The 105,768-nt window shown below is 40.9% G+C and overlaps 2 protein-coding genes and 1 long non-coding RNA gene across 3 annotated transcripts; 2 read left to right on the top strand and 1 right to left on the bottom strand.

The window, feature by feature from the left end:
* Nucleotides 1-24,892: 24,892 nt before the first annotated feature.
* Nucleotides 24,893-31,835, top strand: LOC141571220 (uncharacterized). Its single transcript, XR_012496029.2, has 3 exons — nucleotides 24,893-25,573; nucleotides 25,771-25,957; nucleotides 27,030-31,835. It is a non-coding gene; the product is annotated as an uncharacterized LOC141571220 (long non-coding RNA).
* Nucleotides 31,836-44,484: 12,649 nt separating this feature from the next.
* On the top strand, nucleotides 44,485-49,882 carry NDUFB4 (NADH:ubiquinone oxidoreductase subunit B4). The gene is made up of 3 exons (XM_074331429.2): nucleotides 44,485-44,717; nucleotides 48,408-48,554; nucleotides 49,761-49,882. The coding sequence occupies exons 1-3, from the start codon at nucleotides 44,538-44,540 to the stop codon at nucleotides 49,821-49,823; spliced, it is 390 nt and encodes a 129-aa protein (XP_074187530.2). The 5' UTR covers nucleotides 44,485-44,537; the 3' UTR covers nucleotides 49,824-49,882.
* A 15,038-nt stretch (nucleotides 49,883-64,920) lies between these two features.
* On the bottom strand, nucleotides 64,921-105,281 carry HGD (homogentisate 1,2-dioxygenase). The gene is made up of 14 exons (XM_019729646.3): nucleotides 104,797-105,281; nucleotides 98,955-99,026; nucleotides 98,039-98,127; nucleotides 93,969-94,074; nucleotides 82,950-83,009; nucleotides 81,199-81,290; nucleotides 80,029-80,063; nucleotides 79,113-79,192; nucleotides 78,469-78,568; nucleotides 76,276-76,400; nucleotides 73,741-73,845; nucleotides 71,279-71,405; nucleotides 68,250-68,431; nucleotides 64,921-65,281 (listed from the first exon to the last, which is right to left on the bottom strand). Exons 1-14 carry the CDS (start codon nucleotides 104,809-104,811, stop codon nucleotides 65,132-65,134), a joined length of 1,338 nt encoding a protein of 445 aa, XP_019585205.1. The 5' UTR covers nucleotides 104,812-105,281; the 3' UTR covers nucleotides 64,921-65,131.
* Between the last annotated feature and the right edge of the window lie 487 nt (nucleotides 105,282-105,768).

Raw genomic sequence — 105,768 nt, 5'->3', positions numbered from 1 at the left:
CTGCCAATAAATCCAAACCAATGTTTATTTAGTGCCTATGATGAACAGAGCTTAGGTTGATGGTATGAGGAAGATGAAGCCTCATCATCAACTCCAGCCCTCTGTAGACACCAATCCACTAGAAGACACAAACAGGTACACAAGTAACTACCATGAGGCCAGTGGGGGATACATGCCCAACAAAGGAACAAAGAAAATGTAACTGGAGAACATGCAATTCATACAAGAAGAATTGTAAGCTTGGAGAACTATAAGGCTGAGTCACAGCAGAAATAAATCAGATTGTACACTGACCAAAAATTAGATGGGAGAAAGTTATGAGCATGGAAAAATGTGATTATTGATCAGGGAGAGTAAGGTACTAAAAGCAAACTCTAAACTTAATGAGATCGAATCAATAATGCTATTTTTTAAAAGAGAAGTCAAATAATTCAGCACTGATTATGCCTAAGGAAGTGAAATGAACAGACAAAAGTTGTAGTATGAAATTGTGTTGAATTCATGTGGGGACAAAGTCCCAGAAAGCAGTTTCCAGGCTTTCGGCCTCACATGGAGGGGTGCTGGCTTGGGTGGTGGATGGCCATCAGCTGTGACTGGTTGGCCATCAGCTGTAACCAGTGTGGGGACAGGGTCCCAGAGATCAGTTTCCAGGCTTTTGGCCTCACGTGGAAAAGTGCTGGCTTCAGTAGTAAATGGCCATCAGCTGTGACTAGTTGGCCATCAACTGTTACCCGTGAGCCAATTAGCCACTGATATAACTGCCCCGGCTGTGCTGGTAGGAGAGTCGAGTGGAGTCGAAAGTCAGTCGAGAGTCGAGTCGAGTCGAGTCGGTCAGTTGGCAGAGAAGAGGACAGCAGGTTGCAGGTCTTGTGACTCCAGCCTCCAGTGAGACTATAGTGCCGTCAACGAGACTATAGTGGTATGAACCCCCTACCTATGGCTCCGTGGGTGTTCCTTTTTGGCCTCACCATATCCTGTGTTCTTATGTGGCAAACGGGACCAGAGACCCCGCAAACCATCTCGCATGACAAATGGTGCAGTTAGCAGGGTCTCCTGCACAACAACCAGTTAGCCATTGGCCATTAATATAACTGCTGTGGCTAAGCCAGCAAGCACGGATTGCAGCTAGCTAGTGAAGTTGGTTAGTTGGTTGGCAGAGTAGCAGATGGGAGATTGAGGCTAGCAAGAGGATTTAGCAAACGTGGATGGTGGATTTATGATTGTGTGGATCCTGCTTCCTGTGTCTCGCCTGGCCGCCAGCGAGAGTATAGTAGTATGACTCCCCTATCTATGGCTCCATTGCTATTCCTTTTTAGCCTCACCATATCCTGCATTCTTGTGTGGGGAACAGGACCAGAGACCCTGCATGATACTTCAGATTCCATAAGCCATTTCTTTACCTACCCCCCACTCCCAATAAAACTAATTCCTTTCTCAGAGAACTGCTGTTGGAAGAAAAGGCAGATCTTCCCTATGTGGAATGTGAAGGTTATCAGGGAAGACCTGTGTCCTTCCTGGGTGTGAGGGAGTCACATGGTAGTTAGCTTCTAAAGAGGAGGTTGGTATTGTGGGGAAAGAGCCAGGAGTGCAGTTTCCAGGCTCTCACCCTCACGTGGAAAGGAGCTCACTCGGGTAGTAAATGGCCATCAGCTGTGATTGGATGGCCATCAGCTGTGGCCAGTTGGCCGTCAGCTGTAACCAGTGAGCCATTGGCCACTAATACAACCGCTGTGGCTATGCTAGCAGCAAATGGGGGCTAGCAAGAAGATGGTGGCTGAGATAGCAATAGCGGATTGCAGTTGTACGGAGGATTGCAGCTAACAAGTGGGGTTGGTTGGCAGAGAAGCGGAAGGCAGGTTGCGGATCATGTGGCTCCTGCTTCCTATGTCTCCAACCCAGCCGCCAGCGAGAATATAATGGTATGACTCCCCTATCTATGACTCCGTGGGTGTTCCATTTTCGCCTCACCATGTCCTGCATTCTTATGTGGGGAGTGGGAGCTGAGACCCTGCCTGACTCCCTGCATGACAGTATCAAAGAGGTATAAAATTAAAACTGCCCCCTTATAGCATCATGTGTCTAGGATAGTGGTTCTCAAAGCATGGAGCCTGAGCCTGCCACAAACCTTCATTTGGGAAACTTTTAGAAATGCAGAGTCTAAGGCTTTATGGTAAACCTTCTGAATCAGAAACTCTGGGGTTGAGCCCAGCTCTCTGTGTTTTAGCAAGCCCCCCCTCCCCCCCCCCGGTGATTCTGATGAACATTTGAGAAGATGCCAAACCTGAATGCTGTGCTTAACTATTGTAACTAGCTGAAGCTGAAAAAGAAATATCAGCTACTAGTGACCCCCTCATCCAGACCCTTCCTTACTGGGCCTAAGAGGAGATTCTCCGGATCAATGAAGAATGGGACTTATTTTAACCAGTCATGTAAGATGTATGTGTCGTCTGGCTCCATTCTACCTAGATCATTAGTTTCCAATGCTTACAAAGCATAACCACCTTGGATCTCTTCCACCTTTCTAAAGTACTTACAAAATACTAACGTTCCTCCCTTAGCAAACTAGTCAGTGAATTTTTTTCCACCGATGAATATTTTCTTGTCAGGCAAATAAATAAACTCTAAATTCTGCTTTCTTACTGTTAAGCTCTGGTGGTCTTTGATTTATACTTTTACAGAGAACAGGCAGTCAGCCAGTGACTCTAGGATGTAAGTTCACATTTTCACCCCTAAGCAAGTAGTTTAGAATCGGAAGACCTATGTTCTAATCCTTGTGCCAACCCAAATTGTTGGAAGGCTTTGGGCAAGATACTTAACATCTCTGAGAGTCAATTTTCTCATTTGGAAAGAGCAATGAGGTAATTATCCCCACCCAATTGACGTAGGCTGTGAAGTTGCTTAGTAAAGTGGAAAGTAGATACTAATGTAAGTGTTATCTTTTTGTGAGCTCTTCTCAGTACTGTGCTCAATACCCTCAATCTTTTTCCCATTGTCATCAGAGCACCCCACCGGGAAAGCCTGCAGCCTGGGCATGGTCCAGACTCCTCTGGAGGCCTAGCCAGCAGGGCAACCATCGTTGTTTGGGAATTACTCTGGGTGAATGGAATAGCAGAAAATATTCCAGTGTGCAGGATCAAGACGGATAAAAAATTAGATGATTATATGAATACATTATAGACTTTTCATCAGAACTTGGAAATGACATTGCAATCTGGTGTGTGGTTTACCATAAAGGTGCTCTGCTCCTTGGAACAAGCAATTAGCTTATAGCAAATCCGAGCCTGCCCAAATAATGATCCAGTGAAAGTGTTCTGCATGCTCAGCATCTCATTACCTGACTCACAAATAGGGTACAGCTATTATCGGGGGCTAGCAGTCCTAGGAAATAAACTGCTGCTTCTGATAAATAGATGGTAATTTATGTAGAATTATTTGCTAAGGGCCAAATTAATCCCCTGTAGTGTGCGCAGCATTTCTGAAGAATTTAAAAAAAAAAATGTTTTTCTGCTTAAATAGTATCCTGACCCAAGGCAATTATTCCTGTAATGTATCTGACATAGAAATGATCCTGAGACTTCCCCAGAGCCTTTAGGAATAAGAGGATTTTTCTGAAGTATGCCAATGTTGAAAAATAAAGTAAACATCTAGGCCTGCTTTAAAAGAGGAAAATAGAAAATTTAATGGAGAAGGGAAGGCAACTTACCATTTATCCAGCACTTACGGTGTGTGAGGCACTGCACTAAATGTCATACATATTAACTTTATCCTCACAATAACTCTGTGAGGTAGAAATTATTGCCCTCATTTTAACGGAATAGGCTACTGTGGCTCAGAGCAGTTAAGTGGCTTCCACAAAGTCACCAGCAGACAGCTTGTGGCAGAGCTGAGATTCAGAGTCAGTAGGCAATGGCTTCTCTAGACAGTTGCAGCAGCCCCCTGCGCTAGATAGCTTCCCTGTGCCCCTCATCTCCGTCTCCAGCTTCCTTTGCACCCATGGAGGCTGCCCCAAATTGCCTTGGTTTCCAGTTGTGTTTGGCCAATGGGGAATACTGGCAGGTGGTGGGAAAGAGGGAGGAGAGGTTTTTATGTTCCCCTCCCCAGCTCTCTCCTGCTCCATTGACCAAAGGTCTTAGCTCCTCTTCACACAGAATGTTACCTCAGGGTTTTGATAACCACTCTTCTGAGAGCCCTACGCTCTGGCCACATCTTTTCAAATCTCCCAGTTTCAGTGTGCTGTACAGTTACAATACATTCTTGATCAGCTTATAAGACATTAAAGGTTAGAAATGACTGCCCCTCCATTTTGTTGTTTTGCTGTTGGTTCTGATTCAAATGAAGTTCTTGATTGGTGGACACATCCTGCATATTCTATAGTGTTCTATCTGAGTAGCTTTTGCTTCAATGCTTACAGTGTCTCTAACTGTGGCTCCAGCTCACTGCGATAGTCTGAAGTGTTTTTAGGAGCAAAAACGCCTCATTTAGCCATATGTTGTTTCCAAATGATGATGTTTGGAGTTTGGTGAAAAATAATAACAGAACTTGACAATTTTATGAAGTTCCATAGCTTTATATTCATTCATACCTTTCTATTTCAGGATATATTAGAAGCTAGGTGCATGTCCAGAACAAATTGCTGAACATGCAGCTACGGTCAAGTTGTATTTTTAAGGACAGGAAATGACTCAACTCCAATCAAGACACGCAATGGCTACTGAAGGTCTTGTCCCTGAACTATTGCATTAAGCTAATGGAACTGGTCTGTTTTGGCAGTGCTAGCTAACTCCTGTTTTCTGAGTAAATTCATTACCCATAGTTTTGGAAGAATGAAGAGGAAATAAAAGCATGCTATTAAGCAGGATAGATACACTTAGTATTTTTATATATGTTAATGGTATAGGCACAAATAAAACCTTTGGAGATCAGCAAATGTAATAGTCCTAACATTTTCAAAGGTGCCACTCTTAAAAATCTAATGACATGCATGGATAGGCAATAATTTTTAAAATTAGTTTCATCATATTTTTGTGCTTGAAATGACAAGGCTTTTTGAAATCATCATCTTACCTGAAGGCAGTTATTCTATTATTAGATAATTATAGCACTTAACACAAGAAAGGAAGATAGAAATGGTAATATTTAAAAATGTCTTTCTATAATCATGAAATGTCCCTTTAATCTCTAGCAATACTTCTTCCCTCACAGTCTATTTTGTCTGATATTAATCTATCTACAACACATTTACTTTGATTTGTGTTTGTGTAGTGTATCTTTTCTCATCCTTTTATTTTTAACCTTTATCTTTTGCTTAATGTGTGACTGATAAATAGCATAAAACACGGTTTTATTCAACCTGCAAATTTTGTCTTTTAATTGGATGGTAGACCATTTACTTTTAAAATAATTGATGATATAGTTGGAGTCTAACATCTTGCTATTTGTCTTCCATTTGTCCTTTTGTACTTTGTTCCTTTATTTCTCATTTCTTCCCTTCTTTTGAATTACAGAAACATTTTTATTTATTTTTCTCCTTTATTTGCTTTTTAGTTATATATTCTTACATAATGTTTTTAGCGGTTACCCTAGAGATTCTAATAGCACCCTTCATGTATAACAGTCTACCTTAAATGAGGACTTTTGATTTTACCACTTCCTAAGTAAGGCAAGAACTTTTACAATAGTTCAACCACATTTACTACAATAGTTTAACTGCATTTTCTGCCCTCCCACAGTTTGTGCTATTGTTATCACGTATTACATACTTCTACATATTAGTAATGTGAAAAGTCTCTCTTATTTCAAGTATTGTAAACATCTCCTAATACTCCTCTTGTGTTAGCCAGGGAAATCTAACAGTTTTAACAATATTTAGATCTCTGAGGCTTAACACATAAAAAATTATTTTTTTAACTCATGCAAAGTTCAATGTAGGTGCTTCTGGTCGGGTAGCTCTTCTGGGCACTTCTTCTCTGACTCGGGGTTCCAGGTTCCTTCCACCTGGTGCTATAAGCATCTTCAACACGAGCTCTCCAAGGTGGTTGTGGAAGGGAGGAAAGTATGGGGTAGGTTCACTTATCCTTGGCCCGGAGGTACCTTCCTTCCTTTAGCTAGAATTCCTTTTAGTCACATTCCTTTAGCCAGAATTAGTCACGAGGCATCACTTAGAGAGTGGGAAATGATGACCCTCATTGAGCAAGTGTTTCCCAATGTCAACTCTCTACTACACAGGGCTCATGAATCTTCAGTGGTCAGCCTGCTATTTCAGCTACACTCCTTACCTCTGGTCTTATCACACGTGCATGCACATGGAATTCACTGTGATCTTTCTAACACAGACATGATTGTATTACTTCCCCATTTAGCATTCATCAGTTACTCCCTACTGCCAACTGAAGGAAGCCCAAAGCCTTTATCAAGGCATCCAAGACCATGTAGGAGCTAGCCCTTCCTGCCCCTGTTCCTACAGGGCCTTGTCTTACGCACCGGTGCCATCAAACAGCTTCCATTCGCCAAAAGCTTCATTATTGTTCCCTGCCTCTCTCTATTGTTGGCACATGCTCTTCCATCTTTCTGAGAAGTTCTTCTTTGCTGTGTCTAGTGGGAAAATTTCTACCTCTCCTTTAAAGTACAATATCAGTATCTTCCACTGTGAGCCATCTGTAGCCCTCCTCCTCAAATAGAGTTGATCACTTAGTTTCCTTTGTGCCACCACTGAGCGTTCAGCAAACTTCCATAGTAGCACCCATTACACTGAGTCAAAATTGTATTTTTACATGTTCGTCTTTCCCTTTTAAATCTATGAGCTCCTTGAGAACTGGGACCACAACTTGCTTTCTTAGTATCTCCAATGCCTAATACAGTGGCTGCCACATGCTAGATGCTTCATAAATGTTCATGTAATAAATAAATGAGTGAATAAATGAGGTACAACTTAAAATATTTCTTATACTTAAAGTATAATCTTCATACAGTACTTAAAAATTTTTGGAGAAGATTATTAACTGTGTTATATTTACTGTAATGAAGAAGAATGGAAGGCACTAGATTAAAGTACAGAAATGCACCAACATGAACTCTTGGTTTGGTGAGGGAGCTTCTTCACCCTCAATCACCAAACTTAATGAAAGCGATACAAGAATGGACTGAAGCTATGAGGAGGCTAAAATGACATAGATTCTTACTGATGCAGAAATAATAGTGAAAGTTTAAACACTGGGAAGAGGAAGAGAAAAGAGAAGACTGATAAGGGTTGAAAGGATTTGGGTTATTGAGTTGAAAACTTGAGGAAATATTATTTTAGTCTGTAATGTGGGACAAGCACGCTTCCCTGAACCCGTTCCTTCTGAACCATGAAAAAACTATTAAACTATATAACACATATTTTGAATTAACTGCATGTCATTACTAATTCTTTGACAATCATTGTCCATCTATCTTAATATAGTATCTCTTAATCAACCAGAATGTTCAGTTAATCAGCTCATCACTCCATCTCTAATCAGTTTACATAAGTGAAAATCACTGTATATTAAAAAATGGCAAACAATAAACAAATACCTTGATGCCTGTGTTATCTCTTCTTAACCATTATCAGGTACTGTCATAATTTGGATGGCTTCCAGCTTGAGTTATGCTGGAACTTTGCCACCCAGTATGAGTGGATGGGGCTCATTGTAGAGCTGGAGTGAGGCAGGAATATTCTTTATTAAATTGAGACAGCAATCAGAAAAACTGTCCTGGCAATCAGGACAAGGGCAGAGCAGGAAAGGAGTCTGAGACAGTCTCAGCCTTCATTTATGACATCAGTTTTGACAAGATATGGAGGCTGCAGTGGCAAGTCTTCCTCTCCACAGATTTGGAGATCAGCACATAAGGTTACCTTCTGAATTGAGCTAGTAGGATTCACAGACGATGGATGTGGTGAGTCATCTGTGAGAGTGAAGCAAGAGACCATCTGAAATGTGTACACCTCGCAAAACTCCAAAACATCTTGGTTGTAACCAGAGGAAGGCAGGTCCAGCATGTGAATGTAATTTAGTAGAAGATAGTCAATTGAATTGCACATTGTCAGGAGGAAGACAGTGTGAAGGTGCGTGGAGGGGGTTGGACAGAGGGAGAAGCGGTCAGCTTGGGCTACAGAAAATGAAAACCCAAGGAATCTTAACTTGGCTGTGCCCGGCCAAGGCGTGTGCAGAGGAGAAACCTTGCCCTTTGTGGTTGCTGAAGTACACTTGGCCGTGGGACAGCAGTGCCTCTTCTGATCTCTCTTCAGCCCCTGTGTGCCCTTTGCTCAGCATTTGTGTTCATCTGTTGTTGGCCACTGGATGTTCTGATTCTAGGACTGGCTGCCCTGGATGGTGGACATAAGCTTTTTAGTGCCTGGGAAGAAATGTCTCCCACTATAAATTTGTAAGTTTGCCATGAGTAACCTCATGGATTTGATTGACTCAAGTGACCCTGTATTCTGAAAACTTCTGAGATCCTCATGAAGGTAAATGCTAGAGTTTGGAAAGTGGTCAGTTCTTCAAGGGCTTCCTACCCAGGAGACCTCTTGGTAGGCAGCTATGGCTTCTGCCAGGTGTGCACCAACTCAATTTCAGTCCCTTTTGGCCCTGTAGCAGACCGTACTGCAGTATCCAGTTAGGTCAAGGATTGTTAACCCGATCACGTCCAATGAACTATTTTTTAAAATTAAAATTTATTGGGCTGACAATGGTCAACAAAACTACATAGGTTTCAAGTGTACAATTTTATAAAACATCATCTATATATTGCATTATGTGTTCACCACCCAGAGTCAGTTCTCCTTCCATCACCATATATTTGACCCCCTTTACCTTCTTCTACCGTCCCTACTCCACCCTTACCCTCTGGTAACCACTAAACTATTGTCTGTATCTATGAGTTTTTGTTTCTATTTGTCTCATTGCTTTGTTGCTTTCAGTTTTCTATCCCATATATCAGTGAAGTCATATGGTTCTTGACTTTTTCTGTCTGACTTATTTCATTTAGCATAATAATGTCAAGATCCATCCATGTTGTTGCAAACGGCAACATTTCATCTTATGGCAGAGTAGTATTCCATTGTGTATATATACCACATCTTCTTTATCCAATCATCTGTTGAAGGACACTTTGGCTGTTTACATGTCTTGGCCACCATGAATACTGCTGCAGTGAACATAGGGGCACATGTATCTTTATGGATAAATGTTTTCAGATTTTTGGGGTAGATACCCAAGAGAGGTATTGCTGGGTCATATGGTAATTCTATTCCTAATTTTTTGAGGCACCTCCATACTGTTTTCCATAGTGGCTGTACCAATTTATTATACATTCCCACCAACAGTATACGAGGTTTTTTTTTTTCTCCACAGCCTCTCCAACACTTGTTATTATTTGTCTTGTTTATGATAGCCATTCTGACAGGTGTGAGGTGATATCTCATTGTGGTTTTAATTTGCATTTCCCTAATTGCTAGTGAAGTTTAGCATTTTTTCATGTATCTGTTGACCGTTTGTCTTCTTAGGAGAAGTTTTTGTTCATGTCCTCTGCCTATTTTTAAACTGGATTGTTTGTCTTTTTGTTGTTGAGTTGTATGAGTTCTTTATATATTTTGGATATTAGCCTCTTATCAGAGGTGTTGTTTGCAAATATCTTCTCCCATTTGGTTTGTTGACTCTTTGTTTTGTTGATGGTTTCTTTTGCTGTGTGGAAGCTTTGTAGTTTGATATAGTCCCATTCATTTATTTTTGCCTTTACTTCCCTTGCCTTTGAGGTCAAATTCATAAAATGCTCTTTGACCCTATGGTCCATAAGTTTAGTACCTATGGTACTAAACTTTACTTCTATGCAGTTTATTGTTTCAGGTCTTGTGTTTAGGTCTTTGATCCCTTTTGAGTTAATTTTGGTAAATGGTGACAAACAACAGTCTAATTTTATTCTTTTGCATGTAGCTTTCCAATTTTCCCAGCACCATTTATTGAAGAGGCTTTCTTTTCTCCATTGTATGTTATTTACTCCTTTGTTGAAATTATCTGCCCATTTTTATGTGGATTTATTTCTGGGTTTTCAATTCTATTTCATTATGACCCATTTTTTTAAGTGAATGTTTTATTAGGTTCCATGTATTCTGAAAAGAAATTCACAAATAATAAGCCACCTACACACGTAGTTTTAAAAACTCAATATAATGTCTTAACTATAAAAATAAATAAAAAAAGACAGGCAGAAGATAAATAATTTGTAACAAAATTAATATATATTGGAGTATATTATTGCTTGGGGATGACTAACTAAAAGATAGAACAGACTAGTCATTTGCTATTGGGATCGTAGTGAATGTTACAGAGACAAATGTAGATGGAGACAGGTGTGCTGGCAAATCAAATACCAAGAGTAATGCAGCTGTCAGTGAAGTATGGCTCTGAAATTCTGACCACTGTTGATAAAATTATGAACCAAACAAAGTACAATCTTCTCTTGTTTTAAAAATGCTTTGAGGGCATTTATGAAAAATTCAGTGTATGTTAAAACTATGCAAAAGGAACATGTATTTCCAAGTAAAATGGGATTGAGTTTCATACCCAGACAATGATAAACAGGTTTTTCCACACATATGCCCAATGTAACTTTTGCAGGGTACAAAGGACTCGTGACATTTCTTGGTTGCGGTGCCTGTGCTGCACATGATTAGATAGATAGCATTCTTGGTTCCCTCTCACTAAATGTCACTAGTGTCCATCCCAATGATTGTGACAATCAAAAAAAATACCCCCTCAAATTTCCAATACATCTCCTAGGAGGTGGTATCCCTTCTGTTGAGAGAAACTAAGTGAACAGGAATCAATATGAGGGTCCAATAAGGCAAATGTGCCCTGTCCTGTGACACAATAAGTCCATGATCTGGCATCACAGAAAACTCTGGCTGGCAGGAAGGAGGGATTAGGCTGGGTGAGAATTGGGTAGAATATCTAAGTCTAGAAGGAGAATCAGAGTTCCAGGGAGAACAATAAATCAGAACTTACGAGGGGGAGCCAGGATAAGACTTCACCTTGGGGACTGGTGCCAACACACATGGAAGGGCCAACATAGATAGAACTGGGGCTCTGGGGCCACATGGGTACCTAGTGGCACATATCCCAGATCTGGCTGAAAGGGAAGAATTTGGGGTCAATGCAGGAACCTGGAAGCAGTGGCTTGGTTGCTAGAACCTGGGTCTGGGAATGTGACTTATTTCCAAACCCTTATGCACAGCCCCAGCCAGAAATGATTCGACGTCAAGCATGGGCTTAAGTGCTCTCAAGTAGTAGAGCTGAGAAGAAAGCAAAGGCAGGATAGACCAACAGCCTCCAGTTCATTGGGGCCATACATATTACTGAAGAGGGATTGTCTATACAGTGACACTTGATTTTCTTATATTAGAGTTTTTGCCCTTATTTTAACACAAACTAATTAATTCAGGCTTCAAACAAAAATACATGTTCAGGAGAACAAGATTTGGGGATTTACAAATCATTCCTTACCCACCCCCACATCATTTATCTGTTGTTTTCTTGTGAGTGGACAAAAAATAACTGTTTGGAACTTAGATTTGGAGTCCATTTCCAAAAGTGGGGTCATGAAGGTGTGGCTATAATTTGAGGTAATGCTTATACTGAATATCACTATTTACCAGGGTAAGTACATAATTTTGCCTGGAGCCTGGACTAAGGCCAGCCTCACAACGCATGCTTTGTGACTCAGGAGCCAGACAACACTCTCACAAACCCAATATTCCCTGAAGACCATCTCAACAGGGTGATGCCTCATCTCTTGTGAATGTTCCCAAAGTTCCAAGACAATTATCTAATCTCTGCTCAGTATTCAAATTACCTAGTGATTTTACTCCATTGGGTTGAGCAGGCTCCTTTGTGCATACAATTCCTGGAAAAAAAGAAAAAAAAAAGATGCTTTTATTTCAATTCCCATCCTTTCAGAGGCACCATTACTTCATTTGTCCCACATTCATTATGGTAGATGGTCATGAGAACAAGCTTTATAGTCCTTGATGGACTGTATTAGCAAAATTGGGTCTTTAAAAAAAGAGAGTACAAAAAGCATTCTATGCATGAAAAAAGAGTTTCCATTTGAGTAGGTCAAAAGAGGGAAGGGACTAAAGAAACGATCTGTTATTACAAAATAAAGAGATAGCTAACGATACTTTTTCCTTTTTCCAGAAGATTTAATTTAACCATTTTTAAGATATTGCTAAATTGCACACTCAAGGTCTCAGCTCATTTTGCTGATCTCTCACTTGCTGACCTCTTCTGTCCTTTCATCTTTCCCCCTCTCCCCTGATGTCTCCTATCTCCCTGTATACACCATCCTCCAAGCCCATCTCTGCCTGGATTTGAGCACATGCCTGGGTAGATCTGAGGGTTGCTTCCCTTTTGGTTGTTACCTTGGTACCACAGACCAAGGATTCAATCTTCTGTTAGTTTAAGATCTGAGAGGCTACCAGACAAGGCACTGGTACCTCTGGACAAGGCACTCGGTGAAAAGGAAGAGCATCTGCATGTTCATGCTAATATATTTCTCTATGCTTTTTTCTATGTCAGTGTGTCCTTAGGATTTTCTTCCTGTTTGTATCTCAATTAAAAAAACTAAATCCAGATCTTCCCTGCTCAGAAACCTTTAATGGTTTCCTGCCACACACAAAATAAAGTCCAACATTGTTAACATAGTATTCAAGATCCTCTATGATTTCCTCCCAACAAATCAAGTCCTCAAGCCAAAAGCAGTGGTTGTAAAAAGCAGTGGCTGAATGTGTAACCTCTGGGCTCAAATCCCAGGTCAGTCACCTACAAGCTGTGTTCTCAGATTAGTTACTTAAACCTCTCTAAGCCACTGTTTCCTTAACTATAAAAATGGGATAAAAGTAATAATCTGAATTGTATGAGAATCAAGAGAATTCATAAATGTTAGTTGCTCAGAAGAGTATCTAATACATGATAAGCATCATCTACTATTATGATTTTGACTATCCTCAATAATTGACATTTTTACATTTTTGGGTTTTTTTATTCAATTTATTGGGGTGACATTGGTTAGTAAAATTATATAGGTTTCAGTATACATTTCTATAATACATCACCATATTTTTTTTCCCTTTTCCCTTTCCCTATTCTACCATACCTCTTCCCCTCTTACCCTCTGATAACCACTAAGCTGTTGTCTGTATCTACGAGTTTTTCTATTTGTTTGTCTCATTCCTTTGTTGCTTTCAGTTTTATATCTCATCTATCAGTGAAGTCATATGGTTCTTGACTTTTTCTGTCTGACTTATTTAACTTAGCATAATAATGTCAAGAGCCATCCATGTTGCCGTAAATGGCAGTATTTCATCTTTTCTTATGGCAGAGTAGTATTCCATTGTGGATATATACCACGTCTTCTTTATCCAATCATCTGCTGAAGGACACTTTGGCTGTTTTCATATGTTGGCCACCATGAATACTGCTGCAATGAACAAAGAGATACATGTATCTTTATGGATAAATGTTTTCAGATTTTTGGGGTAGATACCCAGGAACAATGTTGCTGGGTCATATGGTAATTCTATTCTTAATTTTTTGAGGCACCTCCATACTGTTTTCCATAGCGGCTGTACCAATTTATTATACATTCCCACCAACAGTATACGAGGTTTTCTTTTTCTCCACAGCCTCTCCAACACTTGTTATTATTTGTCTTGTTTATGATATCCATTCTAACAAGTGTGAGGTGATATCTCATTGTGGTTTTAATTTGCATTTCCCTAATTGCTAGTAAAGTTGAACATTTTTTCATGTATCTATTGACCATTTGTATGTCTTTTTCAGAGAAGCTTCTGTTCATGTCCTCTGCCTATTTTTTAATTGGATTGTTTGTCTTTTGTTGTTGAATTGTATGAGTTCCTTATATATTTTGGATATTAGCCTCTTATCAGAGGCGTTGTTTGCAAATATCTTCTCCCATTTGGTTTGTTGACTCTTTGTTTTGTTGATGGTTTCTTTTGCTGTGTGGAAGCTTTGTAGTTTGATTTAGCCCCATTCATTTATTTTTGCTCTTACTTCCCTTGCCTTTGAGGTCAAATTCATAAAATGCTCTTTGAACCCAAGGTCCATAAGTTTAGTACCTATGATTTCTTCCATGCAGTTTATTGTTTCAGGTCTATGTTTAGGTCTTTGATTCCTTTTGAGTTAATTTTGGTACATGGTGACAGATAGCAGTCCAGTTTCATTCTTTTGCACATGGCTTTCCAATTTTCCCAGCACCATTTATGGAAGAGGCTTTCTTTTCTCCATTGTATGTTTTTTGCTCCTTTGTAAAAAATTATTTGCCCATATTTATGTGGGTTTATTTCTGGGTTTTTAATTCTATTCCATTGGTCTTTGTGTCTGTTTTTCTGCCAATAATATCTTTGTGTTTTGATTACTATCACTTTGTAGCACAAATTGAAGTTGGAGAGTATGATACCTCCAGCATTGTTCATTTTTCTTAGGATTACTTTGGCTATTCAGTGTCTTTTGTGATTCTATACAAATCTGATGATTTTTTTTGTTCCATTTCTTTAAAAAATGCTCTTGGGATTTTAATGGGGATTGTATTAAATCTGTATATTGTTTTGGGTTATGGCCATTTTAACTATGTTGATACTTCCAATCCATGAACACAGAATGTCTTTCCATTTCTTTGTGTCTTCTTCAATTTCTTTTAATAGTTTTCAGAGTATAGGTCTTTCATGTCCTTTATTAAATTTATTCCTAGGTATTTTATTCTTTATGTTGCAATTGCAAAAGGAATTGTTTTTTTCATTTCTTTTTCTGAAATTGTATTGTTAGTATACAAGAATGCAGTAGATTTTTGTACACTGATTTTGTATCCTGCTACTTTATTGTATTCATTTGTTTCTAATAGTTTTTGGTGGAGCCTTTAGGATTTTCTATATAAAGAATTATGTCATCTGCAAAAAGTAACAATTTAACTTCTTCATTGCCAATTTGGATGCTGTTTAATGCTTGCTCTTGCCTCATTGCTCTGGATAGGACTTCCAACACTATGTTGAATTACAATGGTGACAGAGGCCGTCCCTGTCTTGTTCCTGACTTTAGAGGAACAAAGCTTTCAGTTTTTCACCATTAAGTATGGTATTAGCTGATGGTTTATTGTTAAGGCCTTTATTATGTTGAGGTACTTTCCTTCTTATTAATAGATCCATCTTATTAAGTGTTTTAATCATAAATCAATGTTGTATCTTGTCAAATGTTTTTTCTGCATCTATTGATATAATCATATGATTTTTATCTTTTATTTTGTTTATGTGGTGTATCACATCAATCGATTTGCGTATATTGAACCATCCTTGTGCCCCTGGGATGAACCCCACTTGACTGTGATGTATAATCTTTTTAATGTGTTGTTATATTCGATTTGCTAGAATTTTATTTAGGATTTTAGCACCTGTATTTATCAGAGATATTGGTCTGTAGTTTTCTTTTTTTGTGTGTTATCCTCACCAGGTTTTGGTATCAGGGTAATGTTGACCTCATAAAATGAGTTAGGAAGTATTGCCTCTTTTTCAGTTTTTTGGAAGAGTTTCAGGTATTAAATTATCTGTCAGGTGTTAAATCATCTTTGAATGTTTGGTAGAATTCACTAGTGAAGCTATCTGGTCCTGGACTTTTGCTTTCAGGGAGATTTCATATGATTATTTCATTTTCCTTACTATTTATTGGTCTATTTAGATTTTCCAGTTCTTTGTGATTATGTCTAGGAAAGCTATATATTTCTAAAAACGTGTCCATTTCTTCTAGGTTATTGAATTTTGTGACAGATAGTCTATCAGAGTATTTTCGTATGATCCTTTGTATTTCTGTGGTATCCGTGGTAACTTCTCTTTCATTTCCAATTTTCTTTATTTGTGTCTTTTTTTTCCTTAGTGAGTCTAGCCAAGAGTTTGTCAGTTTTTCAAAGAACCTTGTAACCTTTTCAAAGAACCAGCTCTTTATTGCATTAATTTTATCTATTATCATTTTGTTCTCTATTTCATTTAGTTCCACTTTAATTTTTATTATTTCCTTCCTTCTGCTGACTTTGGGTTTCATTTGTTCTTCTTTTTCTAATTCTTTAAGATGTAATGTTAGGTTGTTTATCTGGGACTTTTCTTCTTTCTTGTGATAGGTCTGTAATGATATAAATTTTCCTCTTAATACTGCTTTCTCTGCATTCCAACAATTTTGATATGATGTATTTTCATTCTCATTTGTTTCTATGTATCCTTTGATCTCTCATTTTATTTCTCCTTTGTCACAGTTGTTCTTTAATAGTATGTTGTTTAATTCACTTATTTGTGGGTTTTCCCACTTTGTTTTTGCAGTTGATCTCCAATTTTAAAGTTGTGATCAGAGAATATGCTTGGTATGATTTCAATCTTCTTAAATTTGCTAAGGCTAGTTTTGTGTCCCAACATATGGTCTATTCTTGAAATTTTTCCATGTACACTAAAAAAAAAATGTATAAGCTGGTATCTTAGGATGAAATGCTCTGTAAATGTCAATTATGTTCATTTGGTCTAATGTGTCATTTAAGGCTATTTCCGTATTGATTTTCTGTTTGGATGATCTCTCCATAGCTGTCAATGGTGTGTTTATGTCCCCAATTATAAATATGTTTTTGTCAGTGTCTCCCTTTAGTTCTGTTAGTAGTTGCTTTATATATTTTGGTGCTCCCTGATTGGGGCATATACGTTTGTAAGTGTCATGTCTTCTTGTTGTATTGTCCCCTTTATCATTATGAAATGTCCATCTTTGTCTCTTGTTACCTTTTTTATCCTGAAATCTGTTTCATCAGGTGTGAGCATGGTTACATTTGCTTTTCTCTGGATGCCATTTGCTTGGAGTATCATTTTCCACTCTTTCACTTTGAGTCTATATTTGTCCTTGTAGCTGAGAGGTGTCTTTTGGAGGCAGCATGGTTGGGTTTTGTTTTTTAATCCAATCTGCTGCTCTGTGCCTTTTTATTGGTGAGTTCAGTCCATTTACATTTAGGGTGATTATTGATATGTGAGGATTTCCTATAGCTATTTTGTTTTTTGTTTTCTGGTAGCTCAGTGTCCCCATTGTTTCTTTGCCTTTTTGTTTCTGTCTGTTATTTTAATTCGGTGGTATTCAATGATGTTTCCTTCTGTTTCCACTTTTTTTATGTTATGTGTCTCAGTTCTGGGTTTTTTTTTTGAGTTATCATTAAATTTATGTAAAAGAAAGTTTCGTATATACAGTAGTCCTTTTTCTTCAGCCTACTTCTTATCTCTACTCCCCTTTGCAAATTCAGACCTTCGCTCTCTCCCTTTTTATGTTTTTGTTGTCCCAAATTATCCTTATTTATGCTGTGAGTTCATTTCTGAGTTGCAGTAGCAAGTTGTGTTCTTCTTCTCTTTATTTTTTTTAATCTTCTTCACGCTTTATGTTATATTTAAGTGTATAGTGATCTATTCTGTTGTCATTTCCTGCTTCTGTCTGCCTGTTAGTAATCTTGCTCATGGTTTTTTATCCTTTTGACTTTTTGTTTCATGTTGAATAGCCTCTTTCAGTATTTCCTGTAATGGAAGACTTGTGGTAGAAAAATTCCCTCAGCTTCTGCATATCTGGAAAGGTCTTTATTCCTTCTTCATATCTTAAGGATAACTTTGCTGGATATATTATTCTTGGCTGGTAATTTCTTTATTTCAATAGTTTGAATATTTGATTCCACTCCCTCCTGGCTTGTAGTGTTTCTGCTGAAAAGTCTGATGATAATCTAATGGGCTTTCCTGTCAGTTACCATCTTCTTTTCCCTCGGTGCCTTGAGAATTCTTTCTTTGTTATTAATTTTTGATAGTTTCAATGTAATGTGCCTTGGAGAAGGCTTGTTGGGATTGAGGAAATTGGGTGTTCTGTTGGCTTCTTGGATTCAAGCATCCAGTTCTTCACATAGGGTTGGGAAGTTCTTGTCAACTATTTGTTTGAACAGACTCTCTGTGCCCTTCTCCCTCTCTTCTCCTTCTGGTATGCCCATTAGTCTTATGTTGCTCTTTCTGATGGAGTAAGATAGTTCTTGTAGAGTACCTGTAGAGTACTTTCCTTTCTTTTAACTCTCAAGTCTCTCTCTTCTTCTATCTGTCATTTCCAAACTTTTATCTTCGATATCACTAACTCTTTTCTCCATCTGGTCAGTTCTATTTCCTAAGCTGGCTATTTCATTCTTCATCTCTTTTATTGAGTTTCAGCTCCAGAATTTCTATTTGGTTCTTTTTCAAATTTCAATCTTTTTGGTAAAATATTTATTTTGTTATTGAAATCTGCCCAAGTTTTCTCTCATCTTGTTTTTTTTTTCTTTTTTCTTTTTTTTTTTTTCAGAACTGTAATCTTGAATTCTCTGTCATTTAAGTCACATATTCCCATGTCTTAAAGTTCATTTCCTGGAGATGTTTCATTTTCTTTCTGAGCTGCCTTGTTATCTTGGTTACTCATGGCAATTAATGGATTTCTCTTTTTGGGCATCCAGAGGAGTGAATTCTGTGCAGGTTGATATGAAGAGGTCTTTCTTTTGCGTTCCATCAGGTGATGCTGGGGTATTTTATTTTCCCTCATGCTGCAGTGTTTTATTTTCTCTTGCACTGTTCCGGCTTCTCACTCAGTGGGAGGTTTTCTGGGAGGTGGGCTTCCTTTCAGTGATCAGGTTGCCTGGGTCTCAGGGAATCACTCCCCCCATTGGAGGATATGGTGGGCCATGGGGTTCTGAGCCTCTGAAACCCCAATGCTGCCCCAGCAGCCCAATGTAGAGCTTATGTGTCTCATCAGCCCTGGGTGCCCATGAAGGGATCATCCCGGAAAGATGGGGTCAGGGTGGGCTTGGAGAGGTGGCAGGTGCATTTGTGGCTCTGAGCAATGATGACTTCCAGCCCACAGCTGTCTCACTCCTACAGCTCCTTCCCTGTCACCAGAATTAGCTACACTGTGCAGCTGCCACTCTGGAACTGTCTCTACTGTTCTCAGGACTATAGATATTCTGCTCTTTAATCTGACACTACTACAGTTTTCTTTTTTTTTCTTTTTTTTATGGGACCCACTGCTAGCACCAGAAGGATTTGGGGGAGGCGAGCTCTGGGAAGGTTGGGGAGGGCAGCCAGGCTCCGTGTCTTTGTTTTCTGCCTGGCAGTGAGGGCTGTTGGACCACAGTTCTCACCCTTCTGTATTCAGTCTTTGCCCTGAGGTCTCTGCTCTGCTTGCTGGATTAAGCTGTATTGTACAAGTATGCTGTTCCCTCAGCCAGGAATTCTCAGGGCCACGGAGAGTATACCTGCAGTCTCAATCCTCCCCTCTTCCGGGACCGCAGTGAGCTCTGGGCTGTATCCTGTGGCCAGTGTCTCTGCACTTCCCTCCTCCCCTGTTTGCCCCGTTTTGCCCACCTTCAGATGTTTCGATGCACAGATCTCTTAGATGTGTTTGTCTGTTGCGTAGAGTATCCTTTGTTGAATTGTAGCTGTTCAATTTGTTGTAACTTCCAGGGGAGATTTCAATAAGGATCCCTCACACTGCCATGTTTCTGATGTCATACAATCGTTTTTCTATTTTTGTACTTTTTCTCACAGTTACCAATTTCTGGAATGTTCTTTCCTTCTCTCCACCCCTCTAACTTCTTCCTATCCTTTAAAGCCCTAATCAGATTTTTTCATTTTCCTCAAATGTCCCTGGTCTGTTCAATTTACAGTGTTCTCTTCTTCTGTGTACCAGTAGTCCTTGTTACCTATTCCAAAAATTTTGCAAATGTCCTTCATGGCCCTTCTTGTATTGCTACCTTGTGATATTAACTTCAAGTGTGATTTCACATGGGCTCTCTCAGTTAGCCTCTGAGTTCTTTGAAGACATGTTTCAGGTTTGTCTTCGTATAGAGTATATCGCACCTGGTAGATTGCCTTTCCAATAGTAGCTCAATGATTTTCTGTTTATTTGACTCAATTTGATCCACAGGTTGAGTGCAAGTTTGCTAAATATTTTTGGAAGTGGTGAGCTAAAAGGAGTATAGAAGAGTTGGAACATTTGTTATTCACTTGTAGAACATTTATGCAAGGTGCTGTACTTCCACTTTGCATCTGTCAGGTACACCTTCCTCACTCCAGGAGGAGGCACCAGGACTGTCTGATTGGTGGAGATCTACTAGGATGAGATCAAGTGCTGTGTTGCCAGAGGAGCAGGCTTGGCAGCCAGATGGGCTTTTAGAGCAGCAATTTGGCAGGATGCAGGCAGTCAGGGTGAGTCCCTAGGACTGGCTGTCACACAAAGAGGTCTGTTAAAGAACAGTTGCTTCCACAAAGAAGTTTTATAAACTCAGACCATCCTTCCTTGACTGCTCAGATTTGTCCCTGGGTAGAAACCTTTGGCATCTAAAGGGGCCAGGCTCAGGTAAGGTAGGAGAGAGCTAGTGAGGTCAAGACCACCACATTCTAGTCCAGATTCTTTCACAAACTTTTTGGGTGGCCTTGGACACTTATGCCATCACTATACTCTTAGTTCCCTCATCTGTCAACGAAGGTGTTGGATCAATATGTGACCTCTAGGGTCCCTGCTGTCTTTAATATTCTGTCATCCTAAGATTTGTGTCTTAGTGGGGTAAATGAGATCTATAAGGGGGGAGACAGTCTTCTTGTGGTTGAAATTCAGATTCTTCTGGTCAGTGGAGTTCAACTGAGTCAGTCCCTAGGGTGTGGGTTGGTCTCATGTACTGGGAGTGGCCTTGCTTATGACAGTCTTGGAATCCTTCTTCTTCTTCACCAAATCTGAGAAAGTAAGGACTTGAGATATAAGATCATGAAGAAATGGCAGGGTAATAATGGGGCATAGATCATCTCTGTTTATCTAGTCAATTGTCCTTGCCTCTGGATTATAACTGAGTGTTCCCTCTTTGCAGTTGACGAAAGTACTGAAGTCCCAGTTGCTGATGAGGGAAGAGGTCCAGGGAGATGATGCAAGACAGCAGAGGCTTGGTGTGAAGTGTGCACAAGTGGTCAGAGAACCACACAGGCCTTGGGCTCAGCCTTTCTGGTGCATTCCCCAGGTTTACCCACCCCTCCCATTGCCAGAAGGCACTTTCTCCTCCAGTCACCCAGATGTTCCAGGCAGCTTTCCTCAGATACTCCTGGCTTCTCCTGCTCCAGCACCACCTCTCCCTTTCAAATGAAGCTTATAGAGCCCCTCCCACTAATCCCCATCCATACTCCAGCTAAGGCAGCCAATCTTCCTTCTTTACTTACAGCAGGTTCCTGGGACATGAGATCACTGAGTCCAAGTCTCTTTGTGCCTATGAGCCCATCTTGTGTCTGGAAAATCATGCTGAGGGGGAAGATATTGCTGCTGCTGCCATGGGAAACTGTGCTGTGCTCTAGGACTTGGGGAACAGGGTGGCAGGTAGGTAACTGTCTAGGGCAGAACATGTACAAAGATGACAGTTCTTGTAGTATAACTGGTCAAACATGGAAACAAACATCTGTCCCACTTATTTATTTCCCATTTTTACTTTTCTTTTCCTCTTCCTGGCAATGCAACAGCCCCTGCTAGGTGCTTAGCTCTGTGATGTTTGCTGGAGGGGAGTGGGAGGGAAGAGAAGTCACATAGCCTTTACTTCTAAGGAGCTAGCAATCTGGATGGAGAAACAAGGCACACACACATTTGCAAGAGTTCATAAAGGTGGCCAAGAATCAGGGGATTTCACCTGGCATCCATGTTGAGTTTAAGCATCTAAAAATCCCAAGTTTATTTTTCTGGGGAGATGATCCATAATTATCTGATTTCCTCCGCCTCCTGGAAAATGTGGTTCAAACTGGATTTGTTTACCTCCTCACCCTACTCTGTTCCAATCCCCATTTCCATTCCTTATCACCCAGCCAACCCCTACGAAAGGGGTTTCCAAGGGGAATCTGGATTTCAAGTTACATCATCACCAAATAATTGAGCCCCTCTGGAAGAGATCCAGAGATAATGGGCCCTCCAACTGCCCCCAAAAAGGATGAAGAACTGAGTGCAAGTTAGAAGACCTGGTCTGGAGTCCTGGATTTGCACTTGTTAACTGTGTCATAGCATGTTGTTTAATCTCCCTGATCCTCCGTCTCTTAATCGCTTAAATAAGGGGAATAATTTCTGTCCTACCCTTTTCATTGTATAGCTCTGAACATTAAATGAGACAAGTATGTGAAAAAGCTTTATAAATCATAAAGCATCTTACCCATAATAGGTTTCATTAATATTTAAAGCCCAAACACAAAGTCATACAGAATGACAGAACATAGAGTTTATTGGAACTTTCGAGTTGTTTATGCCAAAATATTCTTCTTGCAGTCTATGAAATCGAGACCCAGAGAGGATAAGTGACTGAGGAACAAATAGCTAATCTGGGGCAGAGCCAAGACCAGTGAACAGCCTCCTTAGGGCTCTGCTGTGGGGGGAGCCAGGTGGCCAGTGTCCAGAGCACCTCACTGTCTCTGTGAGCCAGGGGTCCTTGTTTACTGCAGGCAGGGCCTCTTGCTGCCTCCGCCTCCTGGAAAATGTGGTTCAAACTGGATTTGTTTACCTCCTCACCCTACTCTGTTCCAACCCCCATTTCCATTCCTTATCACCCAGCCAACCCCTACGAAAGGGGTTTCCAAGGGGAATCTGGATTTCAAGTTACATCATCACCAAATAATTGAGCCCCTCTGGAAGAGATCCAGAGATAAGCTGGGGACAGCTTACATGGAAAATGAGAGGCCTAGTAGCCAATCTAAATATTGCAGGACAATCCAAATATTGCAGGCAGCATTTTTGTGAGCAAGAGCCTTCTAGAAAACCATTTGCGAAGATGGCTCACATCTTGGCAAGCAAACATCTAGGCACAAGTTCATGAAACAAATGACACAGTGGTGGCTTGACAGACAGGGCACTGGCATGTTGGCGAGACATGGGTCTATTTCTCTCAGCTGCTGCTAAAGGCCTCTAATGCTCTATATATTCTTTTCTTTCCCAATCTGGAAGAGAACCTGGGGAGCTGGCTCCTCCAGGCCGTGCCTCTATCTCTACGCTGGATGTTACCTGCAACATGGAGGGACACAAAGCTCTGTTCTTTCAATAAACGCTTCCTGAGCAGAGTGCCCAGCCGTTCTCTGTGACCCATTCCAGTGTTTAACAGTTGTCACATCTTGAAGAGTGGGCCTCACAATGACCTTCAGGTACCATTTTGGCAGTTTATGTTTATTTCCTCTGACTCCTACTGGTTAGAGGCGGGGAATAGGCACTCACCAACTTTTCCACTTAAAAGTATGCTTTCAAATATTTCACCACAATGGCTCCCCCTTAACCTATACTTACCTAAAAACATACACAAAACATTTTACATACTCGCTTACTTGATTATAATCTTCTCCAACTGTTTTATAATCTCTTCTACTTGATCCCCAGCTCTTCCACCTACCCCCAAAAAACATTTCCTCACACGGCTCCCCTCTCCTCTCCTAAGAACATTTCCATCTTCAGTGCACCAAGATTTGAACAGCTACACAAGCATAAAATGTTTAATTTGAGAAGTGTCTGTGGGAAGGAATGCTTTGTTAATTTTCAAAGTAAAGCGAAGCTTAATTTAGAAAGTCACATAGCAATTCTTTTGGTTCCGGAAGTCCCAGAGATTACGGGTTGCACTGCAGAAGCAACCTGCCTGATGATGGTAGCATTTTGCAACACTGGGTATTTCTGCAGCAGTTTCATTTTTGTGCCCTTTCAGAGATGCAGTGGGTCAATCTACTAGAAGCACTGCTCCCTGAGGACAGGGCCTCCCCATGTCTGGTTCAGTCTCTCTGTGTGGCCAGAGCCAAACGAGGAGAAGCAGGGGTTAAGAGCCTTCACATGCTGGGTTGCATGGCATTGTCTTTCTGCCCCCTACTTCTTATTCTGGTCTTTAACTTGGTTCACACAGGTTCTAGAACTAGGAAATGATAATGGTTTCCAAATATCGAGCTGGGCAGGGGCAGGTATGATCAGATCATACCTCCACCTCCTTCCTTGGCTCCAGGAGGCTTAAGGAAAGTCAAAGTACCAAGACTGAAGAGGGCCGCATCTTACCAGATCTCATGTTAGAACCTCAGGGACACACATGATTAGGATCTGAAAAATAACGAGAACCTGGATAGAGCTGGATAGATCTGGAGGTAGGGACCATGAAATGTGGAAATGAGGTAGCTACGTCCCCACCACCGCCAAAGTCACAGTGTTTGGGGCTGGAACTGAGGCAGGCTCCTGCTGCACAGCACTGCTGGAGCCACCTATATGCTGCACACGCTCAGGGCCCTCATTTGGCCTGTGGGCTCCAGGCAAATTCAAACTCTGTCCCCGCAAAGGGGTCAGATATGCACAAATTGTGAAACGAGATAGAGGTCCTCAGAGGTCAATCTGGAGAGAAAGACACTAAGGAAGATCCTCAAGAGAAACTCACCGTGAGTGAAGCTACTCTGGCAGAGTAGACGAGATCCAGCTGGAGCACCTGAATATTGGAGAACAAGAGGTTCCAGGTAGACTGTAAGGCTTGAGTCCCTTCATTTCTCAAATGAGGTCCCTCAACCCTCAAGCCCAAGAGTTCCAGTATGCTGTGGAAATAAGGGAGTTGGGTCTTACTTAAGAAACAAAAACTGTGTCATTAGAAGTACAACTATTCTGGTGTGGGCATCTTCTCTGAAAGATGTGGAAGACCGTTCTGCTGTCAGGGAGGGCATCAGCCATTGGAGGTCAATGGTTTGGGGGATGTGGGCAGCAGCCTGGCAGCAACCAAGAGGCAAGAGAGAGACTGTAGGCTGGCAAAGGCAACAGGTCTAGAGGACAGAGATGGAAGAATATACATGAAAGACGTGACAGCACAGCTCAGTGTTGGTAGAATCAGCGATTTTTGCTGTATAGCATAGTCTAAATTTTATTCAAAGTGTTATTTTTTGTCAGATCTTGAAATCTTTCAGAGCTCAGCCTGTAAGTGGGTTTATCTCCATTTATTTTTCATTAACATTTGCTAATGGGCCGAGGATGATACAGAAAAATAACAAGAAGGAAGCACAGGCAGAAACCCAGATTCAGGGGAACCCATAATTAAGAAATACACAGAGAGATACTGAGAGCTTGAGAAAAGGGATTAGAGGTAGATGAATACAGAAAGCAATTTGGGGGTTGGGGACAGTAAGAGAGAGGGAAGGAGGCAGTGACGGCAGTGAGAGAGAGAGAGAGAGAGAGAGAGAGAGAGAGAGAGAGAGAGAGAGATTGATTGATTGATTGAGAGATTAAGACCTATTAAAACGGTAAAAACAGTATTCTGTGAGATGTTAGCTGGGTCTCAGAGGACGAAGATCAGGCCGTCCTGGATTAAGAACTCAAGAGAAATCACAAAGGCTCATTGTCCGGAGGTTTTGGCTTCTGGCACCACGGGCGCCGGCCTTCTGAGACACTGCCTGAGCTCCCCCTGCTGGTCACTCTGCAGAATTGCACCATCTGGGTCCAAAGTAGAATAGGATTACGTAAGTCTTTTTGAGTTTTGCCCACCCATTTTTTCCTTTTCCTTTTTTTTTTTTTTTTTTAATTTCCCAAGTTATTGGTTTCTCCGAAGCCTGATGTTTAATGCTGGGGCCTGAATACCCTGACTGATTGCCACGGTCCTATCGCCCAGTGTGTACCGTCCTGAGAGACCCATCCTAACGAGGGTGTCTGTCTGCAGGAGGCTGGCTGAGCAAACATTGATTGAACACATGCCACATGCAAAGGACTGTGGAAAGGCCTGAAGGGAGCGCATTTGGACTTCAGTCTTCGCGACTCAAAGTGACTGCTACAATTAATCTGGCCTTCTGGGGCAGGACCGGGGCACTCCCCTACCTAGTTCTGACCAACTGGACCAGCCTTCCCAAGTAAGTCCCGAGAAGAGCCTGTCTGCGCAACAATGATGGTGCCCCTCCACTTTTCTTTTCCTTCTCTTTCTCCCAGTTCATCTCTGTATGAAGAGGAGGGACTGCAAAGTGCAAAGCCCTTGGGGTGGGGAAGGAGAGAAACACAAGTCTCCCCAAATGCCAAGCCAGATTTTACTAAGAATAGCCTTTATCTCTGGGAGGAAAGGCAGAAGAGCTGGTCCTCTCTCCCCACTCTCCTCTTTGTCTCCTCCCTCACCCCACCTTCAGCTGATAACCTGATTTTAAAGGGTCAGCATCCAGTCATAGGAAGACAGTGTGCCTTGTCTTTCCTACAGTGATTGAGTTCTGAGTCACAGAAGCTGGGAGGAGGACTGTGGGAAGAGAGAGCAAAAGTCCAGAGGATCAGGGAAGGAGGTGAGGAAAGAGGCAAGAGCGAAGTGGGGGGAAGAGAAAGAACAGGAAACAGGAATCTATGTTGTATTCTGAGCCCCGGGTTTTGCAGCCCCAAGCAGACTGAGTAGTCGGACCCTTGGGGGATTGCCCTGGGGTCAGCAATGGAGCCAGCTGGGGCTCTGTGCCGTGGACCTCCCATGCTGGGGGTACATGGGGATCACCTTGGGGGAGAGGGACAGATTTTAAGACCTCTGATTGGGATGTATATTCACATTAAGGAATCCTCATACCTCCCTCCAGAGGTTAGAAACCCACACCATCTCTCTAAAAATTAAGTTTTCTTTCATAAAAGTGCTGAGTTTGTCTCAGGGCAGAAAGTATAAATGTCCCTAAAACGTTAGGTCAGAAACAGGGTTATTTTCAAGGACAATTTTCAAGGGTTATTTTCTGCGTGAAAACATCAGAAAGCATCCCTTTTCCTTTTTTAACTAAAAATTAAACAGAATTTTCTGCATCTGCATTGCAGAAAGCAGTAATGGCTCTCTGGGAAACAGAATCATTTATTCTTTAATCCCCTGATCTGTTTCTGTCTCATACCACCTCTCCCCTCTCCTAGATTCTCTTCTTTTCTCTTATCTGGTTCAGCCTTTTGCTCACACTGTCTTGTGGTCTCTCCCAGGCTCTGGCTTCCTTCCTCACCCACCTTTTATGTCCCTCCTGGATCCGCTTCCCTGGTCAGAGTGCTGATGTGGAAGGAAGTGCTGATGTGGGAGAAAGGAGGAGAAAGGGTTGCCATCTCTGCTTGGAATCTCCATATGTCTGATGCCCTGCAGAGTTCTAACACGGCAGACAGATATCCCACAGGGCTTGAGAAGAAGCAGGCTCTGAGTCATTCTTTACTCAACACTCAATCTACAAATCACCTCTGGAAAACGACTAAACAATTAGCCCATAAATTGTATTATCTCCTATCTCGATTAGCCCTTGTCCAGTTCTACCACAGAGAAGTAACTCATGAGTCAATAGGAGCAGAAGGCCTTGGCAGGCACTGCCTAAATACAAATAATGGTTATTATCACAAATGAAAGGGGCTCATCAATAACTGAAATTGGCCCAGTTCGGCTTCTGTTGAATAAAAGGGGGAAAAAACCCCCCACAAATATCAAAAAATAAAAGAGGAACGCTCTGCAGAAGATGTTATTCCTCTGTATCGCTACAGAGAAATATACAGCTGAATCATAAGCTGAATAAATTGCAGCAATTTCCAAAATGCTCCTGGAAAAGAGCTGGTTTTAGAAGAAACCTGCTCAGCTACTCGCTGTGTGGGTCTGGGCTGCTGATGACCAGCAGAGGGCAGACTTCAGTTACAAACGGAAGCTGCAGAGGGGATGGTGGGGAAAGGGCAATTTAGGATTCCAAGGTTGTCAGCTGCTTAGTCCACGCTACGTCTACCCCCGGAGATCATTATCTAAGATGCCTGACAGGATATGAGAGACTAGAGGTTTCAAGGAATCAGTTCTAAGCAGCGAATGGCATGCCTGTAATGTTCCTGGCAGAAGAGGCTGGTTCTGCATACCTCCTCTGGGTACTGAAAACTGCTATGTACTGTGAGTCATTGCAATGACTCGTCTCTGTCCTGGGCTGCCAGTCACTCAAAGATGCATATTGTTTGGAGTGGAGATGTTTGGGTTCTGTTCTGACTTTGAAAAGCAGGTGCTGTGTCAGGCCTTGGTAAAGAAGTTCTTGCTCTTGGTCATTCCCGTTTGTTTAATGAACATACAGAAACCCATTCCCTGGGAGACAGAGATAGGAACGAAGACCATCAGACACGTTTCTTTCGGATTTGAGCCAGTCTAGCAACTCCACTTCTAGATACATACACAAGAGAATTGAAAACATATGTCCACACAAAAACCTGTACGTGAATGTTCACAGCAGCTTTATTCATCAGATCCAAAAAGTAGAAACAATGTAAATATTCATTGACAAAGGATAAACAAAATGTGGTATATTCATGCAATTGAATATTATTTAGTCAAAAAAGGATGACGTACTGATATATGTTGCAATGTGGATGAACCTTGATAAACCTCATGTTAATTGAGAGAAGACAGTCACAAAGTACTATATATTGTATGATTCCATTTATATAAAATGTCCAGAATAGACAACTCCATAGAAACAGAAAATAGATTAGTGGTTGCCAGGGACGGGGGAAGGAAGGAGTGGGGAGTGACTGTTAATGAATATGTGACTTTTGGGGGTGTGATGAAATGTTCTGAAATTAGTGGTGATGTATAACTCTGCAAACACTAAAACCACTGAATTATGCACTCTAAGGGGGTGAACTATATCTCAAAAAAACTGTTACTAAAAACACAGATTTTGGCTAGGGCAGATGTTATAGAGGGAAACTCAGAGCAGAAAATAAGAAGAATGTAAAGAGAGCATTTGACTTCTGGGAGAGTCAGTCCTATTCCCAAGTAAAGAAATACATGTCTTGGATGAAAACAGTAGATTTAGTGCAAGCTAAAAATAGAGATAGGCAAACTCAATGTAGGAAGCAAGGAGAATTATCCACAAAGCTGAACTGACCCTGCATTTTCTCCCACTGACTGCCTTGTAAAGAGTTGACACCTCTCTGATTGTGCGGGCTGAGGTAACATGGGTGCTATTTCACTCAAGGCAAGAAGCCCGTGTTTGTGTTGATGGCTTGGTGACTTCTTATGCAGAGGGAAATAAGAGAGACTCACACTCCTCAGGCCAAAGTAACAAGAAAGACTTCCCAAGCTCTCAGGAGCTGGGGAGGAAGGATGGTGATAATAGTTAAGTCACCAGCTCAGCTGCTGGGGGTCTCACGGTCACACCTGAGTTCCAGGTATGTTATCAATAGTGCCAACAGTGTCTAGAAGCTCGTACTCTGTTCCTCCTATAGTCCCGGGGCACCTGGTACAGGCTGAGCCCACGAGAGGCTTTAGTAAATACTTGGAAAAGTGGAGGGCTGCTGAAATAGATGAGCATAGAACTGCAAAGGCCTAGTGAAGGACTCTGGGATGGCAGGAGCCACAGCCAAGTTACAGCCTTGGTCAACACATCAGAGAGGAAATATCCCCGAGGGAGACAGACAAGCAGAAATGATTTCTTTGCCTGCTGTTTTTTAGAACCATCCATTTGCAGACCACTGGGCTTGCCTTGTGGAGTCCCGAAGCATTGAGGGGGGCTCAGTCCCAAGCTCTCCTGAGCATGCCCTTCCAGTACAGCTTGCTTGATGCAGTTCTCATTTCTTCATCCGATTTCTGGCAGAAACGGTTATGCATTAATATCATCATGTGCTGCCAAGTAAAGATTTGTTTCATGTCTAAGATGCACTGTGAAGAAACCCTATGAGAGTGCATGTCTTGTAAAATGTGTATTTGCTGATTAAAAACAAAAGCAAAACACCTACCTATTTTGTAATTGCTTAGGGTGATGAGGGAGAGCAATGATACTGGACTATGATAAAATATTTTCCAGTTCTGTGTTTTGTTCCTAGTCTGGTCTGCTGGGTAGACGTTAAGCATTTTAGGGAACCGGGGACTGTGTCTAACTACATCTTACAAAACCTGGTTAATTACAGGTTCAACCAAGAGACAGGAAGTCAGTAACTAATTATGCAGCTAGAACCTCAAATGGGCATTGGAGCTGGAGCTCATAACACTTCCAATTATAGAGTCAATAAAGGTTCAAAACAACTGGCCAAATACCAAAGGTCTGTAATAAAGTATATGAGTTCAGTAGCAGAAAGCATTGGATTTGGGAATTGGGCAGATTTAACACTTGGCCACTTCCTTCAGTTATTCCTTTAGTAAAAGTGTGTTGATCACCTATTGTGGACCAGGCACTGAGTTAGGCACTGACAACAGAATCAGGAGTGAGAAAGTCATTCTCTGTCTTAAGGGAGCTTACAGTCCCAAGCTTTACAAACTACCTGTAACTTTAAAAAGTTGCTAAACTTCTCTGCATTTAGCTCTGTAAAATGAAAAAAACGAAAAAACAAAGCAAAACCTAATTGGTTAATTTGAAAGTCGTAGTAAGGATGAAATTGAATAACATGATCAAAATGCCTAGGATACTGCATTTAAAAAAAAAAGTTGCTTCTTTTCTCCTTCTACACACCCTCTTGGTATCATTTGCTACCACATACTACTATCTTGGTTTGAACATTCCTAGCTTAAAGGGAAATCAAATGGGCCAGGGCTTTGAGTGAAAACCCCACACAAGCCCATTAAACAGATTGTGTTATAGTTGGGAACATGGATTTGGTATCAGAGAGATCTTCACTGGAAACCAACTCTGCCACTTGCTGCTTTGGGGCAAGTTATTTAACCTCTCTGAGCTTCAGTTTCCTTCTCTGCAAAGTGGGGCTAATAACTCTGTCCTCATGGAGCTGTCAGGAGGTTTCATGAGATACTGTATATAAAACACATAATAGGTGCTTGATGAAAGTTATTATTTGTCTCACTCTTAGAATATCAATTTTTAGGGCTGACACTGGTCCTGAATAGCATCATGGCCAACTCCCCATTTTATAGATACGGCAACTGATGTTCCAAGTGGCTTGGCCACGTCATCCAGTTAGTGCCAGAACTGGAATCTCTGGTTCCTGCCCCAGGGTTCTTTGTCTCTACTTTATGTTCAGGGGGTGAATTTGACTAGAATATTGGTTTCTGGGAACCATTAAGCTCACACCTGCAGGGTGTGGTAGGAAACCGTCTTCCCACCCTGGGCTTTGGTTTCTCTCTGTGCAACTATGGAGTTGGGTAAATGATTCTACTCAAGGTTCTAAGACGCAGTGTCTTTCTGAAGAGATGCTAGGGAACACCGGAAACCATGAACAACTTTACCTGGTCGTTGCTTAGGTCAGGCTCCTGCTCTATTTCAATAATTAGGTCAACAGATAATAGATTCTCTTCCATGCTTTTTCCTACAAGGCAACCAAGCCTGACCTTAGAGGTGGCTGCCCTCTCAACAGGAGTGATTTTCAAACTGCAGATCATAATATATTAGCGAGTCTTGAAATAAATTTAGTGGCTCAGCATTTTTATAAAATGAAATAAAAGAGAATTATAAATACCAGAGTACATCACAAGTAGTAATAATAAGCATTATTGTGTGAAATCTTTGTTACACAAGTCATATATGTGTGCATTGATTTATGTACTGTGATGTCATTAGTTAAAAAATATTTTTACTGTGGGCTGTGGTCCAAAATAACTGAAAGCTACTGCTTTAAGACATAATCTATAGTGCCAGCAAGTAAAAAAAAAAAAAAATTCTTGTTTTAATTATACATTCAACAAATATTTATTGAAAACCTACTCCATGCCAGGCACTGAGAATACAGCAGTGAATAAAAGAGACAAAAATGCCTGCACCCATTGGGCTTACCTTCTGATGGGGAAACACAAGTGATACATAGGTAAGTTACAAAATTTAGGAAATACACGTAAGGAGAAAGGGAAGGGAAGGGAAAGAAGGAAGGAAGGAAGGAAGGAAGGAAGGAAGGAAGGAAGGAAGGAAGGAAGGAAGGAAGGAAAAAAGAAAGGGAAGGGAGGGAGAAAGAAAGAAGTGCAGGACACTCATAATCATAGAATCCAGAAAAACACTCTTAGCGTTTTGGTTTATGTTCTTACAGACGTTTATTCACATGCTTATGCTATTTATTTTGGCATTAGAGGACTTCAGGGTAACAGGTGTCACATAAATGTACAGAATGGATGCTGACCAAAATCCAGTGCTCTGAAGCATGAAAAGAAAGCCTTTGCTTGTCTCTCCATCTGCTTCCCTTGCCCCTCGTCTTTTATCCCACAGCAGTCCCCGCGTGGCTGCTTCTCCCTTGTATGGCAATTGCACTGCCGGGGCTCAGACTTGGACACAGAGACTGTGTTGTACATGAAATAGGCAGCATGCTGGCAAACCCAGTGCCCTGGGAGGCCCTGGGTCAGGGTTCTGTTGAATATTGACTTTCAATGACTTCAATGATTTTATAGATTTTTCACAAAAACTGAAATCTAAAGAGGTTGTGACTTGCTCAAGGTCTCACAATGAGAAGCAGAGACAGGAGTCTGAAATGCCTTGTGCTCCACGGTGTGAAAGCTTTGGTTTGGCCATCTCCATCTGCCATGCGTTTCAGAGTCCTTTCTTATTGTGCTAATACATTTAAATTTTTTTTTTTTTTTTTCAGGATACTAAGCTGTTGTAGTTATTTTAAGTTGTCTTTCTCTAGGAGGTGCAAACTGGTTAGACGTATCTTGGCTTAAGAGACCACTCATTTAGCAAATCTCCTTGGATTTTGTAACTGTTATAATAAAAGTCTTAAAAATAAATGTAATAAGGAGCTGCACTTGGGTCCAGCAGATGAGAAGATAGAATTGGATCCTCTCCAAAGCCAGTATTTACACTTGGATACCTCTGGCTTTCTCATTTACTTTAACAGGCTATTTCATGAGCTAACTTTCTCTTTAGACACTTTTTTCCCCCCAGGGGAGATCGTTTTTTAGGAGAGAGCAAGGAACTTGAAATCAAGAGGTTTGCATTCTAGTTACGATTCTGCTGGGTGACCTTAGACTAACCACTTCTCTGCTTTGAGCCTCCTCATTTGTACAATGTGTGGGGTGGACTAGACTACAGGTTTTCACTCTGTGGGGTCAGCGGGCCTCAGGATTTCCAGGACGTATTTTGGGCCACACTTGGAGATCTGAAGTGTGGGTGCAGAGGTGGGACTCGAGAGCCACACTGCCTTCTGGACCTCCTCTCTTCCCTCACTCAGAGTGACTCTCCTCTTATTGCCCTGCAGGGGCAGAGTCTGCATAAGGTTTTATTTGAAAGAAAGGTTCTGTTGGCTTGTTTTCTCTTTCTTCCTTCCTTCCTTCCTTCCTTCCTTCCTTCCTTCCTTCCTTCCTTCCTTCCTTCCTTCTTTCCATCCTTCTTTTCCTCCCTCCCTCCCTCTTTCCCTCCCTCCCTTTCTCTCTCTCTCTTTCTCTCTTTTCTTTCTCTCTTTCTTTCACATTTAAAAATCACCAGAACAACTAGATGATCTGAAAGCACCTTCCTTATTCTAACATTCTATCATTTCTAAATTCAAAGATTGACTCCTGATTTTTCTTTTAGAGGTTTCTTTTCTCCTATGGACATACGGTCACCGATAGCCCCTTAATTATAAATACTTTCTCTGCAGACCGTAGCTGACTGCTAACTATGTATTATTATGCTGGCTATAAAGATGCTGGAAATGAGCTTGTCTGGTAATCCTGCCCTAATAGCATTGCCACCAGCGGGGAAGAACATTTGCAGCAGTGCTCATTTGCTGACCAGGGATTTCATTTATTTATTTTTTAACTTGCAGACGTTTGTTCCAACCACTTTGCAAAAACAGTTCCAGAATTGTCCCCAGGCCCGGCTGGCACAGCAGCACCCTCATTTGTATGCGGCCGCTGTGCCTAGCAAAAAGGCGCTCTGCAATCCAGCTCCTAACTGCTCCCCACTGTGGCGAGCAGCTATGCAGATTAAATCTCACATCCTCTTCTGCACATTTTGTTTTTTTGGCTGTCTGTGCTTGCAAAGTCACCTCGGAATGCCAGTGATCTTTGGCTGCCACTGCAGTCCGTGCTGAGCCAGACAGTGCCAGCCCAGCCCTTCCTAGAGCACCCAGCCCTTTCTGGTGCACATTTATTTCACACACAGTGTGGTTGCTTTGCCCAGAGTGGAGCCAAGACAATCTTCTTTGACAAAGGACTGATTTGGACTTTCATCTAAAATGCACCAGTGCTAAAAGCAGACAAAGATAAATCAGCATTTTCTACCCACTGCAAATCAGTAAGGTTCAAGAACTTGCTGCAAGATATGTAAAATCAGGATAATAGGATGGAGCAGGGGAACACTTATTCAAGGCCTGTTGTGTATCACACTGAGAGTTCTTTACCTCATTTCCTCCTTATAATAACTCTGACCCCTGTTTGTTAGAGGGAGAAACTGAGGATCCAAGAGGTAGAGTAACTTGTCTCACACACAGTTAAGAAGGGGCAGATGCAGTAATTGAACTTGTTCTTTCTGGCACCAAATGCCATGTTCTTTCCACTCCACTCCATGCTGCCTTCTTGACGAGCATGCTGACTCATTTGGGACGTTATGTAAGCTTGTAAATTACATTGAGATTCCCGGATAACGTGACTGCATAAAGAAGAACGAATATTGCCACAATAGCTTGGGTGCAGTGGCACCAGTGGAGCGAGATACTCCAATGTCTCAGAAGGATTATGTAAAACTGTTGAGCAGTAATAGGCTACACCAGTGAAATCCATATGAAGCAATCATTTGTCCCTTCCCTTGCCACGTTTTTCTGCAAAGAAACATGGTTTTAACTATAAACATATGAGTAAAGCTATCCATTGAATTTACAAGTCGCCACTCAAAGTCCTCTCCAAACATTGGCGACCTGCAGAAGGTATGTGTGCCAGAGGTGCCCAGGATCAGATGGGTCAGTACCAATCAAGTCAGTCACCTCTGTCAGAAGAAATCAGCAAGGTTGCTCTTTAGCATCATCCTCACACCCTTTGAATTGACTGGAGGACTGTCAGAATCACAGTTGCACCTTGGGAAGTTATCGCTGGCCTCGGTGTGGGGACAGAGCAAGAAGGGAGGCAATGCAGTGGGTGCTGTTGGTGCCCTGCCCATGTCCCCTCGGCATTCACCACTACGCACGGAACACAGGTGACCCTCTGTGTTCTGACTGGCAGCATGCTCAGTCCAACACAGCTCAGGCCGGAAGTGCTAGGGAGTTCTTGCCCCTGAGAGCAGCCATCCAACACTGATGGGTGCAGTTGGTGGACACATACCACAACTCTCCTGCCTGTCAGTTGGGACAACTCTGAGGTATGTTCCGTTCTGTCTTCCAGAGTTTCCCAGTGGGATGTAGTTCCCATGTGCTGCAGTGCTTGATAACATACCCTGTGTTGGCTCTTTCACCTCCTGTCTCACTCCCCAACTCAGCAACCAGGGTCCCCTGGGATTGCCTCTCAAATAAATTATTTCTACTCAAATCCTTGTCTCAGGCTCTGTTTTGGAGGAACCCAAATGAAGACCATTCAATACCTCAGTGTAGAGATAGATAATGGGGGCCTGGAAAGAAAGGAGCACGAGTGGGAATGGAGAGGAGGCGATGACGTGAGTAATATTTACCCTGAGATTTAGGACTTCAAAACTAGCTAAATGGCGTGCCAGCGAGAGGGGAAGGGGGAAAGTCTCTACAAGGACCCTGGGTCTTGAGCTTGAACTCATGGGTGGCTGATGCCTTGAACTGAACTAGGGAATACATTTGGAGAGTAGGAAAGCAAATCCAGATTCATACATGTAGGAGAAAGTGGCATCTGGCTCTGTTATATCATTTGTAAGAGTGAAAGCACCCCCTTTGCCAAAAGCATATTCCCAAACTGTTTGCCATAGTGCTTGAAATTCTGCATTACTCATTTCTTTGGCTTGCTTTTTCCAGAATCCTATTTTTAAAATGCTCCTGAGATTATTGATAATTTTGTTATGTGTGATAATAGCATTGTGGTTATGTAGGGAAGAAACTTCCTTAACTGTTAGAAATCCGTGCTGGAGTATTTATGGATAAAATGAAACACTGTCAGGAATTGCTTTCAAATAATCCAGCAAAAATAAAATGTATATGTAGGGAGGCTAGATAAAATGACACATTGACAAAATATTTAAAATTGTAAAAGCTCGGGGATGATGAGTACATGGGATTCAGTATACCATTTCGTCTACTTTTCTGTGTAGTTGAAATTTTTCATAATAAAAAAAAAATTCAGTTACCCTGATGCTCCCAAAAAGATATCATATTCAACTAACTTTAACACTTGTGAAAAACAACCACAAAAGTGTGTTTTAAAACTTTGGTTGGCTTTTATATTTTTAGAATATTTACAAGAAAAGAAGGGCTGGTTCTTTTAACAAACAGACTTGTTAGGAGCTGGATTTTAAAAGAGAGAAGAAACTGGGATTCAGATGTAGAACATTATACATTTTACCAACCATTTGATCCTCACCACTATTCTCCAGAGAGGAAGAAGGCATCTAATGACTTTCACTCATGCCTTGCCAGGATGGTCCTACATCAGATGCTTTGTGTGTATGATCTCATGGTATCTCCAAAACTCTGTCTTGGGATCCATTTCACAGATGAGGAAACTGAGGCCAGAGATATCAGGTCTTTTGCCAAAGACCACAGGGTGATAAACTGCAGGGACATTGGGAGAGGGGCCTGGGTCTGAAGCGCCATGTGACTGGCTCCAAAATCTTCTATGTTGCAGTTTTCAGATGTGCTCACCCCAGCGGTTGGCTCTAGGTCAGCTTGCCATTCAGAGAAGTGGTCATTTGCAAACAGGCTCCCACTGAATTGATTTTTGGGGGAATTAGCCTGCTTTTGCTCAGGATGAGCCTAAACCAAGAGAGTAAGAGTATGCCCTCTTGGGAAGGGATGATAGGGCAATAAGAGTTCATAGACCAGTGAGGAGTGTCAAGGAAGCATCAGGCCTGTTTATGCTAGAGCCTCATGGGATTGACAGGGGGTGCCAAAAGCTGGAGCTGGGAGCAGCATCTGTAAGAGCCAACAGGGGTAAGAAGCAAAGATAAACTGAACTGCAAAACAGCAAATAATTCCATGAGTAAGTGTAAAATGTTTAGAAAAGCAGTGTTTATTTAAGTACTTACACTTTTTTAAAAACCAACTTTCAGGTCAAGCAAAGGAGATAAGTAAATTATAATTTTTTCCTCTCGTTGGATCATATTAAATTATAATTATATTCTTCTCATTACATAATATCATGTACTCATAATATTATGGATTTATTATCCATAATAAAGACTGTAGAAAAATGTTTATTTAAAAATTTAAGTGAAAAAGCAGAATACAGTATATCTATAGCATGATTACAATTTTCTATAAGCATCCTCTGCATGGAAAAAAAGATTGGAAGAAAAACATGTCAAAAATCTTGCGATTGTCGTTAGGTTGTAGAAATATGGATTTTTAATTTTTTCATTCCATTTTTAATTTTCCTATAATGTAATATATTACTTTTAGAGTAAAGTAAACCAAAGAACTTCCTTTTACTTTTTATCCTTGTTTAATCCAGGGTAATGAAGACACTTACAGGAATAAAAGAAGTTAAAGATATTTATGGTTCCAGGCTGAGAAGATAAATATAATCTGGTAGAAAATCTGAGAAAGTGATGGTAAGTTAGATCTTAGCGGTTCTCAGCCATACACACATGAAGCAAACTTCATCACTGGGCCTCCATACCCTTTGCTTGATCAAGGTAACTATGAAACACTGAGAGATCTGTTCACCGGAAGATCACACTAATGAGAACAGAACACAGACCTCTAGCAATAGGTCTTTCTCTAAACCGCAGCAGGTTAAATTTGTATGTCAGCATTTTTCATTAGCCATCTCCCTGGCGTTTTTAACAAGTTACAAGAATTAGGGGCTCTTTCAGGGGCTGTGATAGTTTTTTCAGGGGCCAGACTAATGCATTTTAGAAAGCCTGAGTCAATGCAGGAAAATACATCAACTGTATCTTTTAGCTGGATAGAGACCTACTCTCCAAGATAGATAAACCAAAAGCTATACTATAGCCACCACAATATCTATGGAGTTCCTTCACAGGGGAGGGTGGTTTCTGCTGGCTGACTCAGAAATTGAAATATTGCATATCTGTCATTTAGAAGCATAAGATTAGATAGGTTTCTTGAAGAGGCTTTTACCAACACCTAAGAAAAGAAATATAAAAAGTTTCTTTATAATTCAGCCAGCACTGGAGCCTGCCGGGCACAGGGAACTGAACCAGAATATTCAGGGGATATGTAGAGTACGAAACAGAACTTGCCCTTAAAGGAGAGAGAGAGAAAAAGAACCATAATATTGCCTGCAATACCAAGTAGAATAAAAGAACTCATTTGCATATTTAGGGAAGAGAAAAATCACCTCTACTTAAGGATATTATGGAAAGGTTTCCAGAAGATGGGGCATTTTGAAGTGGACCTTGATGAAAGATTTCAGTCGGCCACAGACAGTTGGGAAAGGATAGGATGGCACTGATGGAGGGACGAATATCATCCAGCAAAGGAAAAAAAGAAAAAAAGGACATCCCTTTCTGTTCCAAATTTTTAAAAACACAAGTGGCCCTTTGAACTAACGACCCTAGGAGTCATGGCATGGCCTGTGGCTGCGTTTTGTTTTGCTGAATATAGACTTGGACGCAGGTGGAGGAGGGGGCAGCTAGGCTGTGGGTACTTCCAGAGCAAACTTGGCAGGGAGGCAAAAGAAGAGGGTTGAGAGCCCCTGCTGTTGTAGAGACAGAACTAGGGGGAAGAGCAGAGATATTAAAAGGGCATTTTACTTTGTGAGGTACCCCCTCCTCTGTAACCTCCCACAATCTTCAATAAAAATCTACATTACTGGACAATGCTTTTGGACTTGAATTTTTAATTTGGGGGTGGTGAAAGAGGAGGGGGTAGGGGTGATGTGTGTGGAGTACAGCCTGGAGGTGAGCATGAGATGAAAGCAGAGGCAGCAAGAGGGGTGTAGGCACCTTTGTTTACTATATTCACTTTGAAGTGAAGAAAGGCAACTGTCATTGATTCATTCACCCCTGCTATGACGTGCCAGGCACTGAGCTATTGTTGGGGTGCAGGGCGAGCCAGGAGTGATGTGGTCCTGGTCTTCAAAGAGCCTACACTCTAATGTGTGTGTGTGGTGGGGGGCAAGGATTAACTAAACAATAAAAGGTAAAATTAAGATTGTAATTAGTGTTATGAAGGAGAGGTCTAGGATGCTATGAAAGTTCATAGGGGGATTTCACCTTGTTGGTTAGTCAGGGGCCATAGAACTGAGTGAGTTCTGAAAGACGAGTAGGAGTATAGCGTGCGATGTTTATGGCAGAGTGAAGAGAAAGTGCAAAGGCCCTGTAGAAGGAAGGAGCTGAAGAGAGACCGTGTGGCTGGAGCAGACAGTGGTGTGGATGGAACATGGGGTCACGTGCAGCTGAAGAGGCAGGGAGCAGACCTCACCCAGGCTTGAAGTCATGTATGGGTTTAATTAGGGGTGCTAGGATAATCTATACTTAAAAAGGTCACTCTGACTGCTCTACGGAAAAGAAACGGGAGTACAGCAAGTGTGGATATATGTAAGAAAACCAGCAGGCTATTGCTCTCCCCAAGCAAAAGGTGATGAGAGGGCAGTGCTTTATCCCAAAGAAGAAAGCATGACATAGCCTCAGCTAAGAGGATTAATTTTATGTTAAATTGACAATTTACAAAAAAATGTCTCCTTACACTTTGTAGGAAACTTATTGTTCCTTTCAAGTACAAATATATGCTTATGTAAGTGACTTTAGTAATATGAACAGATCTGTGCTAAGAGTAGGACAAAAAAACTGCCGCTGAAGTAGAGGAATGCAAAATGTAATATTCATAAGCTTTTGGATATGTCTACATGACAGATGTGTTTCGAAGTGTACTGTATATTTTAAGCAGAAATCTTTTTTTTTTTTTTTTTTTGCTTGGGTGGTTTGTATACAGCGCACTAAATGGATGGAGTGAGCAAACCATTATGTATGAGTTGCTTTGTCTTTATGGTAAAAACAATTCACAGATGCATGGACATTAAAATGTTTCCATATCACCTTCGGTTCACCCTGTGTATTTTAATCTTGCTCAAGGAGAAATTAGCGAACCACAATGGCACTGGGAAATTATAATACAACTCTATATGGGAAATAGATTAAGTAGACAGAGATGAATGAAGATATGAGAGATCTAAATCACACGATTAACAAGCTTGATCTAACCTTGCACTGAATGACTACAGAACAGACATTCTTTTTAAGCTCACACGGAACTATTATACAAATGACCATGTATGGTTACAAGGGTATGTTCACTTTGTAATAATTTAGTCATTGAATAGCATAGGTATGATTTGTGCATTTTCCTATATGTATGTTAAATTTCCAAAAATAGTTTGTTAAAACACATAAACAAACAAAAAAATGACCACATAGGAAGCCCCAAACAATCTCAGTGAATTTCAAAGGGCTAATATTATACAAAGTTCTCTGACAATAATGCAATTAAATTAGAAATTAACAATAAAAAGATAGATAAATCAAAAAAAAATTTGGAAAGTGAAAAATGTATTTCTAAGTAACTCATAGTTAAGAAAAAAGAATGGAAATTATGAAATACTCAGAACTATTGACAATGAAAATACTAATAAAAACTTGTGGAGCTGTAACTAAAATGGAATGTACCAAATTATATGAATTAAAAAATTACAAAACTAAAACAAAATTGAATAAGCTTTCTGCTTGAGTAGCTAAAAAAGGAACATTAGAGTAATCTTAATTAAAAATGGAATAAATATGAAATGATTAACAAAATGAAAAATATATTTTTTCTGAAAAGACAAGATAGACAAACCTTTAGCAGAATGGATGAAGGAAAAATGAAGCAACAAATAAACAATATTAGAAGCAAAAAGAGGATCATCATTAGAAAGACAGTGGAGATTGAAAAAATTGTAAGATGAGCTTAGAGGCTCTATGGCAATAAGTTTATAACAAGATATTTGAGAAAATGTAAATTACCAAAATTGATTCCAGAAGAAAAAGAAAACCTGAACAAACCAACAACTATCACAGAAACTAAATTGATAGCCAAAAGTCTCCCCTGAAAAAAGATGGAAGACTAAGACAGTTTTATAATTTACCAAGCCTTCAAGGAATATAGTCCCTGTCTTCCACAAACTGTTTCAGAGAATTTCTTTTTCAAAAAAGAAGAAAATCTATCCTACTCATTTCATGTAAATATATTACTCAAACTATACAAGAACAAAATAAGAAAAAAAATAAGAGCCAATTCACCTATGAACATAAATGACAAAAATTTAAATGCAATGCAAATAACTTTAAATTTAAATTAAATCAGTACATTAAAAACCATATTATGGCCATGAAGTAGATTTAAATCCAGAATGAAAAATAAGTCCATCAGAACAATCTACCAAGGTTCTCTACCTTTTTATCAGATTAACAGAGAAAAAACCACATGATAATAGATCAAAAACTGCAGAAATAGCATTTGATCATTTATCATTCATTCATGATTTTAAAAAAAATCTTTTGACAAGGAATATAAGGGAATTTTCTTAACCTGATAAAGGGCTTATACCAATTTTGGTAATTCACATTTTCTCAACTGAAGTGGGGAGTTTATTCACAAATGTTCCTGTGATCCTACTCAAATAAAAGAAGGAATGCACTTCATATTATTGCAAGCTGGAACTTATCTGCTTCTTACAGTTTCTGTATTCGCCTGTCCATCTTCTGTTCCCTGGAACCCTGCTCCACTCACAAGGGTTTGACCACCTCTGCACATTTGTACTTCTCTCCTTCTCCAATTCACCACATCCCCCCTCTTCTAGCAGGTACATACACTTAGTCTTTGTAATCCATGTCCCAATAAATTTTGATAAATTATATTAGGAGATTTCTTAGAGAAGTAAAAGTCTTCAAAATATGAAATACTCATTGATACAATGACCACTTGTGAAATTGCTCCCCACGTAAATTGTTCTGTCTGTGAACCCTACTGCCTGTACCCACCCCATCAAAGTTTTGGTCATCTATTTGGAAACATTCAGCTCTCAAACACAATAGAAATCTATTGAAAATCTTGCAGAAGATGTGGAATTTCATGAAATTGATGAAAGTAATGGTGAACTGCCAGATCCACAGCCAAAGTCACTAATAAAGGAGGATCTCACAGAGTTGGACCACATAGCAAATGAAAAAGAGAAAATCAATAAGAAGATAGTTAAATCAATGCTTGTAAAGGAAATAATTAATTTCAAAGGAGTAAGAGAGGGCCTTGGGAAAATTGGGTAAAGCCCTCCCACACTTTTGCAAATATGACCCTACTGCATAAATCAAATGCAAGGTAAAGGATAATGAGCTATATAAAAATAAAAGTTCCCACAAATAACACTTGATTTATTAGAATTATCACACAGTTGTAATTGTAACCTGAAATGTGTAAATATAAGATAAACTCATTTTAATAATTTTTTGGTAGCATTATTTCAAGATAAAGTTCTAATCATGTCTTTTTTCCTTCATTCTGGTATCTAGAGCTCCATCTTAAATAGTTTCATTCTAAAAGGGTCTTTTCTGGGAAAAGGAAGAGGGAAAGAAGACCTCTTGTATTCATTGCTGTTTCCCAAACATGCAATATTGTAAGAATTCCCCTCAAAAAATTAAAAAACAAAAAACAGACTCTTGGTTTCCCCTGCCAGACCAATTCTGAATCTCCAAGGGCAGAACAGAAAATAGGACTCCGTATTTTAAGCAATGATCTTAAGGGATCCTTGTGATAGTCAAGCAAATGTGGGAATAACCACCTTAACTTAAAGGAAAATAACGTTTATTTTTTCTCTTTCTGTCTCCCTCTCTCTTAACCTTAAAAAGTCCTTTTGAATTTTGTCAGCTGGCTTGTTACCTATTGTACTCCTTTCTTCTTTTTAAATGCTCTTCTTCCTAGATCAGTGTCTAACTTATAAACAAAAGGTTTTTGAAACTTTATCAATGCAGTCTTTAGAATTTTTAGAATTTACAAGTTGCTCCTGCTTTTCATTTTGCTTTATTTTCTTAATATTTTAAAACACCTTTGAAAAAAACAGAACTTCCTTTTTTTTGCTCCTTTAAAACGGAGTGAGTGATTTGTCTCATATTTCTTTTTTCTACATTCTCTCAGCCTACATTCTCATGAGCCCATTTTGCTCTACATTCATTTGGACATTAAACTGCTTTGCAAATATTAGCATATTCTGTCTGTTCTTTCTGTACTGCATGATTGCCAGTTCCTCAAAAACAAAGATCACACCCTTCATTTCTTCTGTATTTTCCCACTGAGCCTGGAAGATTGACTGACTAGTGTGCTTCATGCGGTGGGTGCTTAATAAATATTTCAAAACAGCATTAAAATATTGAATAAATTGGACTGCAGTGCTGTTCCTCATCACTTCAAGTTCCAACATTTTCTAGGTCCCTTCTCTGCTTAGTAACCATTTCTCAACATACCTACAAGTCCCCAGATAGTTCATCCAAGCTGAAGCTCTCGTTTGATCCAGCTTTTCTTGCCTGAGCTATGGAAATATTGTTTACATGGTTTCCCCTGAGGAGACAGTAGGGATGAAGGTTTCATTTCAGATTGCCTTCCTTTTCTCCCTAAATCATCTTTCACAGTAAGACACACGCCCCAATGCATATTTTCATATCTCTAAGGATGTTTTTCATTCTTAGCACCTGAAGAGAGCTAAGGATTTTAGTTAAGAAGCTTTAGTATTTGAATTAAGATATTGTTTCTTCATGAGTTTTATATACCTCATTTTTTTTCCTGACCTACTATAGTCAGGCAGGCAACACTTCTCTTATAACATCATTTTCGTATTAAACATTATTTCATGCCTGTGAAAAATACTTTTATTTATGTTATATGAATATAACGTAGTAATGTACAGTAAAGCTTTTTCTTTTTCTTGGCTAGGGAATTAAGTTTTGCAAAGCATTTTGGCATCCATTCATTGTCTTATTTAATCCTCACAACAACTTTGCTATGTGAACAGAATAGGGGTCATTATCTCCAAGATATGGACGAGGAAACTCAGAGACGTTAAGTGATTTCTCCAAGATCACACAGCTTGGATGGGCACACACTGAAATAGGACTCCATCACAGTCCAATTTACCGTCTCTTCCAGTCCCACACAGCTCAGCTTCACATAACAAGCTCTGTTCGGTCAGTAGAGAAGGCTATGAGAAAGAAACAGTAAGCGATAGATTGGGGAAGCGGGGCGGCGGGTAAAGGAACGTAATGCAGTAGGGAAAGCAGGAAAAGCACGTTGCGCACGCGCAGATCGCTATTAGCGGGCCAGGACGGTGAGGAAGGTTGGGGAAGGAAGTTGGAGTCGGTGCTAAACTCCATCCCCAACCTCCGGCTAACGCGCAAGCGCAGTTCCTCAGGATGAAGGTCAGAAGAAGGCGGGCCTCGACGCCGCGCAGGCGCAGTTGAGCGCCGGGTTCCCAAGATGAAGTCCCCCAAGTACGAGCCAGCGAGCCTGGCCACCTTGCCCCCTACCCTCGACCCGACTGAATACGACATATCTCCGGAAACCCGGAAAGCGCAAGCCGAGCGGCTGGCCATAAGATCCCGGCTTAAAAGGGAGTACCTGCTTCAGTACAACGACCCCAGCCGTCACGGGCTCATCGTGAGTTGGGGTCAGCGGGGGGGTGAGGAGGGAATGGAGGGCCAGAGTTCCGGCCGTCCCCTCAGGCTGGGCAGCTCTGGTTGGCCAAGGGGGACCTCGCAGCGTGGCGGCCACCGTTCCAGATCCGTATTTTAGCCATTGGCCCTCGTCCAGGCTCTAAGAGCAAGCCAACTCACTAGCCCTTTGACCTTGGGCAGAGAGTTTGGTGGTCAAAAGAGCAGGTTTTGGACCCACACCTGAGTGGGTTTGAGTCCTGGCTTGATCACTTTCCGCCTGGGTGATCTTGAGAAAATTATGAAACTCTGCTGCTTACCCTCTGTTTTCCTAACTGAAAAATGGGAATAATATAGTACTTACTGTCTTACGAAGCTGCTGTGAGGATTAAATGAGACAAGGCACGTGACCAACCATTACAATGCCAGGCTGGTAATGAGTATTGGAAAACGTGTTGTGTGTGTGTGTGTGTGTCTATTTTAAAGTTGTTTTCCATCTTTCGGTTCACAGGTCATAGCAATGTTGCTCTCTCTCCTGATGGAAATACAGTGATTCTTCAGTTTATATTTTTAAAGACCCAAAGACTGCAGCTTGTTCAAACTTTATGCTTTGGAGTCAGACACTACATACTAGCAAACTATATGACCTTGGGCAATTTGCCTAGTCCCTCTGAAGCTTAGTTTCCTGATCTTCATATATGAGAATGGTAGTACATTCTTTATAGAACTGTGAGGTTAAATGAGATAGTCTGTGTAACATTCCCATCATATAATATACGCCCAGGAAACTGATAGTCATTATTATGTAGCAAGCGTGCTTTTCGATAGTTCTGTACAAGAGCTGTTTAAATATATCAAATATGATTCTTTTAAAAAAACTTTCCCAACAGTTGCATTGGTGTTCTGTAGGAATTTTTGGAGGTTGTAAGGATTGAAGGAAATTTACAATGTACCAGGCACTATCTAAATCCTTTCTGAATATTATTCAAATATCACACCTATTCAGAGCGTTGAACTATTATGAACATTTTATAGATGGGAAGACAATATGGGAAGGACAAGTAGGTCATAGAGTGATGAGCAGCATTTGAGTCTTGGTCTGTGTAACCCAAAGCATCTGATAAACTGGTTGGCTGTACCAGAACCTTGTTTATTTGGGAAGAAGGTGTGGAGAGAGGCATTTTTTATATGCATACTCACACGATTGGGTTTGATGTGCCAGATGGTACTGTGTAGTAAAAAAGAATAAGGCCTTGAGCCAGACAGAGCAGAGATTTAAGCTCCAGATTTTCTCTTTTCAGTTCTGTGACCCACGGCAGTTTCAATTTTGTCATGTAAAACAGAGGTAATGATACCTGCCTCATTGGTTGTTTTCATTAAATGAATGCCTCACACTTAACCATATATTGATCAATACATGAAAATTACTTGCCTAATCTTTAAGAATGGTTGGTTCAGTGAATAAATAAATGCTGAGGGTCTGTTATGGCCAGGCCCTGTTTTAGATGTTAAAGTAACAGTGGAGAACAAAATAGGCAAAGACCTCTGTCCTTATAGAGCTTGTTTTCTAGTGTGGGAGACAAGTAATAAGTTAAAAAATTAAATCATTTAGAAATCATTTAGCATTTAGATAGTGATAAGTGACAAGAAAAATAAAGTAAGGAAGGGGATTAGGAGTATGTGTATTTAGTAGGAAGGGAGAACAGCTCCAGTTTTAGATAGGCCCAGGGAAGGTGACATTTGAGTAAAAAATCTGAAATACGTGAGGTGAGGGAGCTGGGAAAGTAACATTTTAGGCAAGGGGACAGCAGGTGCATGGGTCCATAGACAGGAGCGTGCCTGGTTAATTGCAGAAATACTGAAGAGACCATTGTGGCGAACAAGGAGAAGGGTGAGGGCAGAGTAGGAAGGGAATGAGGTCAGAAAGGTACCTGGGACTGGATCACACCAGGCCTTGGAGGTCATTGGCAGATTGGATGTGATGTATAAGAGAGAGCTGGTTAGGATGACTCCAACGTTCTTGACCTAAGCGATTGGAAGAGTAAACTTGCTTTTTACCAAGATAGAAAAGAATGAGAAGAGCAGGGATAGAGGTGGTGCGGAATATTGGGAAATCAGTGTGGGATACATCACATGTGACATGCCTGTTAGACAACATTTCAGGGTTGAGCAGGCAGTTGAGTATTATGTCTGGAGCTGAGGGTTGAGGTCTAGGGCTACAGGTATCATTTTGGGAGTCATCAGCCCATAGATACATATGTAAAGCCATGTAACTGGAGGAGATCATCCAGGGAGTGAATGTAGATAGGAAAGACCAGTGAGGTCTGAGGTCCAAAATTAAGAGATTGGGGAATAAGGAAGAAGAGAGCAAAAGAGACCTAAGAGGGAGTGGCCAGAGAGTTAGGAGGAAACCAAGCTGGTGTGAGCCCTGGAAGCCAAGTGAAGAAATAGTTTTACGAAGGAGTGTTCACCATGTCAGACCCTGCTAGTAGTCCTTTGGACGTTGGAGTGGTGTCAGAAAACTGTGTCCCATGGCCCATGTTTTGGAGCCTCTCTTAACAACAGTCCCAGGCTCAATGAACTATGGTCATGGGGCTGTTGATACTTTTATGAAATGACATTTGTTTCTGGAAGACAGATATGTCAGTTATCGAAGTGTAGAAGATGTCATTGGCAGCGAAGTCATGGGAAAGTCATTCAAATACATTAATAGCAGAAGGGACGTATTGAGCTCAAACATCCCCTTGAACCTATAGCTTGTTTCCTCACCTTTACTGTTTCTGTAAACAGTTTGGTTTAAAATGTTACTGTGGAAGATTCAGTTGAATTATTTTAGTCCTACCAGTTGTGACTTCCTGGTGTTGGTTAGGACCTTGAATGTTCTCCTTACAGCTTAGTATTAAAGTTTTAAAGCTGATTTCATTTCTTATTTTTATCTATCAGTTAATTGGGGCAAATTATTTTGTAAATTCATTTGGGGGTTACATTTAATTATGTGCTTGGAGTAGATTTGCTATTCTCATATAGTTATTCTAGTATAAATATGTTAAAATGGACAATTACTTTTTTCTTAGCCAAGACAGTCCGATTATTTTTCTTTAACCGCCTTGTCCTTTCTACAGAACTATTTTAATAGTATGAAATGGAATATTTTGCTCTTACATACCAGCCAAGTGAGCTTAAGAAACTTAAAGTTCATAATTAGCCTTCCTCAGTCTTCACTTTCCTTCTGCTTATTTGTGGTCTGGAAAAACCAATGTGGGGGTAACATTAGAAAGGTTCCGGAAACAAAGTACTAAGCATGATGGAGCATATGAAATCTGTTTGTCTTCATCAGGAATACTGTGTGGTTCTTTCTGTTGGTCATACTTCAAGAAAGGCCAACTTCAAGAAAGATCAAAGAGAGAAAGGTCTTCTCTGACAGCTTTAAAAAGATTAGGGTTCTTAAATCTTAAATAGAAAGCTAAAGGGTGCTATACTCGAAAGAATCTTTTAAATTCTGAAGGATTTGAACAAGATCAACAAATACAAGAAATGAAAGATCTTCCCTGAAGCTATTTAGGAATATTCAGAGTATACCCTTGACTGTAGTAGAGAACAAAAGGCATCTCTTATGCTTCTCCACAAAAGTCCTGATGCGATTGTTTTTCGATGTGGCCTTGCTTAAGTTCCTGTAACTTGTTTTTATTAATTTTAGGAAGATCCTGCCTTGGCTCGTTGGACCTATGCAAGATCAGCAAATGTCTATCCCAACTTCAGACCCACCCCCAAGACCTCGCTCTTAGGAGCGCTGGCTGGAATTGGGCCTCTCTTCTTCTGGTATTACGTTTTCAAAAGTGACAGAGTAAGTATTAGGACCTTGGGTTTAGTATTTGTGGATAGGTCTCCCCCTGTGCTGGCTGCATCTCTTTTCTCTTGATTGTCGCCGGTGTGCCTCTGGGATTAGCCCTCCATTCTTCCTTCACTTCCTTTCTTTTACCTTTATTCCTTTCCGGCAAGAGATAAAATATAGTTTGAACTGTATGTTTGGTTTTACTTCTTTATCGTTTCAGCTCATAGAGAAATATGCTTTGTTAAAAATCACTGTAGTCTGTGGGTCTTTCAAGTTTAATGGATGCTCTAGAATTTAATAAATTGGTCAATTAATATTTCTAAGACTTGAATTTAGCTCATGGAAGAGTTTTCCTGGTGTGTTTTAGATAATGTAAGGAAATTATACTGTGAATATTAAGCAAGAGAATATAGAGATAACTTTTAAAAAGTTAATTTCTTTTTTTCTCATTAGAACATATGCAGAAGTTAAACTTTCTTGTTCTAATTAACCTGTAGATGTTATCTTTGCAGCTTTTTGTATTTAGTTTGTTTCATTCATTTGTTTTAAAAAGAGATATTTGTTGGGTTAAGTATTAGCATAATAAATCATTTAGTGTGTTCCCTATTTGCCTGAATTCTAGTTATATTGGTCACATTTTAGAAATTAACTTTAAAACTTATTAATACCCTCACAACAGAAAAGCAAACACCACCTGTGCTGGGAATCACTGTCATCAAAGGCTTGGTATATGGTTGTGGGGGAAGCCACGCTTATCTTTGACACTAGGCTGACTACTCTGGTTCTAGAACTCCAGCCCCAGCCCCCAGACCTCATGTTGCCATCTAGACTGGAGCCCACTTACCCAGCTGTGCCTTAAGCAGCCAATCTTCTCTCCTGTTAGAGCGTATATATTTTGATTATTTGATAAATTATTGCTTAACAGAAAGGTAGGGCACACTTACCCAGAATATATTTGCATTTTGCTTTCAATGTATGCTTTTTAGTGGGGTAGTACAATTCTGCTTACTAAAATGTGGGTAAGATATTTTTCAATAGCAGTATTTTCTTATTGTTTCTTCAGACTACTACTTCCTCACTCATACTCCATACGCTTTTCACAGTGGGGGATTGGAATTGGGTTTGAAGCATTTTATTGCTGTGTTTTAGAATTGTAGCATGGGGTGTGCTAGAATGCATTGTTTTTAATTTTTTTTCCTTTTCTTTTTGTCTATTCAGGATAGGAAAGAAAAACTTATCCGGGAAGGAAAATGGGATCGAACATTTAACATCTCATATTAAGTGTGGCAATGATGACTATATGTATTATTGTTTAAATAAATCTTCTATGAATGATTAAATAGTTTCTCTTAATGTTCCTTTGATTCAACAAACATTTGCTGGACAGTGTAGAATCCTTACTTTGTGAGCGTTCACAGTTTAATGAAGAAACATGTGTTTTCATTCATTCATTCATCAAATGAGTGTCTGCTATGAACCAAGCATTGTGCTGTATGCTGGCAATGTAACAGTCAGACAAACAGACAAACAGGCCCTGTTTGTCTTAAGGAGTACACACTGAAAACTGTTTACTCAACAATTATTATTTGGGTGCTTATTATGTGTCTGATACTACTTAATACCTAAGCTCTTGTCTGGCTCCAGCCCTAGTGGTACATGCAACAGTGTGGTAAAAGAGAGGACAGGTTTAGAAAAGCCGTGGAGGTAAGCCGATGGGGGAGCAGTCCTGCCTACGGACAGGGCATTTAATCTAGGCTCTGAAGTTCACAGGGCTGACAAGGCAAAACTGGAACACGAAAGGGCAAAATGTTGGCTATGGCGGGATTGGGGGCCACTGTGGGGTGAGAAGATAGGGCGGTGGAAGCTGTGCGAGGAACAGAAGTAAAATGGTTTAGAGCATTGGGCTTTGGAGGTCAGATTTGGGCTAGAAGTCTAGCTCCAGCTTAGCAGTTGGAATACCAGGACTCCCTTTCCTCCGTTATAGCATGGAGAAAGTAATGACTGCCTCATAAGGTCATGAAAATGAAATAACAGTATTGCTCAGTAAAGCTGTCCCATGCTTTGTAGTTCAGTCTTAAACAGTAGGGTGACAATTGCATCTATGAAGGCAGAGTAAAATCAAGTAGGAGGAACAGCGTGCTCTGTAGGGCTGATTACAGTATATTGGTTTTAACTTTCAAAGCATATTTGTAACTTCCTTTTTTAAGATTTTTATTAAAAATATAGTTAGCATACAATATTATATCAGTTTCAGGGGTGCACCATAGTTATTCAACATTTGTATACCTAAAGAAGTAATCACCATGATAAGTCCAGCAACTATTGGACACCATACCACGCTATCACAATATTGACTGTATTCCCTATGCTGTACATTACATCCTCATGACTTACTTGTTTTATACCTGGAAATTTGGACCATTTATTGCCCTGCACCTTTCCCCCACCTTTTAAATTTTTCAGTTAAGTTAAAATTCAATATTATATTAATTTCAGGTACAGCATATGGTTAAACATAATTTAAGAAGTGATTCCCCTGACTAGTATCCACCTGGTGCTATGCATAGCTATTACCATATTATTACTATATGCCCCATGCTTTACATCTCCATGACTATTTTGTAACTACAAATTTGTACTTAATCCCTTCACATTTTTCACCTGGATCCCCAAATCCATCTGTCACCCTGATAAATCTAGAACCCACCTGACATCATCATAGTTATTATAGTTCTATTGACTATACTCCTTATGCTGTACCCTACATCCCCATGACTATGTAACAACCAATTTGTACTTCTTAATCCTTTACCCTTTTTCACCCTCCACCCAAACTTGCCCATCTGGCAACTATCAAAATGTTCTCTATCTATGAGTCTATTTCTGTTTTGTTTATATATTTTCTTTATATTCCACATAAAAGTGAAATCACAATGCATTGTCCTTCTCTGTCTGACGCTTCACTCAGCACAGATCCATCCATGCTGCTGCAGATGGCAAGAACCCATTTCCTTCCATGGCTGAGCAATATTCCATATATATATATATCTGCCACCTCTTTAGCTGTTCTTCCCTCAGCGGACACCCAGGCTGCTTCCACATCTTGGCCATTGTGAAGAATGCTGCAATGAACATACGGATGTACCACATCCCCTCAAAGTAGCATTTTGGGTTTCTTTACATATACTAGGAAGTGGGATTACTGGGTGCTTCTTTGTCTCTTGCTTTAAACTCTATTTTGTCTGGTATAAGTATTGCTACCGAGCTTTTTTTTCCTCCCCATTTTCATTTTCATGAAATAACTTTTTCCATCCTTTTACTTTCAGTCTGTGTGTGTTTTTCAATCTGAAGTGAGTCTTTTGTTTTCTTATCCATTCAGTCACCCTATGTTTTTTATTGGAGCATTTAATACACTTACATTGAAAGCAATTGTTGATAATGTAGTTATTGCCATTTTATTATTCATATTTTTTATCTTTTTTTCTTTTCATCTTAAAGTAGTCCCTCTAACATTCCTTGTAATACTGGTGTGGTGATGATGAACTCTAGCTTTTTCTTGTCTGGGAAGCTCTTTATCTGTCCTTCAATTTTAAATGACAGTCTTACTGGGTAGAGCACCCTTGGTTGTAGGTCCTTGTTTTTCATCACTTTGAATATTTTGTACCAATCCCTTCTGGCCTGCAAAGTTTCTGTTGAGAAATCAGCTGTTAGTATTATGGGCGCTCCCTTGTAGGAAACTAACTGCTTTTCTCTTACTGCTTTTAAGGTTCTCTCTTTGTCTTTAACCTTTGACATTTTTAATTATGATGTGTCTTGGTGTGAGCCTGTTTGGGTCCATCCTGTTTGGGACTCTGTGCTTCCTGGACTTGTATGTCTATTTCCTTTGCCAGGATAGGAAAGTTTTCAGTCATTATTTCTTCAAATAGATTCTCAATCTCTTGCTTTCTCTCTTCTGGTACCCCTATGATGCAAATGTTGTTTCTCTTTATGTTGTTCCAGAAGTCTCTTATACTATCCTCGCTGTTTTGGACTTCTTTTTCTTTTTGTTGTTCCTCTTGGGTGTTTTCTGCTACATTGTCTTCTAAATCGCTGATTCGATCCTCTGCTTCATCTATATGCTGGTAATTCCTTCTAGTGCATTCTTCATTTCAGTTACTGTGTTCTTCACTTCTGGTTGGTTCTTTTTTATGGTTTCTATGTCCTTTTTTATGCTTGCTTTCTCTCTGTTGAAGTTCTCACTAAGTTGCTTGAACGTCCTTATGACTATTGTTTTGAACTCTATCTCTGATAGGTTGTTTGCCTTCATTTCATTTAGTTCTTTTTCTGGAGTTTTCTCCTGTCATTTGTGTTGTATTTCTTTGTTTCCTCATTTTGGCTGCTTCTCTGTTTTTGTTTTTATGTATTAGGTAGGGTTGCCATGTCTCTCAGTCCTGCGGGGCCCAGTGGCACAGTTTCCCTGGCCATCTGACCCAGGTGCTCCAGGAGTGTCCCTTGTGTATGTTGTGTATGTCTTCTTGTTATAGTTGAGCCTTGATTGCTGTTGGCACATCAGTGGGTGGTATTGACCCTCAGGCTAACTGGCTGTGGGGTTTGGCCACATCTACAGCATATGGGCTGCTGTGTGTGGGGCTTACCCCATGGAGTGGGATTTGCCCCAGCAAGCTCTGGAGCCTGTGAGGCCGCCCTTTGTGTGTGTTGCTTGTGGGGCTAATTGGGTGGTGCTCTGCTGTGGTCTGAAACCAACCTCCAAGTATGTTGGTTCTGGGGCCCTTTGGGAGGGACTCCACTGAAGGCCCAGGTGAGGCACTGCCTGTGACTTGCTGGGAACTACCTGGTAGGATATACAAAGCGATCCATAGTTGGTCACTGCCTGTGCTCTACCTGGAGGCGTGTGAGAGAGGCCATGCTGTGAATCGAGGACAGCTGCCGCCAATACCTGGTCTGGGATAGCTCTTCAAAAAGCCAGGATACTCTGAGGCTTTCTGCTACCTGCCGGCCCCCATAAGGTTCAGCTACTAATAAAGCCTTCTGTGGTATGCAAGTTGGGTGAGGCAGGGTCAGTGAGTCAGGAGGGTGGAGCAGCAGAGGTTATCAAGCCAATCAGACTCAGATTTTGTCCTGTGGGGGCGGGCTCAACACAGGAAAGATGGCATCTGCCTGCCGGCTGCAGAGGAAAAGGGTCCCACACGGGGAAAACGGGGACTGTACCTCCAGTGTTTGCCCTAAAGTTCCACTATTTAGTCTCTTTTCATATGTCTCTGATGCCCAGAGAGTCACCTTCCCTCTGCTGGAGTCCAAGGTGAGTGCTTGTGAGCGAGTGAGTGTGAGTTGGCCGTTTAAGAGGATGTCTGGGTTTCCTGCATCCTTCCGTCTCACCCAAATGGTCAGAATCCCCACTGTTTTTCACAGCCAGATGTTATGGGGGCTCCTCTTTCCAGCACCAGTACTCCGGGCTGGGGAGCCTGGTGTATGTGTGGGGGGGCTGGGATCCCTCGCTCCATTGTGGGAATCTGCTGTGGCCGAGATATCTCTCCCAATTTTCAACTACCACACATGGGTCTGGGCCAGCTCATTTCACATCTCCGCCCTCCTGCCAGATGTGGCTTCTTCTTTATATCCTTAGCTATAAAATTTCTGTTCCACTAAACTTCAGTTGTTTTCCAGGCTGATTGTTCTATATTTAGTTGTAATTTTGATGTGTTCACAATGTGAGGCAAGCACAGTGTTTATCTACTCTGCCATCTTGGATCTCTTTATAACTATTTTTTCATTTGACCCTTGTATGAGCCTGGGGTACCCCAAAACTCAGAGCCTGAGAGAAAGCTTGTATACAGATAATTGATGTTAGAAAGTGATCTAAATGGGTGGGAGACTGCTACGAGTGAAACAGGCATAGAGAGAAAGTCCATCAAGTATGTGCTATTGGCCTGTTGTCTCTGGGAGTAAAGGGCTTAATTCTAGGGACCTTCTGAGGAGCCTTGTGGAATGTACACGGAATTTCCCCTCCAGACATGGGAAAAGAGATATTTATCCACTAGCTTACTGCTGGTCAAGATTTGTCTTGTGCAGTTAATTCCCTTACGTTTCTAGGTATGGGCATACTTTAGAATGGCTGACTGGATTCTTACAGGCATCTCACATGGAGGAGAAAGGAAACTTATGACATAAAGTTAAGTGATGTGCTGTACAGCTGAAGTGAAATATTGTCTGAGCAGCAGCAACTGGATTTAAAAAAAAAAAAAAAAAAAAAAAAAGATGAGCCAAGAGAAAGAGAGGCAGGCACAAGAGGTGTAGAATTTCCTTATCCACTCCATGTGCTGTTTAGATCTATGCATACGTTAAGTTCAATCTGTAGCATGTCGTTCAGGGTGGTGACTAGGTGCAATTTCAGTACAAGATGGTTAGTGGAATAAGCTACACTTCACACTGTTGCAATTAGTCTGAGGCTATAACTGATATTCATCGTTTCCCACCACCATGCTTTCTAGATTTCCCTTTTCTTCTCCTCACTTTAGCATGTCTGGATTGCTTGCCTGATGGAGTAACCAGGACTTTCATTTCCAAAGTCCAAAATTATAGTGACTCTAGCGTCATCGGGACTTTGTTACAGCAATTGCCTGTTTCTAGTTATCACTGCGCATGGAAGCACCAAGACACACCACTGAGCCCCCTGGGTTCCAGGCGTATCCCTTCCTGCACTCATTGTGTAACAGTAACTCTAGCTCCTTGTAATCAAGGTCATTTAGTGCTGCCAATATGGATTTTTTTTTCGGTCTACTGCTTCCTAGGTACAAAATCACCAGGAGATAGTTATAGCTTCAGATTAAAGTGAAATCCTGTGATATTGTGATTTATAATAAGAAACATATATTTGGTTTTTATCCCTGTTTCTGGCACAGAGCTTCACAACCTTGGGATTTCCTGAGTGATGAGATAGATGAAGGTGTCTTTCATTATGTTAATGAAGTGACTTAGGACTCTACCGAAGGAAGGGGGCTGGTTGCCAGGAGAACCAGCCTTGTGGTTAGAGGGTTGGAACTTTCAGTCCCATCCACTGATCTCCTTTCCTTTGTATGCCTGCTCCATCACTTACTGGTTAAGTGAGATGGAAAGTATTTAAATTCTGTCTCAGTTCCCTTATCTTTAAAATTGATATACTAATAATGCTTACATTGTTATTAAACTCATTGCTTAATGAATTCACTTATAAAGTATTTAGAACAGATGCACACATTAAGATCTCAGTGTTTATTATTCTTATTTTTCAAACCTAATTGATGGAAACTTTTTTGTATTTCATTATTAGAGGTCTAACTTTTTTCATATATTTTTGTCCATTTATTTGTATTTTGTTATTTGCTTGCTCAAATCCACTGCCAACTTTTCTGACGATTACATATTAATGTCTTTTTCTTAATGATTTTAAGGCATAAACAAAATAAATTAAAGATGTTAGTCCTTGATCATACCAATCTTCTTTCATCGGGAATTATTCTAGTATATCTTAGTAATAGGAAAAACATTTACAGTGTATCTTTGATGGCTATACTTTGAAAGAAGGCAGTATCCGGTGAGTTATAGTCATACTTTTTAAAATACTTTTCAACATTGAGAATTATTGAGCAATGTGTTGTTAAGAGTTTAGTTAATTTTAAAAGATTTTTAAAAATCATCACAAACAATGCCCTGTATCACATCCAAAAGGTCTGGTGAGAACAGCAATGACCACCTTGTCTGAGCACTAGATGCTGCTATGTGTCTGACTGATGCCACTAGCTCTGGGCATTGGGCATAGGATACCCCATTGGTACCACTGCCTCTTTTGGCCCAAGAACTCAAGCTTATTACAACCACAGCCACTGGAAAGAGTTCCTCAGAATCTCTATATCTTCCCATTACTTGCTTCTTGAGACCAGAGGTATATAATTTGCTAAGCTGAGGTCATGTGCCTGAGTTTTAGCTGCCCAGGAGGCTGAAAATGCAAGCATGCAGTATGTTCTGCTCTAAAGTGTGAGGCAGGTAAGGAATTCCCAAACATAAGAAAGAAGTTCAAATGCTGAGCAACCCCAAAACATGACAAGTGTATGCTGAGGAAAGTAATCAGGAACCGGATCATAAGACCCTTATCCCAGTTAAGAAATTGAGACTTCATCCTGATGGCAATGGGAGCCACTAAAAGTATCGAGAGTAACCTGATGGGGTTTACGTTCCTGGAAGGTCATTCTGGACCTGGGAGGATAATGGGGCAAGAGAGCCTGGAGGGTGACCAGTAATCAGGCTGTATAAGACTTGAGGCCAGAAATGATTTTCAACTTTTGACACAGCCCCTGCCAATCCCAGGATGACTCATTTGGATGTGAACTGTCAAAAGCTTTATGAAACTCTAAATATATTATCTCGATTAGTTCCCCTTTATGCACATGCATGTGAAGCCAATCTTAATAACTCCTCATCCTTGCATGATATCCCTTCCCCTCTCTGGAACAATATTGCATCTCTAACAGGCCAGTTTGTTTAAATACTACGTCTTTTACCCTTTATTATGGATCCTTCATGGAGAAAAAAAAAGATTACATTCATGCTCTGATCGAAATCCCATTAGGTTCAGTCCTGATTTATTTTCTTTTTTATTTTTCCTCATTCCTGGTGGCACCTGACATAGTCTTCTTATAACTTTGGGGGAGATACAGAGTGTTGATTATCTCTACATTCTTCAGGATAATCAAATTTATTCAATTAATTTGAAGATCAGAGATCTTTACAAGAATCGTCTTGATCAAATATGCATGATTAAAAATATGGATAGTGTTTTAAAGTTAGTAAAAATATAATGCTCTAAATACTGTCAAAGATTCTGAAAAGCTTGCACTGCCACTTTATAATTTTGTGTGAACAAATAGAATTTTGTCGTGCTCTATTAGAGGACCGATTTGTACCTATGATTGTGATACTTCCAATAGTTTGACTTCTGGCTGCCTTGTTTACCGCCATTTCTCTAACTGAGATAGACTCCTCCTTCTGCTGACGCCCACTATGGTGAGACACTGAGCGTATCATTCACCTGGAGGCCCTACATTATCCCGAGAAAGTGCAGTGTCTATCGATCTCATCACCGGGTTTATAGGATTAAACTCAAATTCAAAGTCTGACATCTGACCTCTGAATGTTGCTGAAGATGGCTGGCTGGTGAAATAGCTGAGATTTCTGGAGCAAACCTGGCACTAGAGTTCAAGTTCATGGTCCCTATAATAACAAGGGGTACTACCTTAGCAGTTCTGAGTCAATTTTTTACTTCTATCACCAATTGCGTTTAAATCATTCATCTTTTATTTAATAATAAATAATCTTGGGGGTGGGGGAAGGAGGCAACTGACTGAGGCTGCTCCAGAAATCAATACAGCAGGGACTCAAGAGCTGCAATCTGATATGAAATTGTCGTGGGTAGGAGGAGAAGGCGGTAGGAGACTTCTCTTGATACTACAGGTGCACAATGAAGCACTTATTTTTCCTAGTTACATTATGTGTTTCATAGCAATTAAAAACAAAGTTTTCTAAAGAGGGTTTTTATTCATACTTTATACATACAGAATCGAAGTGTATTATCCTGTTTCCCCAAAAATAAGACCTAGCTGGACAATCAGCTCTAATGCGTCTTTTAGAGCAAAAATTAATATAAGACCCGGTCTTATATTATCTTATATAAGACTCGCTCTTATATTATAGTAAAATAAGACCGGGTCTTATATAAATTTTTGCTCCAAAAGACGTGTTAGAGCTGATTGTCTGGCTAGATCTTATTTTCAGGGAAACACGGTATTATTTTATGTGGAGTGACTTGGGTGAGGGTAGATGGAGATGGGGGTGGTCAATTACCCTGAAGCCATCTATTAGAAGCTGGATAGGCAGCTTTTCCACCAAAATCATCTCTGCAGAAGGGGTGACATAGAAGTGATTTGGTTCCATCAGGGCATTTGGGAGGAGGTATCATTGCAGGTTGCAAGGAGAATGAGCTGCTGTTGGTCTGCAGGTGCTGGGGATAATTGGTTTCCTGGAGCCACTGGGGTGGAGGAGCCTGTGTCCTACAGAATTCTAATAGGACACTGGCCATCAGGTCGCCTCTGTATTAATCAAACACTTATTGAGCGCCAGTCATTTAGTAAGCACTGAGGATACTAATATGAAAAAGGTACAACTCCTTCTTGGAGGATCTCACAATGAAGAAAAAAATGATAGCAGCCAACACTTATTAAACTTTTACTTGTGGTCCAAGCTAAAGTGAGAGCTTTACACACCTCCCAACATATCTCAAAGATCCTCATTATACAGATGAGATTTAGAGAAGTTAAATAATTTGCACCAGTCCTCTAGCTAATAAGGGCTGAGTTAGAACTTAAATCTAGGCAACCTGATTCCAAAGGGCCTATCTTTAACCATTCTTTGAAAGGGATAAAGATTGATACAGTGGGGCGTCCAGTGCTGAGGAAGGCCACCTAATCCAGCCTGGAGGGTTTAAGAGATAATACTTTGGGGAACAGGGACTCCCATTTGCACTTGTAGGTTTTCTAGCACAGTCACGGGTATATAGAATGGTAGAGCTGGAAGGATCTTTGAAGATCTGCCAGACTCACAGACTAATTCTACAGGAAAGGTTAGGACAGGAGAAATGACTTGCCTAATTTTTAAAGAAACCCTGCCAATTTTAGGATTAGAAATTTAGGTTGTGATGAAGAACTACTGTTCTGATTGCCCATGTCACCTGTTTGTGATTAGAAATGAGACTGTTGGGACAATTGAGATAATTGCCAGCCAACCTCCTTCCCTCATACAAACAGAAGACTCGAAAAGTTGTTTTAGTAGAGATGGATTTGGAGAGAAATCAGGCAGACGTTTGGAGCACTTTCTGTGTAAAGCAAATATTAGCAGATTTGTCTCTTTTTGGCGTCGTGAGAGTGAAGATATTAGCTTCAAACCCAGCACCTCCCATATTCTTGCCGAATTTCCATCAGAAGGTAGACATGATGGGTGCTAGCTGTTGCACACCAACACCCACTTTCCCTTCTTTTTCTTTTGATAGACCCCGATTTTTTTTCAAGATAATTATGGAAATCCCTTTATCTGCACCCTGCAATGGAAGGGTTCTGTCCAGGGTTTGGTCCTGCCTTGCCCCCGAGCTGCCTGGATAGACCCCAACCACCCAAGACCCTGAACTGGAATAAGTGGGTTGGAAAATAATGATAATACTTATTTTTATTAATCTTTCTTCAATGTATGTATAGTTCACATTTATTTCAATGTTTAATATTAGAAGAGTTTGGGTCTTTATTTAGAAGTTTGGTAATATTTTTGTGACCAGAAATATGCCATAGGAGTTGGCATATGATATAAACTTGTTTATATCAATTAACCTATGGTAAAAATGGTTTTGTTAGATGTCTTTTTGTTTCAAGTCACAGTTTCCAAGAACCTATTGACAAAGTTGAGGACTTATTGTACTTGTATATCAAAACCATTTTAGATTCTGTCTTAATTTTCACTTTAATTGAGCTATAAATATGCATTGCTGAGATCTTAAATTGAACTTCCATATGGTTTCCCTGTTTTAAGACCTAAAAGATGACAAAAAGGAGGTAGTACTTCTACATTTCCCACACTTTGGGCTTCTGTGACTATTGCATCAAAATGGTACATCTAGAATCTTCAGTGAAACACTATTTTATTTAGGGACAAGGACTTTGGCTTACTTACTCTAGTGTTTCCTGCAGCAGGTAGCACCATAGTCCCCAAGGCAGGAACTAATGAGTGTTCACTGAGTGACAATAGCAACAACAAACAACAACAAGAATCAGAGCTAATATGTCTGATGTTCACTGTGTGCCAAAAGCAGTGTGGGTGTCTTCAATGCCTGGTCTCATTTAACCCCCCTCCCCCAAATCTATGTGAAATAAATTATTTCCTTCTACCAAGTGAGGAAAGTGAAACTTTGAGAGGTTACTTGCTCAAACTCATTCAGCTAGGAAAGTACAATCTGGATTCCAGAGCCTGGATTCCTTAATTACTATTCTTCCCCCAAAATTACATTCATGTATAATGGCTGTTATATCAATAAGTATCTAATAATTATGTTTAAAAAACAAACATATCAAGATCAAAATACACACCCCCCCAAAAAAAAAAACACCAACCCCCTGCATAATACTTACTTGTTTTTCAGTGCTTATTTATGTGAAAGGTTCTATTCTAAGCTATTTACATATATTAACTCATTTTATATTCACACTACCACTATGAGTTAGGCATTATCATTATCCACATTTTATAGCTGAGAAAACAGGCTCAGAGAAGTTAAGTAACTTGCTCAGGGTCACATAGCTAAGAAGGGATAGAGGCTGCATTTGAACTCAGGTAGTGTGGCTCTAGCACCTGTGCTCTTAACTACACTGCCTCACAAAAGGATAAATTTTAGACATACCTCAGATTTGTGATGCAATTATATAAAGTTGATTATATCAACTTGATGGCTAGCTAATCACTAAATATAAGAAATTTAAATGTCAGCTTTCAAGCTTTTTTAATTTTTATTTTCATTTTAGTAGTAAAATATCTTTCCAGGAGGACAAAATTTCCTTTAAACCTACAAGTGATAACTCTATCATCACTCTGGAAAATCACAATACAGAAACTACACATTAACTTGTAACTCCTAGACAGTTTGCATCAGGCCTTACGTTTCCTAACTTCCCTGTCTTCCTCCCCATGCTCCCTGTGCCCCACGTGGGCACCTTTACAGAGCTGATGCTTTCTGGTGGGAGGCAGTGACCCTCCGCACCATGGCCTGGTAGCCTACTTTGCCTCTTGGGTAATCCCTCACTGCAGGCCACATCCCATCCCATTCAATGTTTACCAGAATGTTGGGTGCTTTAGGGATTTTTTTCCACCTCTTTCCTGTAGACCTAGGAAACCCTGATTTGGGTCAGGATCTGAGATTGGAAACAGGGTGTTTTGAATAGTTATTTTAAGATAGTTCTAAAACACTGGTCCTCGGCGTTGCTTGTGCATTGGGATCACTGGAGGAGTTTTCAAAAAATTCTCATTGGAGTTCCATTCCCACTGTTTCTAATTCAGTTGATCTGATGTATACCCTGGGCACTAGGAGTTTTAGAAGCTGCCAGGAGATCCAGTGTACAGCTGAAGTTGAGAACCGCTGTATCTAGAGCAGGGTTTCTCAAGTTTGGCAGAATTGACATTCAGTACTGGATAATTCTTTGTTGTGTGAGATGGTCCTGTGCCTTGTAGAATGTTTACCTGCATCCCTAGCCTTTACCTCCTAGATGCCAGTAGTACCTTCCCCAGTGGTGGCCACCAAAAATGTCTCTAGACTTTGCCAGATGTCTTGGGGGGAGTTTGCAAAACCACCCCTGTTGAGAACTGTTGGTCTTTAGCCATCACTAGTAACCTGAGCTGTGAGAGAAGTCTCTCAAAAAGAAAAAAAAACAAGAGTGGCTTCTGTTGCACCCTACCTAACAGGAAAATATATAAAGATGCCAAGGGCACTTGGCAGAAACCCTCCTGTCATTGGAGGAAACCAAATCAAGTTGCCTATTTTTAAAAAGGTTTTCTAAGTAAAGAGATGGTATATTTCTTGGGGAGCCTGAGAGGAAAGTACAGTAAGTCCTCACTTAATGTTGTCAATAGGTTCTGTGACTTGAAGCAAAATGACATATAACAAAACTAATTTTACCATAGGCTAATTGATATAAACAAGACTTGAGTTCCTATGACATCTCATCAATGTTCTAATGAAACAATATTGAACAAAATGATGATATTCAAGGACCTGCTGTATCTTCAAAAATAGAGAATTAAGGAAATGATACAGATCTTTCTAGCAGATCTGAAGCAAGAAAGAAGGAAACTAAATCTTTTTTTAATTAGCGTGAACAGTCTGGCCTGGGTGAAATAGTGTCTCCAGCTGACGAGTTCCTGCCAGCAGCAAGATGATCAAGTACAAGGGCTTGGACGCTAAATGGCTGTGTAAACCCAGAATGTTGCTTTAGCCTTCAGAACTGATGATAGAATGAACAAAAATGGGTAAGATTCTGAGTACACAAATAAAATTATGGTTAGGATAAGCTCATTATGGAAAGGCTAGGGTCCGGGAATAAAATACTTTAGTGGTTGTCTTAGTAGGGGTCATTTGGGAGAAGAGCCCAGGTAGCACCATTAAGAGAGTAAAGAAACAAGGGGGAAGGGAGCTAATAGTGGGTGCATCATCAGAATTACCACTGGGGCCACTTGTAGCTCATCCTCTGGAGGTCACAGAGAGTCAGGGCTAAGCACAAGCCCCAGAGGTAGGGGTGAGACAGCTGGCGTTTTTATCTACTGATTTGCATTTGTCATTGGCTGAGGGCTATGTCCAGGGCTGTTCAATCCTCCACACTTTTGCCAGGTTCTGGTTTGGGCCTCAGGCAGAGTTGCCAGTGGGGTGCTAGCAAGTGAAAGCATTTAGCTGGCACTAGATGGTGATTGCTGAGGGACCTAGGGGGCCACTGGCAACTTCTGCTACAGTGGTCAATTTTAAAATTTATTTAAAAAGGTATTAACCTCTTTACTAGTTAACGATGTTTAGTTTTCAATAAAGACTTCTTTATGGTAAGGAACATTAAGAAGGCACACCAGCCTCTATACCCCTCAAAGACACCTTCATCTTATTGTCTGAGACCATGAAATACCACTGTCAGAAACCCCACGGTCACCCCAGCCTGTCCTCAGCTCCCCTTTCCCTCACCCCTTACATCCAGTCCACTAGTAAGTTCTTTCAAGTCTACCCCAAAATGTTTGGGAATTTATCCATTTCTGTCTATGCTGCCACTTCATCAGTCTGGGACAACGTTGTCTTTTGCCTGGACTATTGCAATGACTCCTCCTAGGCTCCCCACATCCACTTTTCTTTTGGTTCCTGGAAGCCACAAAGCTTTTTCTTGAAATGCTCCTCCTCCCCAACCCACCCCTTCTCCTCCAATGACTTGTTCCTTCCCATCCTTTATGTCTGACTAAATGTCACATGTGCATGGAAGACTTTTCTCTCTCAAGAAAGATCTCCCCATAACACCTGGTCATCTCAACTCAGTGCCTATTTGCTTACTCCTTGGCACGTTTCACAGTTTGTAATTATTTTGTTTGTCTGCTTTGTCTGCCTCCTCTTCTAGAATGTAACCTCCGTAAAGGCAAGGACCATGTCTATCTCCTTGACCAACCTATCCCTCAGAGGATTGCCAGATTTAGCAAATACAAATACAGGCTTCCCAGTCAAATTTGAGTTTCAGATAAACCCTGAATAATTTTTAGTATATGTGTGTCCAAAGGATATGTTTCATTATTTAGGCTTTATCTGAAATTTAAATTTAACTGGGTATCTTGTATTTTATCTGGCAACCTGACTCCCTAGGCCCTGACACGCGGCTGACTCTCACTACATATTGTTAAATAAAAATCTGGTAGCAGCCTATCAAAATTGCTACTATGGCAACAAAGTCGGGAAAATGTGCTAAAACTACAGAACTAAAGCAGTGACAAATACCACTTCCCATTCCGTTCTATTCTGATGTGCCTATCTTCTCACTCCAGGAGAACCTAATCAACTCACCCCAAAGTCCTGGGCAGCCCAGTATTCTGGGGAGGACGTCCCCAGAGTTTTGTTGTGTCCAAGCACAGAAGCCCTTGCTCTTCTTTGGCCCTGACCTCCCCAGACGGTGAGCTCACTAAAGGAAGAGACGACTTGGTCCTTTTCAATCATTCATCCCCAACATCTCACTCTGTGGCTGGCACATAGTGAAGATTCAATGCAAAGTGACCAAATGGACTGATAAATGAGTGAATAGTAGGGTGACTAACTGCCCTGCTTGGGCCAGGACTGAGGGATTTCCTGGGATGTGGGGCTTTCACTGTGAAAGTCAGGGCAGTGGGTACCCTTCGTGCACGACGCTCACTCTCAGTGGCTGGACTTCTTGTCCATTATCACCGTGTTGGCTGCTACGTGACTACCAAGGTTAGGTAGCCTGGTGGCCTGGCTGCCCATCTATTTAACCTGGACACTAGCTGTTTGGAGCTCTGCTGACCCCCTTTGCTTCCCTGTGCCTGAACTGAATGGGGGGCCTTGCCCTTGCCTTTAACCTCAGCTCATGGTGCTTACACTGGCCTGTCCTTCCTTGGGGCTAGATCTTGTGGTCTGTGGCAGTTGCCCTGGGCTTGTGTTTCTAGAATAAAGGCACTCCGGTTAAGCACATCCGAAGGGATCCTGGTCTTGGTCCAACCTCATGGCCCCCCAGTCCTGGCCACTACAGGTCTGCTCCATCAAGTGCTGATTATGACCAATTGCCACTTTCACACAACACCAGCAAATATTTATTGAGCCATTAATCTGACAGTCATAAAACTTCTCAAATAAATTCCTACAATTGTCTGAGTCACTTGACTATAAAAAAGTAAGTTCTCATTTTAACTATCCCCCTCCCCCAATACTGCCAGAAGTCACAAGATTCTAAAGGAAACTGCACATATCCATTCCCAACGATGGCAGCAATTCTCCGGTCTCAATTAGGTCCTGCTGGGTTCCTGGAATTGGGGGTGAAGTGGCTCTTGAGAGGCTCCCAGCACTTGTAGTAGTTCTCATCCAAAGAATTGGAGGTCTTGAGCCCCCACTTGGTGACGGCCATACTTAAAGAAGACTCAAACATAAATGCCTGTAGGAAATGAAGAGAAAGTAGAGGTGAGGTAGATAACAAAACACGTTTGATTAGATGTCAAGAGAGACGATGTAGGTAGGCAGAATCTTTGAATAATAAGTCCTGTGTGTTAGCATGGTGAGGCGAGCAGGCTCAGGCCTTGGGTCTGGCTCCGGCCCTACCACTTGTAAGTGGGTGATACTTTGTGTAAGACCCTTAACTTCTCAGAGCCTTAAGATTCACTCTGTAAAATGAAATTGGGCACACAAGCCTCACGTTGTAGCATTATGGAGTTAAGTTTGCTAGATCCAAGGAGAGGTGGGAGAGTTCTAGTAACATTCATCTTCTCAAGGACCATTAATTACTGTGGCTGTGTCTTTCTGAGGGAGGCACACTCCCCACTTTGCAGAGGTGGAACTGAGGCTCAGAGCTGGGCTCAGAAATGACTTGTCTAAAGTGATGGTAGCAAGAAGTGGCAATAGTTGGGATCTGAGCCTATCTTTTTCAGGACGCTGACCAAGAGATGGGTTGGGAAAAAGAAAAGGAGGAAAAGAAAGAGTGAGGAGGAGAAGGAGGGAATCAGGAGGCAGGAATGGCTGTAGCCCTATGAGAATCTCTAATCCAGAAGGGTGTGAAGGGTGAACGTCCCACTGCGATCAGGTTTTTGTCTGCAACAGAAAGAATATGCAAGTACTCTGTGTATCGGACATTCCAGCTTCACTGCTTGCTGAGTTTTCTACCCAATGTGGCTTTTAAAAAGAAAACAAAACCAAAGGAAACCCCATAATTCTTTTTTTTTTTAAACCCATAATTCTTATGTGCTCACACTGCTGGAAATTTTTTAAATACAGATGAACAAAAGGAAAATAAAAATTATTTTGTGCTACAATCCAGAGAAGCCACATTAACGTTTTGGTGTCTAATATACATTAACTTCTTTTGCTTAAAACAAGGGAGATGATGATCCCTGACTGATTTCCCATGACAGGCTTGACGTGCGGACCAGATGAGATCATGTGGAAGTGCCTTGCGCATTACAAAGCACTATTCAGATATAAGCTGTTATCATGGCTATTATTGTTGTTGTCTCTTTACTGACTGCTTCTTAGGAGGCTTGCGGTCTCACTAAAGCAACAAAACCCCCTCCCCGTTGAGCTATAAATGCAGTATTGTATAAAATTCATTTATTCCAAACTGGAATAAGGATAAGGTATATAGAGGGGACTGCATCCAAATTATATGATGGGAAATACTGTGTTTCCCCGAAAATAAGACCTAACCGGACAATCAGCTCTAATACGTCTTTTGGAGCAAAAATTAGTATAAGACCCGGTTTATTTCACTATAATATAAGACCGGGTCTTTAATATAATATAATATAATATAATATAATATAATATAATATAATATAATATAATATAATATAATATAATATAATATAATACAATACAATATAATATAATAATATAATATGTAATATAATATATAATGGCGGGTCTTATATTATTTTTTGCTCCAAATGATGCATTAGAGCTGATTGTCCAGCTAGGACTTACTTTCGGGGAAACACGGTAGTGAGGGAGACCCAAAGTTAGGTCTAGGTAAGGTGCTGAACCCTCTCATCAGGTTGTGTGGGCTCCCAGGCTACACAGGGTGTCCTGCCCCTCGAATCCCCATGTAGGAGGGCTCGTTCTCACTAATGCTCCAGGCCCTAGACGTTACCCAAAGTCTTGCATCTCATGAAGACAGCCCTGTTTTGTGCCTGGCTGATGCAGAACACAGCTCCCTGGTAACACTGACTATCCCAGGCCAATTTGGAAACCAAACATTATTGAATGGCAATTCTGGTGACCCTCCAGGAGCCTTTGGAAGCAATAGCTTAGGTGAGATGCTTAAACCATGTCTCATAGAGATGTAGGGGTCTGCAGAAACTCTGCAGAGGCCCTTGCAAGGGGCGATGTAGGCTGAGGTCAAGCAAATGGGCCTCTTTTCACCCTCCCACTGCAGACCAGCTCCACCAACTCTGGCCCTCGGGTTGGGATGAAAAGCAAACTGCATTGGACAGAGAGACAGATAATGCTCGCTGCTTGGGTTGTTTGCAAATTAGGCATGGAGTCAGGCAGGTCTGTGTTACTGATTTTAAAGTCAGGCAGATCAAAGGCATTTATTTAAAAATGTAAAGCAAATTTGCATGTGATTTAGCATAAAATTACTCCTTGTGGTCCATAAACTCTACCTCCAAGAATGCAAAAATAAAATAAAATCAAGTACCGCAGCTGTCCGCAATTGTGTTTAGCCTCAATGTTTATAGCCTGACACAGGAGGAATACAAAACAGGTTTTAAATCCCATCAGTTTCATCCGTTGCCAAAGGAGAGCAAAAGAAAATGAGAAAACTGCAGAGAACTGCTGCTCACAGCTCTGACTATAATGATGCAAAGCCTTCTTGACTCTCCTTGGCTTGAGAAACTGGCTGAAGGTGATATCATGCATTCTCTGCTACTGTGGCCCTAGAGGATTACTACAAAAAGTAGATGACTCTGAGACAAGGCATAAATACACAGGGCTGCATGCAGATAAGGGGAGATGCTTCCCATAGTATTACTAATACCCACTTACATTTGAACAGTGCTGGACAGTGTGTAAGGTTAAATCATAGTCACCTATTGGGTTGGATACCATTCCCACTCTACAGATGGTGCAGTGAAGCAGAGAAATTAAGTGACTGTTCAAGGTCACATAAGAGCTAAGAGCTAGGATTTCAACCCAGGCCTGACTCCATGTCCAAAGTCCAAAGCTCTTTCTACCGCAGGAGTCTAGTATACACACAAGGGTATGTGTATACATACATGGGAACACGCACACAGATACACACTCTCTTCTCCTGACTCTTCCTCTATGACTTTGGAGAAATAAGAAATAGCCACTTCTCTCAATAAGACTGGGGAGCTCAGAGGCCACGAGAGCCTGGGATTTAACTTGCTTACCATGGTGCCATCGGCAATCCTCTCGGGTTCCAGCTTGGCTTTGCTGGCCTTCTCGAAGCAGTCTGCATCAGGCCCATGGGGAGTCATCGCGCTGTGCAGGCTGCCCCCTCCTGGCAGGAATCCACCTTGCTTTGCCTCATAGTGACCTTTGATGAGTCCCATAAATTCACTCATGCAGTTCCCTGGGAAGGTGGAAGCAGTATTGGTTTTGTTACCCAAGGTAAGACCCATAAACACTAAGACCTTTTGAACATTATTTCCACAGAATGACAAGAAGATAGGAGAATCTGATACATTTGTAAGATTGATAAAAAATACAGATGGACAGAAGAACAGTCACAAAACATTTATTAGTGTGGGATTCTTGGTAGGGAAAGCTCTCCTCCACGGCCATGTGGGTTATCAGAGGTCTTGTGTTCCACTGTCTGAGAGAAATTAGGCTAGATCTAAAGAAAATCAGGACCCAGACAAGTATTTTAATTATTAAAATGCAAGTTATAATAAATAACGGAGGTACTCCACCCATCATTTAGGCTGACAAGCCTCAACAAAATTATCTTCTTTTGTGATTTGAACCCCTTCCCAAATAGCCTCATGGTAGTACATGCATCGCTATATTTCTGGTTCCCAATACAGAAAACTAAAGTCGTGTGTGTGTGTGTGTTGATGGAAGGGTGATATAATGGAAAGAACCCTGGACTTGGGGTCTATTATCAAATGCTAATCTGTATGAAAGAATCTTAGTATTTATAAAACCAAGTCTATAAATGCTATGTTCTAACAAATATCATCCTCTATATTGAAATCTGATATCTTATTCTTCCATTCTTCAAAATGCCTCTTAGATTCATTCTTTTCTTTCCATTTCCATTGACAGTCTCTTCATAAAATGCTAAAATCTTAGAATTAGAAGGGATCCCCACTTCTACTCAGTACAGAAGAATTTTCTATATCATTTCTGACAGACTGTCTCCTGGGCTCTGCCTGAGTGCCTCCTGTGAATGGAAGCTCTCTAGTCAACAAAGCTACCTGAGCTGTAATCTACCTAAGCTCTCTACTCAACAAAGCTTGGGGTGTTAAAAGTTCTCTCATATTAAATGGAAATTTACTTTCATATAAGTTAAATATATTGGTGCTAGTTGTGCTTTCTGGAGTCACACAAAATTTGACAAAAATCACCATGTTCTCACTCTTTCAATCTTATATTTCTATTGAAACAAAGCTTTTTATTAGAATAGAACATAGAGCAGGAATTAAAGGAATATGACACCTGAGTAAATTTAAGTGCTTTTCCATTCATCCACCCATCTACCCATCCATCTACTCATCTGTCCATTCCCCACCCCAGCCATCTGCCTATCCACCCATCTAATACACATAATTAGACACTGTGCTAAGTACTGTGATAGAGATGAATAAGAAATAGCCGGTCTAAAGTTACTCATAGTCTGTCCCAAGGGAGTGCTAAGAGTGCAAACCATGAACAGAATAGAGGGATACGGCAGTACAGACCCTTGCAAAGCCACACATTAGACATTATAAATGCCCCACCCGTCTCCCTTACACATAGAAGCCAAAATACTTCTGTAACTGATGAAGCAGCCATACCTACCCTGCCCATAAAACAAAGTGCTGCTTCAGGGCCCCTACAGAAAAGGTAAGACCCAGGTCAGGGCTTTACTTGCTTCTCCACGAAGCGGAAATAGAGGAAAAGAAGTGACTGTAAGCAGAAAGTGTCTCTATTTTAAAAGCAGTTCTGCTCATGATTTAAATATGCTGTCACACTCCTCACTCCAGTATGTGTCCTCAGGGTCACCTTCATGGCCTAATTTTAAGAAGAGAGCAAGACAGAATTCAGCTATGATATGAATACGAATTTAGGTAGCAGTGAGTTTGGTGATGACATTTCTGTATCATTTTCTATATTTCAAAGGCCAGTGGGAGAGTAGACTTTGCCTTTCTGATTAATGCTGAATCCAGTTGACTAAGGTGCATTAAGACGACTGGAGGCAATATTGCCACAGAAATAACTCTCCACTTCTATACAGTCACATCAAGGTAGCAAAGGTTTTGATTGTTGCTAAAACAATATTTTAAATATCTCTGGTAAAAAAATATTTCTAACTTGGGGTTCTGTGATTTTTTCCAACTAACTTGGGGCAATCATACCTTTTTTGAGATCTATCTGTCCTGGGCCAAATTTACTTGAGTCTTTTTAAAAAGTCTAAAAAGCATTTCACAAGGCCATTTGTTTCAGGTAATCAGAACTGCAAACCAAGATCAAGAAGCGGGTTGAGAGCTGAGGCATAGTAGCAGCCTTGCCCAAGTCAGACTGCTCTGATCCCTCTTCCTGGGCGGGGAGACAGCCCCAGGCAATCAGTGGTCCTTGATATGTGTTCTGTACACATCCTGCATCAGAATCTCCTGACTTGCTAGTTCAAAATGCAGATTTTGAGGTTCCACCTCAAAACCAACTAATTAAACTCTCCGAGGGTGGGCCCTGGTAATAAACATTGAAGAAAAGACATTCTAATTGATTTTATGTCCCTTAATGTTCTCAAACCTCAATATAGTGCATTATCAAGGACTAGCATATGAGGTACAGGATCTAAGCCAGAGCAGCTCTCTCTCTCTCTTCTCAACAGGTCCTCTAGCGGACTAAGTTCCAGAAAGACAACTGGGCCTGTGATGGGCATGACACTCTTCAGAAAGGACATAGGTTGTTACAACTTTATTCACAAAGTACCTAGTGTGCTTTTCTAATTGTGTCCTTTTCTCAATTATAGAGGTGTCACCTGAGAAAGGTCCTGGGATTTGGCCAGTAAGTGGCCGTCTTCTGTTCTGAGGGCCCCTACTAATGCCCAAATTGCCCACTCAGCCGCATCAGGCCTCGGGAGGCAGGATCCTGAACTCCAGCCAGGGCAGGGCATCCAGAAACACCTCCGGCAGTATTCCCGGTGGCAATGCTCATCACTTTGCTGTGTCTTTGGTTTCCAAATACCGAATGTGTTGGCAAAAGAGAGACTTACTGTGGTAATAAGGAGGCCTGAAGGTCTTGTCAGCAACCCCCCATCGAGGTGGGAAGATGACAAAATCAGCGATGGCCACTCCGGGACGGAGAGACTTGGCAGTCAGCACTGTGAAAATGGATGGGTCCTATGAGAGCACAAAGAGAGACTGAATACACGAGGAAAGGGAGATGACTGCACAAAGACACATGTCACCCACACATGAAGGGGTTTTAAGGAGACACTCAAATTTCTGATCAAACCACACAGGCCAGACAAAGAAGTCTGGGCTTGTCACTGAGGTGTAATAATCACTCATCTCACTTTCCCCTCTTGCTGTGTTTGAAGCAAAATGAATTAACACCACCTAAGAGGATTTGGAGCTGTTTTTTCACCCTGCGGAGCCCCATTTCATGTGAGCACTGCCTGGTGGGTCTGAGAACCAGTGGTGCCTGCCTCCCAAGCTCAGGTTGGGGTGACCAGTGCTGAGCTGGGCCACAGGGTGCTTTTGACAGAAGGGATCCTTAGAGTTAGGTGGACATAGAAATAAAACAACGTCCAAGTTTTGGTATAGATGTAGGATCTGCTTCTCTTTGAGGAATCACAGAGATTTCAGATGGTATCCTCATTGCTTCCTTGCTCTCCTTTGACTCTCAGGTCTAAAATACCCCAGTTACATCACGAGTTTGGGTGGTGGGAGTGTAAAGGGGAATAGGTTGGGGGACGCTATTCTGATTTTAAAAGAACTTGACCGTCCTTCGGTGAAAAGATTGAGGTTCAATTTAATTGAAATCAATGAACATATTGATTCAGACTGCTTTCAGATGCCATGCTAGGGTCTGGATTTAAAGATGATTGAAATCTATTCCTTGCCCCTTTAGCATTATTGGTGGAGGGGTGGGGTATAGGTACACTGAAAGAGTAATAAAGCAGGTGCATGAACAACTAATCACAGCCAGGGGCTGAGGGCAATCTAGCTTTATAAATAGAGATCCAAGGGAGTACAGAGGAAGGAGTGCCTATCTCTACCTGAGAGGATCAGGGAAGGCTTCAAAGAGAAGATGACATTTGAGATAGATACTGAAGAATGAAAGGAAAAAGAAAGAAAAAGCAAGAGAGGGAGGGAGAGAGGAAGGAAGGAAGGAAACGTGAGGAAGGAGGGAAAGAAAGGAAAAGGCATTTTTAAGCGCAGAAAATAAGAAAGACATCAAAATGCACACAGATTTTATTAAGAGGCAAGAAAGCTAAAGCCCAGAGTACATTGGCAGAAGAGAGAGGGGCAAGAAATGGTGATGGAAAATGAGTCCATGGCCAGATGGTGAAGAGCATCAAATACCACGCTTCAGAGCTCAGACTTCATCCTAAACCACAGGGAGCCTGCAAAGGTTTTCTAATGCAGTGGTAGAATGATCAGGTCTGAATTTTGGAAAAATAACTATAGCAGCAGTACAGAGGAGATTGAACCTGGGTAAATGCAACTCAAAAAACCAACTCTTATTGCTGTGAGAGTTAATACTTCATCTGTCATGAGAAATGATCTTAATCGATTAAAGATAAGATAGTGAGGATCAAATAAAGCTCTATCAGTGTCTCAGGGTCCTTTTTCATGCTGTTTTGGGCTTGATGCCTTATTCTCTTTTCCTGTTTGGTTTTATTCAGAGTTGCTGTTTTTTCAGAAAGGTAGTTTCATCCCCCCAGAGATAAGCTGAACTGGCTTAGAGTAATCTTTCTGTCTCCAGTTCTCTGGCTTTTGCTCTAATTATCTCTCCAGCTTGTGAGTTAAGTTAATCTATTATGAACTAAGCTGCAAAAGAAACTTTCCCCCAGGATCCCAGAACTAGCACTTTATTGAGAATATGGGTCCTTAGGGGCCTGCAGTGTGGACCAGGGACCTATTTACGGCCCTTACATGAATGAAAAATGTGATCGAGGTCTAGAATTTCTTTGGTTTAAGTTCAAACACTGAACATTATGAGTAACCTTAGAAGAGCGCCGTCTGTTCCATCCTTGCTAGAAACAACCAAGCGTGGAGGCTCTGGAGTACACAGCCGGAGCAAGTAGACTCTTGGTATTTGTGGGAAGGACAGAGAACTTTCCAAATCCAGAAATGTTCCTTTGTCATCACTCCATCACTAAGATTAGCAGTTGGTTTTCTTTTTGGGATAAACTTTCCATGAAGAAACCAAGTTTTTAGCTGTCTAGGAGAATTACTCTGACTAATCTATGTAGAGAACTGAGCTGTGTTCACGGGTGAGTGGTGAGTGTCTGGCCTGGCTCCCTCACTAGCTGTGTTATTTACTCTATCACTGAAGCCTTGCTGCAGGGGATTCAAATTCCTATCAGCACAATGACAGATGACTATATTTCAGGCTTCCAAAGGTGACACTGGAAATGCTAGATCTGTGAATGTTAGGGGTCTACTGTAAACCCCTCTCTTCCAAGGGTTGGCCCCTCCCCTAAGTCCCTCCATGGTCCAGACTTACTGCGTGATCGAAGGCCACTGCGTTGATGACCATGAAGTTCTCCAAGTTGTACTTGTAGGGGGTGTAGTTCCCATGCCAGGCCACGACATTGAATGGGGAAGTATCCTGCTCACAAGAGAAGCAGGAAAGGGTGATCTCAGCACCTAATGCTTTTGTAGCTATGATTCCACAGTTTGTACTTGACATCGCTGTCTCGTTTTTCATTTGACTTGGTTCTAATAATTTAATAATAGCATCCTTTGGGAGAAGTGTAACCCTGAATTATTCATTCCATGGTTGCTTCACACACCCTCAAACCATCCCTCCTTTAGCCACTAACCCTACTTTTCCAGTTCACAAGCTGCAGCTGCCTCTGATCACATGTGCAGCCAAAGCACAGCATATTCTCTAAGTAGTGCCTTTTCAACAATTTTTAACACAACTGTGAAAATATGTGGATGCCAGCAATTCTCAGACTATCTGGGCCACCCTCAGGGTTTCTTGGTGTGAAGGGCAGGCACTAGCTATGACTGTTCAACAGGTAATTGCTACCCAGAGAAGCTTCCAATAGACACAGTGCCTGGGTGGTGAGTGCAGGAGGGCAAGAAGGTCTCTAAGAGTTCCAGCTCCAAATGCGTGAGATTTCAGAGCAGTCCTAAGGAGATGTTTCTTGGGCCTGTCCTGGGTAGAAGAAGATCGTGTTCTGTTATAGGGAGGTTGTCCCCACTGCAGATATAGGTCTGGCTGGAAACAGCATCCAATTCAGAATGTTTGAAAGACTTTACTGAAAGGACAACTTACAGAAGTGTGACTGGTGTTATGTAAACTGATTAGAGATGGTCTGGTACCTGCGCCTAGCAATAGTGTGAAGACATTGCCATTCCTGGGCCTGTGGGAGATGGGAAGGAAATGTTGTTACAGGACTCCAGACAGAGCTAGAAACATGAAGAAGGGGGCTGCTCAGTGGTGTGCTGATAAATATTTTACAACTAGCTCTCTGGGAAAAAAAGTAAAAAACTCTGATTTGTAGCATTTGCTGATTTCTGGGGTATACATACTCTCACCATGATCATATTTGAGCTACCAATGTGAAGTCACCCAACACAAGGCTAGGAAGAGATGTGTATATCAAGTCTTGCAAGCCAGTATGAGACGGCTCCAGCAGGCCTCTGGGGATACCCAACAGGAACTGAGATCATGGAGGGATGGAGTCCCAAACAGGGAAAAAGCAGGGGGAGAAAAACCCCATCTTGTGTTTCCTCGTGCCCTCCAGTTTCCTGTAAGGACCTGCCACTGGTTGAACCCAACCAAAGTCCAGCTGGCTACGGAACCTGGGTGATACAGTCCATATAGGTCAACTCCCAGGGCTCAGATCATGGTAGAAAAGGGAGAATGGATCAGTGGGAGTTCACACAGAGAATAACCATTTGGGGTTCACCTGGAAAGTAGAAACCAGTGGAGATGCTAGCTGTCTCTAGAATGATGGTTCTCTAGCAACTGTATGTCAAAATTATATGGAGAACATGCTTAAAATGAATGTAGCTTTCTACACGCCACTCCTAAAGGTTATCATTCTTGCCAGGCTGGAGTAGTATCTAAGAACCTGCATTTTAAACAAGCCACCCTGAGAATTTTTTATGCAAATGGTCTCTGAACCACATTTTTAGAAATCCTGACCCAGATAATATGAGGGTGGCAATGTGTCAATGAGGGTGACAACTAGCCATCAGGGATTAATTTTAAGTGCCAAACTAGTTGGCCTCTACTGGTTAGCATACCTTCTAAATGCTGTCCAATAACATGCCTTGGCAAAATACAAGCACTAAGTTAAATGGACAAAAATAAAGCAAACAAATATTGGTAAACAGAAGAGATCTTTGGATTATTTTTGTTATATGATTATTTATGCTAATATATTATATATTCAGTACATTAAGGAATAATATATACCAATTATATACTATATATTATATACTAATATATATACTAATTATATACTATATTAGTATATATTATAGATTACGTATTATTTTTTTATTATTATCTATGCCTTTCTTTATCTTCTGAGTTTACCAGGTTGGCATTATAAACCAAATCAAGCTATTTTAACTAAATTCTACTTGTTTTGTATCAATCTTATCTAGTATTTGAAATATGGTATCCATTGATAAATATAAATCTCAGATGATCTGCTTGTTAACTCATTTCCCTTTTCAGAACACATTACCCTGTCTGTAGATTACATTTTCCCCACCATTTATAGAGAGTGACATTTTCCCAGGATTTTTGTTGCTTGGTGAACAGAAAGATCATGACTTTGGGAGTCAGAGAGATATTGCTTCAAATGGTGGTTTTACCATTTATTGTGACATCTGGTGAATTATTTGCACTACCTGTTTTCACGACTACAAATAAGACAAATAATACTTTGTAGCATCTTAGTTATGTACTAAAGATAAAAGAATATGTGTAAAGTATTTAACATTGGCCTTGGAAATCAGTAGGTGCTCCATAACTATTCATCCCCTCCCGTGCCTACCAACCCTCTTATTTTACCTGTTTGGCAGCAAACAACTTGCCCTGGTATTTATTAATCACAGTGTAACCACCTGGCACTTGGCGATCTTCATACCAGGCTACAGGTATCAAGAAATCACGAGGATTGGCCAAGCCATTGGCTCCTAGAAAACAATGACCCAAACAACTTTTAGATACTTCTGAAGTCGCATAGGAAAGATGCCCATGGTTGCACAAAGGAAAAGGGCTTTCTTCCATGTTAAGAGTTATTCCACCATTTATTCCACCATTTGCTTTTATTGTTCAAAGGCTCATTGGATTCCCAGTCTGGTACCTTTAGATCAGGAGAAAAAATCATGAAAATTATCATCATTATCTCTAGTGTCACCTCCTAAAGTTGTAGAGTGACTATGGTTTATAAAACCACATTACGTGCATTATCTCATCACTACATGTGAGAGGAGGGAAGAAGAGGAAGAGATTAGAAAAGAGGACAGGGGAAGATAGAATACTAGAGCTTCTTCTTTCCAAGAAAACCCTGAGAACTCTAGAACTCATCTATAGTCTTTGAGAAAGAAAGGGTTACCCACTGTTGCCCAGGCATGCCTCTGCTCCTCAGACAGAACTCAGAATCAATCCAAGTCTGTAAAACTGCTGCCCAGCCTGACAAATCTGTCTGGGAGAAGGTATTCACGACTGGCCTGCTAAACTTTGCTTTGTGAATATTTCCTCCAGAGAAAGAAAATAAATCAGAAGACCAAAAATGAAAAGCATAAGTGCAAAAACATAATTTAACTCTGAGAGGAGAGACCTGGGGAGTGTTTTATCATTTCCAGCTCCTGGGGTTTTAAAAAAAACAACAAGCCCCAAGTTGGTTAGAAAATTATACATATTTTCCGGAGGGTACATGAACCTGGAGGCTAATGCTGACTGTAGAGCAGCAGGAAGCCAGACCAAAGTGGGAAGAGCGCGTGGTGAGCAGGATGACAGACGGCCCACCATGGCTCCAGCTGCCTCTCGGCTGCCTCCCACCTTCCTCTGACTATTTGGATCCTCCCAGGGGAGTGCCCGAAAGGCATATGTTGGCCAGTCCCAGTTTTGCTCTGAAAAAGCTGTTGACAAGCAAGGAAAGAACTGGGAGGTGTGGCCACCACCTTTAGCAAACACGCCAGAGTTGAAACCAAGGGCCAATTTTCCCAACCACTCTTTCCACTCCAAGACATGTTTTGAGAACAACTGCTCCGACTACCTTTACTTTTCTCCTGTGTCTCCTGACTCCAGCTTGCCTCGGGGATGAGGGGGTTCTTAGTTCACTTTGGAAAATTCTAATCTGCCTCATGGAGTCTGTGGTTTCTAGCTCCGTCATAGCACTGAGTGATGTAGCTTTTCTGACTGCTAAGTGTGTAGATTTTGTGGAGTGGAATGTGTTATTAGGAATGTGAGATTCATATATTATGTGTCTCTCAGTCCTTTCCCTCTTTCCATAGAAATATAGCCCTGGAGATTTTTATGGCTTTCCCCACTTTATTGTCTACACACAACCAATTACCTTAAGAAAATGATCTCTCTTCTAGTTACAAAGCTTATTCCCACTTACTGTATGCTTTTGCTTAAGCTGTTCCCTTTCTTCTTTATTTTTTTATCAACTTTTCATCAAGAATTAGGCAAATCTCATCTCTTCTCTGAAGCTATTCCTGGTGACCTGGCCCACAGTAACCCAAACTTCTACTATACATTATATAAAGTGTACACTATATAACCAGAAATCTATTATATACTGTCTTGATCTCCAATGGTCTATATGCTATTCTAGAGAGAGCTTTATAATGGGTTGTCTTGGGTCATTTTCTGTTATGGTGTAGTTTATGGGAAGAGGCTTGTGTTACCCTTGATGAGGTTCCTGTCATTCCCCTGAGCACAACATGGATGCTGAGACAAGCTGATGGAGTGATACACCAATGAGCTAATTAATGAAGATTTCATTTCATCAATTGGGTCAGCCATACTGCATGGAGCCCCCGAACCTAGAGATCTGAAAAGAAAGTCTGAATGTTGCTCAGAGAGTTCCAATAGGTCTCTGAAATTCCCAACTACACTCGGTCAAGAGAAGAAGTTGTTTAGAGAGGAAAGTTGAAGTTTGAATGAGATAATGAGAAGCATGTTTAACTCTCATTGCAAGTGTCCGTGTCCTATATGTCAAGTCAGGCTAAGAGGCTTGTAGTGAAGACTTACCAATAGGTCCCAGGTCAGGCAACTCAAAGTGGACGCCGTAGACCTCCAGGATGTAGCCCCTGGTCTCCTCGAAGACATCTATGCTGAACCGCATTCCTCTCTGGAATGGGAAGCAGACACTAGTGTCCTCTCAAATCACACATGTAGTTATAAAGAAGCCCCAGAGCCACAGCCAGCCCCATGTGCACAAGTAAAGCTAGAGTCTGTTGAGCTATGTTTGAGAGATGACCAACTCCAAGATGAGTTAGAAATAAAAATTTAACTCCTAATCACATCTGTGACCAAACCAATTCTAGTCTATTCTCTTGTTGGGTTCACAGACAACTATGCCCTGGTTTAGCCAAATTTTTAAGAAATTCATCTTCACTGCACCTCCACCCACATCTAGGGCCTTATTCAGAGTGTGTATAAATATTTAGGAAAGTGAACTGATAATGCTCTGTGCTTTTGATTGTGCACTATTTTAAACAAAGCAGGCAACCAAGCTTGCTTACCCTTCTGCACAGGGAGCCTTCTATGTAACTCATACTCCCTCCCCATTGCCCAGACATGACAGAGAAATTTTAGAGTTGGAAATAGCAGCAGCTGCCACGTCTGATTGCTCCCAAATTAGAGAGGCAGAGAGAGGGGGACACATCACTCACCTGAATGACGCAGATCTCATTAGGCTGCACGAGCATCTTGCCAAACTCTGTATAGATGAGAAGTTTCCCTTTCTGGGGAACTAAAAATAAGACAGGGCAACAATGAGCAACTCTTTTCATGCAAGAACCACTTCATGAAAAGTAAGAGGCTTAAAAGATTGCATTTGCTTTTCCATTCCAAATGAAAAAAGCTTTATTGAGTCTCAGAGGGGAAAAATGTATATTCTGACAACTTAAGTTAGCTATTTTATTATCGAGAAGAACATGAATGAACTGTTTTTTAGTTTTGTTTTGTTTTGTTTTGTTTTGTTTTTAGTTGTCAGGTAAGGAGCTTGTATGTGCACAGTTCTATAGATTGACCAAAGAGGCCAGCCAAATAGGATAGAAAACCACCCATTTCTGATAGTTCCAACAGGAGGCTGGCATTTGCATGTCTAATAGCTACACCAAAATGTTCACTCCAAAATACCGGCACTAAAACCATAAAAAAGAAAGGCAGACCAGAGAAATCTCTAACAGACATTCCATTTTAGATGCTCTCATGAAAATCTGTATTTAAATTGCAGAGATTAATGACAGATAGTCTTTTCTTGGGCTAGTTTGAACGCAAGTAGAACTATATTAATAAGTTAATCATATGTTAGTATTACTCTTCATTTCATTTCAGCTACCCAGATCTCCCATATTAGAAGGATCCAGCAGAAATGGGCAAAGACAGAGAGATTGGGAAATAGATTTGGGGCTTTGAGGTGCACTAGGAATCTTTTCCAGACCACCAATCGCCTTTAGACCTCAGTCTGTAAATTATACTGAGACAGATTGAAGGATGAAGGAAAATAATATATGTAAAGTTAAAAAGCAGCTTGTGTCTAGGGCCCAATTCACAGTGAAGGGGTCTGAAATCTTCAAAACTTACCAATCAAGAAGTCCCCATCTGAATTGTAAAAGCATCTGAAACATATAAAATAATTCCTGTGAGTTTTAGTTTTAAAACCATCCAGACAAATTAGTTCACTGTGCAAATTATTGTTCAGTACCCACTATGTGCCAGGTGTAATTCTGGGTATAAAATGACGTGCACAATGACCCAATCTCTGCCCTCATGAAGTCTAGTAGGAAGTCCAAAGGCAATCAAACAGTTGTAGAGCTATATCGTTGCAAAGTATAATGGCGCTGTGAAAGTCAGGTCCAGGGCAATGAAAGAATAATGGACCTGATCTAGTCTGAGGAGCCAGCAAAAGCCTCCCTGAAAAGGGGACATTTGACCTGAGATCTGAAGGAATCATCTACGCAAGGGTTTAAGGAGGGAGGAGAACATTCCAGGTAGAAGGAACAGCATGTGCAAGTGCGCTGAGGCAGGAAGACACATGGCATTTTGGAAGAACTGACTAAAGGCTAGTGTGGCTCAGGAGAAGAGAGAGGAGGTGCCTGATATGAGGTTGGACCCAAAGGGACATCTCCTGTGCCTTGTCATAGGGCTATAATCTTGGCCCTGATTCATGGCTCAGAGAAGCTCATTCAACCAGGAAGAATGGAATTGCCTTTGTATACAATCGTCTGGTTCTAAAATCACTCTGATATTCTGTTTCCTAATGAAAAGGCAGGAATGCCATTCACATATATTTTTCTGACTTAAAAAAAGTCTAATATGTAAGCTCCTCTATTTAGGAATTTTAAGCTCACACAAAGTTATTAACTGAAACCAAAGTCTGTCAGCCTGACCTGCCACCAGAAGGTGGCCCTAATGGCTGCTTATGCAGCGTGACTTTGGACTGAAGAATAGCCCTGGGGAACCTTAGAAATTAAAAATATTCTAACCCAAACCTGGTTAAAGTAAAAATGCTTCTTGGACAACTCCTGCTCTCCAGTGCCCCAATGTCCCTTTTCTAATTGCATTGTGATGTGACATTCTTGTTCATGTCACAGCAGTCAGTCAAGATAGAAATGCTCGTTTACTATTATTAATAAATGTATATCAACATTGCTCTGGGGAAAAGACAATAAGAAAAACAACCATGTGGCTTTTACCCTCTGGCCACGGCTCCCGAGGAATGAGAGTTTTCTGCCCCAGCACTAAGCCACTTACCTGTTCACCATGGAGGTGTTGCACAGGAAAATGTGGATGGCGAGCCCGTTGTTAGACCTGATGTCTCCAGCTCCACACAAGGTGTGCAGGCCCTGGGAGAGGGAAGGGTGAGTGTGATAGGGCCCGAGGCTGGCCCTCCTCCTGATCCCCGAGATCCCTGAACCTCATGAGGCAAGGTCTTGGTACTAGGACCTTGGAACCAGTGGGACATTTAGGATCCAAGGTACCTCTGGGGAACTCGGAATGGACTGACTTATGTTTGGTAGGTGGTGGCTCACCTTGGGCCAGCCATGGTCCTAGATCTGGATTGTCTTAATGGCTGCAACATTTTATCAGTTTCGTGGTTAAGATCAACCTGGAGAGTTTTTATGGGAGGTAAAAGCAGGCACCCAGGAGACTTGCAGAGGAAGGTTGCAGCATTAGGGACCAGGTAATACCCTCAAATACACCACAGAATGTGGGCAGCCCTCTCCTAATGATTAAGGTCAGCCTAATCTCTCCAGAACATGACAGAGGGAAGCACTCTGACCAACTATAGTCCTCTCTGCTGATAATCCATAGTCCAGGCAATCTTAACACATGGGCCACCTCCAAACAGCCCTGAGCCCCAAACCTGCAGATGGAGAGCCCCAAAGGAGGGAGCTCTGCTCCTTCGGATATCCATAATTCACACAGGGTGGGGGGATTTCTTCTTGTATTTTAACTCAATTTGCAAGTTTGGGATCTATTTAGACGAGTCTACACAAGGTTTGGAACACTTAGTATGGGTAAGGAGTTCAACGTAATCCAAACATTTGGCCTGTGGCTGGGCACCTGGATGCTCCCTAAGGAAGCCACCAACTGAGGTTGGTCTGCAGAATCTTCCACGAGCTTCTTTGAGTCCCATATCCTTGTCACTCCTTTCCTCGTTCCCTACATAGTCCTTGCTCTGAGCATAGGTGTTCCAATATTCTCAGCACCTATAACTACCAAGCAGAACTTCTAATGAGCATTGTATTAACTAGAGTTGCTACCTTGAGTTGATGCTATTCTAGCCCAAGGGTCCATTTAGGGCAGTTCGTGAACTTGGATGGGAAAAATTATATATTTATTTCACTAACCTCTGATTGAAATTTATCACTTCCTTTAATTAATGTGAAAGTAAGCAACAAACTACAGCAGTATTAAAAGTGCCTATCACCTTGACATTGATAGACATCATGGATATTTTTATATCACACCATAGTTGTTACAGATATCCCAAGATGTCGTTCATCCACTTATGCTCATATTTCTAATAATTATAGTTGTTAGATCTTTTCATAGATTTTGTGATTCAGTGCATTAATAAGGAAGCATAATTATCGTTATATACCAAACCAAATTTATTTAATATTCTTATCATTACATTGCAATAGAATCGGTTTCTTTGTCATCTTATGTAATTTATTGTATGTATTTAAAAACATAGGCTTCACCAGACTATTAAGTGAGTCTTTGTTCTAAAAACAAACCTGAGGAAGGTAAAAGCTCTATTTCCATTGACCGTTTGGAGATGTTGTAAATAGCCCACCAGTGCCCTTTGGAGTCAGGGGCCATATGGTGTGCGTAAGTAAGACATCCCTCTGCGGTCCCAAAGCAGAGACAGGTGGTGCTGTGTCGGCTGCCTGACTCTAAGGCTGCTTCTGTTTGGCGGTCAGCCTGCAAATGGCTGGATCACTCACCACGGAATAAAGGAGAGAATTGGGAAGGTGTGGGTAGCATTGACTTACACTCACAAAGTCCGTTTTCTTCTGAGATGCTTTTGGAATCTCAAATGGTTTCCATCTAAGCTGGAAAAAAAATACACATACAGGAAAATTATTTCACAAAGGGAAACCATAGACTTCTAAATAAATAACATCAATTATACAGAAAAAAGAAAGCAGCTCCCTGTGAGGCTCTGACTACTTGTGATTTTGTTATTTTAAATGTAATAATTATCCGTCATTTCCTTAAAGGAGCTCAGTTGGGTTCTGTGTGTGTATGTAGTGTGTGTGTGTGTGTGTGTGTGTGTGTGTGTGTGTGTGTAACCTACGTGCATATATGTTGTCTTTGTTCCTTAGCACTTTCAACTACAAAAAGAAAAAAAGAAAAAGATCATTGCTTCTTATTTCAGAAGCTGTTTGTTTCTTTTAACATTTTGCTCAGGCACAGCAGTGAGTTTTGACTGATGCTGCTTTTAATGCTATTTATAATCAGCTCCCTTTCCTGGCATGCCAGCCTCTCTGTGTGGGCTCCTGACACTGCAGGGGAAGGTTCTACTTCTACTTCTAGTCCTTGCAGTTTTGAATTATTTCTTGAAGAGAAAAACTCCCAGCTGGGATTGGATTTGGTAAATGCAGTACCAGGTTCAATTTTTTCACCAAACCCCACGTTTGTCCCCAGGCTGCCTGATGGTTCAGTTTAAATCACAACAATCTTTAATTTAATAATGAAATGATCTAAAGAAGTGGGGAGAAAAATCAGCAGGTCTGGGCCCTACTCGAAATGTCAGCCCGGTACTCAATAGTCAACTTGGCAGCAGCTCTGACCCAGCTGGGCTGGCAGCTGATAAACCCAGCAGCCTCAGGATATCTCATGGAGTAGCCCTGAGGAATGGATCCACTGCTGCCTGGTTAAGGCAGGCTCGGTAGGGCCTCCATTAGGTCGTGGGGTTCAGCTCATTCTGTATTTCAGAGGGGCAGCTAAGGGGCAATGCAAGCAGAACGTGGAAAAGGCAGCACTGGGATTGTCCTGCTTCTCTGATAGCAGCCTTTATTTATTAAAAGCAACACAGGGTTATCACATTTTGGGACTACTTAAAAAGGATATAAAATGTTGATTTGAAAAACACTATTGAAATTATGCTTCAGAAAGAAGGACTAATTAAGTAAGTATGATATTTCCTGGGGGAGAAAAGTGAACCTGAGAGCAAGGATCTAGAAAGGGTTTCTCAACCTTGGCAGTATTGACATTTTGCATTGGATAATTCTTTGTTGTACGGAGCTGTCCTGTGTATGGTAAGATATCTAGCAGCATCCCTGGCCTCTGCTTACTGGATGCCTGTAGCACTCTCTCAAGTTGTAACAACCTAAAATGTATCCATTGTCAAATGTCAGCTGGGAGACAAATTTCCCCTGGATGAGAACCACCGACCTAGGAGAATATTCCCCTGACATCAGGAAGGGCCACAACTAAGCACTACTGGCTTTTTGAGGGGAGGTTCTGGTCTACTACTAACCTTACCTGCTATTTCCCTCTATAGCATCAGTGCAGAGTTTGTGTACCCAGGAAGATTTATGGGAAGATAATACTACCTAGATCTTGGTTCCAGAAGAGTCATCATTCTAGACCTAATGGAAGGGATTTAAATATCAGATCAATAGTTGCCTGGGCAAACTTGTAGATCTATCCATAGATTCTGAACTCTGTTTACCCATGAGAATCACTTGGACAGTCTTTGAGACCCAAGACCAAATTAAATCAGAATCTGTGAAGGAGGGGCCCAGGCATCAGTATTTTATAAAAGCTCTTCTAATGTGCAGCTACAGTTTAAGAATCAGCATACCCAACCCAGAAATTCTTGTATTTCTGAACTAAGCATCATGTTCAGAAAAGAGAGAGAGAGAGAGAGAGAGAGAGAGAGAGGAGGCAATGGCCTTGAAGAACCTTCCCTAATGCAAAAAGGGATACCCTTCAAATAATGGAGATGCTATAGGGAAAGGAATAGTTCATCGGCTGGATCTGATGGCAGTGGATTGTACAGGGCTTATGTTTAGCATATCATGAAGGATGATAAAGACCCGCAGGTGGTTCTGATAAACCCAGTACCCACAAGGAGAAGCCAGCTTTGAATCTTCAGACAAAAGATTCTGGTTAGGAGCTTTGGTGTAACATCTTGCTAAATGTGAGGAGGGAGATCTGGGGAGAGGATAAACAGGAAGAATCCATGGAGTGAAGAGTAAAAACATCTGCTGAATCCATATGTTCAGCTTAATCACATGCTCTGATCCAAGGCCAACCCACGGGGGCTGTGCATTAGGTTGAGCCAGGAGACCTGAGTTCTGCTATTGACGCTTCTCGTCTATTCTATGACTTCAAACAAGTCGTTTTCTCCCTCTGGATTGTGTTTGTTCTTACATATAACCATGGGGTGCTGGCTAGTGGTAGACATATCATTAGAAGTTGTTACCATCTACCCAAGAATTTGGAAGTGTCTTGTAGATGTAGTAGTAATTCCATTATGTCAACGTCATGTTCAGAAAAGTCTACTTAGTCAACCAACCGACCAACCAACCAACCAACCAACCAACCATTAATCAGTCAACTAAATTGTGGTATCTTGGGCCAGATGTGGTGTGACATGCCAATTAACAAATAGCAAGGATGTTTAAATAATAGAAGGCTAAGTATTTACAAACCTGCAACAAAATAGAAAGAAGAAAAAAGAGAAAGACAAAAGAAAAAAAAAAAAAAGAAAAAGAAAAAAAAAGGAGAGACACCCAAAGAGAGTGGACGGTCTTTCAAAAACCTGAATTTCCTCATCAGGAGTATTATGATAATGATATCTTATTCACTGGATTGTTGGAAAGATTAAATGAGATAAGGTACTGCTCTATAGTAACCAAATATTTGTGCCCTTCTCCCAATGAGGCCTAAATTTCTTTTTGGATTGTCCCTTTTTCATCAAGTTTACTTTCCCTTACCTTCGGCTAACCCAGACAAGTGACAAACCCCAGAGTGAATTTTCTGTTGCTTGCCTTTTGCTACATTTCAGCCTGTTGTGCTTCTGTGGAAAAAGGCTTTTGTGAGCAATCTACATCTCTATTTTGGACAGTTTACCTGAAGCTGTAAGTATAGAATTAGATGCAAAAGCTGGGCATTTTTCTCACCAGAAAAGACTCCAGTATTGATTCTTAGAGGCATCTCAAGCATTTGTCCTTCCTGGAGGAGCCTGGCTGGAGACGAGCAGAGACTAGGCAGAGGTCTATAGACATCCTTGGCTGACTTAGAGACCCGTCTTGGGCTTTACCGAACTGAGGGTTTATCAGACCATCCTGCCCCGTATTAAGGCCATGTTTCTGGGACCCCAAGATGACAGCCCTTTCTTCCAGACACTCCCCCCATCCTACCCATGATAGGAGCCTGAAGTCAGCATTGCAAAAACCAAATCATGATAAAGAATAGGATTGGTTGACTAAGAAGAACTTTTGAAAGTAACAAAGGGTGCTTGTTAACTGATTTAGTCCTATGACTTTTTAACAGTTTCCTTTGTTAAACTATATAGTATTGCTAAATACCACATACACAGAATTTAATTATAAAACATTTCAAAAATAATGATATCAATTGTAATACACCATGCAATGTCTTGACTATAGTGGATATTAATAAATCTGTGCTGAATGATTGAATGAACAAATAAGTATAAGGCACTGAGAACATTGCTAATATCTCAAAGAACAAGACTAAAAAACAAACGTGAGATTTTTGGAAGTCAAAATGACATTCAGGCAATACCTAGTAAATTGACAAATTGTTTCTAAAAGTCCAAAGATTATTTCTAAAATGTAAGTAACTTCTTTATGCATGTGAAAAACCCTTAGTTCTTCCATATTCTTTCTGATTTTTTTGTCCAGTTGTTCTATCAACTGGAGAGAGGTGTTGAAGATTCTGACTATAATTGGGAATTCATCTGATTCTCTTTTCAATTTTATCATTGTGTCACATATTTTGCAGCTGTATTCAGTAAATTCCGTTGGAAAATAAATTTTTAGTTACTAGAAACGAGGAGGTCAAAAATAATTTGAAAAGGGAGTCCAAAGTTAGAACTAAAAATTATTTAAGATTACCAAAGGAGAAAGACAGAGAATCAGTGGCAATACTTAATAATCAAGATTTGAAAGTCATGCTCAGGGATGAAAAGGAAACCAGGGAATTGACCTCAGTTATTTCCATAGTCCGAAGATCGGGAGCTTGGACTGGATGACCCGAGGATCCTTTTGAACACTGAGATTCTTTGATTTACTGAGATTCTCTCCCAAATTGCCTTTCTCAGCTGGATTAGCTGAGTTAGATTCTCTCAACAACATTGGCTAGCTAGAGGTAGACATATCATTAGAAGTTGTTACCATCTACCCAAGAATTTGGAAGTAACTTGTAGTAGTAATTCCATTATGTCAGTAATTATTTGTCCAGCTATGGCTAGGAAAGGCCCAGGGTAATCTACTACAGTAAGTTTCAGTCTAGACTAGGGAAGATGTGTGTATATTGTTGGGGGCAGGGAGTGGAGGGTGACTAAAATAAAATAGTGGATCACTGAGCTCTTCAGCAAATCTAGCAATTTGATGAAAAAGGCAACATGTCTGGTGTGGAGAGAAATCATGCTTTGAGAGACCCATTGGAGTTCTTTTAGGTAATAGGCAAGTGCACAGGTAAGGAGGATTCAAGTCACTTTCAAAAGTCTTTCATGACACTACAAACAAAGATGAGCCTTCATGGGTTTTGGATAACATTTTTTCATGGAAAGAAACCTCGATTCCCATTTGCCCTTGACCTTGAGTATAAAGCTGAAGACATTACATCCATTACTCAGCACCTAGCATAGAGCATGAAACATAGTAGCCACTCAGTAAATATTTGTGGGATGACATTCAATTGTCACAACAACCATCTGAAACTCCTATGATTATTCCCTCTGTTTTAAAAGTGAAAACATGGATGATTTAGAGCATTTACATTTTTATATTTTTTTAACTAAGAACTGATGCCAACACTTTCTCAGCCTCTCTTAGTAACGTGCACGCTAAGCTCTTTACTCCCAGGTTGTCTTGATCTGCTTCTCAAACCATTCATGATCTTCGTGGCTCCTCGACCCAGGCTTTGCCTCCTTTTCCTGATCTTGTCCTTGGTCTTCCCCTCTGACCTTATTTACTGCTCCTCCAGTGCTAAGTTGCTTTGGCCCCGTCTGACTCCTGGGACCTCCCTGCTAAGTACTTCAGGGTTAGCGTTGTTGTCCAGTCTCCTGATATAAATTCATTCAAATGATTTATTGAACCTCTCCGTGTGCCAGGTTTTATGCTAGGTGCTAGAGGTGAACATGACAGTCTGTCCTCAGGGAACCTATAGCCCTGGAAGTGTGGACACTTTCTGATAGGAAAAAATGTGGAAATGGATAAGAAGAAATGACTTTGGAAGAGAAATATAAATGTTCCCTCAGCAATGTTCCCTCAGGAATAAGCCCTCGCACAGGATCCAGTTAACATTCTTATATGTGGAAAATAAGAGACAGACTCAATGAAATCATCTGGTTTGCAGACAGTCCCAACATCTTTCCAAGCAGTACAAAATGTTAGTTGATGGAGATGTACTGTAAAAAGAGCCAGCAAGCTGTCAAAAGGGCTGAAAGGGGCAATGTGCGCTGCGAAGCTGGCAAACGCCAGTGAGTGCATTTAGGGAAAAGGAATCCAGTCTATTTACAGGCTGATGGGATCTGTGGTATCAGGGAATACATTCCACAAACACTTGTGATTCTACTATGTGGCAGAAGGCGTGTGCAGGACATTGAAGGCGTGTGCAGGTCATATGAAGTTGACGGAGACATAGCTCTCAAGGTGTGAGAGGGTTGGAGCCTGGGAAAAATTGGAGAAAGGGGACCTAGAAAGTGTCGTGGGCCATATATTCGATATTCTTTAATGTTTTCAGGAAAAGCAAATGAAGGTTGAAATTATATTCAATTACTTCCGGTCTCTGGCTGCATGGAAGCCCAGATCTTATTTATTTACATATATGTACCAAGAAAAAGACTGGGAAGAAAGAAACCAAAACATTAGAAGTTGTTAACTCTGCATTGGAGGCATTATTAGGCATTGATTGACGTTTCCATATAAATTTTGAATAAAAATATGTATTCATGGTAAGGGGTGCATTGTTGTTGTTTAAAGAAGGCATACATAGTTTCAATAGAATGGTTGGGACAGGATGAATTGCAAGGGGTTAAAAGCTTAAAGAGGTGGGAAACCCAAGACATTTTTGAAGGGACAGGGCTTTTAGGATGGATGGTGAGACCTGAACAATTTGTCAAATTAGACAGCAAATACCCTGTAAAAGGTGTATTGTTTTGAAACATTTTTGATAATTTGCATGTCCTGGAGGCAGAGGGAATTTTTGCTGTAGTCTTTAACTAGCTTTGAGGTGTTTATCACTCAGTCCAAATTATATTGGTTGAGAACTAAAAGGTAATTTCCTCAGCTGAGCCTTAACTGGGTCAAGAGTCTGACTTTCCAACAATCAAGAGATTGGGGATTTTGTAATATGAAAGATAAACTTTATAAAGGACTCTGATCTTTAAGAGCATTGCTGATGCAGGAATGCTAATTGAAACCTGTAAAATCACAGTTAAATTGGATGCACATTTATTTGTTGAATTTTGAGATTCCAGAAGTTGGAGGAAGGTGAATGATGAACAAAATCAGGTATATTCCTTATGTGAGATATTAATGGATTGAACTTGTAATGTCCACAGGCTGAATCTAAATATACTCTAAAAGAGTTTGCATTAATTCTTAGACAATTGATTAAATATATTTCTAAATGAAAATGAAGTTTTGTAGGTATAGTCCCCAATCTTCCTGGGAGGGTATCAAAGAGATAACAGTGACGATAGCACATGCCATGATGTTCTCTGGGAGGAAACATTAGTAATTCCCAGGTCTTCAAATTCCCAGAGATGTGGGGAGTTGGTGAAACTGATTGAGTTATTTGATTTGATCTGTGACAGGTGAAGACATACCTATCATACAGGCTTCAACTGTCAGATAGGTACCTAAATAGAATTTTCTCAGACTTTCTCAGTGGGAGTCTGCAATACATATTTGGAAGAGGTTATGAGTGGGGACAGGTGATGAATGCAGATTGCTGTGGTTATTAATTAAGCATAAAATTGGAAAGAGATATTAACTTGTCAAGAAGGTGTAAATGAAAAGACAAAAGCATAGATGGAGCAAGAACCGCCAGGGTGTGTGTATTAGGGCAAGGGAAGCAGGATGGCAGGTGACGGAGATCACAGAGCAGGAAGATGACAGACCACTGCGTTGATGGAGCCAGTGTTCAAAGAGGCAGTACTGAGTTCTGGGGGCACATCCGTCCCAAAGTGTGTGAGCACAAGGTTGAAAATGAGCCAGGGAAACATTGGAGAAGAAATTCGTTTGGTGGCCACCATATAGAAAGTGTTTGAAGGAATTCAAACTGGGGAAAGGTAACAAGTTCAAGGAGAAATGCAAAGAAAGTTTAGAAGGGGAAACATGGGGAGCAGGGAGGAAATAAATATGTATTGAAATTCTCCTGAAAAGGAAGCAGAAACTTTTCATGTAGCTATTTTGATGCCTCTGTATTAACTTACATTTTTTTAATGCAGCTGCCTCAAACATTCTTCTCAAAATGTATGTTAACTATTTGTGAAATAATGAATTAACATGTCCAAATGGCATACGTGACTCCCACCTATGGTGGGAGACTTCCATTTCCTACTCTGATAATTTTGCATCATTTGAGTTTGTATAAGTATTTGTTACCTTCATAATAAGACAAAATCAGAAAAATTCTATCAGAACAAGTTTAGCTTCCATCAATAAGCCACCCATACCCAAAAATAATCATTATAAAAGGATATATTCATGTTAAATAAAATGTAACAATAGTAGTCATAGAAATAATAATATATAATAAAATGATAATACTGAGCATATTACATACCACACTCACAGTAGAGTCACATTTTTCTTAAAGATTAGGTTTCAAAACTAACCCCACAAGCTAAATAAAATTATATGAAATAAGTGAGGCTCCTCTGTTGCCCACACAACCACAATCAAATCTATAAAAATGTACTAAGGTTCTAGAGTCTTAGATGACTGGAGTGGAGGATATGAGCAGGTAGGGGCACTTGGACTCCCCACTCCCACCCTAGTTATTAAATAACCACTAGTTATTTAACAGTCATCTCCAGGATTTGAAATCCCAGTCATCTGCCTATGGACTTTTCCTGTAATCCTTCTTTAGTCTAGCTCGATGGTTCTCAAATTTAGTGTACCTAAGAATTACCATACAAGGCAGCACACACAAAACCATGTACCCTACACTTGATGGGTGATTTAAGGGATTTTTCAGAGATAATTTTGTTTATACTTAATTTTTCTTTTACTTGCTGATTTTACAACCACCCTTTGCATAATATGCTATTTGGCTCTGCTTGAGAGAACTGTCAGAAACTTAAGTGGGAATTCTCTGTGCCACCTGAAGAAAAGAATTAGAAAACTTATTGTGATCCAAATACCCTCTCAGCCTTCCAAAGTATGTAATAAATGCTTAATTTATTTATCCCAACCAGGAATCCTACCAAAGTATCGGTATCCATCCTTTACATTTTCTAATGGAAGATGGAGTTACATTACTAAGCAGTCAGGTCTATTTTTAAATCAAAATCAAACAAATGTGGCCATTTTAACTCTAAGAGAGAAATTAGAATTTGAGATGTAACCCACTGAGGAGTCAAACAGATTCTCAGAGAATGAGCAGTGACTTTGGCTAGTGTGGTGTGTGGCCCTTTATGAGATCAGCAGCGAAGTAAATAATTAAATGAGGATGGTGTGCCAGATGCATTCCTAACCCCAGAGTGTAGAAGAGAAGGTGGTGAGATAGTGTTGGATTAGAAGCCCAGGTGAGACTTAAGGACAAAGTGAAGACAGGGTCCCCAGGGTGGCTATACAAATTGTGTACCACACAAGGGCCCTGACTGGCAGAAGGGGAAAGGGGCAGCAGCTGAAAGCCTGGCCTTATGTCTTGGCAGGGGACTGTGCCTGCAGGATTGGGGTTGGAGCAGGGGATGACTTTCTGATGTGCTCAAAGGCACTATATAGGCTCATGGTGGACTGGGGAGGATGTCTGCTTCACGCATTAAACTTCACACAAATGGAAGTTTAGACAAAATATCCTGGTTTCAAAATGGCTGTGAGGCGGATAATATTTTAAGTTGTTAACTTACATTTTCCCCACTCTGAATGCCTCCCTTTTTGTCCCCGAGTAGCATTCAAGCAGATACTTAATTCGCTGAGTTTCCATAATTAGGGAAGAGATGGAGTAGAGCAGGAATCCAAAAGTGACTATGATTATTCTGGCTTTGGTTCTACAGAAAAAAATCCAGTCATTGAGGGAAAGGGGATTTGGTATCTTGGTATTGGAGGCAGCAGATTTCCTTGGGCTTTGGAAAGGGGAGAGTGGGGAGGGAGAGAGGGAGAAAGAAAGAAAGAAAGAGAGAGAGAGAGAGAGAGAGAGAGAGAGAGAGAGAGAGAGAGAGAGAGAGAGAGAGAAAGAAAGAAGGAAAGAGAGAGAGAGAGAGAGAGAGAGAGAGAGAGAGAGAGAGAGAGAGAGAGAAAGAAAGAAAGAAAGGAACTTTGTGTGGACTTTGAATGGTGGTGGTGGGGTATCTTGAACCTGTGACCTGGCAACTCCCAGAACGAGGGAATGGCCCAGTGGTATATCCAAGATGACAGGACCAGACGTGGCCTTGCAACTGATTTCATGCCCAAACCTGACATGTTAGTAGCAGAACAATAGGCGTCTCAACACTACCCAGTGAGGGGGACCAACCAGCAAAGCCCAACCTCTTCTCCTACTTTGGCACCTTTTCAGACTAGCAATTCCCAGGCAAGACCGGGACAAAGTTATTTTGTGCCAATTTGGCAGACGGGGACCTCAGAATAAAAATTAATATAAAATGAGAAAACAAATTTATGTGGATATAAATTCTGTGATTCATATGTATTATCACTGCCTTTAAGTGAAGATATCAAAATGACTGCATCAGAGTCGTGATTCTTGCCTCCTGTGTGCCAGGCACTGTGTGAAGCGTGTTCACACCCGTTCTCTCACATAATCTTCACAACAGCACTGCGGGGCAGATGTCTGACCATCCCAGTTTACAGGTAAAACACTGTGGCTCAAGGACACAGCAGGTAGTGGAAGGTAGGGATGCAAACCTGGGTCTGTTTTTCTTCCTGTATTATATACTTGTTATCAGTGACGTGCACCTAAGCTGAGGGACAAAGGGAATAAATACCCTGGAGTTCTCAGAAGGTAAAATGAAATAAAACAAAATAAAGCTCACTTCATTATAGCATTGGGTCTGTCTCATTAGTGAAAGCAGAATGTATTAATAATACTAATGCCCAGAGGAAAATCCCACTGGTCACTAAACCAAAAGGAGGAAACTTAGGCGAGGAATGGAAATCCCTAGGTCTGCAGAGAATGTGATAACAATCTGTCACCACAATAGACTTACAGAACCCAGTTCATCCTTATATCAGAGGCCTCTTTTCAGATATGTAAGTGTTGAATGTGTTTTCTATATTCTGTGGTAAATTTAGATGAAAACAAACACATAAACAAACCTATGGGCACATAGATATTTTCACCAGCCTATATAATTTCCATTCATCCAAGTCACCTTGGCACTCCTGCCAAGTCTGAACCACTTCTGTACCTACCTATTAGAAGCCACTAGGCTAGAAAAACACAAACTTACATGCACATAAGTGTGCATGCACATAACCGATCAAATGCAAAATTCCCACCCAAGTTTGAGCAAAAGAACAGATACGTTTAGCATTTATTTTTTAAAACTGTCTAATTTCTCCAACACTCAGGCTTGACTTAAACATTTCTATTCAAGGCCTCGGATACATGGTGTGCTCCAATTCACAGGACCCAGTTACCTGGTTAGGGTCAGGATCGACTTCATCCCAGTTGTGAGTAACATGGCCTTGGTCAATGGATTCAAAGGGCTTGTGAGAGACTGAAGGTAGAATCCTGTACAGCCAACTGGGGGAAAACAAGGACACATAAGTTCATGGTGATGTTATGAGTGATAGATATACAGACTGGCTCAGGAAGTACCATCAGGAAGATACTCAAGTCAACAACGATCTGTGGGCTTTAATGTGAGAAGCGATGACACAGCATCACTTAATAACCACCTTTGCCCATAGCCCTGGCCTCTTCTCCCCTTTCCACTCCACCTATTATTCTTCAAATTAAGGCTCTGGCTCTTGGTTATTCCCATATTGACAAAAATGAAGAATTGTCTTTCCCAACGACAATGATAAAGGAAGGGGAAGTACCTTGAGGGACATCTGTGCAGGAAAATCCATAAAAGAACATTAGCTTATATATGTCATCGGACACTAATCCTGGCTCTGGAAGCTGAGGACAATGAATCCTACATAGGTTGAGAGGCTATGGGTGGTTTCTTTGTTATTTTTGAAATATAAATCAATTTTCTTCTTTAAAATTATAAAAGTAATACTTGCCAGTGGTAAAAAATAATTCAAGTAATTCAAAAAGTCCTGAAAGGTGAAAAGCTTTCTCCTCTAGTTTCTTCAGGGCTAATCCTCAGAGGCTACAGAGCTTAAAAACTTTCTTGTATATTCTCTCAGTTATGTTCAATACATATGTGAGCAAAACTGCCAAATCATTGTACCACTTTTTATTTTCACAACAAAAATGTGTGAGTGCCTAATTACTCACATCTTCAGAAATATGGGGTATTATTAATAAATTTGACCTTACAGGTAAAAAATAGTATTTCATTTTATTTTTGCATTTCTTTATTGTAAGTTTGAGAATATGTATGTTTATTAGACTTTTGTAATTTTTCTACAAATTACTTGCACAAGTCCTTCACCATTCTTCTATTGGGTTATTTGTCTTTTTGATGTTAATTTGTAAGAGGTTTAGGAAATTAACATTTCTGTGCTCTAAAATTATAAGACCATCTGTCCATATTTTCTTATAGTACACTTATGGCCCCCTTCCTTCTTTCCTTCTTTCCTTCCTTCCTTTCAAATTTTACTATCTGTAGATGTCAAGGTCCGAGCCAAAGATCTTCCTGTCAGGACTCAGATCTCAGGCTTCAGAAAGACAAGAAAACTCTGATGAAGGAACCATGAAGGACACCAGGAGGCCAACCCCCAGAAGTTGAGAGGGACACTGATACTCATTAAGAAGGCCCCAAGCCCTCTCAGAGGCCATTACCCTGACAGACTACAGAGGAAAGAGGAACCCTACTTCTGACAATGGAAGATCAGACCTGTTACAACAGGCTCTGGCCCTTGAAGCCCTAACAGTCTGCTTCGGGAGTGGAATTGGCCTGACCCCACACTGAACCACTTGGGAGTTAAAAGGGCTAGATTTGTTCAGTTTCCATTTGATTTCTCCAGCTCTAGATGATATGACCTCAGACTTTGGACTTCAGGCCATGAAAAACTAAGCTTCTCTAGTTTCTAGTAGTATATGGTGTTGACAGCATGTGGGTGCATGCGTGCGTGTGTGCATGTGTGTGCGTGTGCGTGTGTGTGTGTGTATGTGTGTGTGTACCTTAGAACCACCTGTGTGGTCCCAGGCAAGTTACAAAACTTTCTTGATCCTGTGTTCCATATCCTTATCTCCTAGGACTGTTGTGAGGATTCAGAGTTTTGTACTTAGAATGCCTGGCACACGGTTGGTGCTCACTTATTAAATGTGTATTGAATTGTCTGTTCACCCCTAATCATCTGGGTTTTTATGATAGTCCAAATTTTCCACATTCTCTGTCCTTCCCAGGACATAAAGGATCAGTTAACTAACATGATAAAAATTAATCCTAGATAGATATACCGTGTTTCCCCGAAAATAAGACCTAGCCAGACCATCAGCTCTAATGCATCTTTTGGAGCAAAAATTAATATAAGACCTGGTATTATATCATATTATATTATATTATATTATATTATATTATATTATATTATATTATACCTTATTAAATATTAAAATAGGACTGGGTCTTATATTAATTTTTGCTCCAAAATATGCTTTAGAGCTGACATCTGTCTAGGTCTTATTTTTGGGGAAACACGGTAATCTCTCATAGTTTTGTGGGGGCCCTTCACTCTGTAGTTTAAATGAGTAGTGATTAACTTTAAGAAGTTCAGGCTTGCTCATCGATGAATGGAGCTAGTTCCATCTTCCCACTGGGGATTTTGATCATTTTCATAATATTCTTGTTGATACCTTTGAAGAGTTCTAAACAGATGGGTGAGCCATGCCTAGTGTCCCTTATTTTTTAGCTGAGTTTATAAAACTCCCCAGGCAGCACTACATCGCCCTGGACAGAGATTTAATTCTGATTCAGGGAATGGTGCCAGCTTCTTAATGAAATGTCAACAGCTCCTTTTCAGCCTCCTGGATCAGAGCTCAGCTCCTGCTGGCAGAAGATATTGCTGCATAATGGGGCAGGCAGCAGAATCCGGAGTCCAGGTGTCCCGTTAGTAACTGGGACATAAAGTCAAGAACATAGTCATGGAGGCCAGGTTGTCATAAATTAGATTGGACAGGAATTGTCTTTTTGCCTTACCTTGACTGTTTGGGCTTAGAGAGAGAGAGAGAGAGAGAGAGAGAGAGAGAGAGAAAGATTAAATAGCAGTAGAATTAACTCTTGATTTTTGATAAGTATGGGAAACTATCTCTTCCTCCCTCCATGCCTGTATCTATTGAGAGATGATATTGACCATGATATTGACGTGGTAGTATAGCACCTGTCATATCTCACACTTAGTTCTCTGAGAGCCTCCTAGGGATACTCTGTATTGGAGGGGAGAAACTTTGCTATGGTGACAATAATGATGATTATCATAATGTCAATTGAGCACTCACCATGTGCCAGGCAATGTGCTAAGCACTTTACATACATTCCTGTCTTCAGTCCTCATCACAACTATGAAATAGGTATTATCTCTGACAAATGAGGAACCAGAGACTCTGAGAGGGTAGATGACTTGCCCAAGTTCACATAGCTGGAAAGAGAAGGAGCCAGGACTGAAGCTCAGGGGGCTTGCCTGTAGAGTAGGCATGATTAACTACTCAGGGGACCGATCTGTCATTTGTGTGTTCCATCATGCTTCTGTACTACTATCACATTTGCTTCTTAGGAGGGCTTCATGGAGATAAACCCAGTCCCTTCCACTAAGCAGTACATGACCACCTGCCGACCTCCCCAAATCTCCAAAATCAGTAGCAGCCCTCTTCACAGATGCCCTAGCCTGAAATTCCTATAATTAGACACTACTTGTTTAAATCACCACACTTACTACCTCCCCAAATCTCAACACATACTGCATCCAACCTGCCTCGTAGGAGTTAATCAAGAGAGTGAGTTCATTGACCTTGGCTTGTAGGATTAGAGCAAACATGGAACACGACACATTGTGCTAATGAATGTACTGGTTTCCAGCAACGGCAAATTCCAAAGAATAAAAACCTTATTAATGCAAACCACAAGGGGCTGTAACACATGACCTTTCAACTACCCAAGCTTCGATTATCCAACCTTTTCATGCAAAGAACAATCAGCTAAAGAAGATATTGTGCTGAATCTTCTATAATTTTGAGTTAATTATTTAAAAAACCCAAACAAACAAGTAAAACAGAATCCAAAACTCAATTGGACAATCTTTAGGTGGAGGCCAGAGTATTGGGAACATTTTCTTCTGAGTACAAGTGAGAATTTGTAAATGGAATCGGACGTGTGTTTCCAGATTCTGTGCAGCTGTTCTCTCAGCTTCATCCACCAGTCACTTGATTCTAGGTGGAGACAAGGCCCATCCTCCTCCGACTATGACCCAGAGTGCAGCCGGTCAGCAGCAGGATCATAGGCAGCCCTGGAAGGCTATGGCCCAGGTGTAGGTGGCTGCACCAAGTACTAGTTATAGGTCCTGTATTCTGCAGGTCGGAATTAACCTAATCCTTGTACCTTCTTTTATTGGTGCTCCGTGGACAAGTGAAAGCTGATCCTGAGAGCTGCTCAGCGTACAGATTGTAGGGACAAACTTGAGGATTGTTCTAAAACAAAAGGAGCAATAAATAACATCACTCCAATGTGAAAAGCATCCCACCTTCCCACCAAGCACCCCCTGGGGGGATTCTGTCCTGGATGTGGTGGCTCGAGGCTACTGCGCACGATCATCCCCACTGCATACATACTTCTTGTACTAACTTTTTAGGTGACTCTGCCTCATGATTAGAAAAGTATTACATGCTTATTGTAGAAAATTTATAAAATATAACCCATTATCTCACCATCCAGAAATAACCCAATGTTGAAATATTGGTATGTTTCATTCCATTCTTATCCTCCAAAATGAGGATTTTATGATACGTATAGTCCTGTAATAATCAGGGCTTTTTAAAAAGAAGAAACACTATATCATGAGCATTTCTTCATGCATGAAATACTCTTCAAAATTTTTTAAAGAAATTTTGTTTGCCATATTTTTATTATTATAACCAACACACTAGTGTGAACATCATTGAGCATACATTTTTTTGGGAGCTGATTATTTTGCCATCATTGTCATATCTTAGCCGTTCAGAGGATCTACAAAAAAGTCCCCTTAGCCCTGTACCTAGGGCATCCTCCTGGAAGTCCTACATTTAGTCTTACTATTTTAGGTTGGGTGCTTTGCCGTAGGTAACCAATATCCAACCTTAATCTTCGTATTGTCATTGTTCCTTATTTTGATTGTCTTAATGATTTGTCAAACTCCTAGACACCTCACAGGCTAAATTACAAGAGCTGTGGTGGGTAGAAGCGCTTGGCCCGAGGGCTGATCATTCATTCCTACAATTCGGAGCTCTCTAAGCGACAGTAATATTCTATTTACTCATACCTGTCCTTCTGGCAGAGCATTGGGGCAGCGAGGGTCCTCTGAGGCACACTCGTTCCCGAATCCGGAAATGTACTGCATGTGACAAAGACACAAAGGCCACCATTAATGGGATTTAAAGAGATTTCACAACACTGACAGTCTATGAAAGTAAAAATTTTTGTATGGACATATGTTAGTGTATGACATTCCATACATAATGTCTTTGTTATGTCATGGCATGTGAACCATTTAGGAAAGATAATATGTTCTGTGTGAATTTTAAAGACCATCAATTAGTTGGGAGAAGAGTGCTGGATATTGCGTAGACTCTCCACCTTTCGCTGCACTTAGTCGATTTATAGGCTTGTTCTTAATTATCCCACTCCAAGAACAGGTTCTTTAATCCTCGTCCCGTCAGTGAGTTTCTGAGAGGGGAGATGTCTCAGGCATCACCTCAACTCCAGATTAGTAGGATTTTGCTGGGCCTAGATTGAAACCTCCCTGAGTTTGGGGCTCCATTCCCCATCCATACTCTAAACCAAACAACTGTAAAGAGGCATGTGGATTCAGTCTTAGAGCAAAACCCTTGAGAGAAAGTTCTCCAAATTAGCCTAACTTTAGGCAGAAGCCTACATTATCTGGCTCATCTATGGATTATACATATAAAAAGGAAGTTTGAAGGTATGGATGACTTTCAGGAGAAGTGCCAGTCCAGAATCTGTCCACAGTGGCAAAACGGTGTCTATTTTGATTGCCATCTGTTTACTTTACACCCAGAGAAAATAAAGTCAGGGGGTTTCTCAAGAAAGGAAAGTATGTGGAACCAGTGAAACTTATTGTTACAACACTAACACACCTCTGAATTCTTGTTCACTGTCAGACTTCTCTGCTAGTTTGTAAGCTCCAAGAAGTCTGAAACTATGGCAGTCTTGTATACCTCTATATGCCCTGCGCCTGGTTTATAGAAGATGCTCAATAGATATCCATTGGTTGATTTAGTTTTCACTTAGATTTTATCCTAATATGAGTCTATTTATGGTGCTGTCGGATTAGAACCCGCCACCCTTTTTTTCTAACTTAATCATCAAAACAAGTGGCCATTTCCCTCCATAGCTGATCCAAATAAAAGTACTTAATTTTAGCCCAGGATAATGAAAGTGCAGTTACACTCAAGGAGTGAGATGCTACCATCTGAGCACATGTCTTTAAGAAATATAAGAAGGCTGTCAGTGGGTGGAGGGCAAGCCCTCCAGAGTTCTCAGCCACATGGAGAAGGATGAGCTGGATGCAACACGCCTGCGTGTGTGACTGATGATCAGACCAACAGCTGTCTATATTTGGAAGGAATATCAAATGTGAAATGTTATGACCGAGGAAGCAATGGAAGGGAAATGATTCTTTTTGCCTCCAGACACAATTTTCTTGGTATATTTGAAAATCTATCAGCATTAAAAACATCGAGTTCCATTATATACAGATTGGTTAACAGCAGTGGCATGCAGTTTGGAATGATTTCTTTGGGGAAATGGCAGAGACCATCCAGCATTCTGACTCTCCACTGAGCACAATTTTCTTCTCTCTAAATGAAGTTCTTGCTCACCATCAACAGTATTGAATTTGAGATGCTGAGAAATGGTAATGACCCCAATTATCTTCAATTCTGTGAAATGGAATTTTAGACCAATCTGTGACTGAAGCTGCTGAGGGTTACAGTGCCTTCACTTTGTTCAACTGCTGGGTTGTTTCTCTCTGCAGGAGGCAGGGAGGTGAGTGAGGAGGAATGCAGCTGAGCTATCCCCATTCTTTGCTGCTGGCCTCAGAACAGAGGCCAGGGTTATAGGTAAGAGTATATGGAGTTCTGAAGCATTTGCTTCAGACTGCTTTAAAAACTAGGAAAGGAAGCTGGTTGTTTGGAAGGGAGTCACCCAGCTCTGAGACTGGTGTGAGTCCTGAATTGGTGTCTCAATCTTAGCTGTGGTGCAGTGGCTGAAGAGGAGGGTGGAAACTGCTGAGTCACTCTCACATCAGTTGGTTTTCATAGTGCTCGGACAGAAAAATTACAGATGAGTTTGTTAGAGCTTTAAAATGCCATGTCCCTCACTGCTGAAGGTATTTGAATTAAGGAAGCAGTATTCTGCAGCTGCTTTCCCAAGGCTTTGAGATCAAGGACAGAATCTGAACTCTCCTATATCTGCTGTGAAAAATCCAAGCCTTCAACTGCAGCTGATTCAGTGACTATGTACAACTATACCGTATACAACAGCAACAACACAAAAAACAAAAAACAACCCCCCTGACATTTAGCAAGTGTGTTTGTATATTTTCTTCAGTCCAGATTTCTGAATAATTTGATTTCACATAAAAGTATGATTTCGTTTCTTTCCAAGAGAATTATATGCATCCTTTTTAAATAAAAGAACAAATGACTGAGCTCCATGTAAGTTCAGTGCCATCAGTTCTTTGGCAGCTCCCTAGTACACAGTTTTTAAATTCTCACCTGGTCCTCAGGATATGATTTATTTGTCAAGAGTAGTTTTATGAGGTGTTTTCTCCTGACTCTGATTCTGAGTAACACCCTGAGCATGGTGCATCTCACTTCCTTGTATTGGGAATGAAGGAAAGAGAGACAAGTCAGGGTAGAGATGCAGCTACAGCTACCATTTTTCCTCTGGAAAGAGTCTAGTATTTCTCATCAACCTTATTAGAAACATAGAATACAGATTGTTAGGGGAACTTGCAGAATATTGTGGTAGGCTGAATAATGACCCTCAAAGATATTTATGCCTTAATCCCTGGAACTTGTGTTATCTTATATAGCAAAAGAGATGTGATTTTTGCCTAGCTTATGTTGTAGATGTGATTAAGTTAAGGATCTTGAAATGGGGAGATAGTTTTGAATTTTTGGCATGTGCCCTAAATGTAATCACAAGCATCCTTGCTAGAGTGAGGTGGAGGGAGATTTGACTCCAGAAGAGGAAATAGTGATATGATGATGGAAGCAGAGATTGGAGTGATGCACTTTGAAGGTGGAGAAAGGGGTCACAAGGCAAGGAATGTGGGCAGCTTCTAGAAGGCAGGGAAATGAGTCTCCCAGCAGAAGCAGCCTTGCCAACACCTTGACATTAGCCTAATGAAACTGATTTTGGAGTTCTGACCTCCAGACCTGTAAGAGAATAAATATGTGTTGTTTTAAGCCGCTAAATTTGTGGTAATTTGTTATAGCAGAAACAGGAAACTAACACAATAATTACATAGGCCCGTGGGACCCATCTTTGGCTAATCATTAAAATCACCCCAGAAGTTTGTTAAATTCAGAGCCGGACCTAGTGAATCAAAATGTTTGGTTCGCTAAGTCTGCATATTAAACTGCTCTTCATTTTAGAAATCAAGTCATGAGGAAATCAAGACATGTAGAAGTGAAGCAAGAAGAACACAGGGTGGTCTATTTTAAATTTAATTTTCTTATTTTATCTTTTGAATTTTCTTCCTCCAGTTGTGCTGTTTTCATGTAAATGTGATTTCATCTGAAGCTTGGTGTTAACGTATCCATTAAAATGAAAAAATAAAAGCTGAGAAATATATTTTTTTTAGCTTATATAATGCTTATTGATTAGAATGATGCAATCTGGCATTCTGTGTTTGGATATCTGATCTCTAGAGCTAACCTTTCCTTGTGGAGATTAGACAGCAGGCTGGGAAGAATCCCTTTGAAACTGAGAACAAAGAGCAGCATGCAATTTACAGTGGTGTGCTGGCGCTGCGCATAATAAGTTGCTTAAAATTTTCAGCAGAAGGGATTTTGGACATAATTTATTTATAAATGGTAAGGATGTTTCCAACCCCTGCTGAACTGTCCCATAGGATTTTCGTCAGGAACACAGTTTTTTATGTACTCCTCCTCTTCCAAAACTTCAACTACTACCTTTAATATAATGACCTCCCAATATTCTCCTAGCCCTACCCGCTGCTCTGAGATCCAGATCCATACATCTGACTATCTCCTGGGAATTTCAATTTGGCTGTCCCTGCAGCAACTCAAATTGAGCTGGACCACTCTTGGACCCCAGAATACACGGGGCTGCCTCTGGCACCCATCCCTTTTCACCTAGTCATTTCCACTTCTCTCTTAAGACTCAGCTCAGAAATAGACTCCTTCAAGAAGTTTGTCTTGACCCCACCGAGCCCAGATTCAGTTCCTCTCCTATATTGATCTGTGACATCATGTACTAACACAATATTTGCTGAATGACAGAATGAGAATTTTCTCAACTTTTCTAATTCTTGATCAGGCACAAAGATAAACAAACAAACTTTTACTTTTCTATTGAGTGTTTTCAGGATCCCTGTCAATTAGGGAGATTCTTGATTCATCAAACTCAGCATCAGTTGAAAGGCATTAGGGAGGTACTCAAACCCTGCATTCTGGAAAGAAGCCTGGAGTCTGGCCCACGTGGCTTGAGTCAAGGTTCTGGGAAGTTCTACATGCATGTGTTGGGCACTCACGAAAGCCTGGGCTGGACATCAGGCGTGGTTTTAGACACTAGGGACACACTCCCTTTCCCTGCTCTTAATAAGGACACTCAGTCTGGTAGATTCCTTTTGGAACCTGGTAGATTCCTGGGCTTTGGATTCAGAAAAACCCAGCTTCTAATAAAGTCTCCATCACCTTGAGCACATCCCTTAATCTCTCTGAACTCTACTTTCCTTACTGTTTAAACAGAAACAAGAGTGCCTGCATCCCAAATTTTTGATGATTCTGAGGGGAACCGAAGTTTTGCCATCACAAAATGAGCCTTTTGTACTATTGATTAAAGCTGCTTATTAAGAAACAAAAGACTCAGAAAAACCTTTGACAACCCCCTTTTCCTCCTTAAGAGAATTCAGATGGGAAGGCCTACTCCAGGAAGGGGACTTTAGCCTATTCACCTTGGAATGTTGAATACAGTATGGTAGACAGGAAGAATCCTTACAAAAACTTGTCCTACGGGACTCCCCACTATGTTCCCTTGTTCCTGGGTTGCCTAGGAATTTGTTTGCCATATGTTCCCTCTTTCTCCTCTACCTGTGAATTACCCATTTCCCCTTTGAAAACCCAGACTCTGTCCCCTCTTCTCCTTTGTCCAGCATGGCATATAAGCCCCAACTGCTCAGTGTGTTTTGGGTCACATTCTTATGGAGTCCCGAATGTATGTCTACATAATAAACTTTGGACACTGTCTCCTGTTAATCTGGGTCTGTTAGTTTGATCATTAGCCCAGCTAGAAGAACTTAGAAGGTAGGAGGAAAGTATGTTTTTACAACCCCGCAATTACAATATGAGTCAATTCATTAATAGCCACATTCCCCACGCATAATTTTCAATTGTACATAAATGATAAAAAGGAATTATTTCCTAGAGGAAGTGCTGGGACTTCTACTGGCCAAGGGCTGATTGTGAGCCTCAAAATAACTGAGTAGATTAAACATATCTAATTGGTCAGCTAGAGGCAATCCAGGAAGCTGCAGCAGCAGGCAGGTGTCAGAGAGTAGGGGCTGGGAAACGGACATAGTGAGAAATATGCCTGCCCACAGTGGGAGGGAGCCCTTATGATATCTGCAGATTCCCAAGACAATATTTGAAATGAACAAAGGCAAGAGATGGACAGTAAGAGCATCATCTCTCTGTCTCTTTTTTTTTAATCTTCTCTCCATCATCCCCACAGCCCCAGCCATGCCTACAGACAGCATAGTGAAGCCTCTTAAGACAGGGGTTTGGACCAGGGCCTCTCAAAATCCTTTCTAACTCTGATGCTCTGGAATTCTCAGAAGCTTCCATAAGTTCTGGCTGAAGGAGCCATGTCAAACTTGCCAGACAGTTCCTTACCTTCAATGTGGCCATGTTCCGTCTGCTGCAGGTGTGATGAATTCAAGAAACCCAAGCGCATAGAGAGTATGAAGGCAAAATGCTTCCGCTTCTCCTTCAAACCACTCTCTGAATGTTCTTATTCCCACCACTTCTCTGTGCTCACTGGTCAGCAGGTCCTGCAAACTAGTCACAAGAATTGCCTAACTGATAAAGTAGGGAGAAAGTCCAGCATGCTTATTTGTAACTAACTGCTTACACAATTGCCTTGGTTTATTACTAACCCCAGGCTGTTTCTGGAAAAGTTTGCAGAGGTGGGTCTCCTCTTCTCTAGAGGTAAAGATTGGCTAATTATTTGTTCCACTTAAAAGAAGGCGGCTTAGTACTACAGGCAGAGAATTGAAAGCTCCCTAGGAAAGGACGTGTGGTAGTTAGTTCCCGCGCGGTGTGGCCGAGGCGCCTCCACTCAATCCTGACTCAGGTTGGGAAGGAGTAGAAAAGAGTGTTCACTCTCTGGAGAGCAGTGAGGAAGTTAACTGTGCTGTGACACAGGTGTTTACACATAGCTGCCAGAAACGGGGACCAGGTTGAGACAGCTCTCCATAGGTGCCTCCCAGGGATGTGCTGTGTGAACGGTTCAGAGCTTGAAGCACTTCCTTTGAAACAAACTGAGATGTTTACTATTCTCCTCTTAATTCATTTCTTAAATTCTTATAAATTCTTTAAGAATCTTGTTTCCTAATGCCTTTATTTCTCTAAAAAGAAACGAAGGGATTACTTTCCAGCCGCCTTTCCATGACGTCCATGTCCCTCATCTTGGCTATTCTCCTCAGCCCTGGTCAGGTACCAGCTTCAAGGCTAATCGTATTTAGGAAGGAGGAAACCATGTATCGAATGCCTACTCCTGCTAGACATTCAAATTTCCACAGACATTCCTTCATTTAATTTCACAAAAGCAATCTGGTAAATTAGTCTTTATTGTCACAAACTCAA

Source organism: Rhinolophus sinicus, chromosome 17 (genome assembly GCF_057876585.1).
Source record: "Rhinolophus sinicus isolate RSI-liver-muscle chromosome 17, RSI-T2T, whole genome shotgun sequence".
Taxonomy (NCBI): Eukaryota; Metazoa; Chordata; class Mammalia; order Chiroptera; family Rhinolophidae; genus Rhinolophus; species Rhinolophus sinicus.
This window is presented reverse-complemented; position numbering and strand designations above follow the sequence as displayed.

Excerpts from the sequence above, each read along its gene's own strand:
- HGD (XM_019729646.3), bottom strand. Across the intron at positions 98,128-98,954 it reads ATGCTCTGCCAGAAGGACAG|AACAATCCTCAAGTTTGTCC; the intron begins GTATGAGTAAAT and ends CTTTTGTTTTAG. Across the intron at positions 79,193-80,028 it reads AGATGGGGACTTCTTGATTG|TTCCCCAGAAAGGGAAACTT; the intron begins GTAAGTTTTGAA and ends TCTTATTTTTAG.
- NDUFB4 (XM_074331429.2), top strand. The coding sequence starts at position 44,538 with ATGAAGTCCCCCAAGTACGAGCCAGCGAGCCTGGCCACCTTGCCCCCT. Across the intron at positions 44,718-48,407 it reads CCAGCCGTCACGGGCTCATC|GAAGATCCTGCCTTGGCTCG; the intron begins GTGAGTTGGGGT and ends TATTAATTTTAG. Across the intron at positions 48,555-49,760 it reads ACGTTTTCAAAAGTGACAGA|GATAGGAAAGAAAAACTTAT; the intron begins GTAAGTATTAGG and ends TTGTCTATTCAG.